The sequence below is a fragment of the Ostrinia furnacalis genome, unplaced genomic scaffold (assembly GCF_004193835.3).
Source record: "Ostrinia furnacalis isolate ACB-3 unplaced genomic scaffold, ASM419383v2 OfSCF0069, whole genome shotgun sequence".
Lineage (NCBI taxonomy): Eukaryota > Metazoa > Arthropoda > Insecta > Lepidoptera > Crambidae > Ostrinia > Ostrinia furnacalis.
This window is the reverse complement of record NW_021130308.1, coordinates 1,881,289-1,989,986: the sequence shown is the minus strand read 5'-3', so window position 1 is coordinate 1,989,986 and position 108,698 is coordinate 1,881,289. Positions and strand designations below refer to the sequence as shown.

The 108,698-nt window shown below is 37.6% G+C and overlaps 8 protein-coding genes across 12 annotated transcripts; 4 read left to right on the top strand and 4 right to left on the bottom strand.

Moving 5' to 3' along the window:
* Positions 1-35,733: 35,733 nt before the first annotated feature.
* LOC114366255 (ATP-dependent RNA helicase dbp2) lies at positions 35,734-43,057 on the bottom strand. 2 transcript variants are annotated; one of them, XM_028323080.1, is made up of 8 exons: positions 42,948-43,057; positions 42,754-42,849; positions 40,226-41,675; positions 39,911-40,139; positions 39,670-39,828; positions 39,260-39,592; positions 39,029-39,178; positions 35,734-38,761 (listed from the first exon to the last, which is right to left on the bottom strand). In XM_028323080.1, exons 2-8 carry the CDS (start codon positions 42,786-42,788, stop codon positions 38,631-38,633), a joined length of 2,487 nt encoding a protein of 828 aa, XP_028178881.1. In that variant the 5' UTR covers positions 42,789-42,849; positions 42,948-43,057; the 3' UTR covers positions 35,734-38,630. The 2 variants fall into 2 exon arrangements, with proteins under 2 accessions (XP_028178881.1, XP_028178889.1); XM_028323088.1 differs by having other exon boundaries at positions 40,226-41,669.
* Positions 43,058-43,584: 527 nt separating this feature from the next.
* anchor (integral membrane protein GPR155 homolog anchor) lies at positions 43,585-53,537 on the top strand. 2 transcript variants are annotated; one of them, XM_028323241.1, is made up of 14 exons: positions 43,585-43,895; positions 44,074-44,363; positions 44,454-44,767; positions 44,926-45,047; positions 45,282-45,447; positions 45,539-45,766; positions 45,862-46,014; positions 46,381-46,552; positions 47,546-47,707; positions 48,223-48,334; positions 49,587-49,773; positions 50,706-50,881; positions 51,043-51,168; positions 51,346-53,537. In XM_028323241.1, exons 1-14 carry the CDS (start codon positions 43,804-43,806, stop codon positions 51,536-51,538), a joined length of 2,493 nt encoding a protein of 830 aa, XP_028179042.1. In that variant the 5' UTR covers positions 43,585-43,803; the 3' UTR covers positions 51,539-53,537. The 2 variants fall into 2 exon arrangements, with proteins under 2 accessions (XP_028179042.1, XP_028179036.1); XM_028323235.1 differs by having other exon boundaries at positions 48,202-48,334.
* A 350-nt stretch (positions 53,538-53,887) lies between these two features.
* On the bottom strand, positions 53,888-55,135 carry Polr3H (RNA polymerase III subunit H). Its single transcript, XM_028323360.1, has 4 exons — positions 54,935-55,135; positions 54,615-54,798; positions 54,212-54,352; positions 53,888-54,118 (listed from the first exon to the last, which is right to left on the bottom strand). The coding sequence occupies exons 1-4, from the start codon at positions 55,043-55,045 to the stop codon at positions 53,907-53,909; spliced, it is 648 nt and encodes a 215-aa protein (XP_028179161.1). The 5' UTR covers positions 55,046-55,135; the 3' UTR covers positions 53,888-53,906.
* A 161-nt stretch (positions 55,136-55,296) lies between these two features.
* LOC114365997 (ecto-NOX disulfide-thiol exchanger 2) lies at positions 55,297-66,117 on the top strand. The gene is made up of 10 exons (XM_028322760.1): positions 55,297-55,473; positions 55,833-55,979; positions 56,357-56,976; positions 61,721-61,951; positions 62,196-62,379; positions 63,562-63,668; positions 64,718-64,834; positions 65,044-65,190; positions 65,463-65,606; positions 65,800-66,117. The coding sequence occupies exons 1-10, from the start codon at positions 55,467-55,469 to the stop codon at positions 66,004-66,006; spliced, it is 1,911 nt and encodes a 636-aa protein (XP_028178561.1). The 5' UTR covers positions 55,297-55,466; the 3' UTR covers positions 66,007-66,117.
* LOC114366007 (dynein, axonemal, intermediate chain 2) lies at positions 66,013-69,485 on the bottom strand. The gene is made up of 11 exons (XM_028322768.1): positions 69,135-69,485; positions 68,716-68,863; positions 68,143-68,398; positions 67,840-67,949; positions 67,617-67,768; positions 67,418-67,552; positions 67,254-67,335; positions 67,000-67,178; positions 66,796-66,928; positions 66,616-66,720; positions 66,013-66,524 (listed from the first exon to the last, which is right to left on the bottom strand). The coding sequence occupies exons 1-11, from the start codon at positions 69,347-69,349 to the stop codon at positions 66,324-66,326; spliced, it is 1,716 nt and encodes a 571-aa protein (XP_028178569.1). The 5' UTR covers positions 69,350-69,485; the 3' UTR covers positions 66,013-66,323.
* Positions 69,486-69,665: 180 nt separating this feature from the next.
* On the bottom strand, positions 69,666-76,197 carry hdm (meiosis specific with OB domains hold'em). Of its 2 annotated transcripts, none has more exons than XM_028322781.1 (9): positions 75,746-76,197; positions 73,075-73,136; positions 72,835-72,988; positions 72,654-72,734; positions 72,491-72,584; positions 72,235-72,407; positions 71,352-71,511; positions 70,675-70,774; positions 69,666-70,003 (listed from the first exon to the last, which is right to left on the bottom strand). In XM_028322781.1, exons 1-9 carry the CDS (start codon positions 75,990-75,992, stop codon positions 69,845-69,847), a joined length of 1,230 nt encoding a protein of 409 aa, XP_028178582.1. In that variant the 5' UTR covers positions 75,993-76,197; the 3' UTR covers positions 69,666-69,844. The 2 variants fall into 2 exon arrangements, with proteins under 2 accessions (XP_028178582.1, XP_028178588.1); XM_028322787.1 differs by having other exon boundaries at positions 71,352-71,508.
* Positions 76,198-76,320: 123 nt separating this feature from the next.
* On the top strand, positions 76,321-78,464 carry PolD2 (DNA polymerase delta subunit 2). The gene is made up of 8 exons (XM_028323096.1): positions 76,321-76,803; positions 76,889-77,010; positions 77,094-77,187; positions 77,307-77,458; positions 77,544-77,720; positions 77,813-77,884; positions 77,973-78,209; positions 78,293-78,464. Exons 1-8 carry the CDS (start codon positions 76,442-76,444, stop codon positions 78,403-78,405), a joined length of 1,329 nt encoding a protein of 442 aa, XP_028178897.1. The 5' UTR covers positions 76,321-76,441; the 3' UTR covers positions 78,406-78,464.
* A 1,563-nt stretch (positions 78,465-80,027) lies between these two features.
* crc (bZIP transcription factor crc) lies at positions 80,028-107,832 on the top strand. Of its 2 annotated transcripts, XM_028321665.1 has the most exons (5): positions 80,028-80,195; positions 86,939-87,038; positions 88,618-88,745; positions 97,891-98,061; positions 106,648-107,832. In XM_028321665.1, the coding sequence occupies exons 3-5, from the start codon at positions 88,640-88,642 to the stop codon at positions 107,352-107,354; spliced, it is 984 nt and encodes a 327-aa protein (XP_028177466.1). In that variant the 5' UTR covers positions 80,028-80,195; positions 86,939-87,038; positions 88,618-88,639; the 3' UTR covers positions 107,355-107,832. The 2 variants fall into 2 exon arrangements, with proteins under 2 accessions (XP_028177466.1, XP_028177547.1); XM_028321746.1 differs by lacking the exons at positions 80,028-80,195; positions 86,939-87,038; positions 88,618-88,745 and adding an exon at positions 97,524-97,713.
* Positions 107,833-108,698: the final 866 nt, after the last annotated feature.

Genomic DNA, 108,698 nt, shown 5'->3' with positions numbered 1-108,698 from the left:
TACGAGCACTTGCACAAAATAGTTGTTACAACTAACCTTGTGTTGGGTCTAATTCTCGTCACTTCACTGCACAACTTAAAATAATTACGTTTTATGTCGGTAAAAACGTCCTGGTGACGTCACTTAAGCATTTTTCTTATACTGCGTGCGGTCGTTGCGCGTGCGCACAAAGGAATGAGACCGCTCGGACACCGATCCCACAGCGTGGTAGGGGTGGGGTTGCCCGCTCTTTTGTTTTTTACTACTACTACGCTGAATATTGTGTGCGGATTGGCTTGTCGTACAGGGGTACTACACGGTAAAATAAATCTCGGAGGCGAAAGCAGGATAATTCATATTATTCATTCTAAAAAAAAAAGAAATGTCATCGTAGAAATCGATATTAGGTAATTGCCTCATTTTAAAAATTATAAAATAAACGTTATTAGTTTAGGTCAGGTCACTGATCTCTACAATCTACAAATATGCTTAATGTTGTATCGACAGAGACGACATTTAAAAAGTGTTGCAGAACATAGGCATCTTATTAAAGTTGTTTTATTCGTCTTTACGTAAGCAGTAGAACAAACAACTCGTGACATTTTCCGCTTTTATCTATGTAGTTGCAAAACTGAATACTAAACAGGAAAAGCCCGGTTTTAGTATACACATGAGGCGTGAAAATTGTAGATATAATTTGGGGTACTTTTATGGCGGGTTTTTGGGTAGGTTTGGTGTGGATCTTTCGTGAACAGCCGTCACACGACTACACGAGTCATTTTATATAGTTGTATCTATTTTAACTGTGTTTTATTTTCAATTAGAGAAAGCGTTGATACCATTATCTCGCTTTTATTAAGAGAGTAACGATCGTAATAAAACAACGCTAAACGAGTCAAGAAACTTTCCTCATATTATTTATAGCGTTAAAGTGCAAACAACTCAATTCAATTAATGATACATTCTTGTATGAATGTAACAAATAAAGTTATATACGTTGGTTTCTCAAGAAGATGACAAATAATATGAACAGCGGCGCGTCTCAGTGAATCTGTTGGCGGTGTTTGTTTACAACGGAATGAGGGCACCTTTCTTCTTGCAAAACATTCAAGCAGTGACTAAGTGAAGTCGGCAAAACAACTTGCGTCATTGGCCTGGCGCGGTCTCGGTCGCTCCGCCCTAGATTCTTGACAAGCCGAATTGTTTTTCAGTTTAAAAATGTTTTTACTTTTTCAACATTATATAGGATTTGAGAACAATAACACAATAACTTGCAAACAAAAGGTGGAAGTAGGTACTTCGAAGAACCAAAGATTTAGTAATCAAATTAATATTGCAAAAAAAACTTTGTACTTACTGGACAATCAGTAGACCATTATCGATTTATGTAATAAATTAAAGCTGAACCGATTCTCAATATTACAAAAATATCGCCCAATAAGCAATAATCGGTTGGCTATTTAACAATCATGTTCAGGCTATTAGATATTTGAGTATTATTCTATGAATCGAGATAAGCCCGTTTACGTAGGCGTCTGACGTAACAATCTGCTATCGGATATTGGTATAACCGTTAGGTACCTACGTGAATTTTTCCTTTTTAGAAAAAGTTTAATTTAGTGAAAGGAAACATATTACTGTGTAAGGAACAGGTTGGCAAAATATTAAGGTTATGTTCGGATGACTACTAGGAAAATTATATCAAAACGATATCGTTAGTCTTTTTCTTCGAAAAATATAATTTCGTATTAATTTCTCTTTCAGCTTCACCAGGGTAATGCTTTCATCAGAAATGTTTTCAATCGAAGCTTTCAGTGCTTAGTTCAAAAACTCAGAAATTACAAATGTACCGTTTCCCAAATTAGAGAGTATTAATGCTGCGTTTCCTGAAAATTTTCCGACAAATATAAATTTTTCAAGTTTTTCCAACCTGAACTTTATATCCTGTGCCATAAAGACAGTTTTTATAGTAGAGTTTCTATCTAAAGAATCATTTATGTTTTCCTTGTTATCATCATCATTCAAACGTAATTAGGATACAAAATAGCATGTCATTGTTATGTCTCGTTTATTTAAATTTCAGTAACAATTCAACATCAATGTTTTCGACAACTAAACACCATTTTTACTTCTAATGAAGTTAAATCAAAACTATTATGTTCATTGCATTAACATAATACTTCTATGAATATTGTAACTACTACCATTAAAATACAACATAACTTTAAGCGGATGCAATTTAAAGGTAGGGTGTTTGTTTTGTTTGACTTAGTCAAACAACAACAGACGTTTGCAGGTGTGATTAACCTAAATGATAATATTATTCGCAGAAGGTTCATAATGTATTATTTACCCGAGTTAGGCGGAGCTATGCGTGCGTATGCGTCCTCATTCCGTTCGACGTCATTTCGACCTGGGAACGACATCCCACTATTTGTTTGTTAGTGATAAGCCCGTGATATGTGATATCCGCCATGGAAAAACCACCAAAGTGATACAATATTGTTGGTGATTTTTATATCACCAAGATTTAAGTATTTATTTTTATCGTGACATTAAATCATGAAATTGGTTCATTAAAGTCAGCGCGCCTGATGGATCGAGTTACCGAGTACCCTACATCTGAGGCACCACATGTGGTTGAGAGTTCGAAATCCGCCGAAGGTAATTAATCAAGACGATTAGCAGTACCTCTAGCACGAAAAACTCTCGTCTTCGAATCCTTTGCGTATTCGACAAAATTCCATACCCAGCCTTCGAATTCCAACAAAAACGTGACGATCTTGAGTTTATTGCTACTATTTCTTGTACTAAGTTCACTTTACGTCACGTTCACAGGGGCGCTATTTAAGTTTTCATACTAAATCTTTTGATGGCGATTTGAATAAGCAAACGATTATTCGAATCGCCATTAAAAGATACCTACAGGAGGAGGATGCTAAAGCCGGAGTCATGTATTTTGATTTGATATGTTATTTATTTAAGGTATTTTTAATCAATTACGTACTCTCGACAGCACAAGCTGTTAGTCTTATACAGGGTGTTAGGTAAATGGGTATACTAAAACGTTTGTTTTTATTTGTATAGAGAACAATAGTGTCTAGACAAACCTAAAAAGGATTTAGGACGCTATTTGGATCAAATATGTAATTGCTCAATAATGAATAATAAATAAATAAATAAATAAATAAATATGAGCCGACACTAGCCCATGTTAACATGGGCATATAAATGGTATGGTGAAGTCAGAAATTTGACATCATCATTTTATTTTTTTTAATTTTCATACAAAATAAATTTTATAAATTCCGATTTGTATGGAAATTAAAATAATTAAAATGAAGATATCAATTTTCTGACTTTACCANTAAATGGTATGGTGAAGTCAGAAATTTGACATCATCATTTTATTTTTTTTAATTTTCATACAAAATAAATTTTATAAATTCCGATTTGTATGGAAATTAAAATAATTAAAATGAAGATATCAATTTTCTGACTTTACCATACCATTTATATGCCCATGTTAACATGGGCTAGTGTCGGCTCATATACCCATTTACCTAACACCCTGTAGAACTAAGTTATTGTTAGGACTGTTGTTTTTTATCTAGTTTGACTTTGAAATGAAGACAAAAGGGGACTGTAATATGGCGTTTCCTATTTCCGCAAAGTGAATTCAAATCAAACTGAACGTATACAAATGAAGCATCTGTCGACCTTTATCAACGGTGCGCTCGTCAACATCCGGTGTCCAGGTTGAGTGGACACAAAGCCTACTAGTGTGGAGGCTAGTTTATAAATAGACATAAACATGGAATGAAACAATAGTGGCGTGGTGTGCGAGTCTTCGTGACCCAGACGGCCGAGGGCGACCTTACACTGCGCAGCAACCTTCAGCCGTTAGCGGAACACGGTAAGTACCGGCCGCGGCTTATGTAACGCCACTTCGCAACTACACGCTTAAGGGTTACCTAAGAGTTTGAATCGATTAAGCCGCTTTGGATACCTTATAGGCTTCCTAAGACCGTCTTAAGACACATGCGGTTCAGGGGTGGTTCTTGGAAACTAGCAAAAGATATCCCAGATTAGATGGAACAGATACAACCACGTAGATTACCGAGTATGAATAATTCTTAGAACGCGACCAACGAACGACGTTTCAGAGAAAAACCAATGTAGGCGTATTGAGGTAGATACTAATATTTAATAATTATACTGGTTATTTTACTAAAACTATCAGTAAGAGTTTGGAAAATGTATTGCCTCTAATGTGCAAAGGCAAATCTTTTCGATATTCAGAAATAAAACCAACTCTTGCAAATAAAACCATCCAACAAAATGCCGAGAAAGAATGACAATACGAAAACTTTGCTTCATGTGCAACCTATTTCGACAATCCGTATTCAAATTGGAAAAGTCCAAGTGCTTTGCATAAGCGGAGTTGGCGAAACGTGCATTAGGCGCTCGGCGCCGGGCGGCCGCACTGCACCACTGCACCGTGACCTCTACCCTTTCCTGCAGCGCGTGCACGCCTCCGCCACAGCCTCTGCGCAATCCCACCTAACCTACTGACCTTATACACCCTCACTCCCGGGCACAAAACTAATAACATCGGAAACAGACGGGATTAAGTGATCTCATCAAGATAATCAAGTTCACTCGGATTAAATCAAAGGTCACCCATCTGAACTTCATAAAGATCAGACGTTTCGAATTTACGCTGTAAAAAGATCTATTTACGCAGTAACTTACCGAACAGAATGGAAATTAATGGTAGTTTGTTTGAAAATGATATCAGAACGAGGTCTGTTGCGCAAAAGATTACCTGCCTGTCCTATTTATTTTAAGTGAATTCGGAATATCAAATCAAAAGTGACTTTGGTTCTATTGTTTACAGCGTTTTCATTTTATTTGTCTGTGATAATCCTATGAAGTTCACAATAGGTAAGCAAGTAAATAATATATTTGTTACAGAAACCAAATAACTTAAAAAACTTAAATTCATGTCATGTGTCGTGTAGGGTACAAACAATACGACTATTTTTAATGATTGTAGGTATAACATGGAGAAAAATAATTAATATAAAATTATACCTTCTAGACGCAGTGGAAAATCACTGGGACCGACAGGCGTAAACCCAGAGGGGGCGAACCTTCAATGACTTTTCACGATTTCATAAGAATTTCAACTACCTATAAGTACTTGTAAACGTTCGTAATACGTTTTCCCGAAGTCAATAGTGATGCTGAATAATGTAACAACTAACAAGCAACAACTTCAAGGCGACTTTATTACTGTTCTTTCGGACGGAGCGTTAAAATAATAATTAGTATCGAGCGCCGAATCCTTCGGCACGGGCGGCGTACGTCACGCTCGCTCGTGGGCAGAGAGTTAGCAGTAAAGGTTGTGGATAAATTGCGCAGTTTGCAGCCACGTGACGCGGGGCGCGCGCCGTGGGCGGATGGCGCTCGCTTCAGTTTCACGTTCCAATGAAATTTCAATTACGCAACAGGCCGCAATAAACATCGTTTTAGATGCAAAGCATCTCATTTCACATAAATTGATAGCATAAATTACAAGTTTCTTTTAAACTAATTGGAAAATATCGTTAAGATTTTCATTCCGCCCGCCCTAAGAGGAATAAATAAACCTATGACGTATGTAGATATTTTCCCGTTACTTAGTTTTACCGTTGTATTAACAGGTTATATGTTTCAACTCGTATGTATTAAGACGACATAACTATAGTAGTTGTGTTATCTAATCAAATAATCCATTATTAAAATACGTATGACGATATTACATAACAATTTCAAATACGTACGTAGATTCGTGCATGATTCATAAAAATGATCTAATAACTTTCAGAGGCTTATAGTGTGACGTCAATTTTCAGCGTATGAAAAATATTGTACTACGCAGTGCGTGTAAGGTTTTTGAATAAATATACATAGTAATAACATTAACTTATCACTTTACTAATTTAAATATTTGTACCTAATCAACATGAATTACTTAACCATAAGGCTACTTACTACTTACTCACCGGAAGTACCGGAACTTGAATGAGGGTTTTTTGTAAGATATGCTGCGAATGATATCTTAACTAAGGCTTAATAAATTAACGCGACCGAAATGTTTATCTTTGCGGAATGTATAAAGTTTCTGAAAATCATATCTATATCATTTAACCCTATTGATACGGCATTAATGTTTATTCCTTAATAAACATAATTAACTAGATACTAGTTAGTTCGTGGAATCGTATTAATGAGGCTCTATGAAAACTTTGTGAAAAAACTCTATGAAAAGGTCTGTGGAGGAACACTATTTATGTGGTCGCGATCCTCATCAGTGAGGGACCGAGGAAGAAAAATGAAAACTTTAATCAACAAGATTCTTTTTTTAAGTATGTAAGTTGACTTTCGGCTAAAAACAGAAGCAAGAAACAAATATAGTATACAATTTAACAGACGCATATAATCCACGGCCAGTAGAAAATGACAATACACGTGTATAAAGGCCTACTAACATTGACACTGATTTGTTTAGGTTAGTAGTGACGTGATAAAACATTTTGACTGATGTGCGATTCATGTTGAAACCACTATATTTGTCTCAGAAGATTTTTATCATATAGATTTTATCAGATTGCTAAATTCTATTGGCGTGGATTGCACAGATTTGTCATCATGATAACTGACTTACCTCTTGCGATATAGAACAAGAATACACTTTAATTTATGTTGTCTTACCTGAAACAAATACATACGATTTAGATTAGTTAGTGTTGGATTACTACTCATTTACAAGTAAATTACATTTATTAATTAAAAATAAAGTATTTAACAACGCATTTTAGTGTGTCAATTACACCATTTAAATACTGCTTAGAGATATTATGCGTAAAATGCGTTAAGATACCAAGTAGGTAATACCAGTTCAAGCATCATTCACAATGTGTTTGAAAAGCTATTAAGCTTAGCTTTTACAGCTAAGCTATTTTAGTCATAAGCTCGCGGCTTGCATAGAAATCATGGTGGGGTCACATTAAGTTTCTACGAACTGTACATCAGTACGAGGATAAGAATTCGCATAAAACTTGATGTGGTAAATAAGTTTAGTTTATAAGTATACCTAGTTATTCATATATCTGTTATATTAATGGTTGAAAGAAAGAAATGTTCTCAGGCTGAGTGTTTGTCGTGAAACACTTCTTATGTCAAAAGGACGATTTCAAAACCATTACAGGCGTTTTCTATTACTGTAACAGAAAATAACTAATTGGCACTAATATGGTTGTTTTGCAATCCTGACTAGCATATTGTGTTGTGAAGTGAAAGGTATTTTATAGGGCATGTTTGTTGTGAGCCGAGGATTAGTTGCGTACACAACACACGCACACACGGGTGACATGATAGGGAGATACTGTTACCGGTGCCTGGCGCCAAGGTACGAGGTTGTAACTAGAACTGCGTACGAGTACGTGTTGTGTAAATAATTAAGTGGAAACTTAACTCTAATTTATTTTACACTTTAGTTTAAAATTTATAATACCTACTTATAATTTACTTTGTGTCACGTATATTTACAACAGATAGATAAGTAGAGACTAGTAAATCTAACAGAGTCAATTAGTCATCACGCGTAAGTTTTGGTATATTATGCTGTAGGTACTTTTGAATATCAATCAACTTAATAACTCCGATTTGCAGCAAAAGATGATGTATGTATTTCTACGTGTCACTGAATAATATAGGGATGATTGATGATACTTTAGTATTACTATCAAAAATGCACATACAATATTTAATGATGATTCTAACTTTTCCTGACAAGCGTCTATTCTAAACATATGGATTAATACACATGTAGCTATTAGTTACAGCAGATCCTTTTCAAGTTTTTGCCGTGTATTGAATATGCATTTACAATAACCTTGAAATAGTAAGTAATCGAATATTTAAATTAACTCCCATGAGACTTGTAGTTAGGCCATTATATTGCGTGTTTTCAATGTAGCTATAAGCCGACTACCTACCATTAATTTATTAAAAAGCTTTTTAATTTCAATTTGGTTATCTGAGAAGAGTAAAAAATGAGGGTACCGTACCTTAAAAGGAAAAAACGGAACCTTTATTGTATCACTTCGGTTTTTATTTTTTTAGTAACCCTTTTGCTCAGGAACGAAATGGGTCAACAAATTGAAATTTATCAAATTCTTGCCTCTACGGTCCCATGATGTACTAAATTAAGCATAAATACAAAAATATTTACTTAAGTCATTTATGAGCATGAGGTAACACTGTGTAATGAACACATAAGAGAGTACTGAAAGGGTGGTGGATTTTCCAGACTTTTCCCTTTACTTCTATCACATAGACTGATTCTACTTTTAATTGACCCATGAAGGATTTGATAACAAATATTAAGATTATTTAAATGTATAACGGACAGACCGGTACTATACTAACAATACTGCAAATACACTGGAATTAGGGGTAATTTAAACCTAGCCAGGCAAACATTTCTAACCACAGACCACGATAACTTTAATATTTGTCCAGCATAACAAATAGCCTATACCAGTAAGCTGACTCGCAAATGCAAACGAAACATGAGTAATGTTAATCAGAGATTATTATCGGTGACGTCAATCGATTGTGCGAAAATAGCAAGAAATCACACCGCAATCTATATTTTCTACCTTTTTATCATCGCGGCACACGGTTAATTCCGAGAATGCAAACAATAACAACTTATGAAGGGTTCAACATGGAAGAGTTAACTTATTCATGTATGTTGTGCACCGATAACCGATGCACCGATACCGATAAAAAAATAATCTCTAAACGTCAAGCTTAAGTTTGATGTCATCTCTGCAAATTTTCGAGAACTGTTTTTACTGTAATTTAATCTATACAGGGTGTTAGGTAAATGGGTATATGAGCCGACACTAGCCCATGTTAACATGGGCATATAAATGGTATGGTGAAGTCAGAAAATGGATATCTTCATTTTAATTTTCATACAAATCGGATTTTATAAAGTTTATTTTGTATGAAAATTTAAAAAATTAAAATGATGATATTAAATTTCTGACTTCACCATACCATTTATATGCCCATGTTAACATGGGCTAGTGCCGGCTCATATACCCATTTACCTAACAACCTGTATAAAAGAAAGTCGTGTTAGTTACACCACTTATAACTCAAGAACGGCTGAACCGATTTAGCTGAAAATTGACAGTTTAGAGCCAGGAGAAGGACATAGGATACTTTTTATCCCGTTCGAAATAAAAAAAGTCTGCTTATTTATTGCCATTAAGGCGGAACAAAGTTCGCCGGGTCAGCTAGTATCTACTAAAATGGTAACAATATTAAGGTCGGATTACACCATCTCACTTTAAATTCAACAAACGTCAAGAGTCTGTCAAAATTCACACAAAAATACCGGTTAAAGTTATAGTTACAGTTAATGTTAACCTTTAACTACTGACATGGGGGCCTCTCAGGCCTTGCAAAAGTCAAATTGTTGAATTTCTCCTCTCCCACGTGCACGACACACCCGAATCTTTTGGTACCTTCGAGTTTCATTGCGCCGAGGCTGTCAACAACGGTGCACGTGATTGAACGCGCAATTTTAGTAGGTAAATTAATTTTAAAGTTTCTTGTGGGCCTCTCAGGCCCCCACCTCAGTATTGGCGTAACTTTTTTTGTCTAAAGTTTTCATTTAGTTGTCGTCTTTTCTTGAAATAATTTGAAAAAATCTATAATATGGAGCCCACAGTACGTCGTCCGAGAGAAAGCGGTATCTCGGAAGTAAAAATAACCAGCATTTAACGAAAAATAGAAGAAAAGTAGTTTTTGGCACGTATGCTAGGAAATGATAAGCCTTTACCTGTCTATTAAGATTTAAACGATGAAACCAAGTGCCATACATGTATTTTGAAGATTCAAATGAAATCTACATTTTAAAAACATGTATGGCTTCCTTCACTGAGCAAAGCAAGTTTATCCAGACTGTGTTTAATTCGCACTATTTCATGTGTGTAATTTTTTTCCCCCTATTTCATATTAGGATCACTGATTTATAAATAGCCAAAAAGACTATTGAAAATTAAGATTCTAAGTTGATTTGTTGAATTTATGAATATTTTTCATGATAACATTGTGAATCATGATTTCATGAGATTTTTGCCAAAAATGCTACATGTTTTCTAAATATTGAAATAATACGTACTTATTAACAAATAATTTACATAAAAATCGTTTTATTGTATTTAAATATAACCACTATTAATAATTATTAAACATAAAACCGTAAAAAGATTATATTTTTTAAATATAAGCACACATATGTACGGGCCTCTCAGGCCCCCACGTCAGTGTTTACGTGAAATTAAATCCACCTCAGTAGCTAAAGGTTAAGGTAGTGCATCTGAGGCTGTGTTCGATGGTGTTTTTATGCAGGATGGAAGGACATGTTATGGGGAAAATGATTGATGAACGGCAGTTAATTACAAACAACAGCTGAAAAAAATTCATCAACCAACAATAATATAGTTGCGAGTGAAGCCTCGGCAAAAGGGAATAACAATGAATGGAGAGTCCAAGCATTCATTACGTTTTAAAAAACTAGGCTTACGCACGATAAGAGCCTGTCATATTAAGTGCAGAATGCAGCGGTAGGGGAGGGTGTCGCCCGGGGCCCAGGCCTGGGCCCGGGGAGGGCAAGGTGCGGCCGTGGGGGTGAGACAGGGGGTTACGGAGACGGAGGCGTACTATCGACGCGCCAGCTACGTCACCTACGGCGCCACGTGCGCGATCAATAGTGACGTCGTAGTGGCGGCAAGCGCGCTGGGGGGAGGGGGGGCGCGTACGGCTGCGCGCGCACAGCTATCCAACGACCTACTTACGATTACGTTTCACGTACAGTCTACGTAATGCGATCGAACGCCGAGAAATGGGGGTGGCGGGGAAAAGCCGCGAGGCGCAGGCGCGCGCGGCTAACTTGCCAGACGAAAACGCTCTGCAGCGTGTCCTAAATAGAAGGCCGTTCTATGACACTATTGCATAATATTGCGAATTTTACCTTTCAATGCGACCCTTTTGCGAAGGTTAACGACCAAATATTTACAGTCGAAATGTATCGTTTCCTGTCAGGGAAGTTGATTGATACTTTTTCGAAATAAGTAAACAATAAAGGCTAAACTTTGATCTTTTGACGAAATGCACATGTTTAATTAGGCACGTTGAGGTTGAAGTGGCCCTTAATTGAATGCTATTTCCTCATAAACATTACAATTCCAAGATTTTATCGACGAAACATTTTTGTTCGCTAGGAAACCTTATTAAAGAAGAAAAAATTCAAAACATTCGGTGTGTACCTATAAAACTTTTACGTCATTTCTATTGCTTCCGTTTAATTTTACGTCCTCATTATAATTCATTTCCTGCCCGGCGTCGGCTTGTCTATACTACACTTACAATGCAAAATAGGCACTTAAATACTATCCCCCATGGAGAACAATAAAATTCATTATCATAAAATATTACGATTTTTTCTCAAAATGAAGTCGATAAGCCTACGAAATTCATTATTTAAATATATCCAACAAAAACATTTTACGATAAGTCGTAAATTTTGCGGTAATTGTATGAAAAGAATTCTGTAAGAATAAAGAAGGAAAATATTTCAGATACCTACCTTAAGTCTTTACCCATCTACCAATTCATCCAATTAATTAAAGATTTAATTAATTTGATTGTTTTCTTTGCGTATAAAGTATAAGTATTAGTATTGTTTTAACAGTGAAGGTGTGCTAATCTTTTTAATTTATTTGGCAACAAAAGAGCCTCAGTGGTAGCTATCGCCCCAAAATTCAAAAACTCATGTTTAGCATTCAAAACTTAAGTAATCTTGCAATATTATACGAAATCTAGAAGCAGGAAAACAAACATAGGCTTGCCACCGCTACTTATCGGGGCTGTTAATCCGCGGTGGGTATAATGTATGCAAATAGCGGTATCCATTACTTGAATGACGGTATTACAGCAAAATTATGACGGCGTTCACGAGTGCCGGCTAGTAGCCGTGGCCTAGATGCCAGTGGGTCGCAGTCGCAGCGGTGCACTGCAGCGCCTGCCGCCAACCCACTAACAAACATAACCTACGTCACTCTCGCCGCGGAGCCATCAGCGCAAATAGACTGTGATAGCAATGTTACTACATACTATTCACGTGGGCAAATAATAGCTGTAATCCACGTAATTGCGCGGCAAATTGTAACGCAGTGACAAACGTTTTAACTCCTCTATTGAAAAACATAAAAACAATACTACATTTACGAGCTACAAATTGTTAAAATATTACATTCAAGTGTAGAGTTTGAAAACTACACACGCAACTAATTGTTTTCTTATTTAGCAAATTTTCTTCAAAGGAATGTTTGCCTTATGCAAGTACGTGTCGTTTCTACAAATCATGTATTTGTTTTCAAACATCCAAGTGACGATACGGACAAACACGAAGTACTGTGAATCCAAATAGACGATAAAACTAACGTTTTCCTCGTATACTTGGAAGTGCAAATGGACAGGAAAATCTTATAATTCGGAATGGCTTCTGATTATGACCGTTACATGTATTTACCGTGTTCCCATAACCTGATTGCATTTGTTATGCACGTGACCAATATGCTGATTGTATTAATTCCATTGATGTTGCAGGGATTACGCAACGTTGCGGCTGCAGCGGGCGCGTTACCAAAGCCTCGGGCCTCGGGGCATGCTGCATGCGCACTTTAGTCTCGGCTTGATCAATACGCGGGACCCAAACAAACGCGCGCTGCGGCAACGTGGGCGACTGACCTATTTACCCACGACCTGCCCGTGTGCATTTCTCGATGCCGCGCTGAACATGCTCTAACGTCCACCATTTTATGAAATCCTGTGTCGGACTGCTATTTCAAATTCAAAATTCCCAGTTACGACTCTACCACAGAGAAATTCTTTGATTTTTTGCTAAACTTCTTAGGTTACCGTCTGAATTTTCAAGCTAGTTTTAATTGCATCAAGATTGGACCAATAATAAATGGGACCGACACTTGCAGTGACATAACCCGGTGAGAATGCAAGAGTTGGTATGCGTTCAAAAGCGGCGACAAAAATAGAGCGTTCACGCGGCGGGCGACGACGGGGTGCGGCAAGCAAAGGTTGTCGTATTATTAACACACACTAATTCGGGGGACCCAAACAAACCATCGCGAACAGGTGACCTACATTCGGAGTGCGTCTGCGAGCCGGGATGCGGGCCTATGTAGGGTAACCAGGTTAATCGATCGTCCCGTAAAACACATCCAAAACTTCTTCCAAAAGCGAAACAAATAGGGGAGAAGAAAATTGTATCTAATCTATACCAGCAAAATGAAATCGAATCGATTGAATGAAAACAATGATTTAGAAACTGAATATCTATAATGAAACCATAATTAGATGATCAAACGAACTTACCAAGTGAAGTTCGATCTGAATTATCCTGTTTTCGCCGAAGAGATTTATTTTACCGTGTAGTACCCCTGTACGACAAGCCAATCCGCACACAATATTCAGCGTAGTAGTAGTAAAAAACAAAAGAGCGGGCAACCCCACCCCTACCACGCTGTGGGCTCGGTGTCCGAGCGGTCTCATTATATTTAGAGAAGAGATGACATTGACGTTTACCTCCAGGGAAGAAGATATAGAAATCTTCGGGTTGGGAGGGACCTTAAATCTCTTCGGCGAAAACAGGATAATTCAGATCGAACTTCACTTGGTAAGTTCGTTTGATCATCTAATTACGAAGCATTAGTTGTAGAGTTGATGAGTTCAATCAAATTAATACGTTTTAACTAAAGGCCTAAAGTAGAGTGCCGACTCTTGCATTTAGCCACAGAATAAGTAATAGTACAGGTACAGAAGGATTACTCCGCAAGATGATTTAAATAAATGCGAGTCTTGCTACGACGCGTTAAAGTGGAATTCAGCTCGCACAGCACTACGTACCTACAATTTTATTCACCTACAAGTTTTGTCTCTTTCTATTGCGTGCCTCTGAACTCTTCTTACGCTGTTGGGTTGCTGTCTAGTGAAAAAATAATTTATTTATTTATTTTATTGTCCAGCAGTGGACGTCATTTGGCTGAAACGAACGAACGCATTCTGAGCAGTAGTCATGGTAGGTTAGGTTCCTATACTATCCTAAGAATTATTGATTACCTACATGGCAAACATACCTTTCAGCATCTTTGGGAAGCGAAAAAAAAGATAAATCCGGTAGATTTCTTTTCGAATTTAAACACCCGAACGCCGCACAATATTTCTTTCTCTTTATGTCCATTTTTAAATAATACTTCGATCATAGAATTAGGTACGTACTACAACGCACGCCAGCGTCCTGACGGGCGCGCGCGTGACACTCGACTGATATAATACCCGCCGGCGGGGCGCTTCGCTGTAGGTAATTATCGGATGTACCGCGCGAAGTGAGCCAGGCCTGATTTAGCCTCCATTTCTTTAATAATAACGGTATATTAAACTGGTATTTTAAACACTATTGCCTCACTTTTGTACATTTACATTGCTTGCGTAGTACTAAAGATTATTCGAACGTTGAGTACTGATACCGCAGTGGATAATGAGCACATTCAAACTAACATAATTCATTCAATCGCACGTCACTGCGTTTGTAGTGGTGTTGTACGTACATTAATTGCAACCTGGTATGCGAACGAATAGTAGCTCTGAATGCGATGTGTGCGCATGACACACACTCTTTGCGACGTATAGTTTTTATTTTGATTACTTTGTGTGTGAATTTGTAATGCGACACTGGGTTTCGAACTCAGCGCATTAGTTGGCATCTCTCTAGATCTCTTGAAGACGTATCAATTATCACTATGGCAATACACGGACCGCTTGAAGCAGTCAGGGTCGATAGCTTCAAGCTGTCGACCGCCCGAATCAGTTGCAACTGCTCGAGCGGTTCGTGTATGTGCGTCCATAGAACTCTGCAGTTCACTGTGCAGTCGCAGCTTGAAGCTGTCGACCCTGACTGCTTCAAGCGGTCTGTGTATTGCCGCTCTATCCCCTCTCTGATTTCACTGTCACTAAAATAGCAAGACACGGGTCTTACCGCGACGTTTATGAAGTTACATTATGCTATGCCGCAGCCGCGGTCAGAACCAGTCTGTGTTGGAGAAAAATATTGGAGACGTTTGGTAAAAGGTTTGTATTCGCACGCAGTAGTTTTACAGTCAGTGATTCGAAAGGGAATGTAAAAATGGCCGTGCAAGCAGCACGGATGTAGTGTGTAGCGCCATCTATTGTTCTTTATATGAATTAGTTCAGCACTTCAGTTAGTTCTATAAGAAAGTAAGAAGAACCATAGATGGCGCTTTACAAACAGTTATAGATGGCGCTAAAATGTGTGTGGTTTGGAACAGTCTGCTGCAGCATAGCAGCTGAAACGTCAAGCCGTGAGTTCATAATGTAACTCATTAACAAACGTCGCGTTAAGACCCGTGTCTTTCTACAGGGTGTTAGGTAAATGGGTATATGAGCCGACACTAGCCCATGTTAACATGGGCATATAAATGGTATGGTGAAATCAGGAAAAGACAATGCCGGAAATTGGCGTCTTTTTTTTTTCGCGCGGCCATCGACCAAACTTTGTTTTTTGATTACAAAATAGTGTAATAAACCAAACTTACTATGACATGTATACCTCTAAACTCAGTCTGAACTGAGTTACGAGCATTAGNCACAAAATAGTTGTTACAACCAACCTTGTGTTGGGTCTAATTCTCGTCACTACACTGCACAACTTAAAATAATTACGTTTTTTGTCGGTAAAAACGTCCTGGTGACGTCACTTAAGCATTTTTCTTATACTGCGTGCGGTCGTTGCGCGTGCGCACAAAGGAATGAGACCGCTCGGACACCGAGCCCACAGCGTGGTAGGGGTGGGGTTGCCCGCTCTTTTGTTTTTTACTACTACTACGCTGAATATTGTGTGCGGATTGGCTTGTCGTACAGGGGTACTACACGGTAAAATAAATCTCGGAGGCGAAAGCAGGATAATTATTTGCTCACAAATCAAAGCCCTTACTTTAGGAAACTACAGTTTAGCTTATGACGCCAATTCTCCAGTTAGCCAGGCTATTTATAAAAATAATATTAATAGAAACCGCAACCACGACATTGTTCATGTGTCGTTAAGATTAACGTCCATTGTCTTATTTAGATATGCGTGGGAAAACTATGTACCTACTAAAACATCAACCTATGAATATCAAACACTTCCCCAAATTAGTAGCCTAATGAAACCATATTTTTTCACAAATCTTGACCCTTAACTTAAGGAAACTATATTTTGCTTTTGACGTCAATTCTCCAAGAGCCTATTTTTATGAACTTTTTTATTTATAGAAATAGCAAACACGTCATTGTTCATGTGGCGTTAAGATCAGCCTCCATTGTCTTATTTAGATTATGCGTGGCAAAAACATCCACCTACAATAAGAAAATATGAATATTGAACATTTCTACAGAGTCGTAGCAACAACCGGTAAACCCCCTCGGTATGTTGTTTGTTGCACACAATCGCATATCGCGTCAATACTGAAGTGTATCCAGAAATAAGCTTAATACTTGGAAGCCCTAAGCATGATTCATGAAGGCGCGCCGTCGCGATCAAAGCACTCCCCAGCGCTCCACCGGAGCCAACTTCGATTACAATACGACATAAAAGGTTTTTCATATTAAACAAACTCTATTGTAAATACTTTCTGACATGAACAATAATACTGGAAGATTAATAGCGGCTGCGAAAGCTGTTTTGAATTTTCACTAGAATATGAAAAACTAGCTTTTGCCCGCGGCTTCACCCGCGTGAAATTTAGTATGTCACAGATCGTCATAAATTATAGCCTATATGTTATTCTGGGTTATGAATAATAATACTGTAAAGTTTCATCAAAATCCGTACAGTAGTTTTTGCGTGAAAGAGTAACAATCATCTAGACATCCTGACATCCAGACATCCAAACTTTCGCATTTATAATATTAGTAGGATAGTAGGATATAATTTGCTCTTCTAACAAGTAGGCAATAACAAAAACTAATTCAGAAGAGAAGCACAAATCTCAAGTAACTAACATAGTAATTTATGAATATGAAAAAAAAGCTTGTGGCTTTATTATCAGACTACGCCAGAAAGAGGGTTTTTTTTTTCTGGCGTTAAGACTGTTAAGAGTCGCCTCTCGATCTAAACATTTTTAAAATAACTTGAAAAAATCGAACTGCCTAAAGGTGGGAGTCAAACCCACGACCTTATTACAATCCACCTCAATTAAATACTATGATTAACACTCTTCATTACAAAACAATTGAACCTCATGTATATGCTCTACCACTTTCATTTGTTCCTGCAGTACAGGCTACAGACAGATAAATAAGTGCAGCAAGTGAATCGAAATTTATTGCAGTTGCAATCGAAAGCGCCACATACGCCGCATTGCAAGGGTTGCCATTACCGCACGTTTTTTATTTGTAGCAAATTATAAATATATCCAATAAAGTACAATAATTCAAATCGCTCTATCAATTAGGAAAACGCTTCTCTCTGGTTTTTTGTGTCGTTTGATTGCGAATATGAATCTGTCACGAATTTGACTTTGCTAAAGTGGGCTGCACAGCTCTCTTCAAGGGGGAGTACTTTACTTACACTTCTAAGTTTCCGAAAGTCCTATAATATTGTTCCGAATCGGAATACAAGTGCTTCAAAAATAAGTCTCCACTGAACTGATAGCATAAGAAAATTATTTTATTCTTCTGTGAATAAGCAAGGTTTTCTAACGGATAACAGCCCTATGTACGGTGGTGGTGTGGTGGGCCCGTATCTGGCGGGTTCTAGAGTGACCCACATTCTGAGCGCAGTCGCAAACCGCGACAGAATCGCACCGAAAGCGGCTCCCACGATGCATGCAGTAAAATCAAGCTATACCAACATAACTGGGACTTCGCAAAATCAAACGCAACTTATGGTCGCCATTTTGGAAAAACGTTATGAATATGATGAGTAAATTAAACAAAAAGTAACTACCTAGAAAAAGTTAATATTTTATGAACTTGAAGAAGCTTTTTTATTTTGGTTTTAAAGTAAAAATCATTGTAAGATGTGCAATCAGTGCAATACTCGTATGTACAGACGACGGCACGTCAACGTAACCCCTGTGGGTTCTTGTGCAGTTGTAATAGGGGCGAGTTTGTAACAATAATGGGTAACCTGATGTGCTGTCGTGTGTACCTACAAGTCTCCGCGTCGAAGGTTGGTTTTCATGTTGTTTTGTTCAATACTGTGAACTTTCAAGCTATAACATTTTCAACGGCCTAATAGGACGTGGTTCAATTACAGGTATGCGACATGCTATACACTAAAGCGAGTACTCAAACAGCCGTGTGTAAAACCCAGGTGAGCATACGCGATGAAAAATGTACCAAATGACCTTAGCCCAGTTGCCGCGAGTGGCGCCAGGCCTGCCGCCGACCTAGTCAGCCACCTATGAGCTAATGTTCTGCACCTACAACTGTTAGTATGCCACTACAGCCTACATACCTTAACCCTTGTCAAAAATATTATATAGACTACTTCTTCGAAGTTGGGTACGGATATTCGGTTCAACCGACCTTCAAGCATAACATTCTACCTGCTCTTTGATCTTTTAATAGAGCAAAAACTCTAGATTGACCTTAGACCGCAAAGTTCGCACGAGCAAACATATTATTTGTTGGATTACTAATGTTTGGCCAAAAAACGTTTCCCAAATTATCACATCGCAAACAACGTTTCGCAAATTTTCATTTGGCAAATTCTCATTTGGCAAAACAACTTATAGCAAACTTTTAATTCGCAAATGCCGTTTTTGGCATATTGTTGTTTAGCAAATTATTGTTTGGCAAAGTATGTTTTGGCAAATGTTTCATTTGGCAAAAATATTTCACGATACACTATTTACAAAATAATTTGATTGGTGCATAGAATGGAATGCAAATTAACTTGTGGTTATTATTTTGTTTAGTGGGTAGTTAATATAAAATTTGTTCTAAATTAATTTTCATATTTCATTCTTTTTATCGAAATTTCCAAATGATTCATTAACAATAGAGGTGATTCTAGCGCTCGGCGGCCGCTGCCGCGGCACGCTTCGCTCGCCTTCGCGCGTTAAGGGTCACTGTTCTAACCTAACCTAACCTACTATTTTATGCAATACCTACTTTCTGCAACCATACTGTTTTCTGCAATCTCTTTGTTTTACATAAAATTCTTGTGAAAACCATGATCATCTGCCTTATGATTTGATTTGTGGGTAACGGTGGGTGAAGTATGTGAAGTGCAATTTGACCAAACAAATTATTTGGGATATGATATTTGGCAAAATAAAACATTTGCTATATAAACATTTGCCAAGTAATATTTGGCCAAATGATAATTTGACCAAATGAATTAGTTGCGAAAAGTACAGTTGCTAAAAGTTCATTTGGAAAATGAAACTTTGGCGATAAGTTGTTTGCGAAGTGAAATTTGGCGAAAAGTAATTTGGCCAAACGGAAGGATACCTTATTTGTTACTTGTACGAGTGAGTAGCCAAATCACTCAAATGCCGCAATGTGAACCGGCAAGCCTTATTTACTTTTGCTTTTAATGTGGCCTTGACACGTCAGCCTGTCACATTTTGCCGCAAAACGTTAGGTTTTGTTCACTACAATCATCCCTCGTTGCACAAACGCGCACGTTGCACACAGCTTAGTGCTCGGTGACACACTTTCGTCACCGCAATTTATCTTAGGTTGCGCTAACTGTAAACTTTGCTATTAATAGATAGTTATTATTGAACCACCTATCGCTGATTTTAGCAAGGATGGAAATTATCTTATCATAACCAGTACGGACGTGCACTGAAGGTTTATAGACTTGCGATGTAAACACTGCCGTAGTTGCCTGCCTTGTTTTGAACATTTACAAAGTAAGAAGCCAGTTAAGTCCCTACCTGGCTTGTAGCAAAACAACTTCGATTAAAGGTTTTAAAAACTTCAACGCGAACTCGACTTCTAAACTAAAAAAGTTATAGCTAAAATTATAAAACAAGTTATTATTATTTTTCACTTGAAAAATCCTTCGGAAGCTTTCGCTATTTCAAGGAAAAATATTTTTAGATATTATTCAGCATTATAAATCCCATGAGTTAAGAAGTTTAGTTGTTAACACTATTTATCTCTTCATTATTAATACCTTTCCCTGGGACTAACTGAGCCTCCACTGGTTGTTTTAATTAGTGGTCTAGCTCTAGATCCTTGCTTCAGAGGCAGAGCAGCGGCGGGACTTTCAACTACATAATCCTCAAATCTTTTTACAAAAAAAAAGTATTTATAAAGCTAGATCACTGATTTAATCTCATTAAGCAAGATAACTAACTAATAAGTAGGTATAAGGCAAATCCACTTAGTCAACTTAGATCCGGCTCCAGCGAGTCTTGTGATTGTTTGACTACAGTCGGGGCCTCCAAACGTCAAAACATGAGAGCAAGCCCTAAGGCGAACTAAAGCACGTGAGTGACAGCCAGCGAGCGGCGACCTTGCCGCGGCCGTCGGGGCAGACGTCACCGCGGCTAAACAAAAACATGCATTGTAACGTGTGTAACTAAACACACAGTGGCTGCTGTAAACAGGAAACCGAAACCACACGCTTTCATGACGCCATTAGAACATAATGCAACTGAAGATACGTTCACGATTGCAAAAACACAGGTCTAAGAAAACAAACACGTTGCTCGTGACTAAACAGTTGCAAAACAATGTAAAAAATAGATTTATCAAGAAAAGCTTTGTATTTATTTGTCTAGTTTGTCGTGTGCTATAAAGAGTATCTATTTATCTATAGCCGTCCCATTCGGGTTAAATATGCAAATGGCGTGCAAATATGCGTGATTGGTTATTACAGTCAAGGCGGGGTTGCATGGAGCCGAGGGCACAATGTTCACACGCATTATATGCCATGTTTTTCAATGAAAATGCATAATAGTGAAAAGAGACGCGCGGTTGTTGAAAATCAATTTTAAGAAACCATCACGTTATCTATTTGTACTACAAATATGTAGCGGTTGTAAAATTGTAAGTCTCAAAAGTAAACATGGTTTGAATATTACTCTTGTAACAAACCTATTGAAAAATAACAAACAAGGTCGCTTCTGTCGTCAAAAATAATATTGAGATTGATTTGTTAGAGCAGTGAATTGATGCGTAGCAGCACACTAGGGTTCAGCAAGTTAATTTCAACAGTCTGATTTGAAAAAAAAAACTGTTTTTACAGTTAAATTTCAATCGCATTTTTTTATCTTGATGCGCTGTCGTCTGAAAATAATTACCATTTTTATAAACAAAGTACCTAATTATGCAATCATATGTAACTATTATAAGTAATGATAAGCAATGGTTTTTTTTTTGAATTGCTTGAAACTGAAGGAATACGAACATACGTATTCTGAACTGCATTTAAACCATGGATGCATAAAGTGCGGTTTTAGTTAAACACCTATCTAATAAATAACTAAAACCATTTTATTAGATTAGCGTCTAGTTTTTCAAATTGCACTTACAATGCTTTGTTTATTTATAACGCTCAAGTGCGAGCACTATTCTCGAGGCGCAAAAGAGAGAGTCGCCTAGATGTTGCAATGATTGTTTGTTTGGCAAAAACACCGCTCGCGGCAAGGCTGGCGACACCACGCCGCCCACCCGGATCCTGTCGTTCGCTTAGTGAACCACGAGAACCAAAACATCATCAGCCGATCAGCACGTGATGCTCTGGATAAGATGAAGTGGAACTCTGATGCCCGGTTCTGAATTGAGATTTTTAGCTTAAAAGCGAACGTTTCATACTTCAGTAGAAGATGAGCACGATCAAGCTAAATATTTCAATTCATAACCTAGTCTGATTATCGACATTTTACGAAAATATCATGATATTGACAACATGAAACAGAACTCTGAGAACTGCGCTACAAGACCTGCTGTAGGGTTGGACGATACGGCTACCTACACCTCTTACGCCACGAGAAATAAAGAATCATGAGGATTTGACATTCTGGACAACAAGGAACATAACAAATCGTAACAATGACTTCAAATCCTACCGCAAAAAATGTCATTACCTACCCGTAGGAAATTGTTTGATACGACAATGACTAAATATTTATTTTATGTGCTTTTTATGAGGATTCTAAATATAAAGAGCATCAAATTATAATAAAATAACCATAAAATTTCGTTTCGTAATTTCTGTCAACGGCATGATACTGAACAAAGGATTATAAATTGCTATTACAAAAGAGCTACGGTGTTAGTATTTTTTTAAAATACATAGTTTAGCATCTGATTTTTAAAAGCCTCGTTGGTGTGAATTAAAGAAAATGTTTCAAGAAAAACTAAACCTTCAGACCAAACTAGTTTCCTACAAAAAACATACCGAAGCGATTACGAAATCGAAACTGTCACGAATGTTACTTTGTCTAAGAACTTAAGAAGACGTCGTACAGGTTCGACACAGTGCCCGTAACGTAGATGGAAAGCGTTACGAGGCTGTGAAGTAACGCTGCCGCGCCGGCCGCCGCCGTCAAAACACGTTGCGCAACCCGGCCGCTCGCATGCGGAATGCGACCGCGATCCCAGGCTCTCTACTTAATTTTCACTTTGTTTATTTTATTACATGACTCTCTACTCTGGTCATAACTAATTGTCAGTGAAAATTTTTGCATTTTGACAATATTTTTGATGTAGTTTAGGTAGCGAGAGACTTGCCTAAACATACACTCTACATAATTTTGTTTTTTATGTAGGCGTCTCATTTCCTGCGTTTTCATGATTCGTCAATTCAGCTTTACATTTTGCTGCTGCATCCAAATCAATTTGACCATAGTTTAAAGTGATTTTGCACCTTAAAATGAAAGCAATGAATTATTGAAATATACATTCAAAGAATACAGTTAAATTACAATTTCTTTTTGTCCTCAAACGTTGCGCAAATCCATCATTCTTTTTACCCTGTACAATAATGCCAGGTACTGCGAGTCCTCGCTATTATGACGCAGTTGATGTTTCAATCAATCGCAAAACGCGAGAGTTGCGTAATTTAGAAAGTTTCAGAAAACATCAATTTAGAGCAATACCACGTGAGTACACAATACAAGTTGTATAAGAGCGCCCCATTTCTTAGAGTAAAGTAATATTTTTTAATTTTTCAATTTATTAAACAAACATTACGTGACTCTGGCGAAATCGTGGCGCAATCGAGCGTAAAAAACACGGCTTCCAGAAGTTCTAGGGATTTTCAGAGATCAGAAGGTTCGTTCGTCTCCGAAACCCATAAATAAAAATACCAATAAAATGCTTCACAGACACACAAGACTGTGGTTAGGGAACATCGAACTACTAAACTATAAAAAAAATGTGGCCCAGGAAAGGAAGGATCTTGTAATGCGATTTTTAAAACGGGTATTATTATAACATCTACGTTTTAACATAATTATATTTTCAGGCAACTAAATAGGATTATTTGTACCTATTATTATAAGTGTTTTAACTTCTAGTAGCGGTGGTTTCCAAAAAAATCCATGTTATTGTTACAAAAAAGATGATTATTTCTTAAGCATTTTAAGTGAACTTCTATTTAACTAAAAACTATTTTTGTTTATTCTGATTTATTTGCACACCATACAAAAGCTCAGCCCAGCTCAACATTATCTCTTAGAAACATGTGCGATAAATAAACACACGTGATTTGATCAGACGCAGGCACGTGTTAACATCAAACGTTAATTTGCGCATTTTTTTTAATTTTGTGCGCATTAATATTAAGTGTGAACTGTGAACCAACGAACATTCTAATATTAGAATTAGATAGAGCTTGAGATTGCACAATATCGCAAGTATTTATTTATCAAGTAAGTAGTACCACTATATGCGAAAGAAAAATAGCTCTCTAAAATCTCCTATACCTAGCTACTACGCTTAAAGTCCCTGTCATTCCTTGCTACCCAATCTTATTATAAGCCCACCCTGTGTACAATTTTAAAAAAATAGTCAAATACTTATTTTTACTTTCTATAATGAATTTATAAAAGAGATACTCGTACATTTAACTAACAAAGGTAAGTCCCTTGTAAAATTCTTTTGAGCATGCAATTTTATTCATGATGCTTAAAATACTGTTATAATTGAATTTAGCGAAACTTTTACAGAACAGACAGCATTTCCACATTTTTACAAAAAATTCACGACGGAGAAATCGGACGGCGTGCACGCGAGCCAGTCACGTTGCGTTGTTTGTAAACAATCAGCGCAAATTGAAGGTTAACCTTCAATAGACCCACTTTTTACTTTATAATTGTTTCAATTACTCAATGCGTTACTTCTTCAAACTATACAGTTGTTATACCTTAACATATAAGACCCTAATTTATTTAAACATATTTGTTTAACAGAGTCAAGTGGAAGGCTTTTCATTACTGATTTTCATGATATTTCGCGAGTTACAACGTAAATACCTAATCTGAAGTTACATTTTCTATTAGCAGAAATGTAGACTACATTAGAGCTTTTCAACGTCACCGCCTTGATTGATTTTCCACAATAGCGTTGTTATTTTTATAATCAAAACTAAAGAGCCATGCCATGGATGGAACTTAATAGTAAAGCTACGTTTACGACTTGTATATTATGTATCGTAGCTTCCAAAAGAACTACAAAGTGGAAATACCGCACAGGGAGGACTGGCTGAACAAACAAGTCACCTGTGAGAAGGGCAGCCTTATATGGTTTACTGATGGGTCAAAAAATGGGCCCTAACCTAGGCTTTGGCGTGTATGGAGAGCAGCCGAAGCTTAGGCTATCTCAAAGCCTAGGCAAATTTGCCTCTATCTTTCAGGCAGAAGTCTACGCCATTATTGAAAGTGCGGAAGCTAACCTGCGAAAAAATTATGCCAACCACATAATTTACATTAACTCAGACAGTCAGGCCGCGCTGCTGGCCTTAAACTCCAACTTAATCACCTCAAAGTTGGTAGAAAACTGCATGAGTCGACTAAATACTCTAGGAGAACGGAACAGAGTAACGCTGAGATGGGTTCCAGGTCATGCGGGAATCTTGGGCAATGAAAATGCCGATGAACTAGCCAGAGCGGGAGCGCAGGGAACACAATATGGTCCAGAACCCTTTTGTTGCGTTCCCAAAAGTCTCGCTCGAATGACCCTGGAGAACATCTATTTAAAAAAATCCTTTATGGCATGGTCAAACACGCCAGGATTAACTCATTCCAAAGCTCTCATAAAAGCCTATGATCGAAAAAGCTCTAAGCAGATCATAGGACTGAGTAGGATCAAAATGCGCATCCTAGTTCGAGCCCTCACTGGACACTGCAGCTTAAACAAGCACTTGTCCACTATGGGACTGTCCGAAACAAGAACGTGCAGGATGTGCCAAGAGGCAGATGAAACGCATTCTCACGGACTGCGGACCTCTGATGCGCAAGCGGAGCTTACACCTGGGCAAACACATCCTAAGCCCACAAGATGTAAAACATATCGCCCCCCAAAAGATACTGCACTTCCTAATGGATGCAGGACTCGGAGGCGAACTGTAAGGAAAACAGCGGCGATCACAATAGATCGATAACGGTCGCAGTGATACTAGGACTTTATTGAACTAGAATAGCCGCTCAACACAAATAAAAAAAAAATCGTAGCATTCGTAGCAAATGTGAAAATGATGTCCTCCTAATCTATATATATGTCAACGTGAAATTGTGAACTCTGTCAGATTATAATATAACGCGTTAGCTTGTAAACTAACAGTGGGTTAGGTTAGGTTAGATTGTAATTTAACTACGTCAGATTTAGGGCTTGAATACCGGAATTCCGGAATTTCGTAACTCCGGAATTTCGGATACATTTTTTCCGATATTTCAATTCCGGAACTGAAGCCAATATCGTATTCCGATATTGAAATTTTTCATAGATTATTTTAAGTTTTCAAAACGTTTAAGTATCAAAATAGGTTCTTAGATAAGGAAGTCCTTGAGATATGTATTCGCAACTTTATTAGTAATAATATTAAAGAGGCAATAGGGCGAAACCAAAGCTCCAAAATGTTCGCTAGAGACAACTCTAATGGGCGAAGCCAGCTGAAGAGAGCGGATGATAGAGTAAAACCTGTTAATAGCTCAGCCACAGGACAGTTCCAACAGCTAAGCTAACTCGACACTATACCGAAGATTAGCCGGACATCAGCCCTTACGTCATTAGGATGGCTCACAAACAGCTAAAGAACAACAAGGCACCGGGTGATGACGGAATAACCTCGGAGCTTCTGAACGCGGCAGGTGATAAGCCGATACTGAAAGTCCTTCATAAACTGTAACTCCGTCTCACTCCAGGGAATAATGCCAGAGGCACGGAACAAATGCTTGGTGGTGTTTTTCTTTAAGAAAGGGGCAAAAGCCTTATTAAGGAGAAAGGAGAATTACAGACCCATCTGGGTTCTGACTCTGAGTCATGTCTACAAGCTGTTTTTGAGAGCCATCACGAATAGTCTCGCGCGTAGGTTCGATGACTTATAGTCTCTCGAGGAAGCCAGTTATCGAAACGTTTACACTACCATATACCGCATCTATACGCTACGGCAGGTTATACAGAAGACCGAAGAGTCTAACTTGCCTATATGCTTGACTTAGACTATGAGAAGGTCTTTGAGCCTGGCTGAACACGAGGGCAATTCCTCTGCAGCGAGCTGTGAGGCAGGGAGATAAAATAATTCAACTTGGCTGGGCAGCGTTCGGGAAACTACATAACATCTTTTCGACCAAAACACTTCAGTGCCTAAAGACGAAAGTCTACAATCAGTGTGTGTTACCAGTAGTGATGACACACGGTTCGGAAACGTGGCCTCTTACTATAAGGCCTTATAATAAGCTCAAAGTTGCACACCATGGTATTGAGAGTGCTATGCTCGGTGTTTCTTTTCGAGATCGAACCAGAAATGAGGAGATTCGTAAACGAACTAAAGTTGCCTGACATATAGCGATCGGATTACCAAGCTAAAGTGGCAATGGGCAGGGCACATAGTACGTAGAACAGACGGCCGATGGGGCAAGGTTCTAAAGTGGAGGCCACATACGTGTACGTGTTTGTCGGGAGGCGCTTTCTTTTTTTAACCAACTCCGGAACTAGAACCGGAATTCCGGAGTTGAGTGCCCAATATCGGAAATCAGTTCCGGAGTTGAAAACTATCCGATATTGCAAGCCCTAGTCAGATTATAATCTGACGGAATTCGCAATTTTACGGTGACATATATAAAAGAAAGTCGTGTTAGTTACTCCACTTATAACTCAAGAACGGCTGAACAGATTTAGCTGAAAATTGGCAGGGAGGTAGTTTAGAGCCAGGAGAAGGACATCCTACTTTTTATCCCGTTCGAAGTTAAAAAAAAGTCTGCTTATTTATTGCCATTAAGGCGGAACAAAGTTCGCCGGGTCAGCTAGTTATTAATAAACCAAATGTTTTTACCTTATTATATGTTTTAAGTCTATGTTTTATACTTAATTTATACATGTAATTGTTTGTTGTTCCAAAATAAACTATAAAAAAAAAGTGAGACCTTTTGTACTTACTAAGTAATTATTGATTTTTGGGGCTACTGGTCTATGTTCGCGTAGGTAGTTTTTTCCTGGATTTTCTTTACAAAATTTATAAAAATCTATAAGAGTCTCGAAACGTATTTTTCTGTATCATTTTTAATAGGTGAAGGCTCTGCAAAAGATGTGCAAAAGATGCGCGACGATAGTATGCAAAGAGTGCGCTTGAGCTATGTGAAAGTACCTAGCTAGACGGCGATAATAGCTTTTACACGCTTTTAAGTCCTAAGTCACCGAAATTAATGTCAAGGGGCCGTGAACATTATTTGTTGCAGACGTGAAAAAAATTTTGCCGTTATGCGATCATCTTATTAATTCAAGGTCGCAAAGACAAAAAGTGTGACATTTCACAAATACCAGATCCGCTTTTGCGGTTAGCCTTACAAATGCACGTATTGAAAAAAAAATGTCATAAAATGCGTTTACACAGTGAAGTTACAAAGAAATATTATGCAAAACATTTATCATATTATGGCAGCGAAAACACAACATTGCGTAATCAGTAAGTTCCTTGAACGATGTCTGGTATTTACGAACTTGATTACATAAAGAAGCACTTATTAGTATCGGTATCATAGCACGTTGCGCAAAGGAATCCAAGCGAGCGAGGAAAGTCAACTGCACACGCAGAACGATTCAATGTTTACATCGCATTTTTATAACGCCCATCCGACTTACCATAGTAAGCGTCGTTTTCTTACCTTGTTCCGTAATCACGACCTAGTTGCAGCGGGCGGTATGACGCCTTAACCTAGTTGCTGGTGCCCTTGGTGGCCATCTGCCAGTGTTCTACTGTATCCTAGAAAAGGCGAATAATATTACTTACTTTGGTATTCATGAAGCATGCGAGCGTAATATTGCGCCACTCCTCCTTTAAAATCAATCTCTATCATCAAGCAAAGCTCCGAAGAACAGAAACGCCACTCTTAACTGATTCTGTAGGGTAATTAATAATGGCAACTGAGTTACACTTGTAAACAACTTCAGAACGAGCAATATCAATAGTATATTTGCCCGTCTGTCTGTCTGTCACGCTTTCACGCCTAAACCACTGAAGCGATTTTGATGAAATTTGGCATAGAGATAGTTTGAGTCCCGGGAAAGGACATAGGATAGTTTTTGTCCCGGTTTTTGAAACAGAGACGCTCGCGATAAGGTTTTTCTGTGACAGACAAAATTCCACGGGCGGAAAGCTAGTATCGAATATTAGATAGATGGTCAGCGAAATGTTCCCGCAAAATTAATTGATAAAACCCCGCAATATTACGGTTAACTTTGTGGTGAGCTGAATTGAGTTTTTTTGAAAGAACGTTGCTCACTGAAAAGGCGCCGCTAGTCGGCGCACGGTGGGCTGATATTAGAGCTTCATAGACTTAGCGTCGCTCAAAAATCAAGTGCCTAATTTTGAAAAAATAAATACGCCAATGTGTTCCTTTACCAAAAAGGAATATTTTATGTTATGTAACGTTTCTTGATAAAGTTATTATTTAATAAGTTATTGACAATTTCCTTTTTTTTTTGTATGGAGCTCAACATTTATTTTTATTTTATTCGTTATTCTTAAGCTTTCTTAAGAAATTGACTTTTGTATTATGTAATGCAACATATAAGCTATGTTATCACCAAGTGTCGCATTTCGGAAATCTTCGGAACATTGTCATTTTGGACTTTAAAATAAAAAAAAATGCCAAAAACATTACGTAAAGTAGCTAAAACAGTAATTAAACATACCATGAAAATTCCCTACCGGCACGTTTTTTTTCTAACTTAACGACGTTTTCCATTCACCTGTGTGCAGCAGCAACTTCCGTAGATTTTTTTGGAGTTATTACTTGTCAAATTACATTTTCATGCAGGCAGAACTGTTACTTAGATATTATAGATTGTAACAAGTCCAAACTTGCACGGAAAGTTAGGTTTGTATTCCAATTTTCCGTATTTGTTTGTGGCAAGTCGGTCAAATGGACGAAAACAGGAGCTGGACGGAAAACCGGCGCAATTACCCTATAGGGTCGCCATCTCTAAAGTTTGGCAACCAGGACAAGACGCGTGAAAACCCCGGATTTTGGAGTCCAGAATATTGAAATGTCAACAGTTTTTTTCTTAAAATTTGTCGCGTCACCCAACTTTTAAACCCGGCCTGGACGCACCCCGGACGCCCTCTAAACTAGGACAAATCTGGGGAAGAAACCCGGACGAATCAACCCTACCTATGTAGGTAGGTACAATGTAGGTATAGACTCTATACCCTATAGGTGGAGGAGAAAGGATTTATTCCTGTGTGCTTCGTGCGAGTTTGCATTGAATGTTGTCGCTAACGAGTGCGTCAAAAAGATCTATGAAGATTTCAGTTCTTGAAAATATCCACTAGAGATGCTGTATGTGCCTACATGTCTATCATAGGATTTAATATCATTTTTTACGCAGTCGCTAGCAATGAGGGCTATCGTTTTTTTACTTAACAGTGGCACCCCTGGCGATTGACAGGACCTTACTCTACCTACAGTGGCGCCATCTTGATGAGTGCAAATGCGATAGTCCTCCTACCACTTTAGCGCTCACCAGTTGGTGCCACTGTCTTCGCTACTGTACTAGCAAGTGACAGGACCTAACTCTACAGTGGCGCTAACTGGTGAGCGCTAAAACGATAGCCCTCATTAGGTAGTACGTTTGAAGTAAACTCGCACTAAGCCCGCTGATTACGAGTAGATCCCGAAAAACACGTGTTCAACGGTTAGTCCTAGGGTCACATTTTTTTGTCTAAAATAGACATGCTAATAATCTAGCACAAAACGATTATTCTGCATTTTAGTGTTCACAAATGCAGATAGAGGCATTTTAGTTTGTTAATTTAGACAGCATAATTATGTATGGGCATTTCTCTGTAAGCTCGTACAGGTCCCATACAAATGCTGTCCTGGCAATTATTTTTAACATTTTCCAAAAAACCGTGATCCATTTCAAAGAAAATTGACTATTATTTTAGTTAGATAAGGAGTCCCACTGAAATTATTAATATTTTCCGAGTTATTAGCGATTTTCCAAGAAATCATGACAGGGGACTGTTAATTGAGACAGAGGACTGTTATACTTTAAGAAAAAGTCATTTTAAATTGATCAATTATTTATTATTTTATAGCAAATCAATAGTAAACAAAATGTCTTTATAAAAAATTAACAGAAATAACAACTTTCCTTAATAAACATTCATATCAAAAATTAACCTTAACCTCTGAGGCACTGAATTCCGAGTACCACCCATTCCTGCTATTTCATCATCAAATCTTTGAGGGGAATTTTTGGTCAATTCAGGTTCAGCAGTTTAAAGATTTTCCGTTATAATGCTCACAAGAACCACTGATGCAAAAGCAGCTGACACTTTTCATTGTTAGTCATCAACATCATTTCAGCACTGGACGTCCACTGGTGAACATAGGCCTCCCGCCCTCCCCCAATGACTTCCACATCGCACAGTTGGTAGAGCGGCCTGCATCCAACGCCTTCCTGCTACCTTTATGAGGTCGTCGGTCCACCCACAAGGTGGCTCGGTTTCGCTTGTCTCTCGCTGCGTTTTCCGGTACATGGCCTCTACTCCAGAACCTTGCTGCCTCATTGTTAGTGTTTTATATTTATTTGGAAAGCCGAGGATGGACCAGGAATGAATACTTGCGACCTGATGCACATATTTGTGCAATTTCAGGCAGAGGACTGTTGCCAGGGGACTGTGTATTTCGGCTAGATTTCACAATATTTACGAAAATGATGTTAAATAGTGTTTTAAGAATCTACCGATTAATTGAGACATAAATATTATATCAATTTATACTTTATTTAGAGATTATTAAGTAATTAACATGCATATTATGACTTACCAGAGGACTGTGTGTGGTGGCGATTCAAGCGCATGTTCACCGCACAAATGACGCTCTGACACTAAAAAAATAGGCATCTCAACGCCGCATTCGGCAAGGTTGCGTATTTTATAGCAATTGCATTTCATTTTACTCAAAAAAACATCGTAGCTATTATAGTTTTTTTATATTATGAATTTAAATTTTTGGCAGGGGACTGTATTAAAATTCTGGGGACAAAGTTTACAGGAGTTTACTAAATAAATAAAATTGGTAATGAGAGCTTGTTTTACGAAAATAATATAATTTCATTATTATTCTTTATGCTATGAGCTGCCAGATGTATGTAGTTTCAATATCTTCTTCGTAAATCTCATTTCTAGGCGGAAATGCAGTGATGGGGACAGCCAGGGGACTGTATTTTTCGGGCTTCAATCGAGTCTAGAAGAAAACTAAAAATAGTTATGGTTCTAAAAACAAAGGGCCCTTAAAGTTTTGGGGTTAAAGTTTCATTACGAGTGTGTTTTTTTTAAATATTTTAATTGCTTTTTGAAATAATCGGCCGGGACAGCCGATTACGAGCTTACAGAGAATCGCCCGTATAATAAAACGTCATTATCATCATAAAAAATAACATTATATTTCTTGCGGAAAATATTACGTGATATTTCCCGAGACCCCCCCCCCCTCTCCCCCCCTAAAAGTACCACGTCGTAATTAATGGACGCCCCCTAACATGGTTCATAAAATCTGCCAGCTGAAAAAATCTTCCTTCCTTATCCTAATTAAAAATATTAATTTATTGTGAGCCGATCAACCAACCCAAACCCAATCAAGGAAGTTGTAGGATACCTACCTACCTACCTACCTATTTGTATGTAGGTATTATAGTTAATACCCACCTTGATACCATTAAATTTTAAAGGGACTTATTAAAATCTAAACCTAAACCTAAATGGTTTTAAACCCGTGAATGCATGGAAGTTTTTTTATGTATTAAAATTTATAAAATATTACTTCCCAAATAAAATTACATTCGATCTAGACGAAACTGATAAACAAACGACATTGACTTGACAAGATTAGATTCAAGGCCGTCTAGTCTACTAGCGAAAGTTTGGTTATGTGGCATTGGAAATCCAACATTACGATTATTTTATTACACAAAAACTATTCAATACACGCTTAAACCGACCATAACTGTAACAAACCTTTAGAAGTCTTTCAATAAATTCAGTAAATACGTACCATTACATTTTCAGCCATTGCAAGTGACCTCGATAGGATGTTGTTACCAATTTCATCACAAACACGGAAAATTAACCTTATTAAAGCTTTAGTTAAAATAAATACACATTAAACTAAGAAAATATGTTAAATCTCCACCGAATAACACTTATCATTAATAACTAACAATTTTCCGAAAAAAAATTGTGAATTTACTATCAGACATTCAACCCAGACGTCAAACACAAAAACTACGTTGCGCACGCCATCTCTTGGCGTATGTATATAATAATAAGTAGTTACCCATAGCACGCCCATAGCTAGAAATGCTAGAACTCGACGCAAAACCGGAGTTAATGAAGAACTCTAATAGATGGCAGCAGTAATAAAACTTTCGTTCGGAAGGTATTCCAGATGGCATCATAGTTAGTTTTTATCTCAGACCACATCTCAGGCCAAGGATCCGGGAGTTTTCGGGTAGGTATTGATTTTTACATATTATAAATAACTAACTTTCCGCCCGCGTGGAATTTTGTCTTTCACAGAAAAGCTTTATCACGTACGTTCCTGTTTCAAAAACCGGGATAAAAACTATCTTATGTCCTTTCCCGGGACCCAAACTATCTCTATGCCAAATTTCATCAAAATCGGTTCAGTGGTTTTGGCGTGAAAGAGAGACAGACAGACAGAGTTACTTTCGCATTATAATATTAGTATAGAATAGATAGTATAGATTATAATATTATACATATTATAAGTATAGATAGATTAAAATAGTATTATTATATTAGTACTTGATAAAGCAATTTTTTTTAATTCTATCTAATATTTTAACGGTCCTATAATAATGGGCTTTTTATGTAGCTTACAAAAATGTATGGTATCTAACTAAAAAGATTAAAATAAAATTATTATTGAAATAACAAAAAACCCAACTGCGTAAAAATGAACTAAAAATATAAAAAAGACAAGTGTTCACAAATGCAGTCGGAGGCATCAATTACATATTATATCACCAACAAAAGTCATTGATGCCTCCGCTGCATTTGTGAACACTAACCCCCTTAGGCCCGCCATACACGGACAGCTCGAGCAGTTAGTCAGTGAAGTGATCAACATACACGGACCACTCTTGTAGTCAAGAGTCAACAGCTTGAAACTGCTAGTGATAACTGCTCGAGCAGTTGGTATTAACTGCTCAACAAATCACAAGCGCGCGCGCCGTGGAATGAAGAAAGTGGGCGGAGGTAATTGCGCGAGAGCTGTCTACAGCTCGAGCAGTCAGTGTATGGCAGGCGACTGCTTGACCGCACGATGAAAATTCACCGTGCTGTCGACCGCCCGATGAAAATTCACCGTGCTGTCGACCGCCCGATGAAAATTCACCGTGCTGTCGACCGCCCGAATCAGTTGCAACTGCTCGAGCGGTTCGTGTATGTGCGTCCATAGAACTCAGCAGTTCACTGTGCAGTCGCAGCTTGAAGCTGTCGACCCAGACTGCTTCAAGCGGTCCGTGTATTGCCGGCCTTAGTCCTTACTAATAAAAAGTTACACAGTTGTTGAACACCGTTTTAAAATGACATTTCCATACTAAACGTCACTTTAATTAAAACACTGTTCAACAAGCGTGTTATTTGGGTACGGAACCCTAAAAACCTGCACGGGACAAAAATGAGTTTCCTACCTTCTTCTAGTGGACTCCGACCAATACAGGATGTTAATAATGTAATATTAATATAATAATAGCAGGGAAGCGCTGGACGCAGGCCGCTACCAATCGATCAACATGGAAAGCATTGGGGAGGCCTATGTTCAGCAGTGGACGTCCTACTATGGCTGAAATGATCGTTTATTCCCGATGTCCCCCACTATTTGTCCACCACTGGTGGACATAGAGAAAAAATGTTGCAATGTCCACCAGTGGGGGACAGCGCTACTGAAATCTTCCCGTTGGGCCCTACTGGTGGACACTGAGAAGAAATGAGTTGCTCTGTCCCTCAGTGGTGGACATCGAAACCAAAAAAGTTCTGTTGTCCCCCACTATTTAAAAAATAAACATTTTTAATTCGTATCAAATATAATTCTCAGTTTTCCATCCCACCTTTCCTATTTATGTAAACTTTTTCAATTTGTCGTGAACTAGATCCTGCAATTTCCGACATTATTACAGATAATAAGTGCAAAATAGTAACATTACCGACACAATAATTTCTGATAACATGAACATTGTGGGTACTTGGAAAATTAAAAATGACAAAACCGTTCCGATTAACGCACACTTCCCAGGGGCTTCAGTATAAATTAAGGATTGTTTTAAACTATAGTAAAAATGCTTTAAAAATGTATGTATGTTATTATGTATAATTATTAGTATAAGATTTACTTAAAATGTTTGTATTCATGAACACAAATATAATAGTGGAGGACAACGGAACTTTTTCGGTTTCGATGTCCACCACTAAGGGACAGAGCAACACATTTCTTCTCAGTGTCCACCAGTAGGGCCCAACGGGAAGATTTCAGTAGCGCTGTCCCCCACTGGTGGACATTGCAACATTTTTTCTCGATGTCCACCAGTGGTGGACAAATAGTGGGGGACGAAATGATGATGATGATTATTGATGAAGCAGAGATATTTTCGCCAGTAGCTGTTGTGGTTGAAATGATAATAAAGGGGGAAACGACGAAATTAAATAAAAAGACGTTTCATAATAATTATACATTCATTTATTAATCTGAATTTAATACTGTATTACATAGAAGAAATGCACTTCTCAGAAACATTCAGAAGACTTCCCTTTGGGACAGTTTTATAAGGAGCCTCTCTCCAATATATTTTATAAATTGAATAAATACAAACTATGTTGTTTGTAGTATTAATCAATATTTATGAAGATCTGCATTGCCACATACTTAAAAATCTATGTATATTTTTCGCGTACTTGTAGTTTTTGAAAAACAACTTCTTATAGTAAAGCATGAAAGTACGATTGCCTATGAAATAATGGTTGAATAAATAAAAATTTGCAAATTAACAACAAAAATAATATACTCTACAATGTAGTTTACTGCCGCTGCTACATAATTTGTCAACAACATTTTCCATCACAACAAAGGAATTAGAAATTAATGAATATAACACAAATGAGAATATTTTATATCAATTTGGTGACCGTATAGAAAGGCTTTTTGACACATATCCAACATAGTGAATACTCAAAAAAAATTTTAATAAGTAAAACACACAGCAAGAGAAGAATTCTACCAATAACCTTAATTCATTCAGTCAAAGTGGAACATGTATAAAATATTTATCAATAAGAAATAATCAGTCTTGTTTAGAGAAAACGTTTAGTCAAAACGTACCGAAGTGGTTACGCCTTGATATATTATTATCACAATACAGTATGTCAGATATGATGTCATCCCTTCTCTTGGACGTAACTAGTATATAAATCGCCTGCTACGCTACTTAGTGTTATTATCACAGTTGTTTAGTAGAGGTGGGTGCAGTACTTTGTACATAATAATACAGGAGCTACCTGCGTTCCGCGACCATACTCGAGAAACGACACTTGTTTGCCGCACTTATACGCATGAACCCTAACCCGGCATACTTCCTCCTACCGCCCAGAGCACACACTACTTCAGACAAAAATCCTATCAGTCCGAATAAAATCAGCGACGACCTCCCGTGGACAGGTTAGCACTTATGAAATCACCTCTGAGATGAGTCACCACATATACACATCCTTTCATGGCAGTCTTTCTCGTAAAATGTACACAAATAACAAAGCAAATCTCGCATTCTAAATGTAATTACAAACGCGAGATTCACGAACACGATGTTCACCCCTTATATCCGCTCAAGACCCGTAGCTTTAACATCATAAACCGAGATGCACTTAAAAACGGGATTCCTATATAGATAATAACGTTTACGTCCCTTTGAACTGGTTCAATTTCGTCACCTAAAGGTAAACTGAAAACTAAATTGAATAACAATAAATTATTAAATCTTACACCTATCATATCATTATATTATATCTGTGAACGACTTGCGAGCTTTGATGTCACAAACATTCGTGAAATCCGTTCAAATAGTCAAAAAATATATTTTTGTCTAAAACACATCCCAAATGCAGGAAAGTGCCCTTTGTATTTATCAAAATTGACCAACAACGCAACGACAGGTTATAGTTAAATGACATATCACAGATTTTTCAAATCTTTGGACAGTAACGGGCATCTACACACATTAACTGATTTAGTAGACAATTTGTACCTATGGATATTATGAGCCCTTAGAACCCGTTTACGTACAAAGAAAATCCAGCAATTAACTAGATGAATTATCTGAAACCATATCATATAAAATAATCGAAAAACAATATGAAGAAAATACTTATTCTGCTAAGAAATGAAAGCAATCATTGTTCGATTATTTATCTGTTTAACACGCTCAAAATACTAATCTTCCTAAGATAAATGCATGTTATTTACATACTTTCTACATTTTTGAGTATGGTAAAATCCACTGTGAACATTTTCATAGTCCATCTGTTGTCTATGCCCAATTGACGCAGACTAATATATCCTAGACATAAATATTCAAGTATTATCAAGATCTAATCTTCAATAAAAAAATAACCTTGAAATCAGTGACTTGAAATGTCATTGACATCATTTTTACATAAGAAAAATATTCACAATTTTATCTGGCAATACAGATTGTTATAATGAAGTATATCAAAAAGCTTTTTAATTCAACGCGTATAAGTATTAATTTTTCTAAATACTAAGTTGTCCCACTTTTCACTGGATAAGATCAATCATTAACAATAAAAATAATTTATATAAAATATCTCAGATAACACTTTCCTCTGAATCCTTCTCCTATAATTTCACTCATCTTCTATATGTTTCGTGCATTTCGTACATCATACAGACATTTGAAAGAAAAACGAAAGGCACCCGGGATTACACAAAGAGGGTACCCACACCGACTACTCTAAAATATAATGATTAAATCTAAAGGTAGAACAGACAAATTATCTTAATGTTCCACCAAACTTACATTGGATTTCATATTCAACATCTGCCACATTCACATTTTGACAAGTACCTACCATACAACAATATTTTAAAACATCTACTGGAATTTTAGTAACAATTTCCAATTTAATTAATCAGGTACCTCAAAATATTTTTTCCTTTATTCTTAAGACAATGTTGCTACAGCATTGAGTCAAATTGTCTCTTACAATACTACTATTATAGTGATTGAATTAATTATTGTTATCATGGCAAAGCGAATGTGGCAAATTGAAGAATATGATCCCTTATACTACTAACACACATTTATTATACTTGTTAATTCAAATTGATCTGAAGATAATTCACAAAACATCAAAGTGGTGCATTAATGTAACTCTTTCTTATGACAAAAATGACCATGTGATAAAAGGAAAGACATCAAGATAATCAACATTGTCTATATCCATATCGTGAATAATTTCGTAAGCTTCATTCAGATCTACAATATATTCTAATCAAAATAATAAAATTGAAATATCATAAGAAAAAACTCAACGCCCCGCATGGTCAACATTTAACATTCAGTAATCTAACGTTAAAAATTCTAAGTACTCGAATCGTTTACTGAAATCCTGAGACATCCATTTTGCTTAGAGAGACAGTGAGATTTTTAGCTAAACGACGTAGCCACAATTAGCTTCTGTCGGCATATCATGTGGGGAGATGATGCGGGAATGAGAAAATTTACTGTTGGACCGGAGCCGCGTACAGGAGCGGGCCGGGGGGCAGGTGCGCGTAGGGCACGCTGGCGCCCACGGCCGCCTGGTAGCCGCACGGCCCGCCGCCGCCCACGCCGCCGCCGTAGAACTTGCCACCTGCGCGCAGGAACATTAGTAGATTAGTACCACAGAAAAACATCGCCAACATCGCCTTTGAAACCGTAGGTGCTATTATGACTTAGGACTAGCTTGATAGTGTCTTAGGTCTGTAGACAAAACTTCACGCAGCCAATTTTAGTTTGAACCAGTGTTGCTATCTAAATGATGCAATGTAACATTCGCGACGATTGAGTCACTGTAAATTGTAGTATCATTTGTGAAGAAACAATAGAAATAAATGTGAACATATAAATGATGTCTTACCAAGCATATCCTGGTGGTGGGGATGCATCTGTGGGAAGTGGGGAGGTGTGGCAAAGTGGGGCGGAGGAGAACCGAACGACGAACCAGATCCACCCGACTTGTTTCCATTCGTGTTATTGTTGCGGTACTGTTGGTTTCCATTGCGCGCATCTGTAAAATAAAATGTTTAGATAGGAATTTTATTTGTTTCATTTTACACAAATTTATTTATACCAATAATAAGGCACTCACTGTTGTAAGGACGCTGTCCATAAGCATTTTGATTGTTGTATCCATTCTGGTATCCATTGTTGTATCCTCCTTGGTAGCTACCCATGGACTCGAAGACATTTGGGCTGGGGAATGGAACTTGCTGCTTCTGGTAATTATTTTGCCTGTAAGTCTGGTTATTCTGGTTTTGATTGTTGAAACGTGGTGGTTGCTGGTTGGTGTTTCGGTTTTGATAAGTGTTGGGCACTTCCTCATTCACCACTGAAGCCATTTTGTTATTCCATTGGTTGTTTTGTTGACGCGGTGAGCTAGATCCGCTGTTGTTTTCCTTGCGTTGCTGCCAGCGGTTACGTCCTGCAATTAAATGTAATTATAGTTGTCATGTTATATTTATTAGAAATTGCTCGATTTTCTATTTGATTTCTACATACCAGAGTTGTTATTGTTGTTGCGCGCCATTTCATTAAGTTTAGCGGGTGGGTTCTGTCCCGTTTCACGCAAGACAGCGACTAAAGCGCGTGACTGACGGCAGTCTCCACTTGTGAAATAAGTGTATGCTGTTCCAGACTGTTGGCAACGCCCAGTGCGACCTTGAAAAAAAAACTCGATTAATATTACTATCAATATATTTTAATAAATGTATGGAAGTGAGGACTTATAGAAATTACGCACCGATCCTGTGGATGTAATCCTCAGATGAATTAGGATAATCGAAGTTGACGACAAACTTGACATCTTCAACGTCCAGACCACGTGCAGCCACATCAGTTGCAATAAGGATGGCAGTGGCACCATTTCTGAATTCGCTGAGGACAGCATCTCGTTCCGGTTGCGACTTGTCTCCGTGAATAGCGAGGGCTTTGTGGCCATTTCTTCGTACACTACGCGCGATGTCATCCACCTAAAATAAGGCAAGGCCAATGTAAAACAAACACTAATTACTAATGTACTTCATAATTCATTTAAATTTTAAAGAATTATATTTACCTTTTTCTTAGTCTCCACAAATACAATAACTTTGTTGTCCCTCTCAGAAGCAATCTCCTTTAGTAAGTTAGTCAGCTTGCCCTCCTTTTCATGTTCTTCACATACTTCAATGATCTGTTTTATATTATTATTGGCAGACAAGTTCAATGATCCAATGTTTACTTTGATGTAATCATTAAGAAAATCTTCAGCCAGAGCTTGGATTTCTTTTGGCCAGGTGGCAGACCACATCAGCACTTGGCGGTCGGGACGAATCTGCTCAATAATCTTACGAATCTGAGGCTCAAAACCCATATCCAACATTCTATCAGCTTCATCCAAGACTAGATAAGTGCATCGACGTAAATTAGTAGTGCCTCGTTCCAAAAAGTCAATCAATCGTCCAGGTGTCGCAATAACAATCTCTACTCCCCTCTCCAAATCTCTAGCTTGAGGTCCTTTGGGAGACCCTCCAAAGAGACACGTGTTCCTGATGCAGCCCCTTGCACTGTAAGCCTGAGCAACAGATTGAATCTGTTGAGCCAGTTCACGAGTAGGTGCTAAGATGAGAGCAATGGGTCCATCACCCCTTTGAATTCTTTGTTGATGTACAATGTGCACAGCAGCAGGCAGCATGTAGGCCAAGGTTTTACCCGAACCAGTTGAAGCAATGCCCACCATGTCACGACCAGACAGAGCAATTGGCCAACCCTGAGCTTGAATGCCAGTCGGCTCAGTCCATCCTTGCTCCTTGATAGTGGTCATGACATGGTCAGGGAAATTACCCTCATCAAACATTTGATTAGGGCGTGGAATGTTATTACCGCTCACTGTTATTTCTTTTTCCGCACGGAACATCTGAACTTCATCATCAGTGCGATTCTCAACATTGGGGTGGGGTTTGTAGAAGTCTTTCTGAATAGGTTCAAGGTTACTTAAATCCCAGATTGGCTTTACTAAACTGTCACCTGGATGTTTAGCTTTCTTACTCTGCAATTTACGAGCATTGAAATCCATAGGTTGCTGTCCAGGGTTCTGCGTAAAAACTTTTTTCGCAACAAAATTTTGGCCATTGTTGGGAGTCTGATTGTTGAAATTTTTAGGGCCAAAATTGTTCTTCTGGAAGTTTTGCTGCTTAGGACCGCCAAAATCATTTCTGGGGTTGTAAATCTGCATGCTGCCACCAGGCTTTAGTCCTCCATCATATTCTTTCTTCTGAACTTGGTTGTTGAAATTATTCCTAGGCCTAAATTCTTTTGGTCCTCCAAAATCATTCGGGTTTCCATCATTCTTTTGATTATTCATATCATTCCTCATTCCGTTGAAATCATTCCTTGGCCTGAAGTTGTTTTTGTTGCCAAGATTGTTGTTCCTTGGGCCACCAAAATTTTTTGGCCCGCCAAAATCATGTAGACCATTAAAAAATGGCATTTTACCGAATTGTTCATTCCGGTCTGGTCGAGGTCTGTAACTAAATGAACTTAGTTGTATAAAGAATTACATTATTTACTCTGTTGGAACGTAATCTGTTATAACATTTCCTAGGACAATTTATTTGTATTTATAAGAGATTGATCTAAACAAATTTTTGTTTTAATAAACCTGCCGGAATTTGTATGTTTAAACCAGTTTTGTCCATACTATACTAGGTATGTAAGTATAATTAGTTAATAGAAATGATTTCATACTCGATAATTGAGCTTGATATTTCACATTATTATGGAAATGTTGAAAAGGATTATTCTCACACACACAATAGAACACAAATGTATAATATTTAAGATTGAAGTAGTGTGATGTATTGTAGACAAAAAGGCATGAACTTTCAAGCCTTGATTTTATAAAAATATGCTTTGGAAATTGTAGTATTAGTTAATCATTATGTCTTATGTGATAGAAGTATTTTTAGAATGATTTTAATTAAAATAAAAAGTTAAGTAGGCTTTTTTTTAAATATACAAAAAAAATATGTAGGCGGCTACTTTCAGCAGCATAAAAAATTCAACAAGTCACTGCTACTGCACTGCAAGTCTGAAGATCGACCAAATAATCACAAATTACTATTAGAAATTGCTATGTATTCTTTTAGCATTCCTTATTGGAATTTAGCGAAATGTTGATTCCTCACAAAACCACAGAAAATGATAAGAAAAGCATCCACTACAATAAACATAGACACTACGCACGTCATAGGTAAAGGTAATTCTGATCGGCGGCGCAACATGCTAAATATCGCTGCCTCGTGAGGTAATTTGCGCAGGTCGAAGGGAAAGTAGGAGGTACCTAGGTAACTGCGAGACTATGAAAAATCAATGACGAAACAAAGAAACATAATTTCTTAAGTTTATGATCTAAAAATTGGTAGACTATGTTCATTTCAACAATAAGAACACAGTTAACGTGGACTAACAAACCTACGAATAGGGAAGTGGCAACCATTATCAGCTGAGCTGGTCAATCCACAAAATGGCCGCTGTGAAATACTATGGCCATGTAAAATAAGTTTGATGAAAACGTATGAATGTTAGAGCTAAAGTCATAGAACTTACATTGGGTGTTGATTGTGGAATCCGTTGTACTGCATCTTCGTGCTTTGTAGGAATCCGTCGAAGAATCTACGTGGTGGTATACGCTTGAGTAGTTATCTAGAACAGGAGGATGCATGGAAAAGTTACGTCTCACTTTATATTTAATAGAAAAATGGTTTCAATTACATCAAATAAGTAATTCTAAGAATACATACCTCTCAATTAAGAGAGACTTTGAAAATAATTTGATTTTTCATTCACTGTGACCTAACTCAGACCCGGCGAACGAACAACTCGATAATGGCTGACGGAAACGGAAACGCCTAGAAAATTACAGGTGTTGCCAGTGGTAATAAAAAGTATTGATTTTCTTTTCTTTTTTAAATGGGGCTTCTCATCGTGGAATAATCGTAATTGGCCCAAAAGATAAGGTTGGCACACACCTTATCTATAGGCACCGGAAAGAAATCATAACTGTGTCGTTAGGAAGAAATGAATATAATCAAAAATCATTGTACTATCTAGTTATTTGTGAAAAAGGAGTGCTTTTTACAAGCTTTTTTTTTGACTGAGTTAAGCGCTAGATCTATAGTTGATTGTAATATTTTGAGGCACTACAAATATTAATTTTATTGTAATCGTAGCCGACTATTACGTGCTCTGTGCGTAGACGGAGAATTTTAATCAAACCATTATTCGATTTTGAGACAATTAAATTAAAATATTACTCGATACTCTGATTAAATCGTAATAAATCGAATCATCGTATTACATTATTACTCTTGGACTGAGACTAACGGTGACGTTTTGACAACGAATTTGACATTGACACATGTTATCAAAGATTTTTCTGTCAAAACAAGGCGAGCCAGCTATAAATCGATTAATTTACTCCCTTTTACTTGACTTCATGCTGCACATTTATTTTGTGCTGAATTGAATTAAGTACAATATATTCAGTGCATTTAACATTCGTTGAAAGGAAAGTCAATCAAGTTGTGCATACCCTGGAACAATGAGAGTATTCTGTGCAGTGAGTAAACTAAAATAGGGTTTCAAAAAGAAGAAAGGATGGAAGATAATCAAGAAATTCGATTTGGCGATGCAGCAGCTGATAATTTGTACCCTGCTCTCTTTCAATGCTTTACAATTATTCTTTGTGGGTAAGTACATTTACAAAAAGTGCTAGTTACCTATAACAGCTGTTCTGCCACAGAAGAGAAGAAGAACATAGCTGTTAAGAAAACATTTTAATTTTTTTTCTATTCTATTAATTTTCAATGTCTTAATGTGTATAAATAAAGTCTAGCTGCTTATATGTTAATAGTTATCTGTTTTCAGGTATATAGCAGGTCGTCTCAATGTGGTCTCATCAACAGAGTCCAAAGGTATAGGAACATTTGTGGGCACCTTTGCTCTGCCTTCTTTAATTTTTGTATCACTTGCCAGGCTCGATTTTACCACTGTAAATTGGACATTTCTTTTGGCCATACTACTTGCCAAAGGAGTAATATTTCTAGGTGTTATTGTGATCACTGTTTTTGTGTCCAAACCAATAAACTTTGGAAGAGCGGGAATTTTCGCAATTTTCTGTACTCAAAGCAATGATTTTGCTTTAGGATATCCTATAAGTAAGCATTAATATACCATAATATTCTGTGAAGTAAATGTTAAAAAGTATAATTTAAATGTAGTCTGACTTCAATGATATTTCTTTGCAGTAAATGCCATATATGAAAAAACACATCCGGAATATGCTCTCTACCTGTACTTGATGGCTCCAATATCATTAGCTATATTGAACCCGATTGCCTTTGTTTTGATGGAGATCAATAAACAAAAGGAAATATGTCAAAGGGCTCAGATAACAAGCACTGAACCAAATAGGAAGCCGGAGCTGTCCAAAACAAAACTGTTGAAACAAATTGTCACAGGCATCGCATACAACCCTGTCTTGGTTATGACAGTACTGGGAATTATTGGCAATATTGCTTTTAAACATCAACTTTCCATTTACATTGAGGGCTTATTGGAGGTGTGTATGTTACCAATGGGATTTTTCCCATTAAAGAATTTCTTTGCAGACAATGTATAACTCAGAAAAAAAACAAAGCTATTATCCAAATCAAATCAATATTTATAATATTCTAACTTATTTTATTTTTACTTTTCTTTAATATTCTTAATTTGTAGGTGTTTGGTCAAGCTTTCTCAGCAACTGCCTTATTTCTGCTTGGTCTTCGTATGGTAGGGCAGATTCACAGGTTAAGAGGCCCAGCACTGGTATTACCATGTGTACTGATAATGGTCAAACTGTGAGTATATTTTAATGAATAGATATTATATAGTTAATTGAACTAATGCTCACTTGCATGTTAATTAAATAAATAAATAAATAAAATGCTTGATTAGATATAAAAAATATATGTTGATGAATATTTAAATATATTTCATTAAACAATCATAAAAGTACATAATAATAATATAGTTTTGTTTAGGAAGAAAGAAACTAACTATGTTATGATTATGTACCTTAAATTTTTCTGCAGGATTGTTTTACCAATGGTGATGAGGGAATGTGTAAGCGCGCTCCATGCAGGATATAATGAATCTGAAACGAGCTCATTGTCCACTTACGCGTTTTTGTATGGCACCATACCTACTGCCCCTGCTGTATTCGTGTTTTCGAATTTATATCAACTGGAGATTGATTTGGTAAGATTGGAGCATAGTATTTTTTGGTCACATTTATATCTTAACGTTTTTAAAAATACCAAAGTCTTGAGTTTACATTTCTATGTTTCAGATGGCATCATCAATGGTAATTTGTACTTTCCTGTCTGCTCCAATGATGTTCATGTCAGCCCAAGTGATATCTATCAACAAAGATTATGCTGACCAGCTGAAGAAATTCGGCTTTGACCTATCCATTGTGGCTCTAATAGCAGCACTCTGGGTTTTGCTGGTTTTTACTCTCACTAAGAAATATAAGAGGATGCCCCATAGATTGACTCTTTGTTTGATTGTCTCTCAGGTAAGTAATTCTGCTTCATTTTATACTTATACCAAATATTTATACTACTGTTTTGTTAGAAAATATGACCCCATAACATTAAATAATGTTTACAGATATTGCTAGCCATCAGTGTGATTTGGGGTGGTCCTCTTCCGAACCACTCAGTCTCCTGGTACTCTACCCTGCAGCAGTCTTTACGGACTTTTAGCATGTACTCCTGTCTGCTCTGGACCTCAATGCTATCAGTTGGAATGCTTATGTTAGAGGTAAAACTCTTATTACCATTACAACTTGGCAAACTGATAATTTCCCATGTTCGTTAGACTTTAATCAGGCTCAGGAAATGCAATGAAATTCATCTAATAAAGGGAAGGGAGCTTTGCGGCTAAATAATTTAGATCACACGAGCAAATGATAAACGTGACGTTCACGTCACATTTATCTTTTTTATTAAAACTTAATTCATTAAGTTTTAATATTAAAGAATATTATAACAAACACATTACGCCATCTGAATAATTGTTTCTCTCTAGCTACAACAAACATCTTTTAAATTCGCTTGTGTATCTCAATGAGTCTGTACGTGTACAAAATCCGTTGATAAATGTATCTCACTGGGTCTGCGTTTCCAGAGCCGCGGTCCCTGCTTCGTCGTGACGCTGTGGCCAGTATTAGGGTTCGTGGCTTGGGGCGCGCCCGGTGTTATGACCGGCGTGCTATTGGCCACCAAGGGTCCCGCCAGTGATCTGGACAGCAAAGCTGCTGATGCTATCCGACTGTGTCTGCTCGTCTTTTGTCTTACTGGTAAGTCCGTCAAGTAAAGCACACGATGCGTTGCGGCGCCGCAAAGATTTCGCCATGTCGCGAAGCGTGGCACAGCACTGCACATATATTGTTCTATGTAGGACGACGCAGCGACAATGCTTTGGCGATGCACAACCGCCGCAACAAATCGTGTGCTTTGGCTCAATGACATACATCTATAAAGGTTCCAAGTCCAACTGTAATCTGTTGCATTGTCGTAACGCTGTAGTTTTCATAAAGTCTCGTGACAGGAGATGCGATATTATGGGCGTAGTAGAATGGCATGTGACTCAATGCCAATTAAAATATAGTGTACTTATTTATACAATATATTTATTTTTTAATATTATTAGTACTGATAATGTTAGACGTTCGATAAAACTCATTTATATTAATTACAAAGTAGTTAAGTGTAATTGTTTGACATTGTACTACATTACAAGGTTGAAGGAGAAATTTATTTGTATCTACTATAATACAAATTAATTCATACTTTTATTATTTTAAATTTCATGCCTGCGTCTAAGTGATAGACACTAATTTTATTAAAATGGTTGGCAATTGTATAATTTTATACTGTTGCGTTTAAATGTCTTCTTTTTATTGCGACTTAAAACAATTAATTTGTATTCATTTAATACAACTAATTCAAACAAAATACGATCAACATATTCTCTGACGCAGTACGCCTAATCAAAGTGATAGAATCAAATTAATTTAAATATTATCTGACGTATACCTAAAGCCCGGTCTGTGAGCACGTAGAATTTTGTCCAATGACCCCAAGCTACCATCCTTATCGCTCGCGCGTAATTATATTGCTGTCGCGCTCGCACACTCACTGCGGGCGTCCGTCGCACAGTCGCGACAGCAATATAATTACGCGCGAGCGATAAGGATGGGTACCTAGCTTGGGGTCATTTGACATAATTCTACGTGTTCGCAGACCAGACTATAGTCGAATTGATAAAAATAAAATATTTTTGTTTACAGTGACTACCGGCTGTTTGATAGTTTACGTGCGATTCCGTCGCCGCAGCGCGCAGTTCGCGTCTCTATCGGCTGAGATTTCAGGGTCTTCACCTCCTGATGAATCCACCAGCCTCGTGGAAAACGCGGAAGCAATCTCGCACACGCAGTCTATATCTAACAATGGTAAATTTTAATTATTTCTTGTGAATCATAGGTGACACAGCTGTAATGGAAATGAATAGTAAATAAACGACCTTCGATTATTCATTATTATGCAATAGTTTATCGCTTTGTGGCATTTACTTACATTACTCATTGCTTCCATGGCAATAATGGCGATCAAATAAAAGCGTTTGCACCAAAAACAATTAATGGTAATGCCATAAGAATTCAGCTATTCTGCTTACCGTGGAATCATTGAACTATTAGAAAGAGATTTTCGATTGAAGCAAATGAATCTCTTCTATTTCTAATTGCAATATTTTTTCTATTGTTTCAATTTACCAATAGAGGAACAAGGTAAATTATTTGAAGTACATTTATTTTATTTTAAATAGCATTATGACATCGATTAGCAACAAGTTAGTTTAGATGAAAATATCGCATAATACAATAATATTAGAGCTCAATTTAGAATACTGTGTCTGTAGAGAAATATCTAGATTGGCGTGTTACAGGGTGTTATGGAACTATTACAGCCACTCCATCGCCCAGCCGAAACATCAACGACTGCTGCTCGGATGACCCCAACTGCCAAAACGGCTTGATTTCATCGCAAGACATTGAAGACATTGGCAGCTCTAATCAACGGTAAGTGTGACATTACTTTTTAAAATAAAATGATGTTTATTTTCCAACTCAACCTAACCCGTCTGGTCAGCGTGGAAAATATAGGCCAAATTCACCACTTGCCTGACTTGCCTCTGACAAATTGGAGAGGGTCGTACTCACTCACGCAGTGGAGACTAATGACTGATGATGATGATTGTTTAATTTCCTGTGATATTTTTACCCTAACAAGCTGTTTGCAAATCCCTAATGTCATTAGTATTTAACGCCAAATAGACTTAAATCAAAGACCAATACAAGCCAACTCTCTAAACAAATAATGTGGATTGTCATTGATAGACTTCTCAATAAACCTGAGTTAAGGCACCAACATTTATGTTACAGCGCCTACATTTAACTACATCATACTTTATTAACATGTTGCCAGATTTTATTACTATCAAGTAAAACCTAGGCGACCTGAAAATCAATCTGGCAAAGTTACGACACGCCTCTTTTCGACGCTTCGATGACTTTTGCCGAAGGTTGTCGCTGCGATTAGATTTCTTTGGCAGAAATATTATCACGTTCACAAGGTTATCAAACGTGTAAAAGTGTGCCAGAACTCGGTAACCGTGACAATATACCTGAATAAGACTAGTCAATCGGATTAGGTATCGCGTAATTCGATTACCTACTTACTGTTAATCATAGCCTTCCGTTATTGATAAGGAACCTGATTTATTTGATGTTGTTTTGGTTTGTTATTAAAGTTCAAATATATAATGTTAGATTCTAAAACCACATTAATAAAAATTAATAATTTACAAACGCCTAATGAGGGTTACTGCGACAGCGCTTACTAGTTGGCGCCACTGGCGAATGACAGAATGGAAAAATGCGCGTTATTTAATCATGTAGGCTGACCAGGACCTCTTACTATTTTCTGACGTCTTATCTTCCTATTAATTTCTTCTCTCAGCCCCGCTCCATAGCTGCGGACTATAGCCATTCACTGAATGATTTTCGCTTTTGTTTCATCTATATTTATAAAAACGAAAGGTTACTGACTGACTCACGAAATCTGACTCACGAAATCTCAAAAATTACAAGTGCTAGGAGTCTTAAATTTTTCATAGGGGTTCCTTTTAGAACGTAGGTGCTCACTAAGAACGGATTTTACGAAATTCCACCCCTAAAGGGGTAAAACGGGATCCACGGGTACGAAGTCGCGGGCGGCCGCTAGACTTACAAGTAACTAACTTTATTATTAATTATGTCATAATATCCTCAGGGACTGCGCCTGCCCGCCGTCGCAGAAGCAGCGCTGCAACGCATCTGGACCCTGCACGTACCTCAACGACCTAGAGGCAGCCGCCAGCCAGTTGGGGCTGTTGCCGCCTGAGCAGTCGCGCGGCCGCGGCGGGCAGCTGCTCAAGCATACTGTGCTCATCATCGCGTACAGCCTCAGCATGTTTATTGTAAGTAGCTCTATAGTCAAGTATCTTACCTGAACGACCTGGAGGCAGCCGCCAGCCAGTTAGGGCTGCTGCCGCCTGAGCAGTCGCGCGGCCGCGGCGGGCAGCTGCTCAAGCATACCGTGCTCATCATCGCGTACAGCCTCAGCATGTTTATTGTAAGTAGCTCTATAGTCAAGTATCTTACCTGAACGACCTGGAGGCAGCCGCCAGCCAGTTAGGGCTGCTGCCGCCTGAGCAGTCGCGCGGCCGCGGCGGGCAGCTGCTCAAGCATACCGTGCTCATCATCGCGTACAGCCTTAGCATGTTTATTGTAAGTAGCTTTATAGTCAAGCATCTTACCTGAACGACCTGGAGGCAGCCGCAAGCCAGTTAAGGCTGCTGCCACCTGAGCAGTCGAGCGCCGCGGCGAGCAGCTGCTCAAGCATACTGTGCTCATCATCGCTTACAGCCTTAGCATGTTTATTGTAAGTAGCTCTGTAGTTAAGTATATCTAGTACCTGCAAGTATCTTAACGACCTGGAGGCAGCAGCCAGTCAGTTAGGGCTGCTGCCGCCTGAGCAGTCGCGCGGCCGCGGCGGGCAGCCGCTTAAGCATACCGTGCTCACCATCGCGTACAGCCTTAGCATATTTATTGTGAATAGCTCTATAATAATAATCCATCCATAAGCACCTATACAGTTAGAGGCTCGAGTTCATAAGCGTCTATTAGGTAGGGTCCGCCCCGCGACAGAGTCAAGCTACCGAGGTTGAAGACCGCGATCGGTACTCTATCGCTGCGCGATAATTTTCCAGAAGAAAACAAGCAATATTGAGGTGCATTCCCTACGGAGTAATGAGAAAGCCATACCCACGCTCTATACTGAATGACTGGAAATCTTTTCCCTTTTAGCCAAGCTGAATCAATTATCTTATTCATCCTTTTCATTTTCTAGGGCATAACTTACACCACATGGCGGATGATGATGAGGGACGAAAGCGGCGTATTCATAGAGATCGAGTTCCTGGATATTGCGGCCAATTATGGACAGGCACTCGTTATGTTTGTACTGTTTGGTCTGGACCCAGAAGAACTACTCATTCCGGCTATTCGATTTTTCAAAAACAAATGGTAAGCTATAACACAAATATTTTTACCTCCTGACAAAATGTTAGGAAGCTTGGCTGGCAGGCAATTTGGCTTAACTTTAAGCAACAGTTTTAATGTGTAATTTTTATTATTGCGTATTTGATCCACATGCTATTTAAACAATTTTAAAATTGTCTTTTTAGGCATGGTGCTGATACCGTGGTGTTGCCGGCTATAGAAGATCTGAGCTTTGAAACGAAGCATGTCTGTGACCAGTTTATAACGCACCATCTGGATCGTTGCAAGGAAGCTATTGCGAAGGACACAAGGTATATTATTGTTCTTTATTGTTTGAATACCATACTAAACATGTCCTGAGGATTTTATAGTATGCAAATACCTATACATCATGAATTTCACGTTGTCAAGAAGCAAAGGTGCATTGAGTACGAGAGTACGTTCAAGACGATTTGTCCGATTACGATACGATCTTTTTTACTCATCAGATGGCGTATGCGAAGCTACCGAGGCGTATTCCGCGGCTCCTGCCTCGTCCGTTGGCTAATCAGCTGCGGGCTTGCTAAAGACGAGCAGGAAGCGGTGCAGTACGGCAGGCACTTGCTAGACGGCCGTTTGATCGCGCACGTCAATAACGCCCACCACTTCACCAACTCGCCGCTACTCTACACTTTCAAGTAGGGTTGCCATATCTACGAACTGGGATTTTTCATTCGCGTCTAACTTTTTCAAATAATTTTTAGTTGGATAAATGTGGTTGCTGTTGGTTAAAGAAGATGTATGATGTAAGATACGATGGATCTTGATTTGTGCAATTAATATCATTTATGTTAAGTATATGACGTAAAAATTTAACTACAGTGCTGCTAATCTAGGTTACTATTTAACTTTGGTTTAAAAGGACGCAAATTAAAAATCCGGGTGAGTGTAAAAACGTACCAACGATTATCTACGCAGGCTAACAAATGTATTTTGAGGAGGCTGACTGTACTGTATTCTAATAATATAATGTTAATTTATTTTTATATTATCTATTATAATGACTAAATGCTACATAATGTAAGCAATTTTAAATTGAACGGGTACGCGATACAATGATTGGATCGCTTTTTTGCACAAAAATTGTTAATTGGCGGAGTTAAAATGCAATCTCTTTAAGTTCCTTGTCAATAGTGATAAATAAATACTATTTATTTTTGCAAATACGAAGGAAGCTATTCTACATTCAGTTGCTAGCAGATAAAAAGAGGGGTCTGGGTAGCGACCCAGCACAAACAGGATTTGTTCTAAAACTACCATTGCAACTAGAAATTGATTAATTTATATGAAGTCGCCTGTCAGCATCTGACTGACCAAAATGTTCTGAGTATTTTAAAACAATGACTAGACTGGATACTATTTGGATGGTCTTTTGCTAACGCTTGACGATTTATACTTGTATTTTGTTAGATAAATTATGTAAGTGTTAAAAAATTTTGCAGTGTGTTGATTTCAATGTGTTATATCTCATTTATAGACGCGAACTGTCCATCCCTTCTCATAAATAATAAATTAGAGCCACCAAAAGAATAATTAATACAGTTAAAGAAGGTTGGTAGTGTGATATAATAAACTAAGCTTTATTTTTTTATATTTTTTTTTCTGGGACTTCTTGCAGTAAGAGCATAAATTCAATCTTCCTTCGCGTCTTTAAATTAGGTAGTAATGCAATGAAATTGAAATTACCACTCTGTTGGTATTGTGATGGTTTAGCTAATATCATTGTACATTATTTTGTTTAGGATTTATTCTATAATAACAAATCGGTACTGAAAAGTATTTTATATATATTAAATTATTATTCATTGGGAATATTGAAAATATTTATGTTTTAGTGGTGGGAGTTAGCTATAAATATAATATTACATATGACAATCACAGTTCTCTCCTTGTATATTACCGTCTTTCCACTAATCTAAATATTATGTACTTATTCATATAAAACTGCTCTTACAATAAAAGCAGATTAGCTCTTTTAGTATAAGAAATAAGTGACCAAATAAGATAACATGTATCACAAAAATGATGGTGTCTAAACATAAGAAAGTATTGTCACTTAAACTCCAGTAATAATTACGATATAATTATAGTAACTTGTCACAAAGTAGCTCCAATCAGCTTCTAAGATTTATTAATTTGTGCCAATGATCTGTAAAACCAAAGAAACCAACCATGAAACTTTTATATGTATTAGGATTTCTTGAACAATTCCATCATCATAGTTATACAAAAGATATTTAACCAACTGACTAGAGGACAAATTTTTATGCTAATGATCTCAATGTAATAGATTTTGTTTTAAATGGTGTTATTACCTATGTTTATAATTTCATCACATAAAATAATGTATAAAACCAGTGAGGAGAGGAACTCAGCGCATCAACTATTATCAAAATACATAATTGTTTTCTTAGTTGCTAGTGAGATTTTTGTGATTCCTGCTTATTGTGATATAGTTGACAGTTATACTTATTTAATGTTAATAAATTATCATGAACGTAATGTAGATATAAGATTAAATATGTATCTTGTTAATGTTATTGTATTGTATATTGCAATATACAAATATATTTTACAATTGAGCATATAAAAAATGTAAAAAAAATATGTATGTTGAACAATATAAATTGTTGCACTGGCATTCTAGTGGTGTTTATTTCAAATGTGGGGAAGTATCTGTGATGATAATCTTATTGAATTTTGCCAGAAGTTAATTTATGATTTTTGAAATATTAAACTAACATTTATCTTAATCTAAATACATATCAAAAGTGACTGACTGACATAGTGATCTATCAACACACAGCCCAAACCACTGGACGGATCGGGCTGAAATTTGGCATGCAGGTAGATGTTATGACGTAGGCTTCCGCTAAGAATTTTACGAAACTCCACCCCTAAGGTGGTAAAACGGGATGCACGCGTACGAAGTCGTCGCGGGCTAGTGTATAATAAGTTACATGAAAGGTAGGTAAATGATAAAGTCAAATATGTAGTATAAAATAATAATTTATTCATCATTCTCCTGTTCAATATCATTGTCATCACCATCATCTTGTTCTGGGGCTTCCCACCACGATAGCAAGCCTAATCCTGGTTCATTGATTCCCCCTACAAGCTTGTATGGGGCTACGGTTTGCACAGCACATTCTGACCCTGGAGGTCCTGTAGGTAGACTTTCTTCAAATGCTTCACTTGTCACTCTAAATCTAATTGATTCGCCTGCAAAAAATACCACAAGGTAATTATTGTTTAGAATTTTTATTGCTTCAAACTTGCAGTGCAAGAAGTAATAGTAACTGAAATATTTCTTACCAGAGTCCATAAATAAGTCGTGCTTCTCTCCATCTTCTTTAGGATACTCCCAAACCCAAGCTTGATCTGTTTCATCAAATCTAGATGGGTGTTGTAATGCATTTACTGGTATTAGGATATCATCAAAAAACCCCAGAGTCACTGAAAGTAAAATAATGTTATTTTTGTTAGGTAGTGGCTTAGACGCAAAGAGCAGTCATCTGGAAAGTGAAGGGTCTTGGGTTAGATTCCCATTTTATAGAATTTCATTTTTTCAATTTTAAAAAGAAAATAATTTCTAAGTAATAAAGTAGTATCCTGGATTGGATATAATGTACCGGAACCAGTAATGGATCAATTTAAAAGTTAAGAAAATTCATTTTTTACATTTAGGAAGCAATTTAACTATGGCATGAAAACTTACCATGAACTCCTTCTCTACTACAACTTCTAATCTTACCAACAAGGATTTCTTCAACTATTGGTCTAAATACAATATATCTGAACTTAACCTCGGTGTGTGATGAACCATCGCCAGGGAATATGTAAGAATGGCCTATGTGAGTTATATCGAATAAAGCTATACATAAACCTACATTTAGCACCACCTGGAAAGTTAATATTTGACAAATTTAATAATAAAAAATGAGAAGAAAACTTGGAGTTTACAGCTTATTAATATCACCAATTATTAATTTGATGTTTGTTTTGAGAGAGATGAGAGGTTATGTTAGAATTAAATACCTTATTTGCCAGTTTTCTATTAAGCAGTGTTGTAATTGATTCTGTTAAACTTTGGTGGAAAAATTCAGGTGTTACTCTTATAACATCTTTCATTTCAGCCAGCACAAACATTATGAGAAAATTGTTTTGCAACAAAAATAAATTTCGCGTTACATTTTTCCCGGGCTCAAAAATAACACATGACTGTCAGCTGTCAATCAAACTCTATTGTCTATGCTATAAAATAGGGATGGGAAACATTTCTATAAAAAAAACCGTTGAATATGTATAATCGTATCACTATCGTATCGTTGCGTTGATCTTGTAGTCTATGGTCCCAATTAATAATCTGTTGCTAATCTGTGGTGTGGTGTATGGTCTTTTGTCTATGGTTCTCTTTCTTGGAAAAGTTGTTGCAAGACGCGAGTGGATGTCTTTTTTTTACATTTTGTGCGAAATTTAATCAAGCGAAAGAACTTTAATTTATCTTACAATTCTGAACATCGGAGGCAACAAATTAAATACAGAAATAAGCTATCTTAGTTCATCAAAAATGACAGGTCAGTGAGATGGTATTTTTTCGTTGTTGTGATGTTACTTGTTAGAACTCTGGAAATTTTAATTATTCGTGAAAATCTCTATATTAACTTATATAACAGACCTACATACTACATTGCTACAGCAATAGTAGTTATTTACTTATTTTATATCCAGTCAAATTAGCTTTTTATCATGCTTTGTTGAGTAAGCTACATACCGGATATTCAGATTTTAATGCCGCCGTTCTAACTAATAAATTACTATTTCAGTCCCCAGTTTTCTATTTCTGCTATTTTATTCAAACATGTCTGAATCATTAAGGCCAAATACCCATGTCCATATTTTATATTTTATTTTATATGTTATATTTTTATTGTAGGTAATCGTCGAGATAGGTCTCGCTCTCCAATGAGAGTGGACCAAGTAGGCCGAAGGCGCGACAAGAGTAATCATCAAGATAGCAATAAGGGAGGTGATATGTCCAATGTCATGAACCAAATGATGATGTCTAATATGTATCCCCAGGGTAAGCTTTACTTCATTACTATACTTAAATGATAAAAAATAGTACATATTGCATCATAATTTTCATTTAATTCAAATTTAATACATATTTATTAAAATTTGTTTAGATTAATTGTGCGATGCCAAAAAAAATATTTCTATCATTGATTGGTCTTCAAGTTGTTCCCAGGCCCCTCATTCCCACTGGGCACTTTGGGCACGTGCCCAGGGCCCCGCGACCAAGGGGCCCCCATCTGCTAATAAGACCTTTTTTCAGATGAAAAGGGCCGCCCTTAATCCTTAAATGCCCAGGGCCCCTAGTAGGTTAAAGATGACCCTGATTGTTCCTATTCAATTAGGTACCATAACTTTGTAATGATGTCAATTTTTCTTATTTAGGTAACATGATGATGGCTGGAGGAATGTACCCTAACATGATGATGTCTGGAGCTATGATGGGAGGTGGCATGATGCCCTCCACAGGAATGGAAATGATGTCTAACACTGGAATGGACATGATGCCTCAACCTCCAATGGATATGAGTGCCATGGCTGGCCCACAGATGGGGCCCACAGGTGGGACACCCATGGACATGTCGATGATGGGAGGCATGGTCATGGATCCCTCCATGATGGGGATGTATTCTGGAATGGGTGATATGTCAGGCCAAGAAAAGAAAGAGATTATCTACAAGAACTGCAGATTGATTCCACCAACACCTGGCACTCCAGATCCGCCTAGAAGAACACGTCCTTCAGGTTGTCGGACCATATTTGTCGGTGGTCTACCAGAGAAAATCAGGGAAAGTACTGTGAGAGATATTTTTGAGCCTTATGGCAGGATCCATACTCTGCGATTATCCAAAAAAGATTTCTGTCATATAAGGTTTGATAGAGAAAACTCTGTTGATGCTGCCATGCAATTGTCTGGATACCGCATTAAGTTAACTGGTACCAAAGATGAAGAAGAAGATGACACAAAGGCAACTACTGGTTGGTTGCATGTTGACTATGCTTTGGTAAGGAATAACATTTTTATGTTTGATAGATATTAACCCTTAATTGGTCGCGTGGGGTGTTATGCACCCCAGAGCAGGTTTCCAGGCTCACAACTTTTTAAAATTTGAATTTAGCGCGCTGGCCTTCTAGTTAGCTTCGTAAACACGTAAAACGTACACGATTCAGTTGCGAGCGGAGCTCTGTTGTGGACGGTTGGGCTCGGAAAGCGTGTTTGGGGTGCACGACACCCCAGGTGACTGTTTGTGTGGTTTAAATTTCGAGGTAGTGGATGATGTTAATTTCATTATTTCTGTTTTAAAACATTGTAATAGAGAAAAGAAAGCCCGAAATTATTCATTTTTACAATAAAACAAAAGGGGGAGTTGATACAAACGACCAAATGTGCGCCAGTTATAATGTAAGAAGACGCACCAAAAGATGGCCGATGGTGATATTTTTCATCTTTTCTAATATCACAGGTATCAATTCCTATGTGATACACAAATCTAAAATTGACTCTAATATGTTCCGAAGAATATTTTTAAAGCGACTAGCTGTCGATTTAGTCAAACCTCACCAAATATCAAGAGCCAGCATGCCCACACTACCACAACCGCTGCAAAAACGACTAAAAACACAACATGGAATTCAGGACCAAGAATCTATTTCTGAAGCAGGCCGATCGCAATCACACAATAGGTGTCATGTATGTCCAAGAATTAAGGACAAAAAAACAAAGACTGAATGTTCGAAATGCCAAAAACATGTGTGCAATGACCATATGAATATAGTCTGTCAAAATTGTGATGATAAAAACTAGGAAAAGTAAAAAAATATTTTTCATATTAAAAAAAAGGTTAATTTTGTTAAAAATACGTTTAAAAGTTGATTAATATGTTAGTTCAAATGTCCTAATTAAAAAAAGTCTGATTTTGCATGTATTTCGTATTTTATTTAACTTATCGCTTATGCAACTTTTTAGGCGCGCCCAATGAGGATCATTTCGATTTTAAGCTGTGAATGCAGATTTATAGGGCTAAGAAATCCTTAATACACAGTCCAAAAATTTTTGTTCTACGACAAAAATTGACGAAGTTATGGCCAAATTACTAAAAAAGTTCACTGACCGCCCGGCGCGGGGACGATGACGTCATTATATCCGATCCGAACGCTGCCGGCGTACTGCGTGGATAGAAAATATTTTTTTCTAGCCAAACTATCAGTTTTAGAGAAAAACTTGTAATGACATTTATTCATCAGAATAAAGTAAGCTATCGATAGGTAATTTTTAAAAATAGAAATTGTGAAAAATAACGCAAAAAATCCATACGCTCATACGGTTCAATGGAACGCAGAGACGCGATTGGGGTCTCCGCGGTGGTATATTTGGCGATTTATTCAAATAAAGTGTTCATAAGTGTTGTTAGAGTCATATCTTCTTCCAAGTAAAATATAAAAATGTATAAGTATTAATTTATATTGTCTTTCAATCTTCGAATCTGTAGGTAACCCCAAAAAGGGTACCAGGGGGTGCCGTAGGACTTATGACGGGGGGGTGATCGCCCCGGGTGCCAACACATGCTACGCCGCCACTGTCTAACAATAAGGTATAGCTGAGGCAGATACACTCTGCCTAGGCTCTAAGACATTGCTATNAGACCGGGAAAAGAGACTGCGACAAGAGACCGAGACAAGAGACTGAGACAAGAGATTGACACAAGAGACCGAGATTCTAAAGGCGATGGCTTGCATAGTGAGAGAGACGAGGTTTGATGGCCTCACGATGATGATGATGATGCTGATGACATCATCTCCAGGGTGTTCTCCCGCGTCCAAAGCGCCGGCGACAAGACGTTCATGCGTGAACTGACGGTGACCCAGGAGGCGTGGCTGCTCGAGGTGGCGCCACACTACTACCGGCAGACCTAATACACTGGCGCTGGATATGGGAGTTTCATCAGGCCTGTTCATCTCCGCGAGTTTACATCGAAAACAAAACACGCACGATGACCCACCTACAGGATACTATTCGACAAGGCCTCACATACGAGCGAACATTGACTCACGCACGCGTATTCTTGTGTATGATGGAAGAAAATAAAGAAAATGGTGTACTAAAATACTGCGCAGTATTTAACTGCCTAAATAATAATAAAAACACAGAATGTACTTTTTAAGTTGCCTCAAGACACTGAGAGTTAAATAAGTAGTTAATATTATTCATGATAATTCATGCTAAATCATGTATTTCCTCCGCCATTTTCCGCAGTTTGGCACCTCACGTCACATCATTTTACCGAAGTCAGCCCTATAGCTTCGGCGCAGTGCCGATCACTGACGTTTGTCAACAAAATGGTGCTTGACTTTTGAGACAGGCTAAATTACACCATATTGTTAGTGACATTGAGCATACATTTTTTTAAATACCTTCGCGAAGTAAAACTTCTGTACGTAGTAGGTACTTATTATTATTCTGTGGTTTCATTTCATTCCTACCCGCATCCACATTCCTTAAGGCAGTTCGTATAGTGGCAGAGACAAGAGACTGAGACAAGAGACTGAGAAAAGAGACTACGTCAAGAGACAAAGACAAGAGACTGAGACAAGAGATTGACACAAGAGACCGAGACAAGAAACTGAGATAAGAGACCGAGACAAGAGACCGGGAAAAGAGACTAAAAGAAGAGACCGAGACAAGAGACCGAGACAAGAGACCCAGACAAGAGACCGTAACAAGAGACTGAGTCAAGGACCGAGACTAAGACAAGAGACTGAGTCAATGACCGAGACAAGAGACCGAGACAAGAGACTACGTCAAGAGACCAAGACTAGACCGAGACGAAAGACCGCAACTGTTACTTGAATTGACTTCAGGTAATGATAAGCATCAGTCCAAGTGAAGCTCGATTCAACCTTTGGCCTGATCACTTCCCATCAGAAAAAAAAGTAGATACTAAGATAATGACCTGACGATGATGATGATGATGACATCATCTGACTGAGACAAGAGACCGAGACGAGACTAAGATAAGAGACTGAGACAAGAGACCGAGACTAGACCGAGACAAAAGACTGAGATAAGAGACCGAGACAAGAGACCTAGACCAGAGACCGTAACAAGGGACTGAGACAAAATAATGAGACTGCGAGACTGAGACAAGAGACTAAGACAAGACACTAAGACAAGAGACTAAGACAAGAGACAAAGACAAGAGACTGAGACGAGAGACAAAGACAAGAGACAAAGACAAGAGACCGAAACAAGAGATAAGACAAGAGACTGAGACAAGGGGACAAAGACAAGAGACCGAAACAAGAGATAAGACAAGAGACTGAGACAAGGGACTACTAAGACAAGGAACGAGACTAGACCGAGACGGGAGACCGCAATTGTAAAGTCTAGAAAAAGTGTTAACAATATAGAAAAGTATCAAGTTACAATACATTCAGAAGCTCAAATTCAAATCCTTCATTACTGGATTTTACCTGCCTAGCTCGCACTTATTGCGTGTCATGGTAACTATAAATTACCGTATTTTATTGCAAAAGAGGTTGACAAAGGTGACTTGAGTTTCTTCCGCCACTTCTTCTCAGCACCAGCCCATATGTTGTCCCGAAGTGGTGGTAGGGCAAGCTATGTATATTTGGGACGTGTATAAGTGTCCTGAAAAGGGCCTATGTACTGAATAAATTATTTGAATTTGAATTTGACTGGATTTCCGTGGAAACGAGCCCTTACACTCATACACCCTAGTTCGTTAGTTTCTGCCAAATACCGTCTACTGCTGAACAAAGGCCTCCCCCAAGAATTTCCACAATGACCGGTCCTCCGCTGCCCGCATCCAGGTACTTCCCGCGACCTTCACCAGATCGTCGGTCCACCTAGTGAGGGGCCTACCCGCACTATCTCTTCCCAATTCAAATAAACCAAAAACAGAGTCCATAACTAAGAACCAATTTGAGATATTTTTGTAATACTTTTCTTACACCCGTATCCATTTATTACGCCCGTATTCACAAACGATACTTGCTTAAGTGAAGCAGCAAATCGAACGCACAGCGTTGAATAGAGCTCTGTGATTGATTCGCGTGACCCTGTGCGTCCACGCGCACTGTAAGACCTCCTAATAATGTTTGTGAATACGGGCATTAATCTGTTTGTAGCACTTGCCTACCTACAGAACTAATTTTAAACATTCGTCCTATAAATTAATCTACAACATTAGCCTGGGGGCAAATAATTATTGTTTGTATACATTATTAATAATAACAATAAATAATATCGGCCCAAGGATACTGTAACCGGTCGATAGCCCAACCGGTTGCTAGGTAGATTACTGTAAGGTAGAGTCTGTGCGTGCACAGAAGAGTTTTAGGTACAGAAATCAAACTCATATATGTAGGGGAACCTGTTGNTGATCCTCATTGAGGGTTAATGAAATGGCTAGATAATACTTTGAATTCGAGAAGGTCAACTGATTGTAAATGAGTACACAGAAGTGGCATTACTGCGAAATGTGTACACAACAATGTTGTAACAATCAACCCAATATTGTTCAATCGTTTCTAGTAAACACATTTGGTTTCAAGGTTTTAGTTGTTTGAATAAATATATGTACCCAAAGTTACAAAATAGATTATAGTTGTTGCATTTCACGAAGGTGAGTGAGTTTACATTAAAAAAAAACACACACAAGTAAAGCTCACTAGCCTTCGTGAGTGGCAAGAATTAAACTCAAAACTACATATTTTCTTATTTTATAGAGCCGAGATGATCAAAATGAGTACGATAGAAGACAGCGCCAGGCCATGCGTGTGCAGCAGCAGCATATGCACCATCACATGACGTCACAACAAGACATGGCGAGCCGCAGCATGGCGGCGTCATATCGCCGCTCTCCTTCCCCAATTAGAATACAACCATTCTCCAACCCTGCTATGGTCCAGTTGGTTGAGAAAATTAAGAATGAAGAACACTTTGCTAGTGCACTGCCTGTGAGTATAAAATAATTTTTAAATATTGATTTATTTAAAAGGACATCAGGCAATACCATTCATTGTAAAAAAAAACCAAGACAAATTACAACACAAATGAGTTAATTTCTGGGAAAACAATAATGAGCCTGACTGTGGTATGTAAAGAATTATTTAAAGCAGTTTTTTTTTACATATTTTGGATCATTTCATAATCACAATAAATAAGTTGTAATATGTTGCTGAAGTATAAATTTGATTTTAGACCCTGATTGCCTGGCTGGAACGTGGAGAATGCTCTAAGAAGAATTCCAATCAATTTTATTCCATGATACAAGGAACTAACTCGCACATCCGTCGCCTTTTCAATGAAAAAATGCAAGCTGAAGAAGAATTACAGGAGTGCAAAGATAGAGTGAAAAATCACATCGAAAAAGTGTTTGAACAACGTAAGTATTGGGTCTTATTATGGTAAAGTATGATCAAGTCTGAAATATTCTCTGATTTTTAATTAGTCTGAGGTAAGAGGCATTCTGTTTTCTTAATTGAAAACATTTTTATGGTCATGGTCCTAAGAGTTTTCTCTGAATATAATGTCTAATGAAAATGTAATAAGTCACTCTACATAATGGTCTATGAGGGTAGATTACATGCGAGTACCCTGTGCTGCTTGTGGTCGGTGATCAGTCAGTCGATGGTTGGCGATCGGCACACAACGCAAAGGAAATTCAGCAAGAATTTCCTTTGCGTTAGTTATACAAACATTTTCTCATATTCGCATATTCTACAGCAGAGGTAGGATATGCAAACAGATTAAAAGAATCAATATAAGCAGCGGAACCTTTCTACTTCTAACTTGTAAGTTTAACGCATGGTAGACGCTCGCTCTGCGTTCGATCATCGACGATTAGGCGATTCAGCATCATGGGCGACTAAGTAATACCTACCCATAAAATTTTGGTTGTGGTCCTACTCCTTGGGTAAAAGAAGCAATGAAGCCAAAGTTACTACGAGGAAATGGTATTAAGTCAGAAAGGGGTCTTCCATTACAATAATTGAACAAAAACACGAATGGTCATAAAATATTTTATAGTACTGGTCGGTCACTCTGGTCTCAGTCATTTTGCCTGTAAGGATCGCCTGCCTGCAGCAGAACTCTTCAGACTTTAAATAGCTTTAAAAATGTCATAAACTGCAGTTATTCTGTGGTTAGTGTAAGTTGCCTGTTTTGATAGACATACTATTATTTGCTGATTATGGTCATATATTACTTATCATTTCATTGTTTTAAAATTAACCGTTTTAAACGAATATTAATTTCTTTTAAATTAAATACAAATAGCAAGACGTTCCATGACATGTCTCAGCACAATAAAAGTATGTTGTCACAACATTGAAACTTCTGGCTCCTGGGGCTGACTATCTTGAGTCCCAGACAAGTCTCCATGTGACGGGTCCAGCGCCACATTCACGACAAGCCGTCGCTTAGGTAGTCGTAGTGACAGTGCAATCGCCTCGGCAGTCGGTCTCGTCTGCAATATTGAGCCTGGGACGTCCGGTCGCGAATGTTCTCGGTATGTCTGGTCATACGGTCTTGCGACTCTCCTAACATAATTATTTGTGAACCTCAGTCGAGCAGGTGGCGAAAGTGTTTACAGCAGCCGCCCATCAGCGAGTATGGGATCACTTTACAAAGCCACAGCGGAAGAACATCGAGACGTGGCAGAAAATGACGCAGGTATAAATCTCTTTTTTTTTTAAATATTATTGTACTGTGTATCTTCAAGACGTAATAGGTGTAATAATAATAAATTTATCATATACACATTAAAAGAGCATTGCAATAGAAAGTTTGCCGTGAGGTGCTGGTCAGACGGCGGTCAAATCGTTTGGTGGACACATGGTTCTTGCGGTTGCTACAACAAGGAACAAGTTTGGTGCACTTGGCGAACTCTAGCGAGGAAAAGAAAGCGAGCTGGGTGAACCACATTGATTACCGTTAGTATGTCTCGATGCTTGAACTAGCTAGGAGATTACGACTCAGAACAGAACAGTGATTGTACTTATGGTATGCGTTATTGTTTTTTTAACTCATGGCAACTGCTCAATAAGTCATCTAGCGCGTTGTCAACTGACCTTGCGGCAACTAGCGTAAGTGAGAAATACAGTATTACAATCACCAACTTAAAACTGCAAGTCTGCAACGGGACTATTCCCACCTCTCGTTCCCACTGCTGCAACTCCTGTGTAGCCAGGATCTACAGCTTGACCGCCAATAAAAACCCAACCAGTGAAGGTCAAGTTGGAACTTAAAACTGCAAGTGTTATGTAAGTACAAAGCTGTGAGATGATGCAAAGCTGAGTAACTTTTCATATGGTGAAACGGTTAAAAAATGGCCTGTCCAACGTTGTCCGCTGTCTGCTCAGCGCCTTACATACCTAAACGAATAAGTATTCATTCTTCTTATCTTTTGGGTGTTACCACCTTGACAGACACCGTTAACAAATATTACATATTAATTTTTCTAATTCTGACAACAACCTTTTAGTTTTTTTTATACTATATTGTTGTGTTTATTTTTATTTTAAACTTCTTAACTATCCTGTAAAGTTCTTCAAACATATTTCAATTGAATCAATGGCGATGGTGAAGACGGCTGTGTCAGGTAAATGATCTTCATTGTCAAGGTGATTTATCAGGTACAGTATAAAATCATATTTGTTTTAGGATAAATGCTAAATATTTTAAGTTTATCGTAATTACATTATGTCAATGATTATTTACAGGACTTCAATACACTGAAAGAGGAGTTTGCTGAGAAATTCCTTAATGAGGATGACTTTAATGGGTATAATAACAAACCACTGGACATGGGCAATAGCGACGCTATACAAACATTGAAGGTAAGCTGGCTTTTCTGCAAGGTTCATAACACTGCAATTTAATTTATTATTCTTTCAATAAAAAGAATGCAAGCTACACCATTTCATACCACTGTACCTACTGGCTATGTGCCTGGCACATAACGAATTGTTACAGGCATATTGGCTGATCACTGAAAAAAATGTGTATTGGGCGTAATTGATGCTAATACATATTTTGTTTTTTACAGGCAGAGAACGATAGCCTCAAGTTCCAGCTGGAGGCGTATAAAAATGAGGTTGACGTCATTAAAGCCGAGGCTAAGAAAGAAATGGAGAAATTCAAAGCACAATTCATTGCCAGGCAGGCGTTACAAGGCGCAATGGAAAACAAGAACGTGAGTATATAGCTCCGAAATATTTAGTGTATTGCCGTTTAATAAAAAATTAAGCAGGAATATTCGTAGTTGTATTATATGCGTCAATATTGACATACTATTTGTAATCACTTTTACCTTTTTACCACTTTTGTTCATGTGTTTAGATTTAGATGGTTCTCATAGTTGTTTTTATTTACATACACATCGTATGTATCTACTATTACGAGCAACAGCAATTTATCCAACCTTACAACTTGACTTGCCTTTAACTTATTGTCACGTGTTTTCAGCCGCCGTTGCCGTCGCCGGTGGTTAAGCCGCCTCCGCCGCCGCCGCTACCCGACGACCTGGATGCCAAGGTGCACCTCAAGGAAGCCGTGGAGGCCGGCTGCGGTGAAGCCAAACTTATTGGAGTCGTGTCTGCATTCTTGCAGGTAAATATTGTTGAACTATTTATTTTTTATTGTAAATCACAAGTAGTGACTGAACCATTTTACTGTTTTTTTCCCTTTTAGCTGTAAAGGATTGCGTTAAATCTAACGATAGAATCTGAAGTCGCATAAATAAAAGATTCCGAGCTGTATTTATTGGAGGACCACAAGCTTAGTTACCTAATGTTTTTTCCAGGTGCACCCGAACGGTGCCAGCTTAGACTACGTAGTGTCGTACGTACGCGCGCTATTCCCTCACGTGTCGCAAGCGACGGTTCATCACGTGCTGCAGAAACACGCCGATGCCTTCCAGCGAAGCACCACCGGCGTTGGCGCCAATATCGAGCACAAGTGGTTCTTCATCGGATTCAACAACCAGGAACCAAAGGACGAGAAAAACTAAACTCTGTCTATGATCATCGGAAATCATGGCGGGTGTGTTAGCGGTAAATTAGTTCTGTACTTTATTTTATTGTAAAATAAGTCGTTTTAACACGGAGATTGACGTCACAAATATTTGTTTTATTTTTTAATAATATCAATAACAATAAATTTCCTAACAATAGAGGTTACTTTGATTAGAGCAGCGCTAATTTGATAATTTAAATACTTAATTTTGAAAATAGTAACAGAAAAGGCATAGTAAAGTAATAGGCGTCATTAAATAGATCAAGGTCAATTAAACAGGATAATATTGTGGAAGTGCTTGAATATTCAGAACTAAGGAGTCTTCTGCTGCGCTTGTAGTTCACTAACAGCTTGCATGTATTCGGCCGTAGCTTCCTCCAAGTCCCTGTCGGCGCCCGTGGCGTCACCCTCTGAAGTTTGCTGTCCGTTGTCTCTGTCTTGTCTCATCTTCAGTCTCAGTTCCCTCATGCGGGCTTCGAGTATGCGCTCGCGTTTGTTTTCACGATCTAATATCTGCAAATGACATGATCTTAGTTTCTTAGTAAATATTGGCCTTAAAAATAAGCACCAATTTAGTGCAGTGTATTTTTAAGAAAATAGTTACGTGAGTCAGAAGCTGTTTGTCATTTTTGTCTGCTGTACCCAAATTCTCCGATAACTCCGCTAAATATACGGTTCCTTTGCTGCTACCGCAAGCTACCAAGAGACCCTGAAACATAATCATAACTTACAAGTCTCTGTATTAAAAGTTATGTATCATTTTTTAGGTGAAAGTATTTTATACCCCTTCATGTGGTCGAAGACGTAATAACGGTTCGTCACATAGCTGCGCTGTCACAATGGGCGCACTACGCCTTCTCAGCAAATCCCAACAAGATAAGCATCCATCCCATTGCGTGACTAAAATTAATGAGAACCTAAAATAAAAAAGAATGCGTTAATTTTGTTAATAGGTTCGTTTTGTTTTTTCGATGTAGAGAGTGAATACCTAATCGGATTCCACGCTCCATCAGTAAGTTTTGTCCGGTGAGAATAAGTCCATAAAATTGATGACTCCCGACAATCTTCGCTCCATACTCGAGCCGTCCAATCACCGACAGTTAGGAAGTTCTTCAAGAACGTAGGATTTCTTTGGAGAGAGTATACCGGACCAAGGTGGGCTTCATACTGAAAACAGTTAATTTGTTAACTCATTACATATTGGTATTTCAAATCACGACTAAACACTATCTGTATAATTACTTTTGATGGAAGTTTCTCCACAGCATTTTTCCCTTTTCTATTTCCGCCTATTACCAACCCAGTTTCGGTTCCAACCATGAATCTGTAAAACGTTCTTTGTTAGATTTTATTTAGGTCACCACAACATTCTTAGCAACGTACCACAAATGCATTGTTTACTTTACCTTGTTGGTATAGTTGGTTCATATTCTAAGGCGGATATACCTATTGCTCTGTCGACACTCGGTACATCTGTTGGATTTTTAACAATGTCGATTATCATGGAATCTGTTGGTTCGCTCATGTTTCGCGTGTCCCACCTGAAAATAATTTAACGTATACTAGGTAGTTTTGTTTCGTGAAGAGTCAGTTGTAATGGTTTACCATTTTACAACGCCATCTGGTGACGAAGAAAAGAACTCTGCGCCCGTCTTCGAATTTATAAATAGTACGTTCCTGACGAGGTCTCGATGCGCAACGTATGGTGGACAGACGCCTACCGGGTCGCCGCCCTTGCGCATATCCCACCAGCCTACCTAAAATTGATACAATTAATAATTACTTCTATAGAACCAAAACTACAAAAGACAACAGTTCAAATGATTACCTGGCCATTCAACATCCCGCCGACGAGTATATTTGGATCTCGTTGGTTATATTGCAAATCTAATAAAGGTTGTGGTGGCCTGATGGCTAATTCTGGCGCATTGGCGTTTTCTGTAATAATATTTCTCATTTATGGACATTGCGTATTTATTACTCGTTTTTTAGTGCGTAGTGATTTGAAATTATTTTTGATAATCGATACACGTGCATGGTGTGGCAACTGTCTACCAAGGTGTCATTGTTGACTCACATACATTCACAGTATGGAAAGAAACAGACTACTTGGGGGTTTTCGTTGACTCACCTATGTCCCAAATGTATGACAACTGCTGGATTCTATTAGCCCTGGTCAAGTCTACGTCAGCGTGAGCAGCGGCCAGGCGAGCTCCGCCTTCCGCTTGCCATGAGAGCGAACGCACAGGCCGTCGGGCTCCTGGCTCACGATATACGTTAACTGTATGGCAACTGCTCTTTTCCACCGGCGATATGGCGGGCAACTCCGAATAGTATATTTGGTACATGTCTAGCGCGTTGTTCTGGAGAATATTGTGCTCCATACTCTGTGGTAGTAATTTTCTGTGTTAGTGCTACTGCTAGTGGTTAGAGCTACATATTTGATATTATGCTTATATTGACTGTAACTTAGGAAAGAGTGACGATGTCATAAAAATAGGTTTAGTAGTTTTAAAGACATGGTCGACTTAACCTAGCTAATTGTTTCAGGTGTTAGGGAAATCATCTTATGTTTTCTTTATACATAACGCACTAAAAACATGAGATCAAAAAGTTGAACGACTTTAAAATTATCTTAGTTTAAAGACAATTCAATTGTTATAACTACGCAGTTATAATAACCACAAACAATTTGATAACATACATGGCCCAAGTGCATGACGGCGTGAATATACGCATCGTCTTTCTCGATCTTGCGGCGGTATCTCTGAGTGGCTTCGGGGTCAGCCATGTTGATATCTTTCGGCCATCCACCCTCGACGTGATTGACGCCTGAACACGAGTATTGAGTTCTGAAAGCAATATCAGCTTCAAGAATAAAGAATCTGGAATTTGTTGAGTACTTGATACAAATCTCGCTAGAAGCTCTTCTTACTTTATTTCATCATTGAAAATCTACAAAAAATTAACTGTTAAGAAATAACAGTGACGGCAATATACCCATAGTAGTGACCACCACAAGGTAAACTAAGGAATTAAGTTTGGAAAGAAACGTTTCTCAAATTGATTGCTGCTGTGAAATAAATATTTTTCTTACACTACATACATATGATACATACTTACCTTTCTGAATTCACCCAGTGTTCGGACATAGAACACGTATGTTGTACGCCGGCATGTATGGGATTGCGAAGGATGTAGTTCTTGTATAGCGCCGGGTTACATGGTATACTCGCTCGCATTTCAGGGCCATGGTCTTCGAACAGGAGCTGCTTTCCAAACTCCTTCCGTCGTTTCGTGTATTCGTAGACCAACTCTGTTTTCTCCGGCTTGTCCATGGTTGTAGTGATAGGATTGTGTTTGCCGTGTTGTTGAATCGATATCGCGAGTCTTGGTTTTGTAACCAAGTGAATTTATGTCTTGAAAGACCTTCAGTACTAAGTAATTGATTAAATAACGAACTTTAAAATTGAGACTAATATAATAATAGAAAGAGGATTACTTATATGTAGGTACTCGTAATTGAAATAGATAATTTTATTTCGTACTGTCTGTTTCGTTCTTTCGTAATGCTGTGTAAGCATTATTGAAAGAAAAAATTTAGCAGCAATATCAATATCAGTGACTTCACTACTTATTTAAATGTTTGCTGAATATACTGGGTTATAATAGTAGATAGTTCTGGATAGGCTAAATAAATTATTACAAAGAGTTACAAAGGATTAGCATCAGGCAAGACCCAAGAAATATAGTCTAAAAGGTCGCAAGATGAGAGTACAACCACTTACTTACTTAAATTATATTGAATTAATACTATAGTGTTACACTTAAAATCAATACAAAGGTATAGGATCAGCAGGCGAGGCGCGCCGCAGCGTCAGTACGATGAGCCGGGGTGGAGATCCCGCGAGTCTGGCGCTGCACTGTTCCAAGAGCACCTTCCAGCGAAGCGCCGCGCGATCTTCGGACGACATGGCTTTCATTGCTTCCGACTAAAGTCCATATAATAAGTTTTTATTTAAATGTATTAGGGCTTATAGTATTTATGCATGCTATAGTCCGGTCACCGAGCACGTAGAATTTCGTCCAATCACTACAAGCTACTCGGTGCAGTCCTGTTGTCCCCCCTGCTTGGCTCCCCCAGGGGGGACAACAGGACTGCATCAGCTACTCATTCTTATCGCTCGCGCGTAATTATATTGTTTTCGCGCTCGCACACTCACTGCTCCCGCCCGTCGCACAGTCGCGACAGCAATATAATTACACGCGAGTGATAAGGATCGGTAGCTTGGGGTCATTGGACGAAATTCTTCGTGCTCGGTGACCGGACTTTAGAGGAATAAAAGAAACTGAAGGCCTTTCGCTGCGTGGCCGGACCTTCACGAGTGGATCTGTTTTGAGGAAAAACATCTACGTTTTAGGTGTTCTAACACCGCTACGTTGCGTGGACAGTCAACTCAGCAGTATTTTAATTTTTCCACAAAACCAGAGCCCCGATTACGGTAATTTTTATCGTCTCCAATCCAGACGCGTTTCATCGATTCTGCGATACGATTGGTCAAAACATTTTTAAATAAAAATTACCGTAATCGGGGCTCAGATCCACGCAAGAATTCCGATCTACGCAGCTAAGGTCATAGTAGTAGTGTAGTGAAGGACTTACAGTGTATCCAAGGGTCTGTTCCAAAATGTTAACGGAGACACGGGCATTCAACTCGCCCGTGTGATCAGCAAAACGAATTCGCAACTCGTCGTTGTTCTCTCTAGGATAAGGTAAAGCAATATTTTCAAGATTAGTCACAGTTTTCCTTTAATTGATCAAGCTGGGAATCGAACTCGTTATATCACCTTTACGATATATGGTCATCAACTAAATACGTCATGTACAGTCGACAGCAGATCAAACGTATGTTGAAGAAGGAGCACTTTTTAATTTACACTTACTTTCCACAGAGTGTTTACCTTGAGCTATCGACTGTACTTACCAAAAGGATGTAGGAAATGAAAACACACCGCTGCAACTCCTGTGTAGCCAGGATTTACAGCTTGACCGCCAATAAGCCACGATAGCCGAACGGTGAAGGTGTCGGAGTGGCCGACTCGAGATCCGAGGAACGCGGGTTTGAATCCCACCGCCGCTCGACTATTGTGGTGAGCTCACTCTTAACAAACTTATGTAACTTATCACGAAGGGCTAACGGGACTATTAGTAATTTGTGCAATACAAATTGCTAATAATCTTTAAAAAAAAACCAGTGAAGGTCAAGTTTGTCCCGGGGGAAAGTTAACTGTCATTGGACCCGCAACGTTTGTAAATGAAAATAAAGTATAAATTCATACTCAGTGTTAACAATGTCGTCCAAGTCGAGATGCGTGAGTATGGCATGAAGCGACGCGCAGAAGGGCGCGCCGCCCGCCAGCCGGTCGCGGATTTGCGCCACCGACGCCGCACTACTGCGTTCTCCGCTCCATGCGGCCCATGCTGCTGCCTCGCCGCCTTCTAATAGACACAGAGCCATAAGGCCACTGAGCACTATTTCTTTTGTCTAGCAGACATATACATAATATTATAAAGCCACCACACGACCACTTTACACAATTTTTATAGCACAAGGCTGCACAACCCCAGGTGACGCGTGAAATACATAATTTTAAGTGGCCCGCGCTAGTATGGTTGAGTTTTTATTGCGCTTATCCTGAGAGTAACTGAACTAGGAAATATATGCCTTTAAATAAATAAATAGGTAAGGGGCCCGTCGTTAACGACTGAATCCACCGTTTGGCCCGACTCTTCAAAAGGTTGAGCAGCCTTGTTGTAGCATCTAGCAGACACATAAAGCCATGTCGGCTACGTCTTGGCAGGGCATGGGTGCTAATTTTGGCAAGTGGGCGGTGTTGCCTTAGACAGCCTCGCGGTGAGAAAGAAACTTGAGCCGTAAGAGGCTGAGGCTTTTGATGGACTTTCATGCAGTAACGTGCCTTAACCAGCAATGATGTTTGTGGGGCTACTACCCAGACTGTCAAAGGGTGTATGGTCCATATAAGCCTCCTTTTCCGCTTTCACATTTGTGGCGTTCATTTCACGAATCGACTCCTCGTTAGCGTAAGTTTAAGTACTCGTATATGCACCCGGAGTAACGTAAATGGGTAGTAGGTGTTGAAAATATGCCATTGCTAACGTATCACCCGAGGCCTCTGGGCTCAGATCATAGCTGTGTCTTACTTGTGTTAGCCTGGTTGCGAATATACAGCCGGAGCGACTCGGCGTCAGCTGTATGCGGCTGGTGCGTGATGACGGTGCGACTGCTGACTTGAACGGTCACGCCGCGCCCGCGCCAAGATACGCGTCCATCAGCGATGAACAACACGCTCTCTAGAGGACGCCATTCTTCTGCTCTGCTCACATTCATTAGCAAAATAATAAAAAACAAAACAATATCGATGGGGAATTGTTCGTACTGCGATTTTACTAAGGCTACCTTTGTATTGTGTCGATATCGAAAATATCTAATGTAACCGTTGCAGGAGTGGTGTTATCCATTATCTCAACTCCTCGTACTGACATTTCTGTTCCTGCAAACAATTGACCATTACCATGGACATCTAGCATCTGTACCTTAAGTACCAGAGAAAATTATTTACCTGTTTTAGTCCGAATACTTTTGACCGGTTTTACAGATTTTACGACTACCAGAAGATCGACATACACGTTATTACTGTCCTCTGAAAAAAGCACAAGTCTTGATGCTAAAAATATACTTTGAAGAAGAGACAGTTTTCCAATATCAAAGTGAGTTTAGTCAAGTTAGAACTAGCGAACTACCTGGAAGTTTCAGAACTTCTGCTAGCCCATAATAGCCAGCAGAAGGCTTGGTCGGTATGTGCAGGAGAGGCAGATACAAGCTGAATGTGTCGCCACTATGAATAGTCACATCGGACATCCCCTCATTCAGAGACAAATAAAAAGGGGACGACACCTGTAAAGAATAATCATAAAATTAAATATTTCGTTGAGAAAGGTTACCTTTTCTGTGTTTTGATAATTATTTGATGTTTGACCTACCAGTGGCCGGTATATTTCACTTTCAGCATTTTTGACGCATATTTTTGGGGATGAGATTTCCACTGGAAAAGTATGAACAGCATGAAATTACGGACGACGGTACATCGGTACAGCGTCGGACTGGCCATACAGTCAGGGTGGCATTTGCCAGCCGGGCCCCAGCCTGCGCGGGCCCCCCACGGCCTGGGTTGCGGGGCATGCGGCAACCGTAGCACAGGGGGCCCGCGCAGCGTGGCCCCTGTGCTACGGTAGCCCGCGTGCATGTCTCGGAAACTATGCGTCGTACAAAAAAATTGTACAGTCATAATTTGTAGAAAATTGCTTTGCCTACAAATATGTTAATATAAATTTTTGCCTTAAATTAAAGATTGAAGAAGTTATAAGCTAAAAAAATCCTTTTTGCTTATGTATAACTTCTCTAATTTAATTTAGGACAAAAAGTTATGTAAACACAGGGCCTTCTTTAACCTACTAGGGGCCCTGGGCACTTACGGATCAAGGGGGCCCTTGTCATCTAGAAGAAGGTATTTTGAGACGGACAGACGGGGGCCCCCTCCGTCGCGGGGCCCTGAGCACGTGCCTAAAGTGCCCAGTGGGAAAGAGGGCTTTGACCATTTATGTTTCTTTCATGATGCCCAGGCCTTCATTGGTTGGATTTTTGGCAGTCAAGCAGTAGATACTCACATAGAATCCTGAACTATAGAACAAAGCTACAATACCGAACGGTGAAGATGTCAGACTGGCCGACTCGGGGTCCAAGGAACACTGGTTTGAACCCCGCCGCCGCTGGACTATTGTGGGGAAACCACTCGTCACAAAAACATAATTTAGCTAAGCGCAACGCTCTTCTTCTTCTTCTCTTGATGTTGAGATCAGGTCAACCTGATCTTCTGGCTGTTCCGCAACCACAATTACTTGGCCGACAAGCTGCACGAGCTCAACCCTTGCTGGGGCGACGATACACAGTGTTTTTTTTTACCCGAAAAAGTGACATTCTGTTTTTATAACTAGTATCCAAAGTTTAACTTATTATTAATGTTAGACTAAAACACCCAGGTAACAAATAGCTATAGATTATTTTTAAAAAAATATTTTAGAATATTTATTTTGTACTGGGTCAAACTACAATTTTATTATTATTTAAAGAAACGTACACACTAAGCTTCTCTTTGCATTGCTGGTAGGTAGGTTGGTGTATGGCGAATATTATTGCACCCATAATTAATTAAAAGTAGTTANTATTAATGTTAGACTAAGGGCTGATTTTTCAACCGTCGGATAACTTTTAACTGAAGAATAAGTTTGGCACATTGACAGTTTTAGTACGGGAAATATGTCAAAATGACAAGGTTATTCTACAGTTAAAAAATATCTGACGATTGAAAAATCAGCCCTAAAACACCCAGGTGACAAATAGCTGTAGATTATTTTTAAAAAAATATTTTAGAAAATTTATTTTGTACTGGGTCAAGAATATGGCGGGAAGAGCCTGGATGCGGGCAGCGCAGGACCGTTCATTGTGGAAAACCTTGGGGGAGGCCTTTGTCCAGCAGTGGACGTCATTTGGCTGAAACAACAACAACAACAACTGGGTCAAACTACAATTTTATTATTATTTAAAGAAACGTACACACTAAGCTTCTCTTTGCATTGCTGGTAGGTAGGTTGGTGTATGGCGAATATTATTGCACCTATAATTATTTAAAAGTAGTTATAGGAACGACAGTATGATTATTTTTTAAATTTAAGAAATTATCTTATCTTTTTCTACGCCGAAGTAGAATCTCTGCTTAGGTCAGATACATTTCTTAAAATAAGCTCTATCACAAATAGTATGAATTCATGGATAAAATAAATATTTTTTTCCGATGCGCAATAAAAATCGCCCGCTGTGTCCTGAAGAAAAAATTTTTTTCACCTACTTTTTGCGAAAAAAGTATCATACAATGTTATATTTTTATAATCCTGATAAATGTAGCTTTCAGGTCATATTTTTTTTATTAGATTATCTCCAGTTGTTTAAAAGTAAATGACGTTTATTAAAAAAAAAACTTTTAGGTTTTTGTGAATTTTACTCAATATTTCAATTTTTTTGTATGAAAAGGCAAAAAGTTTGTTCTAGAAATGAATTCGCCATCCTTTAATTATCCGAAAATGATACCACACTTGCCCTAATACCCATAGTTTTGAAGATATGGGCCTTAAAGTGAAGCGCGGCGGAAGGAAACTTGCCCCCCCTCCCCCTGCTACCACAGGGGGGGCTCCCGATGTCTACCGACGGAAATCCACTCAGGAGCACCCGAAGAACCACTGTTGCAAAAATGAGCCTTCTATACCAAAGTGGAGGGGTTCTTGCACTAAATTCCCTACTACATGATCTAGTCTCGGGCCTCGGGATTGCTATCAGCCACCCGGGCCCTTCCGGCCCAGTCCGACCCTGCATCGGTATTTTAAGTTGTGGGTTATATTATAAGCAATTGTGGTGTTATTTTATACGATACAAAAATGTAAAATGTGATGTGTTGTTGACTGTACTTTACGTAGGCTGTAAAATTACCTAACAATGCTTAAAAACCCATACTAGAGAGCCCTAACATTTCCTTCACTTAGGAAATTAATACATTTTTAACAAAGCCTTGTAAACAAATAATACATAATATTTTATACTTACCAACATCACCGACGAGAAATCTTTCGTAAAAAGTTAATATGAAATATTGCGATCCCCAAACATCAACGTTGATTGTGTCGACTTCTGAATCTCTCAAGGTAAAAGATGTTATTCCACGAATATCTCCGTTTTTCTTTTTGGAACCAATCGTACGTGGACTACATTTTGCGATGATAATACCAACAATCAAAGCGTTTTTAATATTTATATTCAAATTATTTAGTCGGACTTTTTGAATTCCCGCCATTTTTCCTATGGGTCGTTATAATTTTTTTTTCTATTCGCCAGTGACAATGTAGCAAGGATTATTAGTTAATGGTCTTGTTATGTGCCGTAATTCGTTAGCGAATCCACCTTTATTGAATCCAATACCTCTATCACACTCTTCATTATTCTCCTGCAATCCTCAGCCAAGATCCCACTACCACGGACTAAATTATTAAAAACACGATTTGAATACGATATGATCGTATTTAAATCATTCTTTTTACTTGACAAACTGAATCGAGAGTCACAATAAAACGTTAAAATAGTAATAAATAAACGTCATCTTTGACACTGACAGAAAGTGTAACAAACAAATTTTTGCGCCAACTGAAGCAAAGAAAGAAAAGTGATTATATTTAATGTTTTGCAATTAATGCCGATTGCGTTACGGTGAAAATACTTATTTTCTGTAGAAATTAACTAAAAATAATGCTATTCAAAGTTGCTGATACGTCAGCTGCTCAGACGGAAGGGGATTTGGAACCCCGTGAACTGGAAAGACATTCATTGAAATATGAAGATTGTTCTAAGAGGTTTTATCAAGTATCCCGTGATTTTACCAAACAATATGCCCACATATACTCAGCCCGATTAAATACGTTTAGAAATATCCTAGAGCCAGTGATTAGAAAGAAATGGTCGAATACTTACAAAGTACTTAAATTGTGTGATCTGCGCGAGAAGGATACAATGTGTGTTATCATAGGAACACTGTTCAAGCTGCAAGTATTAAAACCAAGTATTCTTAAAGAGTTATCAGACCAATTAGAGATTATTCCGCAGCCTGCAAGGTAATCATTTGATGGTAATGTTATTAACAAACAATAATATTTATGGTTATCAGCAGCAATAATTTACAAACAAATCTATCTTCAGGACACATTTTGTACATGACGAAGATAGCCTGGTACTGGAAGATGAATTGCAGAGAATCAAATTAGTAGGAGACTGTATTAATGTCCACTTTGTAGTAACTGGTGTGGTCTGTGCGATTTTAGGTAAGAGATAATCAAAATTTTCTACATTTTTCATTAAAAATTACATGCAGTGTTTATATTTTTCTTTCTATATCTGCACACAGGTTCTGAAGATGAGGATGGTGTTTTCTCAGTAAAAGATGTTTGCTGGGCAGGGTGTAACATTCAGAAACCTTTACCTCAATTGAGTAATGATAGGTATGTTTAATGGACAATATCTTTTGACTGCAACTTCATCCACAGAGCCTAAAATTCGTATGATTTGTGGTAATATATTTATTTAACCATTCATAAAATGATTTACTGCATTTTTCCAGGTACATAGTGATCCTATCAGGTCTTAACATGGCCTCAAAGCAGGCTGATCATTTGTTTTCCCTCAATCTGTTGCTTGAATGGTTATCTGGTATATCTGGGACTAGTCAGTATCAAGAAGAACTGACAAAGGTTGTTCGAGTTATTATTGCTGGTAAGCCAAAAGCATAAGCTAATTAATGAGAGTTAGATTTGGCCTATTTATGTACTTGACTTATAAAATTAATTTAATTTTCCAGGTGGAGTATTTGCAAACAATGCAAATGAGCATACTCTCAATGAGGCAGATGTAATAGCCTCTGCAGAGTCGGTGGATGCCTTTTCAGCTGCAATTAGTTCTGTTGCCCCCTTAGATATCATGCCTGGTTGTAAAGATCCCACTGGTATTATGTTGCCACAAAAACCTTTTCATTATTGTGAGTAGAACTATTTATAACAGTTTTGATTTTTTCTTCGTAACAGAAGTTAATCAGAAAAATATAACAAGATTCATTTTCTGTAATTACAGGTCTATTTCCCAAAGCTATTGAATATAAGTCATTCAACCGAGTATCCAACCCATATGAATGTGAAATTGGTGGTATGCACACAATTTATACAAGAATGTACAAAATTATTTTGAATTTGGAAACAGCAAACTATAATATTTTATATAATATGCATTTCAGGTTTTTTATGCTTAGGATCCTCAGGTGAACCCATAAAAGACATCATGCGCTACAGTAAATTGGAAACAAGTTTAGATGCCATGAAGAAGACATTAGAATGGCGACATTTGGCACCAACATGTCCTGATACTGTTCCTAGTACACCCTGTATAGACACAGATCCTTTTATCATTTATAACTGCCCTGCTGTATATTTCAGCGGAAATTGTACAGAATTTGCAACAGATACTTATAAAGGTATGAAGTTTTTCTACTTAGATATAGTGCAAATAACGAAATTTATTAATACATGATTAAATGTCATTCATTTTTGTTTTCAGGGGAGGATGGACAGCAAGTAAGACTGGTGTGTGTACCAGATTTTTGTGACACTAAAACTGTGGCTCTTATCAATTTGGCGAACTTGGAATGTTACAGCATGGCATTTTCGTAATTAAATCAAATTATTAGCATTTCTAAACATTAAATTTTAATGAATAAAAGATGTATTTATAGCCTGACCAGGAACATAAAAACCCTGGCATAGAGGCGCTTTAATTGCATTTGATAGTGCAACACTGAGTACAGTCGTACATGTGTTAAATTAATAGGCTAAATTTATGTATCAGGATTCAGGATTACGGGCTAATTTGATATTTTCATAAATTAACGAAAAATATTATTAAAGGTAACCTGGTTTAAATAAATTAAATGAAACCATCAATCGAGCTAGTAGGATTTATTTTATTATTCATCAATAATCAAATTCAGAACTTGAATATTCAACTGCAATGTCTGCTCATGAACGCTTCAAACTCGGTACTTCTTTCCCAATTCCATAAAATTCAAAACTTAGAAAGTGACAAAAAACTTTAAAATAGGTAGTTGAAACAGACTACAGCTAATTTTCATAGTGGACTGTACTATACGATAAACATGTCAGTCAATTTGACAACCTTTGTCGGAAACATTATTCAATGAAAATATTGTCCGAACCCTTAATATTTCTTTTCGACAAATACATTAACACATCGTGAACCACTTTTCTTTCACGACTATAAAAATATTTTAGCAATTTAATTCACAAAATCAATTGCAAACATTTAAAATAAAGTTTGTTTACACTTTGACAACAATAGACTGACATGCAAGGTGACATGTAAATGAAGTTTTCAGTTACTGTTGCCATTAAAAGAAATTAGTACCATTAGTTTTCCGCAGCATGGCGAGGGTTTTTATGTTCCTGGTCAGGCTATACAAAATATATCAGTATTTAATTTATTCTTCTTCTTCTTTTATTTTGGCAACGACTTGGTTTTGAGAACCATGATGACCATGATTCAGCTATGAGAGCTATCATTGTTGCGTTCACTAGTTGGCGCCACTGTAGAGAAAGGTCCCTATCATTTGCTACTGGTGAGGGCTGAAAGCTGTAGGGTCAATGAAACTCCAGTCTGCCGAGTCAGTGGATATCGGCTCTGTTTTTTAGATTTTTTTTTAACGAAAATGAATTTCGTAATACTTTCAGCGTATCCACGCTATGATTCCACGCCACGCCAGACACACTGACATAATAAAAAATATGATGCGATGTGCACCGACCTTAATAGATGATGACGTAGTCTATGGTGGTTACCATTGATGGCGTAACTTCATTGCTGCCAATATGAGCAAACAAAAGTAATGTTGTAGTCATGAAAGCTTAATGATAAGTATCGATATTTCTATACTTAATCACTCATTAAATTAATTCACTGTTGCACTGTTTGTTTAACAAAACATTACGTTTACGACAAGTTACGTCTATTTATATTTATAACTCAATAAGTCTGCTAAGTAGTGCTAAGTGATGATTAAAAACAAGAACACTTATTAATTTAAGAACGTATAAAATATAAATAAATATATTTTACATTAAACATAATATTTTTACACGTACATAACTACATAGTAGCACACGACGCGTGAACCATAAATATAAATTATAATTTTATCGATACCTTTACGATGCCAAGAATTCCCATGATATCGATACTTACGCACATCCTTACGAATTACTACGCCATTCGTTTTTGCTGCCTATTACCATAGAGAAAAGTAATACATAGCCTATTACTCATCAATGTGTCAGTGATATTAGACGTGAATTTTGGTTTATTCCGTGCTAATTGCGTTCACGATGGGTTTCTAGTACCTTAACGTTTGCACACCTGCGTGTGCCTTCAACACACGTATCAAAATGCTGTAAGTACAAGTTATTTCCTACATTTAACCCCAATTAAAGTGACATACTATGATGCATTCCATCGGCGCGTGTAGTAGCTTTCACTGCTTGTTTGACTTCTTGTGTGGCGCGGGAATGAGCCCCTGCAAGTATCAAAGTACCAGAGTCACTCGCCATACGAGTGATAGATGTATAATTTTATCGTATCGATGGGGTCATCAAGCGTTGTTACATCTGCGTTTCGTTATTCTATCAACTTGTTCTGATAAATCTGATGGTACATCGGTTTTATCAGAATTTCAGTATTATTAATTCAATCTAATCTTAAGCAGGGCATCTGGAAAATAAATTTGAGGTTAGGCGCCTTTAGTCTTATTATTTTCCAGCAAACTGAGGGTTTTTGTGTTATTGTAAATAATGCATGTTATTTTTTATTTGTTGTGTAGCATTACTACTATTGTATTAACTTTACTACTATTGTAAGTTGTTTACTTTTCTTTTAATTATTTAAACTACATTATTGTTAAAAATCATTCAGATCTATATTATATAAACATTTACATCCATGATGTACCGTGATTAATATAGTTAAATGATCTAGGGGTGGGGTTTGGTTTGGTTCTAGTTACTGCAAAGAAATGTAATGCTGCTTTAACAAAAACAGTGGGGTGGGGATGAAAAATGAATGAATTGTTTTTTCGACTTGACTCGGCTAATTTCCGCATAGTGTAAATCCACCATAAACCTTAATGTGGTCATGTGTAATGTGTTTACTTTGTTTGTATTGTGGAAGGAGCAAGCCTACAACCTGTAGATTTCTAGTATCTATGTCCATGAAGCTAAAGATAAAAATGGAGGCCAGACTTAGAATACCTACTTGAAGCACAACCTATGTATCACTATCTCGCTCTCTGTGGGCAGGCTCTCTCTTTCTAAGTAGGGTAACCTTTTATTTATTTTTCTCAGGACGACAAAGACTGATTTACGTTTAAACAGTGTGTCTTGATAAAGTGCACTTAATATGATTATGAAAAAAGGTTTTCGATGTTTTTGTTTTAAGATGAATTACAACATTAAGAAAGTGTAAAGGCATCGAAAACTGTGGATATTTGATAGAAAACAGATTTTAATTTGGCAGTTGACAGACGGATTTGGATATGGATTGATTACAGTAAACGGCCGTAGAAAACATTATGCAAAATTAGATAAGTAAGGTCCCACAGAAAGTCCCAGATATATCCTCAATATGGTCATACTACTTCAAAATGTCTTATAGAAACAAAAATTTTAAATTTGCTCAAAGTCAATGAAACTCAATGTAAAATCTTCTTTTTCTTGACATATGTAACATTTAATAATAAGTTTAAATACTGGTAAAACGTTTTAGGAAGTAATTACTGTGAAAATACAAAGAAATATGTTAACAATGATCCACTGTCAGAAATCACGAAATAAACACTTACGCGTGGAATTTTATATCACTTCCAGGACAACACGAACTACCGCAACCACGCACTATACAATTTTGTACCATTTCTTCAGACAAAACAATGATAAGGTCCCTTGAAAAATCTCAAACGAAATCAACTGCATAGTAAACAACCGCCATGATGGGCCGGATTCGGCCGATGTTGCCACATTACCGATACCTCAGAAATTGGGATTGTAATTCCCTGATTCGCCAACACATTAAGCCTAAATGGCCGACAATTTTGTGATTTTTTATTTAACTAGGTAATCTAAGTTTCAAATATTAATTATTTATTTATTTAACTTCTTATTTGGTTAGTGAATTGGCTATTTCGAAGAATTTACAAGGAGATTTAAACAAGAAGATAGCAATACTACAGTTCACACTAAAAAGAGAGGTAGGGCCACAGAGAGCGAGATAGATATAAGTAGGTATTTGACTCAAGTTTTGTTCCCAACTTTGCCCTCCATTTTTATCTGTAGCTTCATGTCTATGTCGCAGGCAAATTGTATGATTCCGCATTTTACAAACGGCGTCGTCAATTCACAAACGCTCGCTGTTCTATGAAATGCCGAAGGCAAAATGTAAATTGCCTTGGCACTTTATAATATGCCAAAACATTTGATAGCCAATTCAATCGCTGTTTACAAAATGCCGCGGCAAATTGAAGTATATAGTTCTTTTTCTCACCACGCGAGGCGCTGCTAATCAAAACAAGAAAAATGGCGTCGGATAGTGGTTTTGTGATACAGAAAACAGTGCAAATTCTACGTATTCAAAGGACTTTTCACAAAAAAAGACATTTATTATACTTAGTGAGTTAAGAATTTTTTACGATTCACAAATAGGAGCAGTGAAAAAGCTATGGAAAAATAAAATAGTTTTTGAGGTTATCCGGCACGTAAAACACGCTAAGGTGACAATGGTATCTGGTGCTCGGAGGTCTGCTGCGGAATATATTGGTATAAAAAATATTGTGTTATGTCTTCTAGACTTCTTCTTGGTATAATTAAAATGTAAGACTTATCTAAAGAACTGACATGTCATATTTTTATGTACCTACCTATAGGTACGTCAATAGTTTAAATTAGTCTAGTGTTGTTTTTGTTACGAAAATATTTTAATTACTTTAGGAGTAGCAAGTATTTTAGGTTTGTCTTACTTAAATAGATACCTACCTGATTTCTGAAATTATGTCTGATTTGTCCAACATGTGTTTTATGATGGTCACCCTATTGCAACAATCAAGTCGAAATTTTATCAATTGAACGAGTTGCCAATTTGCCTTCGGCATTTCATAGAACAGCGAGCGTTTGTAAATTGACGACGCCGTTTGTAAAATGCGGAATCATACAATTTGCCTGCGACATCTACAACATCATTAATTAACTATCTTATCTTTAATCATGACTCATTGTTTAGAATAAAAACAAAACCATACGGTTTATTCAACTTTGTTCACTTTTCATTTCACCCAGGTGAATTGCTTTAGTCAACTCAATTCACCTGGAAAATAAAGTTGGGTGAAATGGTTCAAACTTTCATCCAGTAGGTCATTTTATGGATTTTGCCCATACATTTTGACGTCAATAAAAGTTATCACGGCGCGCATCTTAGGCCTACTGGTGAACAAAAGTGGATAAACTAACCATATGTATATTATTGCCCCACATTGTAGGAAACGTGTGGATAAAGTTAATGTTGTAAGATTTTAACAAGAACTTGATGGATTACATTTTACATTATTCTAGAAATAAACCTGCATAAGAAATAATGTCTGTCAGTTAAAATCCTAATAATACACATTCTATAGACTTTGTATTTTTTTTTTGCACAACGAAGAAGCTCTTGGCCTGTATCTGCATGACATGTATTTGCATCTGAAATTAATATTTTGGCTGTAACCTGTTTTTTTACGTCTGAAATGAATAAACGCAATAAATAAGTAGCACCAACTTAGTAGGTATTTGTAACATACCAGACCACAATAAATTACTGCCATTTACTGCTACTGTTCATTATAAGCAGTTGTCCTTTGTAAATAAAAATGAGTAGTCAATATTAATGAATCATAGCTAAGCATAAAACTTCACTGAAAGCAAATTTGTCAGGTATCAAAATAGGCTTACTCTATTTATTCTTAGTTTGACCCTAAGGTTAACTGGAGGAGAATGCTGAATGGCATTTTTTTTAATTAAGATCGCCTTATGTATTCTGATTTATGTGCATATAAATAAATAAATATGTACTTGAAAACTAACATTTAGTAACAATAATTAATTTTGAATTATAAATAAAAAAATTAGGGGATTAAAGTTGGTTTATAATGTAACATTTTAATACACAACTCGAACATTGTACTCTCATATTCACTAAGGGAAATCCCTGTGATAAATTTTCAATTTTCCGCAATGTATCTCTACGCTAGACTCTGCGGGAGATGTCGACATTCCGAGTCGTCTGTCTGCCGTCTCTTTCGTCCACCTTGGAGTTGCAAGACGGGTCTCGAGGATTCGCGATGTTGCGAAATCGCGTCACAAGTGAGTCACACTTGTTTTGGGAGTACATATATTTATTTATCCCATAATGTATCAAATGTATGTGATGATTGAGTCATACATCCATGATATGGATCTCCATGAATCAAAAACTAGTTTCATGATCCTCACCCAAAGCCTTATGTTAATATGAAATATTTATTACTATATTTAAAAATAAATTCTTTAATACGTAATTTACCTAATAGTAAATGTAAAGTATTTAACTACACGTGCCAGTACAACTATTTGTCACGGTTACAAAATATTTTGCAAGCTGGAGGTTACGTAATTGCAGCGCTGCTTTAGATTAGGTGACGACATCACCAGCACAATACTACGTAGTGAAACCTGGTGAAACTAAATTACATTATTATTGCCTTAAGGTGGTGACATACGATATCTGCGCAAGTGCACAGATCGGGCGGTTCGTTTCTTAAGAACAAAGGATACCTTTATTTTGTGCCTTTTACATGTTCGCCGCGAGTGATTCGCGATAATAATATACCTGCAGAGGAATGTAAAGCCACAAGCGTAGTGTGAATGCCTCTTTAGTAATGAGACACGCATTTTTTGATCATGCACTTGCGCAGGTGTGAACCCACCTTTATGCACTGTTGTTTGTATTGTAACATTGTAACATGAGGGAATGATAGGTCCACTTGGTCGCATCGCATGATCTTCGATTGATTGGCACATTCAAAGACATATTCATCATTGATCGGATTTGATCGATTTATAAAGGATGTTTAAAAAATAGTTTCTACCTACTCATCGTGTAGTTGGTTACTTAATTTACTACCATTATCATTTAATTGATAATCTAAAATATTTTCATATACCTACCGACATGGAATAAATAGTATTTTTCTAAAACACATAGGTACCTACTGCACAATATGATTTTCTTATGCTCTGGGTGATGAGAATCCGAATAATAAAGCCATGAAACTGAAAAGTTATGTGCTTAGATACGGCCGCGCAGGTCATGTCAAGCATTTAAACGTGGGCTATGCAACAAAAAATATTACGGTCCCTGTACTATTGAAATGATTACATCTTTATAAAAATCCGCGGTACATTAATTTATGTTGACTGTAATTCGAGACGTTCAAATGATATCTGAGCAACTTCCACGACCTTTTTCAAAGGCCTTTATCATGCATTCCTAAATGAATACACTGTATTCAATTTTTCATTACGATAAAAATCTATTTTTAAAGTTTGTTCTTCTGCATGACAGAGCAATTTAATGTTCTTCGACCTCTCAACACAGTATATATATGAGCTAAAGCAGTACGGAAACTTAGCCCTTTCGGCGAGTTAAATACCTACACTTCAACTGAGTGTTAGGGTTGGCACTCTTAATCTTTATAAAATTAATAAGGTTCTTACTTACTTATTTATTAAAACGTTTATTTAGGTTTTTTAATTATCAAATACCTAATGGAATAAATTAATTGACTAAGTAGTTAACAAAAAAATAAAACGTTAATTAGGTTCTACATACAATGATCCAATACATAATCGAATAAATTGATTAAGTACTTTATTAGAGGCCGGCAGAAGATCTATTCTCATAAAATAAAATACCGGATACTTACTTTCACATACCTATTGCCTCATTTTAAATACAGTTCATCACTTAGTACAAAAGCGCGCGGAGCAAATTACTTTATCAAATAGAACACATCAATTTTTAAAAAGCGTAATTACGTAATTTAAAAAGAACTATTACAAAATCAGATGTAAGCACTTTATTTAAAAAGTAATATTTAATCATTTTTAAAATTCAGAATTATTACGAAGTTTAAAAAATGAAAGTTCTGGTTTTGTAGATGCTGAGTTCAAGCAGCCGTATACTACGCAATACACTCGTGGCATGTTTTTAAAAATACAGCGGACAGCGCATGCAATAAAATTATTATTAAAAACACAACGCGCGCGACACTCGCGACGGATGGACTGCGAGGTTCGCTTAGAGCTCGTGTAAAGCGTGCGTCTGTGTGCGTGAGTCTGATTTCGAGCGTTTGTATGAAGCTTCCGTACTGTTTAATTTATCTACTGTGCTCTCAATTTATCGGAATGGATCAAGGACATGTCAAGACAAAAGAGTGAAGATGTCGAATTAAATAAATTGTTTCAACTGTCGCTCTAATTATACACACATACATGAATTAACGATACCTAGAATACTTGCGTTTATCACAATAATATGTACTTATCCCCCGCGGAATTTGAACCTCTATTCAAGAGGTCAGCTCAACCAGGGATGTTTTGGATAACCGTAACCGTTCTGGCACCATTCTGATATACCCGCCTGTTTTACCTTTATCATAGGTACCGTCATAGTACCTACATAAAGTAGCTAAGTATGTAGTTAGGTCGTGCAGCATCTTGCTATTTGAATTTTACCTTTTTAAAATTCTAATATCCGAAACCGAAATTATCCGAAGTAATTTACTAACCGTAACCGAAACGGGTATAATATTATTCTAATATCCGTAACCGTATCCATAACCGAAACTTCATATCCATAACATCCCTGATCTCAACTTCCATTGGGACATGTGAAATAATGTTCGTTCGTTTCAGCCAAATGACGTCCACTGATAGACAAAGTCCTCCCCCTAGGCTTTCCATAACTAATTATAATGTACATAAACATAATTTATTTAATTTTTAGCGTTAGGAGTCGCATCGCATAGTTCGATTTTTTCAAGTTATTTATAACATAATTTGTTTTAAATTCCAGTGCCACGATGGCGCCCTCACCGGACCTCTTCGTCCCACGACAACAACCATCATCATCTACTACGGACTCGGATCTCGTCAGGCTTGAACTTAACAACTTGGTAAGTGCACACTGGATTTACTGGTTTTTAAAGAAAACATTACTGGATGGAATGGATGGAAAATTGGAAAGCGAGGGATGATGACTAGAATGAGGGGGACTCTTAAGGACTGTTCAATCTAATCAGACCTGGTGTATAAATAAAGCGTCACACTATGGACTTACGGGTCCATATCAGAATCAGGTTCTACTATACTGAAGGCAGAAGAATGAAAATGTTCTCAAAATATAGCGAAAGCTTTGTTTGGAATGAAAGAAGATATCTTTAACAAGAAAATAAGTTAGATTTAATTTTACCTGTAAGTATTAAAAAAAAAAACAAATAGGTGGCCCCCGGTTTTTTAATAAAAGACATTTAAGGATATCACCAATATCACGAATATTATATGTTAATATTAAAATTTCTTTCATACAGTCCGGTTATTAATCGTATGCAAATACATAGGTTAAGTACCGTGCAAAAATTATCTTGCCTACTTTGTACTGGTCTTTCTTACCGGTCAAGTGGCGGAGAAAGAGCTAAGCTAATACTGACGATTTCACTGATCTAAATACTTTTGATTAGCATTCAGTTTGTATACCTACTTAACGAATTGGTGAAATCTACGTTTACAGCTCTCATACCATCTCATTCAATGCTAATCGTATAATATGCTAATTCGGTAGTACGTTCGGTCGAGCCAAATTACTTCCAATGCTGGATCAAATCTTGGTTACTTCAATAAAACAACTATGTCGTTATTCACCCCGATTTATTACAGATTCTGTACTGTCAATACTTTGAGTAACATAAACGCAGTTATAACTTGCAAATTCCGGTTATAAACCAATGGTGGATGTTTCACGAGTCGAGGTCACACTAACTGCCCGAAAGTGAAAGTATGCAATCACACCTGTCTGTGCAACCATTCATTAATGGCTACAGACGTACTTATAGTTCCAAAATACTGGACTGTCCTGTCGATGACATTGACAGTGGGGCGCCACCGTCAATACCGGATCGCTGGTTCAGATTTTTGCCATGTTGGAAACCATATAGTTGAACGATGGTGGCGCCCCCCTGTCATTGAGTTTGGTGGGACAGTTCAGCGTGGGTCATCTATACAAAGTATAATGCACTGACATGGTTTTACGATTCGATAAATGAATATGAACGAAATAGAACGATTTAAGGAGAAATTTTAAATTTAGAAATGAGAAAAATATTCAGGAGCTGCTGTACTTGTAAATACCTACAATCTCACTTAGCCTAGTCGCAGACCGATTTTTATTTGGCCGACAGTTGGGCCCGATTTTAATTTGTATGAAGAATCGTCCGATACCAAATCGGTGTAATGTGCGCACTTGCATACATCTCCGTACTGATTAACAGCCCGATCCAACTATCGGCCAACAAAAAGTTGGTGGTCTGCGCCTAGGCTTAATATAATTAAATCAACAATATGTAATGATGTCCTTTTACTGATTTTCGAAAGAAAGAAGTTACCAACAATGGTATGCCGCGAGTGGTGAATATTATACGAATGCATTTTATTTAAATTCTAAACACAAACATTAAAAAATATGTTTTAACGTTTCAGAGTGAAAACATCATCTCCAACAATGAGTGCGAGCCTATGGGATCAGTCGTTGGCTTCGGCCGACGGCCTTCTAACTAATGAAGAGTGCTCTATGCTGCTCGAGATCGACTTATTCGGAGAAGAAAATGGTGGGTTTAGTAATTTATTATAACACTTCTTAACATACTGTTTACTAAAAATTAAAACAGAGGCTCATATGGAATTCAATAAGATTGAAGCCTTCTCTAGCCTATGGGATCAGTCGTTGGCTTCGGCCGACGGCCTTCTAACTCAGCGGTTCCCGAAAGGTGGTCCGCGGAACCCTGGGGTTCCGTGGAAAGGCCGCAATTGTTCCGTAAAAAATATTATCCCACGTTTCGTGACCGACGTTGTTCGCTCGCACCGACTTGTTTACGCACAAGGGAGGGGCAGGGCGTGCGGGCGGAGTAGTACGGGGGTTCCGCTAGGAAAAGTATAAGCAATTAGGGTTCCTTAGCAAAAAAAAATTGGGAAACCCTGTTCTAACTAATGAAGACTGCTCTATGCTGCTCGAGATCGACTTATTCGGAGAAGAAAATGGTGGGTTTAGTGATTTATTACAACATTTAACATACGATTTACTAAAAATTAAAACAGAAGCTCATATTCAATAGGATTTAAGTCTTCTCTATAAAGCCAGTCAGACCATTTCAAAGGTACATTATGAACGCTAGCTGTAGGTACACAGCTCTGACGCTGCTTTGAGCTCCTTTTGTCACAGAATTCCTTATTTAACCATAAAAATTGCTGATGCCTTAGAAAACAGAAGTTTTTTGGTAAAATTAGCGCCGGAGTGACAACCTGTACCGCCTGTACGCTTATTGCGACTTTACATTGGACGTCGTCGTTAGCGAACGTGTCAAAAATCTATGAAGATTTTAGTTCTTGAAAGTATCCGCTAGAGACAAATCTGTCATACATTTTAACGTCATTTTTTTCCGCAGTCGCTGGCGATGTGATGTAAACTCGCACTAAGCACGATTATCCTCAGTATTTACTTCTTTGGACAATTTCACACAGCGCCATCTAGTCCCAAAGTAAGCGACTAATATTCTTAAGTTATGTTAAAAAGGTGCTAGCTTAACAAATATACTACATATATACTTTTTAAATACACACTTAATATACATAGTAACTCCCAGTCCCGTCACAGAAATTAAAATTCATCATTTCAGTTTCTACCCGGCCGGGAATCGAACCCGGGACCTCTCGGCATAGTAGTCCGTTCTGAACTACTACACCAAACGGCCTACTATGTTGATCTTTGTCAATTTTAATGGTTATATTATGTTGCCGGACTCCTAGTAAAACTATCTGTGATTGTGATATCTCCAAGAGCGCGCTTTTGCTCTGGCACCCATTCAGGCGTCGAACCGCAAGAGGCAATATTTGGTTTATCAAGACTAATTCGCGGACTTGCTCTCAAGTTGTCCACACAATTATTTTATTTATTAAAAGGAAAAGGATTTCCTATGAAATCCTGTAAATTTTGAGAATTTCCTGAAATGATTTAATCCTATTAAATGGAATACTCTACAAACTCTACATTGTCTTTTACTAGATAATAAAGTTATTTGTCTGTCAATAAATTGTTATGGAAAGGGCTATTATGCTCGGTGTTTCTTTACGAGATCGAATCAGAAATGAGGAGACCCGTAAACGAACTAAAGTCGCTGACCTAGCCCGACGGATTAGCAAGATGAAGTGGCAATGGGCAGGGCACATAGTACGCAGAACTGACGGCCGATGGGGCAGCAAGGTTCTGAAGTGGAGGCCACGTGCCGGAAAACGCAGTGTGGGACGTCAACCCACAAGGTGGACCAACGACCTGATAAAGGTAGCAGGAAGGTGCTGGATGCAGGCCGCTACCAACCGTACGATGTGGAAGTCATTGGACGTTCTGTAGCTGAAATGATGATGATGAATGTACCTCAAGCATTGTCATGTTATATATAATAATATTATGGTATGCAACTACAGACGATCAGGCCAGGCATTTAGACACCGACCTCTCTCTTATGTGAAGTGAAAGTCAAGGGTCTTGAGCAAAGAGGTCATTTGGTAATAAGTTTCGTCATGGACCATAAAAATGTATTTTTAACACATCAAAACTTCAGCTGGATGATGAATGTACTGATGGTTAAACGAAGTTAATCATGGTCAACTAACGAACAAACATTCTTCGAAAACATCTTTACATAAGGCATGCGTGGTGCAAGCTTAGCTCATATAACATAGCAAAGGATATTGTTTTGCAGTTCACAAGCACCACTCCTCGCTAATCTCATTTTTTTTAAGGTTGTCACAGTACTCGCACATTTCAAATCACAGAATTACTAACATAGGCCAGTAGAATTAAACAGAAAAATGATTTAAATCGGAAATAATTCCTACTAAAAATTTTAGTGCTTTAATGGCTTCATTAGTTGCCCATAAAGACTCTCCTAGGTTTTCGACTTCGACGGAGTTGTGCTTAAGTGGTGGGGGCCCCCGAAATGGGCGCTTTTTCGGTTTTCCGGTTATACCGCGTAAAGGACTTACCCTATCGAAAAGTGGTCTTGCTGACGGTTGAAGGGCATTTAATCCTGCATTAAATAAGACCAAATTCATATGTTTTGAACAAACCGTTCTCGTGCAAATGTTCGGCAAAGTAGAAAATATGTGTATCAATACTACTTAGTGCCTTTGATTTAATTACTTTTTATTTTTACAAGTGTTTGAAAACTCCATTTCAGATTGTGTTCAATGTCAAGTGAAATCTCAAATTGAAATGTCTCAATCTCAATGAGGAGACTCTGTATTTATTCCTAGAATTCCCCAAACACCGTCAAATTACCCTTTCGAATTCAAGACAGTGCAGTTTCCCATCAGTCTGCTTCGTAATGACTATAAACAAAGCTCAAAGTCAAACTCTAGGGACCTCTGCTTAAACTCCCATGAGTGCACAGAGGTACGCAGGTAACCGCGTGTGATGCTTATAGCAATTTTCGATAGGTACAGAACCCCGTACATACGTCATACATATTATAGAAAGAAAACACCCAGACCAATACAAACAAATATGTTTCTGCAATTTTAGTATGATATTTTTATTTATTAATAAACAAAGAGACTGAACAAAATTGATGCGTACCTATACTGATTAATGTTATTAACCACATGCAAAGCTTCGTGAATTGCAACAACTATAATTAAATTTATTATCCAAGCTCTAAATAATCGCTACTAAGAGTAACTTATCATAAAAAAAAAATCCAATCGCTCAAGCTCCCAAGGGCCTACCGATAGGTCGGGTGACGTAATCTTGAAATTCTTTAAGCCGGCGCAGAACTTCCAGAAGGTCGGGCGACGCCACGGCCACTTTGAACAGTGTTTACTTCTGCAGTTATATTTTATATTTATTCGATTCTAGAATATATTCCCAAAAAGTCTGAAAGGTGTTTTAATTTGTATCACTTGGATATGATTTGTATGAGAAAGTGTTGTGAGTGTGACGTGTGCAGGGAAGGAAGTCAACCTAACCTAACCAACTGCGTATTTCTATACTGTGTAGCTGGAAATTATGGCGGGAGCTCTTTGACGCGCTGTTTTCGGCGAAGAATTGCGCGCGCAGATTTTGACAGCGCGAAATACCTACTTTAGAAGAAATACCAAGCCTTAAAGCAATAAAATCTTTTGTAGGAATTATTTCCGATTTAAAATCTAATTCTACTGGCCTAAACAGTGGACAGGGAAAATAATGTTTCATCGTAATATCGACACTCCCCATAACTTGCTGTCTATACCTTTGGCAAAGATGCATACTGCATACCTGTGACGCCATGCAGCATGGGAGCATGGGAGTCTATAAATCTTTGCGACCACCAGATAACTCTTGGTGCACTTCAATGTGCTCACTCGAAGCTACAATCCTTTTTGGTCATAGGTACATGTATTTTTTTTATTGATTTCGAATAGAGTTTATAATCGCTTCATTATGCTAGAACGCCCCCTACAATGCGTTTGCTAAATAGTAGTCGTGATATTAAAATTGCACCCAATTCTTGGGTGATGGCGCAGTTACTTATAATGCGCGAACATGATCGAATCAGATAGTGTAAACACGCAGTTCAGTTCGATAATTAATAATTGGGACAAGAATTCAGGTTAAAAATTAGTGAACCATAAACAAACATTAACGGATAACGAATTCTTTACTTTTTGTATTGGAATTTGCCAATCAAATTATTTTATATTGGTATGCAGCCACATGGTCATCATTTGTTCATTATCACTTGGGAAGGTTGAGAATGGACTTTGATTTTAGTCTCGTGGAGTCGTTCTAAATTCCGTTTCATCGCCTTTGCGGTCTCTAATCTGAACTTTGAACCAAATTTTTAGTTAGCGATACGACTTTTATGTATCCGCTTCTAGCAACTGCCATTTAAAAACTGTCTACATTTTTCATTTTGGCCTTTGTTACCTGTAAATTTCTTTATTTTGGATGGAAAGTTAATTTTAATGCTTTACACTTTAGACGTTCCAAATCCATATAAGTCTACATATTTATGTGAAGGTTTGTGTTTGGTTCAATATGATATATCCTATAGATGTTCTACAAATGCCACGTGGGCGGATGGAGGCAAAAACTAGATTACGAGTATGATAAGGCCCAACGTGTCCAATGTCGTAAAAGAACCAAATTGCGCCTCTCGTTGTCACGAGAGCCCTCCCTATCTCGTTTTACTATCATGGTTCCGTGTCCATTCATTGTGACTAGTATCAAATTAAGTCCACGTGGTCATTTACCGACGTGTCATTGCGTTATCGCATTGTCGTTTTTGCGGTATAAGTAGGCTAAGTATTCGTTAGTGCATGGTGGCAAACAGTGTTTTTCAATGGCCCAGATCGAGTAATGCCCGCTAGTTATATTAGGCATGTAGTCAGTTATTTATTCTAGAGCGTAGGTATTGCAATGTCACTTAATAATAATATGTCACGCTTTGGTTATCGAATCGAAAGACCGTCGTGTCAATGTTTTACATTTAGTAATTACAGTCCTAATTAGCACTATTCTTCAACAGACCGATCCCCCACGAACTCACCTCATGCAGCGATAAACGATAGGTCAAGCATTACAGACGTAATTTATCCTATTAGTTTGCGTATATTTCCATCATATCAATGCCAGCTAGTTAAAGATTAAACAAATACTCTTAATTTTAGCAACCGATATCGAAATACATAATCGTACGATTTTCGGCAAACGTTATATAACAGTTAAAATTAAATGTGTTCTTGTTGCTATGTTAAGGCGTCATCAAGTAGGTAATGTGGGAATTGCACGCGGCTTGCGGATGCTTGGAGCTATATGTAATGCATCACTTGATAATGAGTGTTACTTGATTCCATTTTAATTTGATCTTCAGATTCAGACATTTATTCTGGCATGTAAAACTAAGTAAAACACTTTAAAATTGCAATAACTTTTAAGTAAATAAAATACTTTCAAAATAAAAAATACGTGAAAAAGAGTTAAGTTTTGTAGGTTACTATAGTTTCAAATAAAAGTGATAAAATTTGCTATAAAACCTTTTTTTAATTTAAATATCTAACTTCTATAATTTAGAAAAAAATAAATTTTAAAAGTCTTGTACCTACTTAGTTTTGCAAGCCAGTTTATTTGCTTACATGTTACATATGTAGTTTGGTACAAAATTAGGAACAGCCAGTGCAGCACCTACATGACCTTGCCCAGATATATTGCAAATATTTGGTGCGAAAATAATACTTCTTCTTGATAATTCAATATTCAAAACTATTTCTGCGCTTCAGGTCGTTACCACTATGCCTGGCCCTTTGAAAAATTATGTAATCTGGACTGAGTTGTGTTTTTAATAATTTAATCACAATGTAACAGTTTATCATTATTTAAAACCACCGAAATATGGACGACTAAAGCATATTATGTATCTACCTTACTTACCTCCTGTTTATCGGTATAAGTATTACAAAAGAAAAGAAGATGTTTTTCAATTGGATATTTTGATTTTTACATTATCTTTTGAACTTATCTCAGCGGTCAAAAGAATGTTTGTTTTAATCGTCTACTTGTGTTGCCATGCCGAAAGCGTGGGTGTGTCTGCATCTTAGCACTCGTTCATTTCGTGACCAACTATTAATTTAGATAATATTGATGACGTTAGTACACTTCTAAAAACATATTTGTTTTGAGTTGCTAACCCTTGTTCCATGTTTTCAATTGCATATCGCCGAGCTGACTGTTTTTCCACTATTTATCTTGTATCCAATGAAAATATGTTTTGACATTTAATTTTATAACATCTTGTTTATCATAACGTCGATATTATATCCCTATAATTAAGATGTTTTAGGTAGATTAGAGTTTATAATTGCTATCGAACCAAAGTATAGTGGAAAGTTAGGATATATTTGAAAGAAAGAAAGAAAATTGTTTATTTAGTTAAAATTGAATTGCTTTTTTTAACAAAAACCCAGAATATAACGTAGATTTTTGTGGAAGCCGCGGTATTTATTAGGGCAATAAATACGAAATAAACAATTTTAGAGTAGTATTTGTAGGTAATCCAGAGAAATGTGTGGAGTGGAAAATCAGTAAGTAACTATACTTACGAGCAAAAGTATGGAATCATCCCCTTGTGTTTTGTACCGAGCGAACTTAAGAACTGAATGACTGTGTGTATCTGTGGTGTCAATTTAAAGTTTATAATTTTACCTTTAAAATGGTGCCATTTTTATTTGCCTATTATTAGTCATTTAGTTTTTGTGATCGCTCGAAACAAATAGGATGATTACATATTTTTGCTCGCGAGTGTAATTACAATATTTTATGATTACCAATATACCAATTATTGGTACCACACCAGGTTACATTTTTCATGGAAAATAAGGTTATATGACAATTAAATACGATGCCACAGTGTTTCACTTGATATGCCGATGCCCCTTCATAAAGCAGTTAAATATCTTTATATTATTTATCTGGAAGCATCGGCTTCACAAAACACAAGTAGGGTTCAGTGTATAATTGCAAAACATGTTTTTGTTATTTAGTCCAGTCATTTCGTCCGAAAAAAAGGCAAATAAAAGAAAATGAATTTGCGCTTCTAATTTTTTAATATGTTGTAGGGGATACCTAGAAAAGCTTAACTTGAGATTGTCGACCAAGCTTTCCTAGGAGCTTTCGCCGCCATCTTGGAAAACGCTTAAAATTTGTTTTTCGGCAATAACTCGGCTATCCGATGAGATTCGAAAATTTTTGTAGGACACTTTTTTTAGCTTTCTTTGTGCTCTACAATAACGCCCGAACCATTTTTAGCGTATCATGCATCGTTATCGAGATATCGATCGATAAAGTCAAAAATTTTGGACACAATTTTTGTTTTTTTCTTTTTTTTTCTTTGGGTCTTAATAAATATGAAAAATTCCGAAATAATTAAATAATTAATTAAAAAGTAAAAAGTAAAATTTAATTACTTTTAATTACTTTTTTTTAAGTAACGGCAAAGCATTTGTATTAGTTGGTTCTTGTTTTGATCCCTTGTGAGAAACTTCTCCTGGCTAACTTTTGGAGTAGTTGTCTCATCGAATGTGAACTTCCGGCGATTGGTTTTTTCTCGAACGTCGTACTCTTTCCGAAGTTTTCGTTCCAGCGAGTGTCATATCAGTCGGATAACCGTCGAATATGATTGCAACCTTTCTTTCGAAGTTATGTTGTACGTATCTGACGTTAATTATTTAATTATTCCGAAATAATTTGTGTCCAAAATTTTTGACTTTATCGATCGATATCTCGATAACGATGCATGATACGCTAAAAATGGTTCGGGCGTTATTGTAGAGCACAAAGAAAGCTACAAAAAGTGTCCTACAAAAATTTTCGAGTCTCATCGGATAGCCGAGTTATTGCCGAAAAACAAATTTTACCCTTTTTTTCAACATGGCGGCGAAAGCTCCTAGGAAAGCTTGGTCGACAATCTCAAGTTAAGCTTTTCTAGGTATCCCCTACAACATATTAAAAAATTAGAAGCGCAAATTCATTTTCTTTTTTGAATGTACGTAATGACTGGACTAATTGACTTACTCGTGCATTAATTACATATACTAAATTAGCGTTTAATAATTTAATTATATAAAATAATAAATTTATAGCAAGACTAAACTATTTCAAAGCTAGTTATTTTGTTTATACCTACTTGACAAAGAACGATCAAAAATTGGGTCACCCAAATTTTTCACATCTCTGAAAAAAAAAGGCAATGGTGACATAATATCTTTTTTTTTAATTTTAAAGGAATTGAAAGTCTGAGAATAAAAATAAATCTACCTTATGGCAGTCAACTGCTGGATGTAAGTTTCGTCCAAATTGCCCTGCATCAAAAACTTATGCGTTTTTTTATGTAAGCTGGGTCTTTTTAATGGCGAAAAAAAGTTATGGGTACAGTAACTAAATTAAGGAATACGATTCATTATTCCGAACTCCGCTGGTCCTAAATAAGCCCAGACAAGACTAATCATTTAGAAAACACTTTGTGGGATTTATCACATAATAATGTTTTATTATCTAAAGACATGTTCAATGTGCATAATATTAAACGATTGAGAAATGTACCAGTAATTATTATGTATAATGTGTAATTATGATGCGGAACCCTAAAGACTGACACAAATAGAAACAATTATAATTTAAGATGTTTTTATACGAGTCACTTATTGTTGTCACATTATCATATAAGATTTAAAGCATCACGACATCTGGGCGTTGCTTTGACGTAATATCGTTCGACAGTTATCGTTCATATATATATTGACGTCTTCATTCTCTCCGATGTATTTTGTCCATTACTTATCTAAGCTCCTTACCTTGAAGCTTCTCTGATATACTCCGCGACTGCGCTAATTTATTTTAATAAATTGCCGTTTGAATCGCTCTTGTTACAGTCTTCAATTAAATATTTCAAATTGTTAATTATACTAATTTGTGCAAAATGTGTTGTTACAAGAATAGCGGAATAATGTGTGACCTATGTAGAGAGTTCCAGTTGTCGCTTCTGCAAAGTAAGAGAACAGTTCCATTAAAATTCACCAGTAATTTTAACACATGCCATAATAATTAATTTATGTTCTTGTTCTTGTTTGATGATGATAATTACGCAAAGTACAAGTCTTAAGATAACCTAAAACTATGAGGGGATTGTTAAATTTGCACGCACTAAGTTAAACATTTGTCCGCAGATCTGTTTAAGACTTTCCCGAGCGCTGCACCGAAGATCGAAAGCGGCAAGTTCCTGCTGCAAGATGACTGCACCAACACCATGTACCCGCCGTCTCCGCCGGAGACCAAGCCCAGCCGCGCGGAGCTTGCCAACGATCTTCTGCAGCAGCTAGACAACCAATGCAAACAAGGTTGGTGTTCTTTCTTATACATATTAGGCCTAGGCGCAGACCACCAACTTTTAGTTGGACGATAGTTGGGCCTGATTCTAATTTGTATGTTGAATCGACCGATACCAAATCGGTGTAATGTGCGTACTTTCATACATGCCCATACTGATTAACAGTCCGACCCAACTATCGGCCAACTAAAATTCGGTGGTCTGCGCCTAGGCTAACCCTCAATTAGACAAGGAATTAAAATTTTAATTGTTACCTTAAAAGTTAAGTTAATTCTAAGTAATGGTGTTACTATTGCCTGCTCGAGGGTTAAACGCCAAAGATTCTTTTATGGTCTTACTTGTCACCATGTATGTTCGTTCATGTTAGCTAGTCTTGCCTGCTTGAGGGTTAAACGGCAAAGATTCTTTTGTTTTTCTTTATTTAGACTCTTTATATTTTTTATGGTCTTACTTGTCACAAGTAACCAAGTATGTTCATATTAACTAGTCTTTGGCACACAAAGGCTTGGCTCGAAGAATATTGTTTTATACAGGGGCCACATCGTGTATTTGGTCGTTTCACTGAGTCAAGAGGATTTTCCAGGTCAAAATGCGATTAAAACAGCAATTCAATTGTTCCATTAATTATTCAGAAATGTAATTCAACAGAGTATAACTTAAAATATCTAGAAGGAAGGTGTTTTCTGAATCAGATAAGCGAACGGCGTCCAAGAGAGGCAGTTCTAAAACGAATAGTTTTTGTATTGATTGCGTATCCCCCCATTCATAAAAGAAGTCGCAAAATGACAATTATGTACTGATTAAGGGCTGATTTTTTAACCGAAGGATATTTCTTATCTCATGAATAAATTAACATTATAACATTATTTCCCATACAGAAACTGTCATTACGGCAATTTTATTCTTCAGTTAAAAGTTATTCAATGATTGAAAAATAAGCGCTCAGGCTTTTATTTTACACGTTAGATTAATCTAACGTACGTAACGTAAGGTAGCTTAATCTAAAAAAATATCTGTTATCAGTACACTACTGTACAGAAGAACATCATCATAATTTGACCAGTACCTAAGATAGTAACAACAGATCCTTGTAGGTCCATGTTACATTATTGTTAATTGTCAGCCATACCTACTTAATTCCTTAATAACATCTTAACTTCTTTTTGTTTATGGATTACGAAAATTGTTATTATTACTAACGGTTTCTTTCAGTCACTGATAGATTTTTCAGAATGAGAGCAAAAGTTCCAAAGAATACACATTTGCAAATTCATAATTCATGCACCTTTTTTATGCACAAGTGTCATATTAACGGTAGCATATAAACGTGACATTTCATTTGGTACTTTCTTTCTTTTTATGGGAGTGTAACATCACTTTAACCTCTCGTATGCCTAAGCAGTAAGCACTAATTGACACAATGACTTTCGCTTGGGTCTGGAATCTCGGCATACGACCAGTTAAGAAATATCCAAAAGCTTATCCTATCCTAGTTAGCTATCGCAATTACATTGGGTTGTAATTTGTATTGCTCTGTCTTTTCGGTAGTGCTTTACACTCATGTCAAGACACACCCCTTAACGTTTTAAATACTGATATGTTATTCAATTTTCTCATAATGTTTTCTGTTTCTAATTAATTATTTGAATTCCGATACACTAAAACTTATTAATTAATATTTCTAAGTTTGAGCAATACTACGTGGCGTAAATAAAACGTCATAGGAAACTCCCTAAAAGCGAAATATGTTGCACAAGTTACAAAATTGATTGTCCACCATAATACACTCGGCATCAAATAAATCACACCTCCCGCGACAAGGACTTATCAAAAGTATGTATCCCCATTTCCCACCAACATTGGTACCATTTAAAAGCCTAGTTCTAAACTTCATTTCATTAAAGGAAAGGTTTTTACCCCAAAAATGTGTCTTTAGAAGGATCCAGTCACTTCTTCAAAAAATAGGTAGTTACGTTTGTTGCAAATTTTATGGCTATAAAACTGTTAAATTGGGATTAATTGCTATCCATCTGTTAAAAAGGACACGTAAGATCATTATTTGGTTTTATAACCACAAAAAATGGTCTACTTGGGCCCATAGGCGAGCCCCAAGTGAGGCCTTTTTTAAGTCACATTTATGGTACCTGTTAATTGTTTATAAAATAATTAAATATGTTTTTCTTTAAGTTTATTTATTGGGCTTTCAAATAACACCAATATTGTTGGGGCACCATGATTGTGTCAGAAGAAAATCTTTAAAGTTCGCGTCGCGGAATGTGCGATTTATTTGATGTTGAGTGTATTTATGCATCATCTAGCGCGCTGAAATAATTTTGTTCGCGGCAATAATGGTACTTTGGTACAAAGTAAGTATTTTAATTTCCACAACCATGCACAAAAACATACTCAAAATAATTAAAAAAGCCCTGATTAAAATAATTTTTTTATTTTTACGAAGTCATCGTCATAATTTGACACCATAATATATCGCATTTACATCGCAAGGTCTGACACAAGTAGGTATTGGGTCAAACCACGGAGCAAAAATAAATTTTGCTCCGTGGGTCAAACTTGTAAGATTTGATTGCCCATCAAATAGAACTACACCGAGACCGGTGAAGCTATGTAAGAACTTGTAGGAAGAGTGATTGGCCTTTCATTTGAGGTCTCCTACACAGTGGTATAAATAGCCTCACACTATCATTTTTTTATAATTACTCAGGTTGTTATTACTAAAATCCGTTGTTTTCATTAGTTAGACGAACGTGCCACACCTCTGGCAGCTGATATCATTATTGGGATGCGTGATCATGCTATTTTATCTGTAGCTAATTAAGAACAACAGTTTCGCAGATAGCTATTTTGGATTGTTATTTTTATTTAACTAAAATTAACGTAACCTTTATAATTAATTGTTAGCTTTTATCATAAACTAGCTGACCCGGCGAACTTTGTTCCGCCTTAATGGCAATAAATAAGCAGACTTTTTTTTAATTTCGAACGGGATAAAAAGTATCCTATGTCCTTCTCCTGGCACTAAACTACCTCCCTGACAATTTTCAGCTAAATCGGTTCAGCCGTTCTTGAGTTATAAGTGGAGTAACTAACACGACTTTCTTTTATATATATAGATAGGGCCCTTACTTATCTAAAATTATTGGAAAACTTAATATATTAACTGTTTAAAAGCATTTGAGAAGCAGACTGGATAACTTAGCTTAGTATGCATTTTGTAAATTCGATATCGATATTAAACTTGCAAATATGTTCATGTACACAAATATTTAATTTCACAAATAGTAAAACTAGAATTACCTTCAAAATGGTAATGTTTTTATTGTAATATGTGACTGCACTTTTGGCAATGAATGCTCGGCCATCACAAAAACTTGCAACTATTGACTGAGCATTCTATGGCTGGGCTTATTGTTTCAGTGTATCTGCAATTTCGCCAACTGTATTGCAGCCACATATTACTGAAAAATATTGCCCGTTTCCATAGGAACAGTGCATTGATTTCCTATTAAGGAAATCCTCATAAATCCACGTTTTTTTAAAGACCTCAGATGGACCCAGCGAGTAAAATAAAAATTACGGTTTTTATACAGTAAAAATATATTGTTGAACTCTACTGTTTTTAAATAAACCTTGACACAATCTTCTTTTTTCTAGTCATTATACATTACCACTTCTAGATAGTTGTATTATATGAATGGATTACACAAGGTAAACAATACTTCATTAAGTAACATCTGTTTAGTAAAATACCTATGAAAATTTATATTGGAAAACTTATTTTGTGAATCGGCCCAACTGAATTTTTTTTTTTATTTTTTTTTTATGCTAGCCAAGGCAGGTATTTGACCGCAATCGCACCTGGTGTTAAGTGAGATGCAGTCTAGGATGGTACATATCTGCCCTGTAAGTGCCTATTCACTCTCGCCTTGAAAACGCCGTTTAAAATGTTGCCAGGTCCCAGGACCTATTTTACCAACGCTTTCTAGAATTATTTATTATCAACGATACGGGGCATCATTGTGAATGGTAAAATATTTGAGCAAATCAGTTAAAAGTTAAAGACTGCAAATATTCCCATGACAGTTATCAGATTTTCCATAAATACGAGTATCTTTAAATAATGTTTAGCAGTCAAAGCAAAGAATTGATCACGATTCGATAAAAATATCCATCGTTATAAAGTTTCCGTTTGCTGCAGGCGGAAGTTATCAGTATTGTGAAATGTAACTGAACTCTGAAGCATTACTTTTCCATGTGATAGATTTTTATTGTTGAATGATAACTTGGCATAAATGCGTAAATTAGTAACGCAGATGCTACATTTTTCCTTGTCAGTATTTTATCATTGTAATTTTCCAGAGGTCGAGTGTCTTGACATTAATATTATGTACCTTTTAAAATATGATAAGCTAAAATATACATTCATCTTTTTATCTCGAAAGTTATAACAATTATTTATTGCCACAGTGTAATTATATTAATGGAAGGTCGTTTCATTAAGGGTGGAGTGAATTAAGTTTCAGGGGAGTTGCAAATTAAGAATTGTACGCTCCAAAAGTGAGGAATAATTGGTTTTGGTGTCAAAAGCAAAAACGCAAGATTTTTCCTCATCAAGTACAAACACAGTTTCGCTGTTTCAGACAGCTGAAACTTCAGCATTAAAATTTTCATGATAAGATTCGTCTTTTGGTACAATTTACATATTTTATATCCAGGAAGCTTAACTGAAGGGCCCATGACGAAAACTTAACATTAAATTGTAGAGTAATAGATTGATTAATAAAATGCTTTTTTATATTTGGGGTATTTGATAACGATCTTACACGATTATTCAAAGAGACTCAGATTTGGAAAGAAGTAGTAATGCACCAATTGAACTGTCAAGATCTGGAATTATAAGTTGTCTTTACGATGATCTTGATTTTGGAACGCCAAACAAATAATTGAGGCGTCTAGTTTCAAATCCCGCTAAAACGATTTTGATAAGATTTCGAGAAATTGAAAAAAACCGCTTATCCATATAGCTTTGGCCTTTAGGCAAAAAAAAAATGATACGAATTATTATTGTCATCTGGCAATACTAACAGTAATTGCTATTTATCTTTTAATTAAATATAATTTGAATTATAATGAAAACTATTATCATTTTGGCGTATTTTGTTACGAACATTCGGTTTTAGTGGGATTTGAAACGGACATGTTGTATTTTAGCGGAATTTGATAAGAGCAAATTATGAAGAAAAAATCTCCATACTGATCTCGCAGTCACGTGACCAAAATACCGTGCTACCATTGGTCAATCAACTTTTAGAGGGTTTTGAAAGAAACGGACGGCGTTTTAGCGGAGTTTGTAACACAAACCGAATTTTAAGTGCTAGTTTAGTAGTCTTTTAGTGTATTTTGATCGAAAATTATTGAACAGTATGATGAGAAAATTGCAGTAGCATCATTTAGAGATATAAACAGAAATTAGTTGCAGGAGCGTTTTAGCGGTTTTTGAAACTAGACGACTCAATTATTATGCGTTTCAGAAAAAAATACTATTGTGTTATGGACATTTTAGTGGTTAGGTTTTGTTCATTGTAATCTAACTTAAAATGTAGCTGTAAAACTGTTTTTAAAAACAGCATATTAAAAAAAAGTTCAAATGTTATTTATTCTAAACTTGAGAAGTATATGCTTGTAAGTTCGGCACTAAATTTAGTTGTGAGCTGTAATACAATACGCAATAAGGCTTGGAGTTGCATGATGAGAGAAAGAGAGCGCGCGTGTATTTGTTGTAGAGTGAGATTTTTCGGGGAAAGTTTTACTTTCATTCAAAAATATTATAAAAAGGACTCGTCAGCGGCTATCAACATCTAAATTGAACACGATTATTAATTCAACGTTCACGAATAGTTGCAAATTGAAATAAGATTGGTGGCTAGTAAGGTTTACCTACTAAGTTACTGGTGTTGTAATTGCGTTAGCCCTTGCTTGATTAATAATGTACATATTTGTAGTTTTGTTGTTGTTGGGCGGCGAGCTTATTAAGTGGCGCGGGAAGGGGGCGCGGGCGGTGCGGCTGCGCGCGCGCACTATCGCTCAGTACCTTCGTGCGCCGCGTCGCGTTTGCAGGTGCCCGTCTGTACCTTACAACCCGTGACAATAAATTCGCTTCGAGGAGAATATTGCGGGCGTTCGCGCTCGTTCCGCAACCTATGTCTACCGCAATTGATGCACCCCCTGGATTCTGTTAGAATGAAGTGCCACTATCGCTGCATTTGGAACAAAGAGATTGTTTTCAACTCACAGAAACTTGTAAAGAGACGTTAGGCCCCCGGAGCCTGACTGGGACTATCAACGACGACCATAGCTCGCTACATGAGGATTCCACTATTTAGGATACCACTGCCCGCATAGTTGTATTCAAGTTACATTAGATCTTTATCGTAGAAGTAAGGATATAAAGGACTATTTCGTGTGAATCTGTGATTGACTCCTAGAACCTGGCTTCGTGATGGCAATGACAGATTTTTATGTTGGTACGTATCGTTCTAGTCAATGATGACCAGTTGAGTACGAGGTTGGCGTTGTTTGTTTTGATTTATCGAAAGTCAGTCTGGCAGAAAAGTGCTCAAGGTCTGAATGCTCTGTTTCCTCTTTGGTATTTGTGTATTCAAAACTGCATGATGCTAAGAAATAAGTAGGTACTCAACGAAGCAGTATCTCTCCATAATACGATGTAAGCACTTGTATGCTCTCAATTGGGTAACAAAATTCATTGGTGATTGGAATTGGTTCGAATATTTACTGCGCAACAAACTTGTTTATGTTTGTCAAGTCCATTCCACGTTTCCGTTTATCGAAAACAATGTTGTAACATTAAGTAATGATCAATTATCAGATAGCCTAAAGGGGTTGTTTATTTTCCTCGCGTTATAGTCAATTATATGATGCTATTAACGAGTTTTTTTATTATTTCGACACTATTAGATTAGGTTTGTAAATGGCAGTTGTTTGTTAATGTATTTTGGTATTAGGTTTAATTGAATTGTTATCTTATTTATTTGCGTGCATGGAATTCACGTGGCTTGCTGCAGTAATGTGGAGCCGGAGTGCCACAAGCGTATAGCGACAAGCGGATTTGCCATTTGTTTTGGCGCTCTGGCATTTGCACAAACACAAGATGATTATGATTGGGCATTCACTTGACACTTGCGCCGCTACTGATAAACCAGTTAGTTCACAAGGCGGCCTCGCCTGCGCGGGCAATAATTAAGCGACTTATTGGTCACTTTTCCATTCCTACGTATTGATACAGATATGACCGACTGCCTTTCGAACGGACAGCTCGAAATGATATGAACCACGAGGTCTATGCGTGACCGAAAAAAACTTTGTTACCGGTTAACAGTCAATTAGCATAAAACCTACGTAGAAATAAATTGTAACGGCAAAATGTTGTTTTGCTATTCGCATAATAAATGCTGGTTATATTTTATATTATTCATCAACACCAGGAAATGTTATTGCTAACCTGGGACTCGTTTAGGTTTGCCCAATTTGGATTTTGTATAAAGTCATTGACATTAACGGTCTCTAGAATACTTTAATAACTTTTGAATGTCTTTGTTGATGAAGTAAGTTATTTATCTATCTGTAGCTATCGAGGGCGCGAGTGGCAGCGAACTTTGATTGTGCAAGTTTATCAGGGGTCAACGCATCAGCTCACTCTTTAGATAGCAATTTGAAGTCAACTAAGCTTCTGGTCAAAATATGTACTTATATTAATATTTTTACATACTTGTCACTACATATAATCCCAGACAGCAGCCCACCAATTAGTTCCAATTGGTTTCGAATGCGTCTGTCGATGAACTATATAAAGTTTGATACGACCGGCTGGAACTCCTACAAATTAATGATTGTTTGAATTGAGACAGTTGTGTGTTGAACCTGTTTTTAAATGATGTGATGCTCTAGATATGATTTGTAAAACAAAAGTATAAAGATCTTTTTAACGAAAATCATAAATTCGCTGAAAAAGGTCGACGGCATTAAAATACAGTATTTGCTAGAAACATCTATTAACCTGTAGATAAGAGCAATTAACTGAAAAGTAGCAGAGTTAAACAATGGTCTGCGCAAACGACACTCTGCGTGCAACATGAGATAATGTTTATTTAGTTCAGGGAGCCTGCCTTGTGACTTCGCCTTGCCCACGTCGCAAATAATGTTCGCTTACTGATTCAAACTTACAATAACAAGTTTAGTTGCATAATTTAATATACATATTAATGAATAGGAAAATCTCGAGCGACACATGGTTTATATTAATATCAAAAACAATTATGCGTTTTAATATTGTAGGAGGTCTTTGTTTGTTCTACTCGAACGTAGCTCGAAACTTATGCATTTATATGACATTATTTAAGTCGATTTACCTGCTCGGACAAAACCGTTCGTGCAAAACGCAGTGGCCTTTATGTAACCTTTAGCTGTCTATCTTATCAATAAATAGCGTAACAAAAAGCAACAATTGAAATCAGTTCAAGTTAAAGGAAAACACAATAACAGTTTTTTTTTTCTTCCACAGAAAACATCTTTTCCAACTGGCTGGAGGAGAAGGTGGAACTGCCCATCTTCGAGAACATCAACCAGGTGCCGGAGCGCGTGGAGGCGCCGCCGCTGCCGCTGGCGCCCGCGCCGGTGCCGCTGACGTACGCCGCGCCGCAGCCGCCGCGCACCGAGGAGCTGCTGCGCGAGTTCGAGACCGTGTACGGCGCCGTCGAGCTCACGCACCTCACGCCGCCGCAGAGCCCGCCCGGGCCCGCCACGCAGCTGCTGCTCAGCTACGCGCAGCACGCGCAGTGCGCGCCGCTCGAGCCCTGGCCCGCGCCCTACGACCCCGAGCTGCAGGCCGTGGACGAGCTGGTGCGCAGCCGCGCCGCGCAGCTGCCCTCGCCCGCGCCCTGCGCCGACAGCGCCGGCGACTCGCCGCGCTCCTCGCCGCCGTCCTCGCCGCGCTCCTCCACCGACGAGGAGTGGGGCCCGGCGCGCCCCAAGCCCTACTCGCGCTCGCCCGACGACCGCCGCTCGCGCAAGAAGGAGCAGAACAAGAACGCGGCCACGCGCTACCGCCAGAAGAAGAAGGCGGAGATCGAGGTGCTGCTCGGCGAGGAGCAGGCGCTGCGCCAGCGGCACTCGGAGCTGGGCGACAAGTGCTCCGACCTGCAGCGCGAGATCCGCTACCTCAAGGGCCTCATGCGCGACCTCTTCAAAGCCAAGGGGCTCATAAAATAAACCCGAAACGGACGCCGCCTCCAGCGTAAGAATCAGTCGAAAAGGCGCATTGCGAAGCGCGATTTGTGAACCGTTCTAAAAGTTGTTAAGGAGTTCTTATAATTTTGATGATTTAATTGTTAAGTTTAAAATGTAATCCTGCTAATCTTGTTTGTATCTCGTAAGAGCAGATCGTTTTCTTCATCGAGCAGCATATTTCACTCGCATTATTTAGTCGAGGGATCGTAACACCTTAAAAAACATCAGGTGGCGCCATTTCATCATTCATTTTAGAGGATAGGTCGCATTTTATTGTTATGAAAATGTGAAATTTTATTTTTACTTTTAAAATTTATTTGTTATTTTATCCACGTTGCCGCGTTGAATGCAAATCAAATGTTTTATCATACATACCTATTTTAATCCAATTAATATAGTACCAATATTTTCTATATCTGGATATTCTATTTTCATACAATATATGAAATGCGACGGCGGAGTTTGTTGTTTTATTTTTATTTTGCCATTCCTGTATAAAACACTATACTAGGTAATTTGTTTGAAGATAATACTTGAATAATTTTCTTCTGCCCAATATAATTTAGATAGTGTGTACCTATAGTTGTCGTTGGTCAGTTAACTAGTAATGTAGCATTATTGTAGGTACTACCAATCATCCGAAGAAATCCCGTCCAAAAAAGACAATAAATGCGATTATTAGGTGATAAGTAATAATCGCTATAAGATCCACTTTGTTGAAACCAAGTGCGTATAGCTCATCTCATGCATGCAATAAAACAAGAATTTCAAGGTAATGAAGCTTTAAAACAAAAAGCTTGCACTTAAAGTGGACCTTATAAGTTAGGGCAGTCGCACTGTTTCCGCAATTCTTGTGTGCATGAACGTGACCTTATAAATTCGAACAGGAAAAACACGGGCATGCGGTCCATTTGCACAAAACATACAGCCAGTATGCGCTACTAGGTGAAGTCCCTGTTTCTAGAAGGCAATTTACTCGTAGTACTACGCACAAAGTTATAAATGATAATATTGTAATGCTGCTGCCAGCTTGTTTGTCACACACCCTGTATGTATGTATGTACAACAGCAATAACTTGTATCTTGTATTGGTTATTAATTGGTATTTTATTTCCTTGATAGCGTTTGACGCAAGTGTTCTATTTTAGTTTACGCAGATAAGTAAAGGTCCAGCTAAATGGCTACTATCGGGAGTATACTCGATAATAAATTAACAGGAAAACCAGTTACCGCTCTTACGAGTGTCTTAAGATTGCGTTAAAAATTTTGTTGCGAAAACCCGCAGCCACGACAGTTTACCTTTCCATTGTTCAAAACGTGGTTAAA

Excerpts from the sequence above, each read along its gene's own strand:
- hdm (XM_028322781.1), bottom strand. The coding sequence starts at position 75,992 with ATGGCGGGAATTCAAAAAGTCCGACTAAATAATTTGAATATAAATATT. Across the intron at positions 72,408-72,490 it reads GATATCGACACAATACAAAG|AGCAGAAGAATGGCGTCCTC; the intron begins GTAGCCTTAGTA and ends GAATGTGAGCAG. Across the intron at positions 71,512-72,234 it reads TCGCAACCAGGCTAACACAA|AAGGCGGCGAGGCAGCAGCA; the intron begins GTAAGACACAGC and ends TGTGTCTATTAG.
- LOC114365997 (XM_028322760.1), top strand. Across the intron at positions 63,669-64,717 it reads CGTGGCAGAAAATGACGCAG|GACTTCAATACACTGAAAGA; the intron begins GTATAAATCTCT and ends GATTATTTACAG. Across the intron at positions 65,191-65,462 it reads GCGCAATGGAAAACAAGAAC|CCGCCGTTGCCGTCGCCGGT; the intron begins GTGAGTATATAG and ends ACGTGTTTTCAG.
- LOC114366007 (XM_028322768.1), bottom strand. The coding sequence starts at position 69,349 with ATGGACAAGCCGGAGAAAACAGAGTTGGTCTACGAATACACGAAACGA. Across the intron at positions 67,950-68,142 it reads GTCATACATTTGGGACATAG|AAAACGCCAATGCGCCAGAA; the intron begins GTGAGTCAACGA and ends ATATTATTACAG. Across the intron at positions 67,553-67,616 it reads CCAGATGGCGTTGTAAAATG|GTGGGACACGCGAAACATGA; the intron begins GTAAACCATTAC and ends AATTATTTTCAG.
- anchor (XM_028323235.1), top strand. The coding sequence starts at position 43,804 with ATGGAAGATAATCAAGAAATTCGATTTGGCGATGCAGCAGCTGATAAT. Across the intron at positions 46,015-46,380 it reads TTGGAATGCTTATGTTAGAG|AGCCGCGGTCCCTGCTTCGT; the intron begins GTAAAACTCTTA and ends CTGCGTTTCCAG. Across the intron at positions 48,335-49,586 it reads ATTGGCAGCTCTAATCAACG|GGACTGCGCCTGCCCGCCGT; the intron begins GTAAGTGTGACA and ends TAATATCCTCAG.
- Polr3H (XM_028323360.1), bottom strand. The coding sequence starts at position 55,045 with ATGTTTGTGCTGGCTGAAATGAAAGATGTTATAAGAGTAACACCTGAA. Across the intron at positions 54,353-54,614 it reads TAGTAGAGAAGGAGTTCATG|TGACTCTGGGGTTTTTTGAT; the intron begins GTAAGTTTTCAT and ends TTTTACTTTCAG. Across the intron at positions 54,119-54,211 it reads CGACTTATTTATGGACTCTG|GCGAATCAATTAGATTTAGA; the intron begins GTAAGAAATATT and ends TATTTTTTGCAG.
- crc (XM_028321665.1), top strand. The coding sequence starts at position 88,640 with ATGAGTGCGAGCCTATGGGATCAGTCGTTGGCTTCGGCCGACGGCCTT. Across the intron at positions 88,746-97,890 it reads CTTATTCGGAGAAGAAAATG|ATCTGTTTAAGACTTTCCCG; the intron begins GTGGGTTTAGTA and ends ATTTGTCCGCAG. Across the intron at positions 98,062-106,647 it reads AGACAACCAATGCAAACAAG|AAAACATCTTTTCCAACTGG; the intron begins GTTGGTGTTCTT and ends TTTCTTCCACAG.
- PolD2 (XM_028323096.1), top strand. The coding sequence starts at position 76,442 with ATGCTATTCAAAGTTGCTGATACGTCAGCTGCTCAGACGGAAGGGGAT. Across the intron at positions 76,804-76,888 it reads ATTATTCCGCAGCCTGCAAG|GACACATTTTGTACATGACG; the intron begins GTAATCATTTGA and ends ATCTATCTTCAG. Across the intron at positions 78,210-78,292 it reads TGCAACAGATACTTATAAAG|GGGAGGATGGACAGCAAGTA; the intron begins GTATGAAGTTTT and ends TTTTGTTTTCAG.
- LOC114366255 (XM_028323080.1), bottom strand. The coding sequence starts at position 42,788 with ATGCAGTACAACGGATTCCACAATCAACACCCAAT. Across the intron at positions 41,676-42,753 it reads TTCCACAATCAACACCCAAT|TTACAGACCTCGACCAGACC; the intron begins GTAAGTTCTATG and ends AAGTTCATTTAG. Across the intron at positions 39,593-39,669 it reads CAACAACAATAACAACTCTG|GACGTAACCGCTGGCAGCAA; the intron begins GTATGTAGAAAT and ends ATTTAATTGCAG.